This window comes from Myripristis murdjan, chromosome 10 (genome assembly GCF_902150065.1).
Source record: "Myripristis murdjan chromosome 10, fMyrMur1.1, whole genome shotgun sequence".
Classification (NCBI taxonomy): Eukaryota; Metazoa; Chordata; class Actinopteri; order Holocentriformes; family Holocentridae; genus Myripristis; species Myripristis murdjan.
The window spans coordinates 5,165,813-5,275,166 of NC_043989.1; the positions used below are offsets into that span (position 1 = coordinate 5,165,813).

The 109,354-nt window shown below is 42.4% G+C and overlaps 1 protein-coding gene across 1 annotated transcript; it reads left to right on the forward strand.

Annotated features, from left to right (window-relative positions):
• The first annotated feature begins 1,538 nt into the window (after window positions 1-1,538).
• pcgf3 (polycomb group ring finger 3) lies at window positions 1,539-72,216 on the forward strand. Its single transcript, XM_030062101.1, has 10 exons — window positions 1,539-1,667; window positions 31,077-31,186; window positions 36,825-36,942; window positions 44,081-44,177; window positions 48,349-48,404; window positions 48,781-48,888; window positions 54,530-54,618; window positions 58,993-59,130; window positions 63,398-63,478; window positions 64,972-72,216. The coding sequence occupies exons 2-10, from the start codon at window positions 31,172-31,174 to the stop codon at window positions 65,017-65,019; spliced, it is 750 nt and encodes a 249-aa protein (XP_029917961.1). The 5' UTR covers window positions 1,539-1,667; window positions 31,077-31,171; the 3' UTR covers window positions 65,020-72,216.
• Window positions 72,217-109,354: the final 37,138 nt, after the last annotated feature.

Below are 109,354 nucleotides of genomic sequence, written 5' to 3' on the forward strand. Positions count from 1 at the left end.
TTGTAGTCAGGGGCGGCACTATACAGACTTCCCGGGGTAATTGATTGCCACAAATAATTAAGTCAGGCTTATTATTCCTGTTAGAGGTTGACAGAGCTCGGCTGTAACATGTTGCACTGCCCTCCGGAGGTCTTTATTCTGAGGGGAGAAATTATGATAATGGGTAATTTGTGAATTATGCAAAGAGGTAATACTAAGTAGTCACATGCTCAGGAGTTTATTAACATCAAGTTGTATTGCCTTTCTTCACTGGAGGGTAATTACTGTCAACAACAGAGGGCAGGGTTGTGATTCACGAGCCTCTGCTTCTCTGTGTCGGGTTTATTCTCACTCAGCTCTTTTCCTGCTTATTTAAATCTTGTAATAAGGTATGTTTTCCTCTGTATGGTCTGCCTTCATTTATTTATGGTGAATAATGTGATGACACCTGTTAAAAGGAAGTACTGGTCCTCAAACTTGATGGACACCGCTCTGTGAAAGTCGTCATATAAATCCAGGAATAGTAATTTCCACAAGCAACCAAATGCAGCCAAAGATGCTGCACTAATGAACACCAAGGAGGCTGATCACACATTTAATGACAAATGGTCCAGCGGGGTCAAGAATGTGACCTTTTTGCATCACCCTCAGCTAATTTAAAAATGTGTTTTCTACACTCCACAGGCAAACTTGCGGAGAAAGTAAATTTTTTACAGCAAGTTGCGTGTCCATGAACTTTGACATTTTATAGCAGGCTCAGCTGACCAAAAATAATATAGATTTGGCATCATTTATCATGTCTGTGGTGCAAACCATTTCACAAATACAGGCAATTGAAAGAACAATTGATAGATAGATAGATAGATAGATAGATAGATAGAAAGAATGCAGAAAAGAGCAATAAAAGCATCCGTTTTTAAAGGTGAATCATTGAAAATATTTATGCATTAATTACCCATAAAAGTCAGTTATAGATCCTACAGTTTTCCAGGGGGACCTTATGGTGAGTCTGTGAGGGTAATTAGTGAGTTTATGGTAAACTTGCAGTACTTTAAAGTACTTGATTTATTTACAATCTATTTGGAGTACTCAATAGTGTATTTCTAATCATCTTGTGGTATTATTGGTATCATTATCACAACAATAGTCCTGTTATATTCTTGTAGTGACTTGTTGTGTGACTGAAAATGCCTATAGGGAATTATAGTTTTGCTGTAATATTTGTATAATAGCTTTATAAAAATGAGAGCAGGCTTTCTTTGGTAAGTGTACTGACAGTTACATTTCGCCCAATAACAATGTTGTTTTATTTCCCTCACTCTTTATTTTATTGACTTTGTTTCCTCCTCCGCACGCGCATTACAAACAATCGATGCGGGCCTTTTATTTCCTCAAAATTAATAATAAATGAGTCACACAGCGGAGTCAAACTTGGAAATTAGTTGCACTCATTCAGCACACTCACTCACTCCCCCACCCCACACACCACCTCCTCCTCCTCCTCCCTCTTCATCTCCTCCGCCCTCCTCCCACCGTGCGCACGCAACGCGCATGCGCCCCGCCGCTCCAAGAGTGCTGTTTCGACCTGTTCCGGGATCGCTCGTACATTTTCGCCTCTTTGTTTTACTGATAGTGGATTTAACTCGGATTCAACCCAATATCCAGCGGACGGTACTGTTCCCAAACAGGTTAGTTCGTCTAAGTTGACTTGTCCTCGGCGTGTTTCCGCCCGCGGTGTGTGTGTCGGTGTTTTACGCCCTCGGTTTGTTTCCCTGCTCCTCATTTTTCGCCTGTCTCGTTCCGCTTGCTGCTATCGGGCATGCTATACGTGTTGTTTTATGTGTCTATGTGGTGGCGTATGGCGGCGCCGGGCCCTGCAGTTGCACACCGGGATGGGGCTTTTTTTAAGGGAAAAGTGCCTCGTAAGGCGGCTTTAACGCTGGCCGGGATGCACACCGTCTCCCACGGAGGAGAACCGGCCCCGGCAGACGCCTCCGTGCCTGTCTCACCACAAATAACGCTGTTGTTTCTTTGAGCGATAGACCAATTCTTCTTTCCCATTGAGCTGGAATGTTCTTGAAAAAAAAAAAAAAAAAAAAAAGAACGAGCCAGTGGTCCACCATTAGGCTAACCTCTGCCTCCCCGGTGTCCAAAGTTCAGCGTGTGTGTGTGTGTGTGTGTGTGTGCAAAATGCATGAGGTTTCGATCAAATGGAGAAGGGCAGCAGAAAGTTGGTGCATTTTTTTTCTTCAGGGTGGATGTCGCCCCTCGCCAGACTGCAGCAGGCTGTGACATTGTGGGGGGATCTGGGGGAAGAAGGCATGCACAGAGCAGCCAACAAGTCTGCTCAGTTTTTGGGGGGGGGGGGGGGGAGGGATCACATTCACAAATCGAGCAACACCTTTTTTTTTTTTTTTTTTTTTAAACCCTCCACATGTGAACAATATGATCTAAACTTTTCACATAAAATCCCCTCTCAGACATGCATGCCCTCACAGCCTCACAGCCTCATTTTGGGAAGATTTGTCTTGTATGTGTGTTTTTGTGCAGATTGAACCCGTGGAATAGTGATTTTTTATATGCAGTCGCAGTGCTGGGTTCAAATCAGTGCAATAACATTGAAATTAAAGGTGCTCCAGGCGAGCTCACACACACAGGCAGCTCCAAACAGCAGTGAGAGGCAGCTGAAAAATTTCACCTTAAATGCCCTGGCTGATGCAGTGCCTGGTGCCTGATGAAGGTTCTCGTGTACTAAACGCTTCCTCCTGACAGATTAATTTTTGATGTGCGAGTGGAGACAGCGTCCCGGCGTTTTCCTCTATTTTTGTGAACTCCTCCGAACCCAGGAATCCTGTAACGTGTCGTCTGCTCACTTTGCACAGCATGTTCATGTTTACCAGCCTGGCAGGTCTGGGATCACTTTGTGAAACCAGAGGGACGAGAGAGAGATTGTAAGTGAAAGAGAGAGGCAAGAGATCCAAAATGGGTGAGCGCAGCTTGCGTGCTGCTGGTTAGGTTAGGAGACAGTTTTGGCTTTCACTCTGAAGTTTTGGTTTCTCACTTCCTTTGGACGGGAAACTGTTGTGACCCGACACCAGGATTTAATTTGGTCAAATCTGTGGCGTCTCAGAGGGGATGGGATCCTTTTCTCTGGTTCAGCCCCACTTTCTGATGTAGGCTAATAAAATGGTTGCACTTTTACAGAAAAATCCTGCCAAGTGCAGCTTTTAAGTGAACCTCGTTTTGAATCGGCCCCTGGAAACCCTCTGAAGGGGCCCCCCCGGTGTCTTTGGACCCCAGTTTGGGACTCACTGGCCTTGACTGATGGTTCTTGGCTGGCTGGATGTGTCTTGGCCTGTACTTGGAGATCCCATATGATGTGTCTGTTGCATAAGAGAGCACATACTAGCCAAGCATCAACTTTCATGTTGGCATTCTGCTTGCTTTGCAGGCAAACTCAGGGCTGCTCTCCTTTGCCAGCTGGCCCCTGAGCCTAAAACCGAACAACATTTGATGAGCGATCATAAGGTTATAGCAAAATTTCTGCGCGGTTGGTGGTGTGTAATGAATGTGAAAGATCAAGGGGAGATATATGCGCCGCAGCTCTCTTCAAACGGCGCCGGTGATGAAATCGTGTATTCACCTTGACGATGTTGCCTCACTGGTTTCAGTTCTGGTGTACTGTGTAATAGGGAAGCACATCCAGCCACACACTCCAGCCAATAGAAAGATTCCACATGAACATGTTGATTGCCTGTTGAGGCAGGGACAGCCCACTCTAAGGGAGTTACAGTGTGTGTGTGTGTGTGTGTGTGTGTGTCATAGCTGTGTCAGCATGTGTAGTGTTCATTAGATTAAAAACCTGTAGTGTTTTCTGGAGCGTGATCAGAATCACAAAAAGGCCAAGAAGTTAACATGAATGGTTGTGCAGGACAGGAAGTTTTTATTTGTTTGTTTGTTTGTTTTTTTAATCCACACTGATCAGAAAATACAAGTCAGTCACAACATTTCCAGCCATCACTGACATTGTTACAGCCAGCTACAGTTTTTACAGTATTGCAGGGCCTCTAAATTATGTCACGTAAAAAGTGGATGGTACTGTAGATACGTTTACCAACATTTAGCAATGGATCGGTATTTCATCAGACTTTGGAATAAACTGATATCAGCTTTAAACAGCAACGTGGATATCGGCCTGAGAAGTGGCAATATTCACATGCTTGTGAAACTGGGCATTTTTGTGACTTCTAGAAATTGTAAAACTGGCAACAGAGCAAAATTAACAAGGTATTTCTTACACAAAACAGTTCATTATGTTCTAACAGGCTGTGCAAAAAGTTGAGCCTGTTTTGTGTCTGCATTTGTATGCTGTATTTGTATTGATTCTTACACAAAAAAAAAAAAAAAAAAAAAAAAAAATTAGTATTGGCAGTAATGGGTGGAAAGATATCAGATACTGACCTCCAGAAAACATTTCTCCATCACCAGTGTTTGGTCTAACTGGTTGCCATTTCCATATTGGAACCAACCAGAAGAGCTCGAAATTTTCTCTCCTTCCATAACAATTTAATAAACCTCGTCTGTGTGTGGTTTGAGGGGTGGTGGGGTTGCAGGCCTTCTCGTTTAGACTTTGTTCAGTCTGCAGTTGCTGTGTTAACGACGTAGGTGTCAGTAACTATGTGCCCTCCAAACAACAGCGCTGTCAAGTCGGGGCGCAGGACTCCTCCGCTGCACCAGACAAACTCGGTGGCGGAGGAGGCTGGTGTACATCGTGATGCCGCTCTGATGCACTTCCGTCACTCTGGATTTGACGTTGTGCCGCGTTGCGAGCGATGCACAAGACAGTTTGAGATGCTGTTTGAGCGGCCAGAGTGTCCGTACCGAGACACATCTGTAGAAATCCAATTGGAAGCACATTTCAAACCACCTCCAAATGTGGCTTGGATGCAGTCTGCAAAAATAACATTTCATGTGGATTCGGGCTGGCAGTCTGAACAAGGCTTTAGTCAGGAACATGATTTTGAAAAGAAACAGTGCAGATTAGCACCTTTGGCCTGTTTGGGAAATTAAATTGTTACCCATCTGTATTTGTATTCAGGATGAATTCAGACCTGGCCTTCTCTCTTTCTTCTCCCCTTAATGGATGCATCCTTGGTGGAAACCTGCAGGAAAATCTTATGAGTCTGTCTGAAGTGACCTTTGAAGCCAGACTTTAATGCAGTCTCTCTGGGCAGTTTGATAAAGTTATTGGCCTTACAGGACAGGCCGGTAGGATGCTGCTCCTTAAGGAGTAGGGCTGTACAATTAATCAAAAACTAAATCCCAACAGTGACCCAGTTGCAAGGAGACACATTTTTCTTCAGACACGGAGGTATTTCCAGCCCTCTGTGGAGCTGTGGAGGATCCTTGGTCTGCAGATGAAGTTGCAGCTTGGAGAAACTGACCCTGGTTTCCTTTTACCTTCTTCACACTGTTTCTTTGAACATTAGTTCAGCATTGAAGAAGAAATTATGCAGGAAAAGCCGTGTCCAGGTGCATCATAAATCAAACTGTTTATGCAATATTCACGAAAATGGTGCAGGCTCAATTAGATGATCCAATGTGATTATTATATCCTATTTGTTTCAGTTAGATAGAAGTCCTCTCAGGTCTGTTTAGATTGCACAAAAAATGTTATGGATTTTTTTTTTTTTATTTACTCTATTGGTTATCTATACTTCACAAAACTGCAGACATGTTTCTTGGCAGGATGGAAGTGCATCTGTAATTGCATTTAGACCACAGGATGCTAAAACTCTCCATTGACGCCAAGACCATTACATTTTTCTGAAGAAGTTCCCATTCAAAACAAACAACGTGTGGTTTCCCGTGATCGGTCGCTTCACGCAGCAGACACTCCTGTCGTCGTCCAGCTTGTCCTTTGCCGCCGCTCCTCGATCGTATCTGTTTTATGTCAACACGTGGAGTAATAGCTCTCAACAGGTTGTGTAAATGAAGTGGTGCAACCTGCCTTGGTGTTTACGTAAAACACTCACAAACAGAAGATGAGCCAGATTGAGGTGGGACTCACTGGGAAGCGAAGCAGAGTAAATGAGCCTGTTTTTCAGATCCAGCAGGTTAACTTTCTCCCCCTTTTAAAAGCGTGATGGCCTAGTTTATGGCGCTCCGCTCAGACAGGGACAACCGGGCCTGCAGGAAACCTCGATGACACGGCCATACATACATACTAGGCGGCGTTTAGCCTGATTTCTGGAGGCTTTTTTTTTAACTGTTGCATGGTGCATTTTTGAAGCAGCTCATTTGATTTGCAGAGCAGCGGCTGGCTAATTGATGGAGGATGAACGGGCTCCGGACTCTTAACGCGCTGACCTAAAATACCACTGTCATCCAGGACTTGAGTTCAGTGTAAATAGATTAACCATCATTTCAGTCCTGCGTTCTGAACCCTGCAACAGTCCCATGAGATTATCATCCCGGGCTCTGATCAGCAGGGGTCCGAACAGGTCACCTGCTAATTTGTGACCTGTGTAAAGGCCGATGAAATTACCAACAAATCGCCTTCTTTTTGATTGGACTGTTGACTTCTCTTCATAGTGTCGCTGTGATGAGAAACTGAATGGTGGAGGGGAAAAAAAAAACAAACTAAAGGCTAATCTGGAAGTTTTCCACCACTGGGCTTTTAGGTGAGGTCGTTTAGGCTAAACTCTGGCGGCCATGTTGGAGGTCTTCAGCTCCTGGCCACAATGTCTGAGAGGAGCTGAATGTGTGTGTGTGCATGCTGTTTCAATAGTACATGGTTATTTTCTGTGCTGGGCAATATATCAATATTATACCAATACTGTGATATTAGATATTCTCTGGGATTTGGATATCATAATATCCTGATGTGACATTAATTTTGCCTTTTCCTGGGTTAAAGGCTGCATTTCAGAGAAGAGTAGGGTTTGGGGAAGAATCGCTACTGCGTAGTATCGCGATATTTTGTGTGACAATATTGTATCGATACACCGACGCATCCAAGTATTGATATTCTGTCGCCAAGAACTGATGCAAATTGATCTTATCAGAAAAATCATGTTGACAAGAGTTTTGCCTTGGGAACATAATTTGCAGTTGTGTTATTGCAATACCCAGCATATCGCAAAATGTTTAAAATCACAATGCTATGGTATTGTGTTGCAAGTATCGTGATATTATCGTATCGTGATAATATCGTATCGTGGGGCTGCTGGTCTCTCCCACCCTTACAAAACAGACACATTTTTCTGAACTTAGATTTTTTTTTTTTTTGCTGTGCTGTAATTTGTCTCTACCTGCCTGGGCTTCATAGCCACATTGTTAATGATTGTTTATCAATAATCCTACCATGTAAATATTATGTGAAAGCTCCAGTAATCAGATCTACAATATCATCACAAAATATCTCAGATATTTGGTTAAAAAATATCGTGGTATTTTATTTAGTCCATATCGCCCAGCCCCACTCAGGATTTTGTCTCTGATGAGCTGATGTTGTGAAGCCGGGGTCGCTTGTGGCCAGACGGCTGTAAACACTTAAACAAATCAGCTAACAAATCCAAAAACAAACCGCTTGTTCAGGTTAACCGAGTCGACTCTTGTCAAGCTACATTTCTCACCGTTGCGTTAACACATTGTGAACGTTTTGGAGTAGAAACATGACTGAGTCAACCTACAGCCACACCTCAGCAGTCTCTTTCAGTTATCTCTCAATATCTCATTAGCCATATATCAGTGAGTATTAGCCTATTTATTTGTTTGCAGTTAAGCTGCAAAGCCTCCACAGCAGAAAATCAAAATTGCATTATCCTAATCCTGGACTGAGTGGAGTATTGTGACCAGTTATGTCCTTAAACATGGAAAAAGACAATAACTTAAATTTTAGTCAGCAGCAAGTCACAAAAATCTCAGATCACACAAGAGCCAAGACAAAAAAAAAAAATCTGTGAAACTTTTTTCCTCTCAATTTTCTCTTAACCTTTTACTTTGATAAGTCAGACTTTGTTTTACAAGAATAACCTACCTGTGCAGTATCAGTGCCCATAAGCCAGTTACTATTACTAGTACTTCCCTGTCTTAGCCGACTGAGTGACAGAAGTATTCTCTAGATTTACAAATGATGATTGTTGTGGATGGAGAGGTTCTGCTACTCCTTCCTGGGTTTGATATTAAAGAGGAAAAAGAGAGAGGTAGGTTATGTGCATGCATCAAAATGGTTGTTAAAACTACCAGTTTGAAGGAAAATTTGCTGGGAGGTTGTTTTTTTTTTTTGTTTTTTTTTGTATTAACTTCAACTCTACCCCCTCTTTTTTAAAAAGAAAAAGCGTACCTATTGATCACTGTCTAGACCCTCATACTAAATTACAGAATCCTCCACAAGGCCCAGTTGAAATAACGAGCCGTGTAATATTACAGGTCAGCTTTTATTCGGCAGTCTGTCAGCTGTTTGAGTGCTTGTTCAGGATAAAAAGCGCCCGAGGTTCAGCGAAGGTCTGCGTTTGCCGTAACTTTCCTCTGAGAGTCTGTAATTGAGCGATGAGCGAGTGACAGTGCTATTTAACATCTTCGTCAGATTAACGAGCTCAGAAAGCCTTTGTAAATGAATGTTGGTGGGCCAAATGGGGAAATAATTACTTGCTTGCCTCGTACTTCTGGCCAGCTTGTACAGTGAACGGGTAATAACTGTCATCCCTGGGTCTGCGTCGGGCTCGCCCCGCCTCGCCTCGGGGCTGAAGCCCACAGTTTGTGGCTAAAACTGGAAAGGCAAGAGAGGGCTTCCCTGTCGCAGGCCGATTAACCAACAAACCCACTTTATGGCTCATCGCTTCTTCCTTGTTGCTGAAAGCCCCGTCTTCACCGCAGACTGCGGGTGGGGAAGATGCATCCAGAAAATCGGACTTTTTGACTAAAAATAGACAGACTGCTCAATGCAATCCAGACAGCAGATAATAACATACTCCTTTGTTGCAGAAACACAATGGCTCGATTTAATAAAAGTCAGCAACTAAAGATTATTTTTGTTATTAATCTGCTTATGATATTGTTGGTTAATAATTTACACTGAGAAATGGCAAAAATGGCAAGTGACCATGACAAGCTGGCCTGCCAGTGTATTGTCTTAAAATTAAATCCTTACTTTTGTCCAGCTGCAAAAATAATAATGATAATAATAATAAAGATCAACAGAGAAGATCAAGCAAATCTCTGCTTTTATGAATATTTGGTGTTTTCTACTTGATTAATCACAGAAAGGGTTAATTAAATCATAATCATGTTATGATCAAATTCTCAATTGATTTTGTATCCTCATCTCAGCAGTGATAAAACAGAGATGAGCTGATGCATTTCTGCTGTCAGCTGGTATTTTACCCAGCGAGGGCTGATGCACAGGTCTTCCCTTCCCCCCCAACACACACCCACACACACACACACTTGAATACACACACTCTCTCTGTCTCTCCCTCTCATTCTTTCTGCTGTGGCCATTTAAGGTGAAGTGACCTCCCGTGACCTCTCCTGCAGCAGAGCAGTTAGTACTGTCGGGTTTGCAGCGTCCAGGATGCCCCCCCCCTCCCCTCCCAGCCCCAGCATAGAGCCCCCGTCCCCTCCCCGGGTCACTGGTGTCATTACCCTGGAGGTCAGCGGGTCAGGAGCCGTCTAAGAGCCCCACTCGGGCCTGAAGAGTTAAACTCTCAGCACTTTCACTTGTCAGAGGTGACAGGTAGACTGACGGAGCTGCAGGTCTCCCGAGGTGGATCACTGCAGCCAGAAATTCACTTTTTCAGAGCAGCAGCGGCCTGAAAGTGAAGTAAAGGACATTTGAACTAATAAGCAGTGACATTTTCAGATAAATGTCTCATTTTTTTTTTCCTGCAGACTGTTACTGTTTGATATCACGGTGATCCAACCTGTAGCCGTCCAACAGCAGCTTTTGCATTTGTACTCAGTGTGTGGCAGGCTGTAACCTTGGAAAAAATCCACCGCTGAACAGGACGTGATGCGTTTTTCTGTTTCTGATTCGTTTGGAATAAACAGAAGAAGAACTGGGTGGTTCGCGTGAGCGCTGCTCGACCGATAACAGGTGATTTCTGGGAAGTGCGGTGCAGAAACACCGCAGACGAGCTCACAAAACTCGAAATGATGCAGATTACAGGTTTGATATGAATTTTTTATAACTTTCACAGTCTCATGTAATAAAAGCAGACGGAAGGCGCTATATGTAGCATTTTAACATCAATAAATCATCACCACAGTAACGTCTGAGGCATAAACAAGCGAGACTGTTGCAGAGGAGACCGGCCTCGTCCACACTGCGTTTTACACAGTGAACCACCAGGCCCACTCTGGTGGGAAATCCTCTCTGCTGCACAAAACAGGAACTAGTTTTCACCGAGCAAGTGATGAGCAGACGGATTCCAGTTCTGCTGTTTGAATCTGCACAGTTTCAACTTGACTTTAGCCGGCCCACAGTCGACATGTGAACCAGAGGCCATGCGTATGCCATAAACTGGTATTTAGTATGTATTTAGTAGGTATTTAGTATGTAACTTTCCTCTTAGTTTCCATTTAGTATGGAAACTAAGAGGAGTATTGACATGCAGACCGTGCATACATGTTTATCTCGAGCGCTGTGAGGGCAATGTGATGAGGTGGAGTTAAAATATCCAGCGAGAGACAGAATATTTTAGTAAAACGTTTTGTTTGCTTAGGTTGGTAACCAGATGCGCTGATTATTTATCTTCTGATGTTGACACAGAGATTTATTAAAATGCCAATCCAAAGCACATTTGTTAAGATAACATTTATTAATTACTTCTTAACATTCTTTTCTGTTGCAGAGGCAGCATTTTATTTAGCTGTCAACATTGTTTTTATTATCTTAAGTTGCGACACACCTTGTAATGTCTGTTTGGATAAGAGTACGATAAACTATCACTGATATGTTTCTGAGATTGAGAGTGGAAAAGAGGCTCGTGCCCGTACGCCCAGCTCCTCAGTGACTGAGATTTTTTAAACCAGAACCATGTGGACGAATGTTTTTTTGTCAAAAAGGATGTTTAACCATATTTCTGGCTTTGTGTACACACACAATTTTAGACATGAATCTACACAGAGTTTTATCCATGTGGCTCCAGGGGTTGCAAGCAGTTTCACTTTCATTTTGGAAGTTTTGGCCCGGGGGTGAACTCGGCTCAGCTTGAGTTGAGGTTTGACATTTTTCACCCGGCGGAGAAGCAATTTCACAAGATCGAAAAGTGTTTATCCCGCTGAAGTTGAACGGAGCTGAACGGTCATTCATCTGTTTGCTGTCGTCGTTTGGCATGCACAGGATGAAATGGCGATTGTGGCTTGTCGCTATGGTGACGACGCACGTCAGCAGGCCCGCAAAGTGCGTTGCTACGACTAACTTGAGAGCTGATAGGTTGCGGCGCGTCTGCTTGCTCAAAGCACTAATTGATGTTGAAAGTTACCACCGATCGATCCAACAATGCTGACTTCCCCTCCAGTCTCCACTCTGTACACCAGGGCTTCTCAAAGTACGGTCCTCGGTCCACACTCGGACCTAAAGGGGAAGTCAATCTGGACCCAGCACAAACCTCATTTTATGAAGTGTAAGATTTAATTTGTGGCTTTATTCCCACTTAAAGTAATGTAATGAGTGTGGTGTCGTCAACTTGAATAACCCTATCTTCACTTCACCTGGTTCACTTTCTCTCCTCTGCTCCGCTCTGTGTGTGTGTGTGTGTGTGTGTGTGTGTGCGGTTGAAACACACAGAGCAGAAGAGAGGAAAGAAACAAGCGCGACCTATAAGTGAGTCGGTTAAATGTTATTTTGTAATCGAGAATCGCTCCGGAGCTCTGATCTTGAATAAACATGAGTGACCTTTCAGCAATTTTTTTTTTTCAGCCCGTTTGAGAAGCCCTGCTCCAGACTCTGGCTGCTCGTTTGGTCGCTGCTGCAAAACCTCTCACCTCAGACAGTCGGTGACTTGTTGCAAGTCGGTTTATACAGAAATTAGCCGCGTGCATCGGCCACAGGTCTTGGCAGTGGCAACCGTACGCGTAGAAATGGCCACCGCGCCGACCTGACCAACCTGCTGTGTCCATTTGAATGGGAAGGCCTCCTCTCCTCCATTCAGGTTGTGTGGTTTATCCTCTGTTAGCAGCATTAAGACGCCAGCTCGCAGCAGCTTATGTTACCATGACAGCAAGTAAACTGGTATTACTCTCTCGGGATAACAGTATTAGCTGGCTAGAGATAAACTGTCTACAGCGATATGGCCTGGTGGTGAGGTTCACCAACTGATAAAACATCTGGAAATGTGAAAATATGTTATCACTGGAGTATACACCGATTCAGGTTACAATATTTACAGTGTTCTCTGTAACCTAGATGTAATGCTTTATGAAATTCTGTTTGTTTAAAATAGTAAAAACCATCTTGTCCGACCTCAGGGTGAGAGTTAACTCCCAGGTGAAAAGAATCTGGATTGAACTTCAGACTGGAGTGCTGCTGGTTCGAATCCCTGAATATCTCACATGTTCATCGCCACAATAACATCCTTTTTTGTTTTGTTTTGTTTTTTTTTTAAATCGCATTGGTTGATAATAACAAATCCTGAATTATTAATCAGAGGAGAAGCAGGAGAATCTCACCAGATGAGAAGCGAGGCTGCCTGGATGTTCCTGTGCTGCTTGACAACGTTTACATGTTTTGCCACGTTTTAACCAACTTTTCCGGCTTTGTTATAAACCCCAGAGTGGGTCTACCTTCACAGGTTATAGGTGTTTTGGTGCGTCGTGTGTTTGCTCTCTGTTCTCTTGACAAAACAGCGAGCACGCCGGGTCGATGAACACAAAGACTGGCATAGATTTTAATATGGACTCCTGCAGGAAATGATGCGTGATTTGATGCCAAAAAAAGAAAGATATGTTTATCATACGGGGCTTTTCAAGTGCTGAGGATCCTGCATCGACTCAATCTGTTTAACTGCTGTAGCTGCAACTGTGCATGGTTTTCAGTCTGTGAGTTATTGCACTTCTATCGGCTTATCATCAAAATGCAAAAAAAAGTGACATGGACATCTACAAGTGCGCAGTTAGGCTGATTATTAATAACTGTGTATCTTAAATGTAGCTTATGCAGTAAAGAATCATACCTTTTGGCATTAATCATTAAATTTAAACTCAGTTACAACCCCATGTTGTCGTTGAAAAAGCCAAGATGTTGATTATAAGATGTTGAATAATTAAAGCTTAATACAGGTGACAGTAAATTCCAGAAAAATTCATTGGCACATTGTTGGTGTGCAGTCTTGGCTTTAACCTTTAGGATCGAGGTCGTGGTTAAATTTTATGGCAAACATCCAAAACTATTAACTCAAAACTACAGTTTGTCTTATTTTCTCTCAGGCAGCTCAGTCTGTCACGTTTCCTATCTCGTAGTTGAAACGAAGTCGTGAAAGTGAGGAAACCCTGGTCTGTTTTAACTGATAAAACTAATCCTTTGATTTTTGTCCACCAGACAAATGCCGGTTTCTGTCCTAATCGTGCTTTTAAACAGATTTACTGTGAACACAGCAGGGGGGAGGAGTGCATCAGGCCTCAGGACGTTGTCACCAAACGAGAACGCACGGTAAAATCAAACTTCAGGGAATAAGCTCAGTTAATTTTAAGTGAGTGTGGGTGTGAGGCAATAAAAATTACCCGGCAACTGGCAGCTCGGAAGCATCCTGCTATTACCGTCGGAGTTAATGAAACCTCATGTTGAATCCACAGGCGCTCGCATAAACACACGTCTTCATCTGTTTGGTGTGATTCTGCACTGATCTTGGTATGAAGTTCTCTTTTTGTTTGCCTCGCTCGTTAGAGAGGTCAGAGGTCAGACACACCACAGCGACCCTGCAGCCTGGAGGGATTCAGGGCCTTGCTCCGAGATAAACAAGCTCTCTGGGACTCTGCGGCCCAACTCGCTTTTGGTCTGTTTAAACTGAACCATTTACTATGGAATGAGATATATGGTTTGTTTTTGAGAGGCGGAGACATGCATTTGAGATTTGGTGTGGTGGAAGAAAACTCAGGATGCGGTCCAGTCCCAAGTGAGCCACGGTTCGGTTTGGTCGCATTTACACCTTGTATGAAAATATGATCTCTGTATCCGGATACGTCCTCTGGATAATGAGATCTGATCAGAATTAGAATCTGAAATACTTGATTGATCCCCGAGGGGAATTTGAGAATGACGTCAGGACTTGCATTCACAGCTTGCATTAACATTACTTTTTTTCCTTTCCCAGTAATTTGTCTGTGTACCAATCACATTTTAATCCCCGGTGTAAATGGGGTTTTTGTTACAGTCGAAAACACGGTGCACTGTGGGTTGAGAGTGGATGTTGACACCTGTAGCTGTTGGCTGCAGAAGAGCTGCTAGTGCTGCCGAAGTGACACTGGGGCAAAATGTGGAGTGACAAGTGGGTGAGGCTCTTCTAGAAACACAGGCTGGCCACAACGTTTCATGATTGCTTGTGACAACACATAAAAATACAGATGTCTGCTTTTTTACCTGGTTGTTTCTGCATTGTTCCAGCATCGCTCTGTTGTTGTAGTACGTGTGAACTATAGGAGAGAACACGACCCTGCAGGCAGTATCTACTCATTATGTCACTTATTTGATTCATCATTTCACTACTGAAATGTTAAAATGAATGACAAATGGCCGTCACAACTCACAAGGCCAAATAAGGTCTTTATAGTTGATTATTTAGTCTGATCAGTGGCCATCATTACCCCAACGTTTTAATTTGTGATATCAATCAAGCAAAAGTGAGCGTTTGTGAAGCTGTAACCAGCAGAATGTTTGGTATTTTAAATTGACGAATGGCTAAAACCATCAGTCTAGTTGGTTCTTATGACAGATTAATTTTCTGTCAGTCGACTAATTAATTAATCAGGACTGTAGCGCGAGTCGGTACCACAGTAGAACAAGTTTTATTTCCTAGATTGCCTCCGTTTGAGCAGCCATCGTAAGGAGTCGGTGGTCAGTGTGTGAGTCAAATATCTGTTTCAAGAACTGCACTTTGCAAGTTGTTCATCAGCATTCATGAATTTGTAATATAGATTTGCCAAAATGGGTTTTTAAAAAAAAAAAAAAAGATCTGCAGTTGCACATCAGCTTCCGTACACCAAAGAGTTGCACATATGGCTCAGTATTTAATTTGGCAAAGTCCAGGTGCTAAAAAATTTTAGGACATGTTTTAATAGTTTTTTTTTTTTTTTTTTTTCTCTAACAGTAGATGTAACAAATGTTGTAAATCCCTAAAAATTCATCACCCACTTCTAAGTATTTGACCAGACAAGTGGGTTTTTAGAGCAGCGAGGAGTCCAGTTGGTCGCCTTCCAACGTGGCTGGTCACCAGAAGTACACAAGAGAACCGGCCGCAGCCAGAATTTACCGCCATTCGGCTGGCGGCTTCTGGTCCCGAGGATGATTATCTAGGATAGAGAGGAGCTTTGCGTCCCGACAACATCTATCCAAGATTACAGAGTCGCACCAAAGCCTGGCGGGCCGCTGCGACTCTTTGTGAATGTGAGTCTGAGGAGACAACAGGCACCACCGACCGCGCCAACAGGCTTTTATTTAATCCACTCGTCAAAATCTAAACCAACAGGTCACTCATGTAATTGATTCAAGTTCATTTACATCTTTCAGGGCCTGCTTTCAGAAGATTTAAGCATCATCGGCGTGTATATTCACTTTGAAAAATCACACTGATTTTTGCTGTGTTGCACAACACCTAACGACGTTTAATGAGTTGTGAAAAAAATTGTGTCGTCTGTTTGCCAGGATAGAGTTGCTATGAATGGCGTGATATAACTGATTTAACTTGTTATTCTGTTGTTTTTCCCTCTAACATTAGCAGTTTAATTAGTTTTGAAAGTTGACGTTGCAATCAGTGCTGCCTGGTGGATTATAAATACGCCAGGAAAAGAGAGAGAGAGGGCCACACTCTCAAATGCAGATAAACAGTCTGGTTTTATTTGACTGGTGTTTTGTCGATGGGGTTCATCAATGTCAGTCTGACCAGACGGGAAACAGTGACCCTTTAATTAAGCCCGTCTGTAACAGGCCACTAAAGGGGGGAAAAAAGAGAAATAAACAGCAGTGTTTATGTGTAAATGCAAAAGAAATCATAAAAGGGCAGATACTTTTTTTTTTTTTAATCATTTTATTTCTTTTGCATGAAATGAAAAGCATTTTACACAATTTTGTTTATCGTGCGGTGAAGGTGTCAGGTGATGGTCGAACAGACACACTGGAGTTTGTTTTCTAATAAGAAAGGGAAGATCAGACCTCCAGATTTGTGAATGCGGAACGCAGGAAAGGCAAGAGCTTGGGTTTAAAGCGGCGTCAGCCACCGGAGCAAAGGGCAGTTCAGCTCAGGAGAGGTTATCAGTGTTTGGACTTCCAAATAGCTGATAGCTGATAGATGTGTTAGCTCAGCGGGCCTGATGGTTTGCGGAAAGCTTGACAGAGCACTCAAGCCTGACAAATAAGTGCCTTCGACAAACATCAAATTAGATGTTCAGCTTCCATTTAGAGACAATTGTTATTATAGCTGAAGTAATATTCCTTGACATTTCATACGAATGAATGTTTGTTTTGCTGCTCTCTGTCACCAGTTAATATAATACAACAGTGATTCAGCCCATATTCAGTTCAGGAAAAGCTTTTACAGTTGCTGTTGTAAACACTTGCTGTCTGGTAGCTTCTCAAAAAAAAAACAAAAAAACTAACTCTGCTACACAGGAAGTCGATCTTGGTGCTGAACTTAGATGCTGTTATGGCACCGACTGAATTGCTTCAGTGTTATCCAGCATCAAAAAACGCCACGGTACCAAAATTTGGTGCCAAATGTCATTTGCTACCAAATTGCACTACCTAAGGAGTAAATCTCGTCAGCGTCAGGGAGCCAATAAGCACGCAGCATGCATGTGCCAAGATCTAATAATGCTGGTGATTGGCTGCATGCAGGAAAAACACGACGTGACACCAAGAGACGATACGAAATTGATTTTATAACGAGATTGCATTAAATTGGTATCGAGAAAAAGTATTGTTGAGTACTGTAGTCAAGGTATTGGTGCCAGTCAGCGATGCAGTTTACATTTCCAGTTTGTTTGGAATAAACAGCATGAGAAGCGACTGCCACCAAGAGTAGAGCGCCACCTACAGAAAATACACCTCCAGGTAGTGTTTGGTCTTAACTAAAAGGCAAGATCACTTAAAATGTTTTATTTACGTTCCAAAATCCAAAGCAAAAGTATCTGCAGAATTAAATGAAATGACAAGAAATAAGCCTGAATTTGTTGCTCGTTTGTATGGAGCCCCGGTGTCAGCCGGGAGTCGTGTGTAAATCTGTGCGCTTAGTTTAGAAATGTATACGCATGGTTCACAAACTGCCTTCGGATTAGGATTATTCGGATTCCATGCCCACAGATGTGTAAACCTCGGATTTCAAGGGCAGATTTGTGGGCATGGATTCGTAATCTCAGGGCACGGTTTACAAATCTGTGCATGGGTTCATAATTAGCGGGCGCGGTTTACGAATCCATGGGCATCGGTTCATAATCTGAGAGCACGATTTGTAAACCGTGCATTTCTAAACCGAGATTACAGATTTACAGATGGGGCTCATATTTCTCGGCAGACCCCAGGGAGGCTCTGCAGGTTTCAGTTTTTGAAACCTCGCAGTATCGAGAGAGAAATGCTGCAAGAATGCCCCTGCAAAGAAATGTGCTTGATCAGCTGTCGTACATGATCAATATATTGATCGGTACGCCGCTGATCCAGAAAGTTCAGCAAAGAGGCACAAGCAGCTTACCGCACTTACTTACATGGAAGTTTGACTAAAGGGAAACGACAAACCAAAACCACAGCAGCTGATTCAGGGCAAATCAGAACTACATTACAAGTCTGACAGCTAACCGAAACTGAGACGGGAAATCAAATTTGTGGATTCAAATGAAAGTGACTGAAGTTTTATCAGTGAAATGAACCAACATGGGACGATGTGATTATTTGGAGTTACCGTTTTTTTTTTATTATTTTATTTTCCCTCAGAAAAGGAGAACAACATGTTTCGACAGACTCCGCCGCAGCCTCGGTTCCTCGTTTGAAGCTTATCTCTTTTGTCTTCCTGCCATTCGGCCGGCCAGCGAGCTCTGAGCCTCTGGGTGTTAAGACTGTTTACTCTTTGATATCTTCTCCTTATGTAAGGTTGTGTTTGTAGCTTTTTGTGTGTCGGCACAGCAGGACCGCGGCTCGCTGGATAATAACGCTGTGTTCGATAAACCAAAGGCGCCGGATAACAAGCCCGTTTGGCGACGCTGACAGCATGCGCCGTTTGGCGGAAGCATTTATCCAAAGCACCTTGTGCCTTCACGAGTGTGTACATTTTCAGTATGGCTGGCACTTGTGGGACTCCCTCACCTTCGTAGCATTTGTGCTATCTTCTCCTCAAGGTGTTACAATCAGACCGGAGCCGCTACGTCTGTCAGTGTTAAAGCCAAGCTCGACCCAATTCCCCCTCTTGGATCAATACAGTTTATCTTATCTCGAGCTACAAAGATGCAACAAATCAGCTTGATGATAAAACCACCGTACACGTTGTTTGGCTATCGGTCCATTAATTTAGCTCGTCTTGTTTTATTACCACACCTGGGGCAGTCGGTGTTTTGCAGACCTCAGCTAATGGCATATAGCTTGTCAGATAAGTAGGCTAAATTTGCTTTTAATTTGTTCTTTGACCGTCTAATCTATCTGATACTCGCTTTATTGAATAAGTGGAAAACCTCATCAGATCCCATGAGTCGCTACAAAGGAGCTCCTCGTGCTCTCGTTCAGGGATTTTCAAACTTTTTCATGTTAAGTTGACTTTAATTGAGCTGCCGACTCCCATCTGAAAGCATTTTGCCTCGGGGACCCCTGATAAGAAAATATATTTTTGTTTGTATTAAGCATGAAAACAGTTTAGATGCCAAGCTCAAACACTGGCGAAGATTCAAAGAAAGGAAATTATAACACTGCATTAAAATAATCATCTACACTTTTTTCTCTGGTGAATTAATGTATAGCGTGATTAACCCTTTGAAACCTGATCAAAGGTAATCAGCCAAAAAAAAAAAAAAAAAAATCACATTATTAAAAAAATTGTGAAAAAAATAGCAGAAAATTTGCTAGAAAAAAAAAGAAATTGCATGAAAACTGTATTTAGAATTATTTGATTTAGCTGGTGTGTTGACATCAGGTTTCTTATGTTTTATTTAAACCAGGCCTCATTTTGCTCAGGGCTTCCTGGAAGCCCCTCAAGGACCCCTGGGGGTCCTCAGACCCTCCTTTGAAAACCACTGCATTCATTCATCAGACGGCATCAGCTCTTGCGATTTCACAGCAGGATAATTCTGCCTACAGAGATATTTCCTGAGGCAAATGTCACCACAACAGATTTGGCAGGCGCCGTTCCTTCAACCTTGGATCGTTAGCATGAAAAAGTCTGTTGTCTTGATAATGAGGACAAGGCTGACGCATACAACACTTTTAGCCATTACACTGACAGAGTTCTGCAATTTTTTAAGCAGTTATGAGCTGGAAACATAAACCCAACTGATTTCGTTTAATCCAACACCATTAGTGTGTCATGAGTGTACAGATTTTTAAGTGAGGATGGCGCCAGTGGGAGTCAGACATTGAGCCTTGGCAGTGTTCATGCTCTGCTTTACTCATTGAGTTTCGCAGAACCTCTAAATTTAATGTTATCCCTGGCAAATCACCCAAGGTGAAGGTACAGCCAGTGTCCAAAAACGTCCACTATTTGTAGTCAGTAATATACTTTTTGTCTTGATGAGCTCGGGATGAAGACAACTTTTTTGGGGGGTTGCTGGATTCCAAAATTGAGGATGGTTGGCTGTTTCCAACCACTTTCTCTGTCTGACAAACCAAATTGAATTTTGGCAAAGAAACGAACCTCCAAGTAATGGTGGGTTACCTGCCAAAGTGACTGGTGGAGCCAGACGAACTTACCCAGCTACCCCACCGAAAAAAAGCATTTGGCCGGTGGCTAACTTTTCATCATGTTGACGAGCTCATAGGCCCGAGTCTTTCTTCACGCCTCTCGTAGTGACTCACTAAAACACCCATCTCCTCCATCTGATTAACTCAAGGGCTGCAAATAATGATGATTTTGTTAGTATTTGTCAGTCTGCTGATTGATTTCATTTAGTCTGTGAAGTGTCAAAACTAATGGAAATGCTTGTCAGACGTTAGCAGAGTCGGAAAATTGTTTTCAAATGACTTCCTTACTCTGTCCAGCAGCCAAAAGCAACCCTAAATTGTTCATTTTATAAAGCTATGAAATGGAGAAAAGCTGGGGATCTGCGAAGCTGGAAGCAGCCAGTGTTGTGGTGTTTTTACTTGATCAGTGACTAAAACTGTTAATCAGCTGTGGAAAATTAAATTTTTTTGTGCCAGTAATTTATTATAAGCTGAATAGTTTCAGCACTAATAAAATCTTGGCTTGTAAAGTAAAAAGAAGCTTTTCGTAATATTCTTCTATCAGACTTGACCGTGTCCCAGGGATATTTTGGGATGTTTGTTTTGTTTTAATTCCGTGGGTTTGACCCTTGACCTCTTGACTGTTGGTTGCTTGTAATTCTGGCAGAATAAGAACTGAAGGTTATTATACTCGTACGCCACACTGGCATCAACGAAAAGTAAATGTAAATTAGATCATATTTCCAAAAGTGAGCAGAACTGTGCGCCTCTTATCATCTGAACACCAGGTGGAATTTTTTTTTTTTGTTTTGTTTTAGTGTGGATTCTGTCTCTCTGCGTCCGTCCTGCTTTGGTGTATTACACACAAAGCCTCGCTAAGTCTACTATTTGGTTTCACCACCGAAATTGTCACCCACCTCGAAAGCTCAATTATTCAAATGCGGGCGCTTGTTGGCAGAGCGGAGCGCCTCCTGGCCCGGTGCAGTCTGCTCCGCTTTGGATCGCCTCTATTGTCTGACTGATTTCCCCAGGCACCGAGTCCTGGCTGCAGGACTGAAGGCCATCAAACAGAATTAACAGGAGGACAATAACTTTGTGTGTGTGGGTGTGTGTGTGTGGGCGCGTGCATGTCTGTGTGTTCCGTGTGCATGCATGTTTATGTGTGCATACCTGCAGTGGTGTGTGTGCATAGTAAAATTTGTGTACGCAGTTCATTTGTCTGTTACTCTAAAGTCTGTGTGTGTGTGTGTGTGTGCGTGTGTGTGTCTTGAAGCGAATCCAAAGCTTCCACAACAAGAAGAGGCCTCTCCTCCTGGCTCCGTCCACTAATACAGGCCTTCAGTGTCCGTCGCTCCAGCTGGCAGCCAATTTATACTGAGGCCAAACACTCCAATCCCCACAGGCAGGCCAACAGGGGCTCTTTGTGATGCCAGAGTGTGTTTATGTGTGTGTGTGGGCCCGTGAATGTGTATGTATGTGTTCGTGTGTATGCGTACTCATTAACTACTTAGACAGTTGTTCAGCTCATGATTGACTGCGTACACTGTTAATCTGCAGACTTCCTCGGCCTCCAGCGCTCTTATCTGTGTGTGTGTGTGTGTGTGTGCTTGTCTGTATTGGTTAAAGTGTAAATTACATTATGGCAGTGGCTGAAAACCGCTGTTTGGCGTTATTTAGCAGCAGGAGTAATGTCACAATACCGGCATTTCTGACTTTGCTATTGTGCTGCGAAATCGTGACAGACTAGAAAACCATCGAGCGACGTCACAGGACGACCACAGTCTGTGTTGGTGAGCGAAATAATTTCATATTTTCACTCCTGGCACCAGTTCTGTCAGCCAGTTTAGCCGGACGGGGATTCAGGTCAAGTCGCGGTTTGACTGGTTTGAATGTTTTCAGATGTTTGACTCCGGCTGCTGCAGCTCACTGTCGGGAGCCAGACTGTCGCTCTGTGTGTTTCAGTTCTACATTGGAATGATCCATTGTGCTCGTTTGCGCCCTCTGGAGGTGACAGTGAATTGGGATTTCAGCTTGCAGAGCACATCTGGTGAACCGATCCTGTGTGTTGACATTGTGTATATACTCTTATTTTGAAATTGTTTTAAAACTGGAAATGCCTGTTACGAATCTGTCTATGTAATTAGCGCTTAAATAAATGACACCTGTGCTGCTGTGCTACTGCTGCAGGTGGTGATTTGAGTTGCACGAATACTAGTGTGAACGTCTCCTTTTTCTCCCAGCTTTTTATTCCTCCGTCGCTCTTTATTTTATGTAAAATGACGACTAGTGTTACACACGCAGAACGCTGCGCATTGAATTCTGCCAACACTGTGGTTTGTCAGCCAGTCGTCAATGACTGCCCCCCCAATCCCCCCTCCATCCTGCAGGTTTTTGTTTCAGCTCTACTCTTTCACACCTGATCCAATTAAGGGATTAACTCTAATTGGTTGAAGCCGATCTACCTGAACAAGGCGTGATATTTTTTTTGCCCTAGGATGGTGAAGTCATGACCTAACTGACCTGCATTCAGTCTCTTCCCAGTCTTAGCCATAACCAACTTAAGGTGAACCCCAACCTTAACCAATAAGCCAAAATGACTTCGCCATCCTTGGAAAAAAAATTGGCGAACAGGGCGTGCATGAAAGTGTGTGGGCCTTAATGGGTCCAGGTGTGCAAGAGTCAAAAGTTTGTAGGACAGCGGGTCCTTGAGCTGGTTTAAGCTATGAATCTCAGCATAGCGTTTAATAGGAGTGTAAAAGTTCATTCACTGTTCTGATGTATTGATTATCAGTTTGACGGTTCAGCTGCATCAATTTGCTAAAAGAAATAAATAGAATGAACTGTTCTGATGTTGAAAAATTGTGGTGATCAAATAGAAAACTAAGAATTGCAACTTTATTGTCATTTTTTTTAAAGAATAAACAGTTTCGTTTTTTTTTTTTTGTTTTTTTAAATTTTGGCTGAATTGAATTGTTGACTTGAATCATAGTTTACAAACTCGACACAAACTGAATCAATGCAGAACACAAAAATCTTACTCAGATCGACTGCTAGTGAACTGAATTGAATCTGTTAAGCCAAAATTTCAATCCCTTCAATTCGGTTTTTCGCAGCAATGTCAAAATAGTGTCCAAAATTCATTTACTGCGACTGTGCTATTGGCAGACGGCTGTTAGCACCTTGCTTATGTGAAGTGACACCTGATACGCTCCGTCAGCTCTTCTGGGTGGTCAAACTGGGGCATTTGGAGGCTCGGTGACCTCTGACACCCCAACGTTCACATACTGAAGCCCTGGCCTTCCCCTGCGCCGCTGTTTCTGTCATTTAAACATCTGCCGTACGGATGCTGTTACGTAAAAGTTCCTCTCAGCGCTCACATCATTTCCTACATTTTAGGCATATAACTGATCCTCTTATCTAGAGACACTTACAATGGGTGCAACAGAGAATTATTTCTGAATCACGTCATTACAAGCAACCAGTAGTGGGAAGGAGTGCGATTGTAGGAGCCGGGGTGTCCCGACAGTTCTGCTGTGTCTGTGGAAAAGCCATGTAAGCAAAGGGGAAAACGCTTTTCAGAGGGATTTCAATAAAGCACTCGCCTGTCTGGTATTGTTATGAGCTTCGGTTCTGTATTAGGTGAGGTTCAGCTATTCTTAGTCAGGGTTTCCCCCAGGATTTTTTGAAACTGTGGTGCTGAGGTGGACGAACGAACCCCCCCCCCCCCAGCCAACCATAATGTCCCCACCGGACCAAATGTGTTAGAATGTAACAGAAACACAGAGTTTGGTTCAGACCAATACACACTTTATTTACATTGCTACATATTGCAAGACTGTATTATTGGCAGTGTGCAGCCTGGCTGAGAGCACTTCATCTTTTTTTTTTTTTTTTTTTTTTTTTAAAAAGAGCTCTAAGGCTCTATTGTAGTTCAACTCAGCCAGAGGTGGCCCATTGATGCTGAGCAGCATGCATGCTGCCAGATGGTCCCCCTGCAGCCTGTTCCTCAGGTCTGTCTTCACCTACATATAAATACAATTTAAAGTGAGTGGAACTTGGTAAATTGAGAAAAACCAAACCATCTCTGACTTACAGTTTACTATTAACCAAATGGCTAAAAAACGGCCCTGCCTTGGGGTAAGGACTCTGAGCAGCCCCGAAAACTCCTGGGTGGGGCTTGGGGTTTACTTGGTGCTGATTGGATTTACTCACGGCGCGATGTGGTGTCAACAGAAAGCAAACAGCCGGGCGCTAGGCGTCCCCTAGCAACACGGCCAACACTACCAAGCTAACGCTAACGTGCTAGCTAACGTTAGCTAACAGTAACAACACACTTTTAGCCGGCATTTTTAGGGACGCTAACGTTAGCTTTAGGGAACGTTAGCTAACAGTAACAACACACTTTTTAGCCGGCATTTTTAGGGGCGCTAACGTTAGTTTTAGGGAACGTTAGCTAACGCTAACAACAGGCTTTTTTAACAACACGCATTTTGATGCCCCGGTCATGGTCGCTCAGCCGCCCGGTAACTTTACAGGAACGTCCTCTCACTCGGCCCTCTCAGTGGAGACACGGCAGGTGAGAGGGCCGAGCCAGAGGACGTTCCTGTAGCAGCTCCTGCCCCCCAGATACTACCAGGAACACTGCAGAAGCCCCAGCCACAAGCCATCCACAATCCGAAAAAGCTCCAGCCCCGTCATGTCATATTTTGCTTTGACTATGACTGAACATTTGCTCTCACTTTAAGGAAAAAAATTCGGGATATATATCGTATATCTATATTCAGCCAAAATATATCGGGATATGACTTTTGGTCCATATCGCCCAGCCCTACTGTCGGTCGCAATGCAATGTTAACATTAATAACATTAGGGTCGTTTTCACTTGAACAAAAAATGGATTAAACTTAATCTTGCTTAGGTACCTTGCTCTCGCCCTTTTCTCTCCCTCTGCTTCTTACCGCCTCCACTCTTGAGCGCGCAGCAGCAGCACAAAGCAGGCGGGTGATAACTCCGGTGCGTTTTCAAAATAAAATTAATTGCGGCGTAGTGTAACATGTCGTGATATTTAATTTATCATTTAAAACTCTGATCATAGTAAGTATATGTGCGCAAATATATGCTATGTGTGTATGTAGGGTCGTTTTCACAGGTCATTCATACAATATACTTTAAATTGTGTTAACACCCGAAAAAAAAAAAAAAAAAAAAAAAAAAAAAAAAATCATCATTCCCAAGCCGTGGCGGCTTTTATTTAGCCGTGGCGGTGCGCCACGATCAATTACATGTAGCGGAAACCCTGTTAGTAGATCCGTCCAAATATTTTGACAGTGTAGTCTCTCCAGTAAGATAATATCATAATCTGTTGCAGCTTACGAGCATTGGTGAAGCATGGTAGCACTGGTAGGAAACGATACGATGACCATACAAAGCAAATTTCCATTAAGCCCAGATCAATAAAAAAATAAAAAAATACACAGGTATAGATTAGATTAGTCCACGCTGTTTCTCGCAGATGAGCCACAGAGGCTGAAGGTTATTAATCTTCGGTGCAATATGAGCCATGTGGACGTATTTATGTGCGGCAGACTTAATGTGCGGCAGCTTGTCATCAGTCTCGTTGCTTTAATCAGTCAAATCACGAACCATAAACAGGATGCAGCGCGGCAACAAACAAGGAAACGGGGCAGATGTGCTTTGCATCGGCTGATGTTTTCCTGCCTGGAGGAGATGACTGGAGCCAGAGCGGCGGGTTTCTCGGGCTGCCGGTGGTGCGAAGGCTGCGGCGTTCGTCGCTGACGCGGTGGGAAACAGTTGCTGTAAGACAGGTTTCTGTAGGTGGGTGTGTGGTGAGCTCACAGTCCCATAGTGAATCACCACAGCATGAAAGTAAAAGGCCATCAGAGTGGGAGCGCGTCCACATGCCACCGGGCGCAGTCACTTTCCACCGACTTTCCTGCCTCGCGCCACGGCCTTTTGAAGCACTTTAGATTGCAACCTGCAGCACGCCACTCTGTATGAATGCACATGATGATGGATGTGCTTTTTCATTTGGAGTGATATGTATAGGTGGCTTACCTCGTTTGCCACTATGTGATATGTCGCCGCGCTGTTACGACCGAGATAAATTCCTGTACATTTATGGAGTTTGGTGAATAAATGTGCAGCCTGTGCATAATGATTCAGGGAGGCGAACTTAAAAGTTAAACGGGAAAATTAATGAGCCCATCAGAATCCCAGTGGAAACGCACGGAGTTGTGCAGGGCAAAAAACAACTTTTTAAACAGGGCTGCACCAGCCTCTGAAATTCAGATTTTACCGCTCAATACAATAATTTGACTATTTGTTGTTGTTATTATTTTAAATCTTCTTTAAAATCCTTCCTGGCAATCATAAAATGCACTGGCAAAAAACAATAATGCTTATTTTTCTCTGTTCATTGCCTCATTGATGAATCGACTAAAGCATAAAGTGTTTTTTCCCCCCTTAATCAACACATGTGTAACACACAGCATGAGTCTCGTTTCACTGTCTGTTCCTGCTTTGATTTCACTTGTGGAAATAACAGATGATATTACTGCTGTTTTTTATCTCCTTCCCTCTGTAGCAGTGATGGTGATGTTCTTGCTGATGAATGAACGGAGGGACACAGTGTACTCTCGGCTCCCGCTGGATGTAGGCTAACATTTACTGCTGCCTCTACAGCCTTCACATGAACAGCGGCCTGAAATGACCCTGAATGCAGCAACCCCAGTGGCAGTTGTTTTTTTTTTTTTGTTTTTTTTTTTAATGACATCCACAGTGTTACGCCTGTATTTTTTCTTGTATTTTGTCCTGCAGCAGGGCACCATCACAGCAAGAACACCGCCACTGACACCGCTACCGAAAACAGACACTGAACTCATCCATTTCCGGCCCTGTAACTTTAGCTAAGGACTTAAATATCCAGTGCAATAATCAGCCAGGAAAAGTTTGATATTGATTTCTAACCCAGTGAGCATTTTTCCCCCCTGGTTTTTGATCGTTAGATGCTACAAAGCTTGTAGGAGTAAGAGTCTAACCTTAAAACTATAAATGTACCATCCATTATATGTGAGTATCTCTGAGTTTGGTGAACAAATATCCATTGTTGGAGCTTCAGCAGCAGTGAAGGCTCGGAGATTTGGGGCATTTTGGCAAGTAGCTGCCTGGCTGTTTGTTGTTTAAATGCACATGAACACCAGATTACGATGAGTAACAGGGGTGAGTGACCCCCCCAGTGATCGCCAATACCCCCTGATGGTATCAGCGGGAGGCATTTAACCTTCTTTCTCCTTATGTTCTCTCCAGTCCCACTAACAACAACACAAGCAATATCAAGGCTTAGCCGCAGGGTGTCACACTGTCTGCCCTTAGATGTGTTCTTAGCCCCTTCATCGGTCAATGAAAGAAAAAAAAACAAAAAAAAAAACAAAGATGAATGACTGTCGCTAAAAACTCGCCAACAACTTTGCCTGCGGTCTGTCTGTCCCCTTCACACAACACTTCCTGACAGCAGACTGAAAAGACGTGACGGCAGAAAAAGAAATAGCGGTCTTTATGTGGGAGGGAAACGGGGGAAATTGACCGAGGAAATGTCACTCCTCATGACACATTCGCTGCACTTTTTTTTTTTGCCTGGGAAAAAAAAAAACGTCCTGGCATCGAGAAGAATGTACAGATCGCTGATGGATCCCTTTTTGTCGCTGGTAGACGATGCCATTTTCCATTGTAGGCTTGCAGTGAGTAACCACACTGCAAAAACTCAAAATCTTACCAAGATTATTTGTCTTATTTCAAGTCAAAAATGTCGTATTACAAGTCAAAATATCTCATTACACTTAAAATAAGACATGATCACCTCAGAAGTAACTTGTTTTTAGACCACTGTCTCTTGTTTCAAGTGAAAATTTGCTTGTTTCATTGGCAAAATTTGTTTCTTGTTTCTAGCTAATTTTCACTTATTTCAAGTGAATTTTCACTTTTTCCACTGGCAAATTTTGCCAATGAAACAAGCAAATTTTCATTTGTTTCAAGTGAATTTTCACTTGAAAATTGTCTAAAAACAATTTACTTCTGAGGTGATCATGTCTTATTTTAAGTGAGATATTTTGACTAGAAATAAGACATTTTTGACTTGAAATAAGACAAATAATCTTGGTAAGATTTTGTGTTTTTGACGTGCAGGTTAAGGTAGGAAGTTGAGTAGTGCATTTAAATGTGTTTTATTACTCTGATAACACAAACAGTGAAGTTTTTACTCTCCTGAGAGTTGCACAGTGTGTGTTTTGTGTGTCTTTCCACATCCGCTCTCTTTAGTTGATATGGTTTCTCCAGTAGAAACCTACCTGGTTTCTCTCAAGCCCTTAAACCAGATTATGGAAACCAGGGTTCTTGTTTACACGGCATTTCAGAAATCGGATAATTCTTGTACGTGGGCAATATCCTGTTAAGCATGCTGTGGACCAATCGGAGCATTCATTAAAACCTGGTTGCATCATTTACACCTGAACTCGACTTCTAAATGTTTGACGCTGTTGTCAAACAGGTAGGGAGTTTTCCACATTTCCGTCATGCTCACAGTTGTAGTAATTTGATTATCTTTACACTAGCAGGTCTTTTGTTAAATAATGTCATAAAATTGAGAAATGCAGTTCTTTTTGCACTGGGCCTTTAACTGTTCTTGTACGTTCTGTCATGGAGTCGGTCAGTCGTGCTGCCCACGTTTTGCTGAGGCCTTTGACGTCACGGTTTGCCCTCGGTTCATTTTGTTATGCCTCCCTTTTCCGAGCGATGAGTAACTGCTGGCTGGCACATGTCAACTTTCTGTGTCCTTATTGCCATTAAACTGTATATTTTGGGTTTTGGATTATGTCCTCACACCTCCCAGGCGGAGGGAGAGAGCGCCTCTGAAACGGATCCAAAACACGGCGGTTTGCAAGCGTGTCCTAGAATCACCCTGCCGCAGCACAAATAACACATTACGTCACAGCTGATAACATCTGTGTGGGGCTTATCAGCGCGTAGCTGCTCTCTAATAGGCAGCGGTACAGTGTGTGTGTGTGTGTGTGTGTGTGTGTCCTTAGTGCACCCCGTCACCATTCATCTCTGTGGACTAACTGGGCTAATTTCATGGTCTGATGCGCAGACAGAGGCAGGCTGGCTGACTTGCTGTTGTCACCGGAGAGTTTAAGGCATGACTTTTTTGTCTCTGTGTGTGTGTTTATATTTGTGTGTGTGTGTGCGTGTGTGTGTGTGTGGAGGAGGATGAAACAGTTGTGGGTGTTCACTTGGCATTCCCTCGCTCATCATGACTAGAGTGGTCGGATTCCTACAGTTAAGCAATGAATCACAAAAAATAATGACACGACCGAACATGCCGGGCTGGCTGGGGGACAGAAATCAGACGTCCTCTGCGGAGGAGGGATACAACTTTCACAAACGCCGTACAGTGGCCTCATTTTCGGCGGATTAAAGAGTTAGATCCTTGTGTTTTCACGTTTTGTCTCATGTTTTTTTTTTTTTGCGCTGAGCTCTGATTGCTGTGGTGTTCCTGAGCTGCCCATCAGTCTAACAGTGTTTGGTGGGACCGTGACATTTTTCTCCTTGGACTTCCTGGTAATGGAGTTTCTGTAGGTGGCGTTTTTTTTTTTTTTTCACTACTCATGCTAACTACCTAGTTCTTCCTCTGCTATTTTTTCCACAAAGTGTAAAATGAATCACTTCCTGTGCAGCAGAGGATTTTATTTTTACCCCGGTGAAGAGCTCCCGGGCTCCCGAGTGTTTATGACAGCAAATGTAAATCTATAAAAAGAATCACACATCGTAATGATGCTCTGTTAATATGTAATGAAACTCTTCCTAATTTCTTTCACTGAACAGGTTAGCTTGGGGTCATTAGATAAAATAACTATTATAAAATCCTCTTTTCCCCTCCTTTTGAGAAATCCTGGTTTCTGTGTGGCACAAAGGGAGACGATCAGAACGGTTTTGGCACCACATGTTAGTCTTTGATAAAATCTCCAATACAGATAATTAATTTTGGCCCAGTATCAATAAGTACAAGTGCACAAATATACTTGCAACATGCTGTTTCTGCAGTTGGCCTCTCACCTGCAGCTCCAGCGCACTGTGTGCCACAATTTCTGCATGTGCAAAGTCATATAATACTTTTTTGTATATATTTAGAGTGTCATGTACAGTTTGCTGTCCTGCGCTGTCTCCCATGTGCTGAATGTGATGCTCCTGCCGTATCATATAATAACATTATCATTTATTCAGCACTTTTCAGACCAGAAGGACAAAACGTTTTACAAGCGATTAAACAATACGGATCAGAAAGGGCAGACACAGACAGGAGAGGCTTAAGAGAGCCAACAACAATAAAATGCCCATACAGGCTGTTTTATTGGGCTATACTGGACGTGCAGAATTGCTTCCAAGCCGTTTTTGCATGGCCTCATTTTTGTTTTTGTCTTGAGGAAGAGAAGAATTATTTTTAACAAAGGGATATGGAAATTATTTGGCGTCTAAGAAACCAGGTTTTGTCTCTCCATTGCATCAGGGATCGGAGCGGCCCTCTGGCTCCCAGCTGTCCAGGGAGGGAGTTGTTTTTGTTCACAAATATAATAAGTCATTAAACTGTCATATGGATGACCGCCGACCATAAAGCAAATGCTGGTAATGTTTCGCTGTGGTCAGTATGTTAGTTTGTCGCCGAGCGGATGACATTGCAGGAAATCAAGAGTCATTTTGAGCTCCTATCCTAAAAAAGTGTAGTTGATTAGTAAGAACACAGAAAGCAGATGGTGCGTTTTGGGTGGGACAAGCCTCTGTGGTCTTCTTCCCGGCCTCACTGCCATTATAAAGTCGCATCCGTGCCATTTTCATTCAGAATAATAGCGTGAATCTGGGTTTCTGCGTGGATCTGCCTCGAGTCAAGTGACGGTGGCCGCCTAAAGTCTAATAAAGTCGGTTCTTCCTGTCTCTCTCTCTCTCTCTCTCTCGTCCGTAGGCTCCGATGAGAGGCTCTCCATGATGCGGAGCTAACACCGTCGGCCGCACAACCACAGGAAGAGACGTGGCCGCCACACCATCCGCAGTCAACACATGGCGGCATTAGGGGTAAGCCAAGCCAGAAAGACACACACACACACACACAGAGTTTATGATTGCTGTTGAATCACCTTGTCTGAGGGCTCCCCTGGTCATGAAAAAACTGGGAAAGTCACAGAATTACAGCTTTTGTGTTCTCCAGTTGTGGAAAATGGGCTTTCCAACCAAATTGAGGTGTCTTGGAAAAGGGTTGATAGCATTTTTTTACTCAATCAGACAAATGCCAGGCTTAGCTATTAATAGAACCACTTAAACATTTTTCAGGAATAACAACTTTCACTTAATTTCATGTTTATATAATAGTTTTCAGGCGCTTGCCAGCACAAGGTGGGAATGTAAAACCAGTTTTTAACATTGGAACATAGATTATCAAATATAAAGTCTTGGAAATTGAGTTTTACGTCACAAGATAGTCTTTGAAATGTCATGGAGTCCAAAATTAGATTTGAGTTTGTGCAAAAATGTTGACAAGAGTCAGAGTCGGGCGGTGAAGGTTGGACCTTGCCAGTAGCCAAATCCCAAATGGGGGTTCAGCAGCGTGGAGCCAAACAACATATTGCTGTTGTGCTGTGAAAACCTCATATCTTCTTTTTGTACGTTCACCGCGGTTGAAGCATTACACGTGGGTTAGGAAAATGAAGAACCCTGTAAACTCATTAATGTCATCAAATTAAAAACAGAAGGCTTTCATGTAGTTCCTTGAAAGCTGACTCCTTGGAGGTGGAAGGTTTTCACCTGACAGGCGGCACATGGAGCATTTTTCTATCAAAACCAAAGACGGAACTGTGATTTTTTTTTTTTTAATTCTCACCACAGTATTGTCATGTATTTTTTTTTTTTTTTTAAATCATAATCACATTTATCACCCTCCTCTTTCACCCCTAATGCCAGAAACACATTACGCAAAAACATGTTAGAGGGCATCTCACCGAATCACATCCTGCGTTAAAGTAGTGCCACACCTTCAGAGGAGGCAGCGATGCAGCTTTGCACAAGGGACGCCGTCGTCTTGAGCGGGTGGAGTCTCACGGGTCTGACCTCGCGGGACTGGAGCACCCACAATGCAAAGCCAGAAGGGGCGTTTGCGTAGATGACAACAGCAGTAGCCTAATAATTGATCAACTGGCTGCAATTTGGGGCGGATGGGAAGGAGAAGAGTAGGGTTTGGTCGATCAAATCAATAAGAAGGAGAGTTGGAAGTGAGAGAGTAGTGAAAGTTTCAGTCACGCCCAGTGGGAGTGATATCCTGCTGCAATCTCATTGGCCAGTGTGATAAATCGGTGCTGTTGTACCCTCTCACACTACAGGAGCGATGACAGAAATATCTGACGTCTACGTTGTGAAATCACAGCATCACTCGCTGACCTTCTCACATTATATAGACGCGCCGTTTTCACGCCGAGCTTAACAATTCTGCCTGGGTCTGTCTAGGACGCCTAAATTGGCTTTTATATTGCATTTCTCAATATGTCTGTGTCTTTATATCAATCCCAGGGCTCAGCCACGCTCAATACACGATCATTTTGCCGGTCACTAAGATTTCAGAGGAGGACAGAGCCTCTAAATGATCGGTGTTTGGTTTGCTGTCTAAGTGCAGCCGCAGCCAGACATTAAGTGGGTGTTGGCCGGTGCTAATTTCACACACGCTGATTTTTTGGCTGTAATCGCCTGTTGGTCAGTCTCACGCTCGATCCAACAGCCGAGTCGGTCGGTTATTGTGTTCACACCACCGGTTCAGCTACAGCTACAACTTTTTTTCAGCTCACAGCGTGCAGAAGATCAGCGGAACAGGACTGATGGAGAATTTAATCGTTTAAAATGTTTGAGAAGTAAAATCGCAACCCGTCGTTATAGATAACGGCTTCAGTATCACTATGATGCTTAGATCTGCTTACTTTTCTGTGTTTACATCATTATGAAATGAACAGTTTGGGAGTTTTTGGCTGCTGGACAAACTAAGAAAGCAATTTGAAGACATGTCTTTGGACTCTGCCAACTCCCACTGAGCATTTCTCATAATATTTGACATCTTGTAGACTAAATGATCCATCAGATGATTCGAATAAATAATGATAGATTCATCGACAATGAAAATAATCATCAGTTACGGCCTGAGTGGCCACACCTTGGCCCGATTTCCCTGCTCACTGCTCCCTATAGGAAATGAATGGAGCCCCAGTGACTGATTAATCACGTTGTTCTCAGTGTGAATGCCGTGTTAGTCAGTGAGTTACTCACCCTGTTAGATTCTGTATAGCACCATCCACACTGCTCTCAACATCCTTCTCCGTTGCATGCGTCGGAGCGTGAATCACCAGCCTGTTTGTGGTCGTCCTACATGCCGGACCAAAGAGAGACACCAAAGCGTGCAGCTGATCTCTGCTCAGCCTCTTCTCTGTGGTGTAAAATTTGCAAGAAGACATTCATGCCAGCAGTAAAATTATTGTCTGTTGTATTTTTTTATATAAACAAACCGTGGAAAAATCAGTTCCCAGTGGGTGAGAATACATGAAATAGGGAAGTCATTTGTCGTTTTACTCATTCATTGATGCTTCATGCCTCTCATCGGTCGTTTTGCATATTTGTGCCTTTGCGCCCCTTGATCTGTTTGCTTTTGTCTCTTGGTCATGTGCAGCACTTTGGCCACAGTATGAGATGTGCTACATAAGATAAGATTAATTGATGGAAGGCTGCAGAAACTTCATAATGCACCGAAACGAGAAATCGAATGGCTTTAAATAGCACCGCAAGCAGCAGCACTTCAAAGCAAAGAAGATGGTAGCTGCTTTACCACGACTGTTCCTGTGCCCAAGTCGCAACACATTTTCAAGCTCGGTGCTTTTCTTCAGGCAGCATCGCGGGAGGTGTGTTTACATGCCGCTAAAAATAGAAGGAGAAAATGGTTAGCTGCCACCGCTAGAAAATACAGTTGAAAGTTACTATACAGTAAATATAAAGGTAACCAAGGCAACTGAAGGATAAATCTGCATGCATAAAAGAAATGCAGCAGTTACATAAAGGAAGAAAAGGTCCAGTTCATTAAAATGAGTTGAAAAGCGCTGCAGCTTCGTCTCTGCCTTACAAAAGCCTGTTTTTATGACTGTTTTTTTTTTTTTTTTTTTTTTTGCTTTGAAATGCTTGTGACTGGCAGTGTGGCAGAGGTTTTCAAACTTACTCAGGTTCAGGACCCCCATGTTTGACTTTCATGAAGCTGCAAACCCCCAAATGAGATGGTTTGCCCTCTGCACCCTGATAGGAAAACATAATGTGGTTTATTTTAATTGTTAAATTCTTTGTCATGATTGATTGTTGGCAAATGAATTAAAAATGGCAAGATAATGTTAAAACAGTGATTAAATCTTTGTGTTTACACTGCAACAATTTCTGGTGATTTCCAAAACTTCTAGTCAAACTAAACTTTTCCTCATTTTGAGGCTGTCACTAACTTTTAGCACTATTTATAGCAAAAACAATCTTTTTTTGTACATTATTCAGTTTCCCTCCTGTTCCCTCCTGGTTGTATTTTTACCTCACTTATTGACGATAGCATTGCCACACAAATTGGCATCTCAGGCTTGAATACATCACTCTGCGGAGACATGTTGTTGTCTGTGACATAACACCCACCATTTTTTTGCGATTTTATTTTATTTTATCTTATTTTCCACTTTATTTATTCTTTAACTGTTATTGTGGATGTGACAGTGATGCCGTAGCGGCGCCAAAGACTTACCAGCGCGTGTGGACAGCATGGAAAGTTTTCTCCAAAGAGGCAGGCAGCCATAAGATTAAAAAAACAGGCGAAAACAAGACGAATGGCTGCCCGGCTCCCTGGGCACCACGAGAGTTGGCACGCAAACCGTGAATCGCAGCCAGCTGATGTATAATACTGTAATAAGATCCAACATGGTGCTTTTTATTGTGATTATGTGTGCTTTGGGGCTTTTATTCTACGGTTGTCACTGCGTGCAGACTGGCAAAAAAAAAAAAAAAAAAAAAAAGTTTTCTTCATAATAGACTTTATCTATCAGAATTAAAAAGAGAAGAAAACAAGAGAACAACTGGCGTCCAAAAACAAAACATTAAGGATTAAGATTTATTGTGTCTGTGTTGCAACCTGCTCGCTGTCACATTTTTTTGTTGTTGTTGTTTTTTTTTTAAATGCTTTCAGCTTCCTCTACTTGCACATCTGTGGTGTTATGCAATGCAAAATTTAGCCATTTAGCTCTCAGACTCATGGGAAGCTGCAGTGACGGGGCTCAGATGTCACTCTCAGCGACACTGACGCTCAGTTTAGAATCTGCTGGTTTGCGGCGGCTCACGCAATCACAGTTTATGGTCGGCGATGAGGACATTTGGACGCCGGCGGTGTCATGGTTGCCATGGTAGTTGAGCCCATCGTTGAGACTTCAGCTCACCTGAACTTCGACCCCGTCGCTCCCTAAGTTGTCAAGGCAACAGCAGAGCGTTCTTCCTAATCTTCATCTCATTTAACAGCCGAATGAGCCATAATGGAGGATCAGAAGTGTGTTGAGGATTTAATAGATAAAATGATAATGTATCCCTGCCTATATGACAGATTACGGGCAGATTGCGAGCAGAAAAACCGACTGGACCTCGGCGATTCGCTCCGCAGTCGCTCATATGTTTATACTTAGAGCGCGAGGCGGCATCCAAAATCAAAGTGGAGCCATGATGGAATGTTGGCAACATCGCAGCGACGTCTATCAGGCAATCGCAGATCGCCAGACGATAAAACTGACGTTTTAGCAGACATTTTGGCTTCGGGACGGATCAAACCTGCAGCCTCTTGGTTGCGGGACGCCTCGCCAGCCAAAGAGCCGCTTGGCTGCCAGGTCACACACTGTAGAACAGATCCGAGCACGGCGAACACTGAAAAGTCTGTTTCACACAGGGAAAGTCAGGGAATTCAGTAAAATTTTGGGAATATCACAAAAAAAATTCAGCCTCAATTTAAAAGAATATTAGAAAGGAGCTGTTCACATGACATCCTTTTTTATTTCACTTCCTTCACAGAATAAAACAGAGTTGTAAACTTAAATGAGACCTGAGATGTTTTTAAAGTTTTGGTCAAAGAATAAAAGAGCATGTTAACTTTATTCCTGTCTTGGAAATTAAACATTTTAGTCAAACTCGAAGGAAGAATCAGGGAAGTTTACATGTGACAGAGCTGGAACTTTGTAATAATGCACCATTTGTACTTAAAAACAAACAAAAAAAAAAAAAAAAACGAGGGTAAACAACAGGATTAAATTAGTTTCTGTTGTGTTTGAACAGACCAATTCATATCAGCTTACCTTCGGGAAAACAGTGTGTCTCAGTAAATACTGAGAGGAGTGCGGTGTGATAAATCATTTGCAACAGAATGAAGGAAATGATTTAAAGTAGCACTTGATAATGGAGCAAAATACCAAAGTTTTAGGCCTGGTGTGCTGATATTGTGGCGTAAACATCAGCTGGAGTTAGAATAATTGATTTGTTCATCAGTGAAAATAAACACTAAAATAATGAGTTTTCAGGTTTTTGCGGTGCAGGTTTATCTCTCTCTTCGGTGTTATTTTTCAATTGTTGTTTCAATTGTTTTTTTTAAATTTTTTTAAATTTTTGTGTGGTTCCTCCTCTGCAGAACCCCGACATGCTGACGAGGAAGATAAAGCTGTGGGACATCAACGCCCACATCACTTGTCGCCTGTGTGAGGGCTACCTGATCGACGCCACCACCGTCACCGAGTGCTTACACACCTGTAAGTCCCCGCTGTCCGCCGGCACCGGCTTAAAGGAATATTGTATTGAATTGAATTGAATTGAATTGAATTGAATTTTTATTTAAGTGTCGTGCACTCAAGGTGCTCAACCCGCATGGGCTTATAAGACACTAAACATGACAAACAGCATTGCATAGTGAGTAACCAGATAAACAAAACAACAACAGATAAACAAAAATAAAGAAAAACGTGCATACACTTATACCTGCACATATGGACTACATACTGTATATATTACCAAATTCAAATCAAATGTACAGCACATTTTTTCTCTTTTCCCACGCTTTACAAATAAAGTTAGCTGTATGAAAAACTCCTATTCTGAAACATAATTCAAGTTTTTTATAATCATCCAGGTAAAAGAAACCATTGAATAACAATCTCATTTTTTCAAAAAATACATGTCTAAGCTCATCGTACAGAGGACCCAAAAACTCTTTACTCCTCCCAAGTTCTCCTGAATGTCCTGAATGTGCCTCACAGAGAATGAAGGTTTCAGAAACTGTTCCCAAAACATATTTGTTTTTGTTTTTTTTTGTTTTTTTTCATGTGTCCGTTTTGGCTTTACAACAGGAATGTGTCATCGCATTTGTGCATTACCTGATTGAGCGCTGAGCCGTGGTCGCACTTGTCTTTTCAATGCGACTTTTGTCATCTGATGTACGTCCGGTGATGGGATCTTGCTCGCATTTGCATCCGATCGGCCAGACCGCATGCCGAGGTGGCCTGGCTCACATCGAGTTCGGATCCCAGTGACGTTTGGACGGCATTCTCAATACGCACAGTGGAATAAATCCACACGGAAATACATCTGAATACTATCCGATCAGGCAGGACGCGTTAAAGTCTCAGGTCTGGACACTGATATGCGTGAATTTTGTCATTCCTGAATTCTGATCTGGTGCATCTGATTAAAAAAAGTCACTTTAAAAAAGACAGGTGTAACCACGGCCTCTGGTTGCTGATGAACCATGATAGACAGCGCTGCAGAACAGACCTTTTCATTAGTTGGCTGCCTTTATCGATTCATTTGATTTGTCATGATAAGATTTTTATGGTCAGGAATGAGGGACATAAATTAGTTTACCAGCCAGCTTCTAATTCCAGTTCATTTTTTTTGGCCAAAGCCACTTCATACTCGTGTTTGGCACTTGTTGGGTGTCGATTCTGGACCCTGACTCGTCGCCAGTGAGTGAACTGGAGGCTTGTCTTCCATTGGTCAGCGTGTAGACCAGTATTTGTGCACGAGACTTTATCTAGATATGATTTATTTATCAGTGTTTTTGTGAAAGGGGTTAAACTGAACATAAGAAAAGGAGAGGTAAGACTTTTTTTAGCTGCTGTTTGTTAAAGTCGGCGATCAGTTTCGTGCCACAGTCATGAAACCTTCATTTTCTACGAGGCATCCAGGTGAACTTTTGTTGTTGTTTGAAAATTCAGGACAACTCAAGGCGAGTGAATGAGAGACAATATTTCGTTTTGGGTGACGTATTCCTTTAAGCCAGAGTTCTCTTTTCCTGTCTCTCTGTGCCGTCTGTCTTGTTTTCAGCTTTATTCATAATTATTCTCTCGACTTTTTTTTTAATTTGTTTTGTTCTAATCATTGTCTCTCTGTTCTCATCCTCTTTTTTCTTTTCTTCTTATTTCTCTCTCTGCCTTTCTTCCGTCCTCTTTTCTTTCTCTCTTGTTCCCTTGTCTTCTTTGCTCGCTATCAGTTCGCGTTTCAGACTCTCTGTCTCCCTCTTTGTCTCTCACACGCCCACACACACACACACACACACACACACACACACCCAGATGATCAAAGAAAATGCAGTTCCTTCGACACCAGGTTGTCTGCACATGTATAAGCCCCGAAACAAAGGCGAGTCTTTTCAATTAAGCGGAGCGTTACAGTGTATCCGTGTCCACATTAGTGTCATAATATCGTCTGGTCAGTGCCTTCCTGTCTCCTCATTAAAGCTGCTGTAGCCTGCGGGCCGATTCAGGCCGTCCTGACCGGGCCTGCGCCGCTCTCACACACACACACACACACACACACACTGTCTAGCCGAGCGTCTTGGCTTTAACACCGACTGTGTTTAATTTGAGGATCTGGGTCAGATTTAATTTGGGTGAATTTGACTCCCTGGCAGCATTTTCTGACATCACACATGCCACCTTATACATCTGGATTCTGTTTGCCTCGGTGTTCGGAAATCATATTTTAGCAAATTATCGCCGTTATTTCCCCTCTTACTTCCCTGTGACCCATTTTTAGGTCACCGGAATATTTCCTTGCATCTGTTGCCAAGGCGCTGTGGCTCTGACCCCTGTGCCTCTGCCATTGGCTGGTTTTGATTTCAGTCATCAGGCAGGCACCAATCAGCTTTTTTCGAGGCCAGCTCTGATTATCAATTGTTAACAGAGTCACCAGCCAGTCTACTTTGAGTCAAGTCTTTTGTTCCATGTTACCTTCAATACCACGGTAGAGACAGAAAGCCCATTCAGCGCGCACTCCTTTATAAAAAAAACGTTGTATTGACAAACAAGTTAACATATAGGAGAGAATAAACGCTGAGGTTTATTGAGTAGAGAGCAAGCAAACAAATTCTCATTTCAAATTAAGAGGAACTTTAATGAAATGTCCTGCTGTCACAATAAATACAGCGGCATGACTGCATTATCTCATTTGAAGTGTTTCAGGGCCGCATTAGAACAACAACGCTGAGTCACAGATTGAGGCATCAACTTGTGCCAATAACACACTGATACCAACATTTTGGCATTGACTTCATATTCTTACCCAGGCGTCAGCAATACATCATGTAAAAGTGCACTCCAAGATTAAATGGTAGTCATTTTTATCCCCTCAGACTCATTATTAGTTGTTAGTGTTTGCCTGATTGCTTGAAAATACTTTGCACGGCGCAGACGATGCCTTCTGTCTGATTTATTAAACTGTTTCTAGTCATAAAGGCCGGCGGTTTCCAAACTTATTTTCATTACGAAGTGATTTTGCTCCGAGAATCCTAATATGAAAAGATGTTTGTTTTCTGTTAGGTATTAAATTGTTTTTCAATGTCACACGCAGACCGTGACAGATAGATTCGAAGTGGTGAGATTACAACATAATCACTCAGATTTATTTATTTGTTTTTTTTTATCATAACAATTTCGAGTGAACTGAATCACAGTGAAATTAAACTTTTAAGTGATAGGCCGTGAAAGTCATAACATTTCAATGAATGAATGAATATAGGCGAGCTGTCGGTGTTAATTAGCAGTTGAAAATATCCACAATAATAACGCTCTGGAAACGCTCTGTTCAGAAAGGAAAAAAGATGAAGTGACCACGTCTCTCTGCGCCAAGAAAAGACTCTTCAATTACTGTCAAATGGTACATGAGCATGAATAATGAATCTGCCCATAATGAGATCAGGCAGGTGAAACGGAGGCTGATCGGCTCATCTCCATATTGGTGATCGAGTTATGCATGAGATCTGTTCTTCTGTTACACTCTGAATTGTTTAGGAAATGAGTGTCGGCTAACGGGATGAAAACGCGGCTGTAAATCATTTCAGGGCCGATCGGCACTTTTAAGTCCTCTCGTGTAACTTTCCTCGTGCAGTTCTCTCGACCGTTGCGTCAGATCTTTCATGTGTAATCAGCAAAGCCTCGTAACTTCTGCAGCTTCAGCGTCTCTGAAGGAATCGGCCGTCCTGGGACAGTTTGTGCAAGATGAGCGCGGCACTCCAGACATCTCCATCGCCTGCTGAGCGCCGTCGCTGTATAGTGAAAATGAAGTTGTTGGGCCTGTGATTGGCTGATTTGTAAGGGCCGGGCTGTGGTTAAGAGGGCACAGCCTGTCTGAAACAACACAGCGTAGCTCCTCTGCCACCAGCCAAATGCTGTGAGACAAACTCTGCCAGCCGCTCTGGCAGCTAAACAACTTTGGTTTTCAGGTTCTCCTCTCTGTTCTAAAAACCTAATTCAAGTTGGCTGGTGAATAATGAAAGAGGCTGGTGAATTTTGGGCCCCGAGGGTGCTTTCACCCCCGCTGAGTTCAGAGTGGTTGAGCTGAACTCTGGAGCACTTTGCCCTGCTTGGTTTGGTTTGTATTCAGAATCGGTGCAGGCCAACCAGCCGCTCTCCGGCCCGACTCAGAAGAGGCTCAGCCCCTCCGAGCGCTTTGAAGTGAGCGCTGCAGTAGATGATGCCCGCTGAGGACTCACCATAACCCCTAAAACTGAACCCTGGTGCCACGCTTTATCCACACAGGAAAACAAATCATGCCCCTTTTTACTGCCGCCTAAAATCCTGCTAATCACACTAACTCTGAACCTTGGTCGGAGCGTGTGTTCCTCAGGTTAGGTTTTTCAGGTTAGGTTATTTTCCACTGCTGTTTAAATTGTTCATACTTCTGTTTAAATTGTTCATATTTCTATTTTTTTTTACAATCCTTGTTTATAGTGCTTATATTGCTTACTGCTATTTATCATCTGTGAATACTGTATGTTTCACAAATTTGCACATTGACCTACCTCTTTGCACATTTTATACACCCATGCACACGTTTTTTTTTTTTTTTTTTTTTTTTTTTTTTGCACATTGCTTTTTGCAAACTGGGTTGTACTTAGATCTTATTCTGTTGTACTCAGATCTTATTCTTTATTTTTTTTTATTTTTATTTAATTAATCTGTAATCTGTGGATACTGCTGAAAAACTGTGAATTTCCTGCGGGATGAATAAAGTATCTATCTATCTATCTAATATCTGCGACTTAACTGAACGGGTTAAGCAGCATTTCAGTCCCACGTTTGAACCCTGCAGCCGTCCCGAGTCAGCAGAGGTGTAACCGGGTCACCTGCTGATTTGTGACCCACATCGGCTTTGTGATACAGGAGTTACTCTACATTTCAGATAGGCAGTCCTGACCTCGGTAGGATTTTAACCTGTGTGATATGATTAAATACCAAAAGCTCGACATGTCTTGGATCCCAGTGCAGTTATAATGAGAGACCACCGGGGTGCAGCGACTGAGAAAACACTGCCTTCTCGTCAGGTTGGAGGTTATGACACCAGTTAAACCCGGAGGTGGAATATGTTGTCTGTGACTTCTGCTAATGTCAGCAGTGTCAGCCTGTCTTGGGGAACAAAAAAACAAACAAACATATAAAACCTGCATGTATAGTGCAAAGATTTTATTTACAACAGGGGATTATGGTTGCATAAGATTTGATTTGAATCACACAGCAGCCATGGCCACTCAGCTCTATGTGTTGTCTGTGCCATGCATTCGATTTAAACATTGCACTCCTTCACTGTAATTCCTTATAATTAAGAGCGTCAGCTAAATGCTTGCATGGTAATAAGTGCCTGCAGCGTCACGAAGATACTGTCAATTTTGCAGTTAGACATGCAATTTGCACCCAAACGGTGTAATACCCGGTGTGTGCAGCAGAGGGAGCTCTTGGACCACAGTTAGCGGCGGCTCTGCCCACTCTCCACATCGTGTCTAGACAAAAAGCTTTGATCTCAGGCCTTCTCCTCCTCAGTTCGAAGAAGAGAAGGGGGCCTCCGCCGTCGGAGAGACGAAGACAAAAGAGATTCGCGTCACGTTACCGGCGCAGCTCCTCTGACGGCCCGAGCCGAGCCTCGTCTGCGTCGTGACGCTCGGCTGAGACTGCAAGAAGGAAACTCATTTTTTATTTTTGAGGTGGAGGTGGAGATGAAGGCCCATCTGCAGTAAATTAAGGCCCTAGTTTATATTCTAAGTCTTGTATTTGGCATTTGGTGTGTTGCTTGTAAGGCTTTCAACCCGAGAGGCTGAGAGGTGATGGAGGTCAGAGGTCAAATTCAAATGCGTAACACATTCATTTCAAGTTCAAACATCAATTATTCATCAGAAGACAAATTATTGGTACGATATATCAGTGCTGAAAGATTTGTTCCCTTAATAATTGTGTGGGCAAGTGTGTTCTTCTGCATCACACACACACACACACACACACACACACTTCTCCTCAGGCTTTTTATTTCCACTGTTCATCTTTGTTTTTCTGTTATGCTTTTTTTTTTTAATCATCGTTATTAAGCTCCTTGCTTTCTTTATCAAACGTCTTTGTGGCGTGTTGCTGTGACGCGCTTGTGTGCAGTTTTGCTCGAATTAAATTGAAATTTGAATAATCCACACGCAAGACAGAACAAGCATTGCACTTGAGTCAAGAAATCGTGACCGTCAGGATCTTGTTTTGAGGAACAGCGAGGACATGGGATTTCATAACAGCAATATTTACATTTAATCATTTAGCTGATACTGTTATGCAATGAGAGCAGCAGTAGGATAAACTGTTATTCTTACATCGTCAACAGAACACCTGAGCAGACTAATAAAATACACAACATTATATTACATTAAACAAACTGTGTTGGTCAAATGGCATGCATATTTTAATATTTTGTATTTTCTCACTGACTTGGATTGAGCAAAATACAATAGAGTAGCATCCTTTAATATACAGTAGACATTTATTTTACAATTATTGGCCATCCATAATCTGACAATTATGGACACCTGTTTTTATTTAAGGTCCAAATTAACAGTGAAATAACCTAAAATAAAGAGTTTCTATGGAGACAGTCTTATTTATTAATTATTGTACCAGTGGATGTGCACTTTAATCTAATCTAAGCAACTCAAAACAATTTAATTAAAATTCCACTTTATCAAAACTGAATTAGCACAATGGACTCACCCAACACTAAAAAGTAGATCGTATTACGCTGTTTGAAAATGGAGTGCTGAAATGCTACATATTGATAGAAGGAGCTGCAGAATTGATATAGTGTTACAAAATGTGATTAATCTGATCTGTAGGATTATCAGCTGTTGCTTTTTTCACAGCCATAATCCTGATCACAGTATCTAACGCAGCTTTACTGGAAACGCAGTGTAAAACCACACTGATGTCATTTGAAACGGGTACCTGAGACCGTCCCTGCACATATGGCACTGTGTCTGAAGGCTTCACTTGTAAATGTGTAGCATGGTGAGTAACCATATGCTCTGTGTGTGTGTGTGTGTGTGTGTGTGTGTGTGTGTGTGTGTGTGTGTGTGTGTGTGTGTGTCTCCAGTCTGCAGGAGCTGCCTAGTCAAGTACCTGGAGGAGAACAACACGTGCCCCACGTGTAGGATTGTTATTCACCAGAGCCATCCACTGCAGTATATCGGGTGAGTGGGGGAGCGCTGCAGTGCATGCACACACACACACACACACACACACATGCACACACATGCACACACAGGCTGTGACATAGGTACAGTATAGTGTTTTTTCCACATGCTTTCTTCCTCTGTTTCTTATTTATATGCCTCCCTCTCTTTGCACTGATGTGTAAATCTCGCTCCTTTTTGATTGTACACACACACACACACACACACATGCACGCACACACACACACACACACACACATACACACACACATTGACAGTGCTCTATCAGTGTGCAGGTGGGCAGTTATTGCCTCTTGGACATCAGTACAACGCAGTAGTTTTATTGCACCTAGATGCAAATGTGCTCTGCAGTCACGTTAACAAAAGTTACAAGAAAAAGAGGACGAAGAACACATAACGCGATCTAACATGAATTATGATCACAATAGTTATCCTAATGCCTGCAGATACAGGACCTCAGAGTAGGGATGTGCTTTTTTTTAATGGATATTCAGTCATTATTCAGTCGATATTGTTCTGCGGCAACACAAGGGCCAAAATGCATTACGGGGTGAAAGAATCAATAAATATGAATGAAACTAGGGTGTTAACTGGGTAGAAAAACGAACGGAATAATGTTAATTCTCACAGAACCACATTAAAATTATAACAGATCCAGAGCAAAAAAAAAAAGTGTGCTAATTCTGCCCGCTCATAAAAGGTACCAATTAAGTGCCTTCTGTGCTGCCTTCAGGCGATGATAAAAGGAATACAAGTTAATTAGAAACTTTTGAGAGAGCGTGTCCAGTCTGCTAATGAGTGACAGCCCGTTTCATGTGTATATATATGTATACTACATAATATAGGTTATTTCTTCTCTTTTCTTCCTATTATGAGCTACAAGAGCCACAGGGTCATAAAAACCACTGCATAGATCATCAGAAGCACCCAGCACATTTAATTTTACTCCTACCTGCTGGGTAAAACTGGTGATTAGCTTTGAAATGGTCAGAGAGTTGTCACAGTACACAAGTTTTTAACGGCATATCGTGTACCACCGCAGACATTAAATGAAAACAAGACAGAAGCAAGTGGGAAGTTTTTAGTTTTATAGGAGGCCAATGAAACCAAGAAGCAGATCCGAAGAAAACAACTCGCTGTAAGAGTGAGAATCACCAGCGAGAACGAAATACACTCTTGACTCGTGTCCAGAATGTCCAAAGCACTCTAAATCCAATGATAAGGGAGACTTGAAGCGTTAAACCTAAAAAAGCCGTTATTCTTTTGACTGAAAGCCAAGTTTTTTCCAACATAACAGCTTCATCGGGGTGTTTTCATCGCTGTAAACTTCATCAGTTTGTGTAAAAAAAACGGGAGGGCAGCCATTCAGGCAAAAGGCAACACTTACTTTTAAAGTAATGATGGATGGAAACAGCGCTCTTTATGTAATTCCCTTAATGACAAAGTAATTAACACCCTTACAGACACAATCCTCTGTAGTTTGAGGGTGTTGAATGATGAGCGCCATGGCGATGTTTTGTTTCCAGTTCAAGTTGAAGACGTTTCAAATGAAGTCGTCTTCCGCAGACAGTGTTTTCGCTAATTCACTCTGCCTGGATAAATCCTCCGCTCTGAGGGATTGTGTTATTCATGCACCCTCCGTGTGCTGGTGCATTAATGTCTGATTAATGCGACACACAACCTGAATGTGTACCAGCAATTTAGTCATTACTGTCTAACTGCCCTGTCTGCGACTCATTGTTTTGGTGCAAATGCTCCATTTCAGACACATTAGCAATTCGCCCAGCTGTTTCTTTTTGTTTTTCCTTTTTTTTCCCCCCAACTGCACTACTTCGTTGTTTGCTGGAAATTAAAGACGATGGGAACATCGCAAATGATCCAAAGGCAAATGCTTAGCTGGATGACAAATAACTCCATCTGCTCATCAAGACGAGTGATCAAAGCGTGCGTTTGTGATTGGAATCGAAATCACACTCGCACACGTCTCCTTTCACAGAATTAGCGCGGCGGAGCTAATCCTGCCTCCTCTGCAGTCGAGTGTTCCTTCCCTTGATCGCTGTAATTTTGGATCTTTCAAATACTGGAGATTATTCTGTTTAAGACAAAGAAACCACCACTTAGCACCAGTTTAAAACACTTGGCAAAGCTACATTTAAGAGCAGCTGTGCATGCTTAAGACCTGGTCAGTGACCGCCTTTCGATATTTTACCCACCAAGTAGACTTATAATCACAAAAAAATCACTCAAACCCTGGCTGATTTTACCACTTAACCTAAATCCCACTGCCATCCGGGACTTTTAATCTGCACTTCTGTCCCACATTGTACAGTAAACCCTGCAACAGACGCAGGAAATTAAGGAATTTGGCGCTGATTGGCAGTGGTGTCGTCAGGTCACCTAATAATTTGCAACCTCCATATGATTCAGCTATACAGGACACGCTCTGTTTTAGGTAGGCAACCAAAACCTCAGTAAATGATAAACTACAAGCAAATCTCCATGTTTTTAACTGGACTCTTTCTGTGCAGTGTTGTTGTAATGAGCGACGTCCAGAGAAAACATGTTTCAGTCAGGTTGGAAGAGTTTATCATGCAGCTGAAATAAGAATCGGGCTTCTGCTAATGTAAAAAAAAAAAAGTCACCTGTGGTTTTTAGTAGGCAATAAAAAAAAAAAAAGCGCTCAAAGGTGAAATTCACCACCATACAGCTGATATCTGACGTGCATTTCCCAGCATACCTCAAATGTATTAAGGTTGAAGTCACTACAAAACAGGTAATCTCAAAGAATTTCTACATTTTTTCTCCTCATTAGAGAGAACACAGCGGAGAGAGACAGGAAAGATTGGAAGGGCAGGGACCGTCATGACTGAGATTTGAACCCGCGTTTTTGGGAGCCCAATACGCGCCTTAGTTCTCTGAACAGACCAAGCTTTGGGGTAATTTCACTTTGGGCCTGCCTGGCTTGTCTTTTTTCCTCCAAGTTAGGATGCCTGTGAATGGTTGCAGGGCTAAAAGTGGGCTTCTCAGGATTCTTCAGCCGTGTAAACACCTTAATTGTAGCCATCAGGGCTGCACTTCTCAGACAATTAGGCTAAATTATACTGTGATTTTAACTCCCTGTTTCTTTGTTGGGAGAGTTTTTTTTTGCTGCATCACTGTTGGACAAATCCACAGAGAAAAAACATGATTGCATCTATTCTCCTCAGTAGCTTATTTCAAATTGAATTAAATTGAATTTGAAACAAGGCATATTGACGTTACATCTTAATAAAATACCAAACTTATTTAAAACTCAGCAGCTGGTTGTGTTGAAGAGGACATGTTCTTTTCAGAGGTGCACCCGTGGCTGTGTCAGGTAGGGGGCAGTGTTTTGCTGCTTTCTGGAGCGAGGTTCAGAGTCGGATGGCTAATTTTGGCCCCAGATACAGTGACCTTCCCCGTGGACAGCAGGGCAAACGAACCTGCCACCTCTTCTAGGCCTTTCTTCCATGACTTTGCAGCAAGCCGGCTGCCGCGGCAGGATGTCAGAGCGCAGAGTCACGGTCGCAGCAGAGCAAGACGAGCCCCACGCTGTGCACCCCTGTCGGCTGCCCCGTTAAAGGGGAAGGCGGAGCGTCCTGGCGGCTCAGTGGTTCAGAGCAGGCGCCATGAAACTGTAATATCCTGGATTCGGATGTCACATATCATCCGCCTTCGCTCTCAGTCTTTCCTGTGTCTCTCCGCTTTCATCTCTATAAATAAGCCTCCAAAAAATAATCTTAAAACTGCAAAAAACAAAACAGGGAAAGGCTGTTTAACATTCTGACTGACGGAGCGTGTGCTGCACGCCGGCCTCTGGGAGCCGGTGTCATTTGCATTTCTCAGTCTTTTATAGAATATTTTTAATGGCTTCGTAAACATCCCTGGTTTGAGGTGCTGGGTTATTTATCAGGAGGGGTTTGCACACTCACAGATACACAGACTTAAAGACTTTGCAGAAACATTAATTTCAGTTTCAAAGAGGCACAGAGTAACAAAAACATAATAACTAAGGATATAGATAGGTAGGTATGTGTCAGGTTTGCGTCTTCATTTCTAAAATTCGAATTCACTTCCCTTCCTTGGTATTTGCATATTTATCAGTATCCATAAACTAATGAGGCGTCTAACCAATTTCTTCTTCTTGTAGCCATGACAGAACAATGCAAGACATTGTCTACAAGTTGGTACCGGGACTTCAAGAGGGTAAGTGTCAAATATTGTCCTACCAGATGTTTCAGTGTCCTACCCTCAACTTTAAAACTGTGGCTTTGACTTGACGAGGCTTAGTGTCACGTCTCCCTCTGAGCTGACGGTGTTGAAAAATTAATTTGGAATAACTGACAAGCGAATACATTTATTGTTATGGATGGGTGTCGCTGATGGGCTCAGAAATTAATGAGAATGCACAAACACTGTCACTGCTGTAAGATGTCACGCAACTGGTGTCACTTTGAGAAAATGCGGCTGCTCTCTCCCCTCTTGCTTTCGTCTTCCTCTTTCTCTTTGACTGCCTCTGATTCTCCCTCTTTTTTGTCTGTTTCCTCCCCTCCCTCCCTGCCTCTCTCCTCCTGTTGTGCAGCGGAGATAAAGAAACAGAGGGACTTCTATCAGAAGTTGGGGATGGAAGTTCCCGGCGACCTTAAAGGAGAGCTTTGCAACATGAAGACTCACCTAGATCAGCGCAACGGTACAGTCCGCGCCGCATTTCCCACCTCCACCGCAAAAAATCTCCATCCTATCGTCCTATTTAATCTCAAATTGACTTTTACAGTCTGGAAAAAACCATCTGTCAGTGGGATGAGATAAACCCACTTGTTTCCAACGCAGTTTCAGGAGTTTTTTTCTGGGAGTAAGTCTAAATATGTTGAAACAAGGCAGAATAAGGCAGATCATCTACTTGGATCAAGAAAATGATGTCTGACTCGAGAAAATCTTGGAAAGAAGTTGCTCAGTGTCGGAAACAAGTGGGATTATCTCATCCCGCCGGTCAGGAATGGTTCCGGAGTGGAACCTGCGCTGACATATTTTGATATTTTGACACTTTTTTTTACAACTAGACACATTAAAATCCCATTGTGTCATCTTGGAACGGTAATATAGCAGATGCCATATGCACTTTGGTTAATGTATCTACCGTGGTGCTTTATAGTGCTTTTAGTGTGCAGGCATTTGTATAGCCACCCCCAGTGGGAATTTAAAGGAGCGCTTCACCTGAAAACAGTAGGCTATATATTTTGTATTATTTGCACACCCCAAGAAAAAATGTTCAACCCTGGCAATTTGAGCGTCTTGCGCTATCGTTTTACCTGCAGAGGGAATGAACCCTCCAGGGATGTCAGCATGTTTACTTGTGTCCTGATGAGGTCTGAGTAGTTGAAACAAAGGCATTATAAAGCCTGTGTTTGTTTTGCAGGAAATCGGGCCTTTGTAATTTTTAGTTTTGTTTTACTGACTATACACAAATACAAACCTAACCTTTTCTGCGGTGAGATAAGCCCTTGGAGCCAAAGAGCACCTTTCTGATACCAAGAAGTGAGGTAGCACTCCCACAGCCAATTTGCTGGCATAGTTTACTCCATATTTACAAGAAAGTCAAACTTGCCTGAGGCAGAGACCCAGTTAAACAAGTAGCTGCATACGGATTTATGTACAGTTTAGACCGAAGAGCCGACCGCGAGATGTTAGCACGCAGATGGAAACAAAGGTAATGATCTGGAAAAATAAGCGGAGATGCTTTTCCAAAAGACATTATGACCCGTCTCCTTATATTTTAGACCAGTTGAAAACAGTCACACAGCGAGGAGCTGGTGTGCAAAAGCTTTGACTCATTTGGTCTCTAAAAGTGTTGAATCCTGAGCTAATGCATCATTTTTCTGTAAATACATTTGATTGGTCTTACTGCCAAAATTTGTTTACTCAAGTATATTATGGCATTAACTCCTGCAGCGTTAGTGCTTTGCTCACCAGGGAATGAACCCCCCCAACCCCTAATGAGTAACATGAGTAGCAGGACCACAAGTAACAGTAAAGGCATTTAACAGTAGAGTTTGAGGCAATTTAGCCAATCAGAACGAGTCCCCGGGCCTGCTTGTGGTGCACAGCGGCTTTGCGACCCGACTCTCCTCCGAGGGGTTGTGTAAATGTGTGCCCAGAGCGCTGTCACACTGGCAGGCCTAATCGCTCGCTTAATCCCCCTCTCTGATTTTGGTAATTAAGGCTCAAATGGAAGTGGAAGTGTTCCCCATGCCCTGTCACTCGAAGTCAGGCTGAGCTGCAACACACACACACAAACACACACACACGCATGCAAACACTCACAGAATCATTTACACTGGCACCCACACGAATTAAAACCCAGAGATGCCATTTTACACGGATTCCATTTTGCCATAATTTTCCTGCAGTGTGATAAAACACAAATATAAATTATGCCTTTTGCCTTGGGTAATAGCTGCATTTTGTATTTAGCTTTGGACTTATAACCCAAAAAAAAAAAAAAAAAAAAAAATGGAAATGGGCATTCAATTGCATTAGGATCATTTGGAGGATCATTTGCCAGGATCCCAGTGAAGTGGAAAGACTCCACTGTTAAAATGAGGGATTAAATAGAGGCTCCTCTGAGAAAGCCCTGTGGGTTTTGTCACTTCAAAAAAAACAAAAAAACAAACATCCTCCATACAGTTGCATGAAGAACTTCTCAGTGGCATGAGGGCTGAAGACCCGCTGTGTTAAGGGGCTCGTCAAAAAAACCCTCTGGGAATGCCCTTGCGGTTGCGGTCTCCAAACCCACTTGAAGCTCTTTCACCTTTTCAGAACGGTAAATGTGTCTTTGAATTCGCCCTGGATGCCATGTGAATACAAATGTCCAGCATCCATGATGTCACCGCTGGGCTTTTAGTTCACTCACATGGGCGCACGTACACTCACCGTCTTGTTTACTCTTCGTTGCAACCTCCCGTTTGGATAAAAAAAAAACAGATGACTTCCTCATTAGCCCCCATTTAAGAACTGCAAGCCAGAGTTAGCACTTGGTAAAGCAGAGATCACATTAGGCTAAGCACAGGCGGCAGCAGGCAATGAAGGTTGTCCCTGCCCATCAAGCTGAATTGCACCACACTTAATTAAAGGTTCGTTTAGGCAAAATCCCCCCAGAAAGGGAAACCCAGTATTTTGGTTTCCATCAAACCGGCTCAGTAAAATAAAGCTAGTTCTAGCACATTGCAAACCACACAGGACAGCTTAGCGCCTCCTGATTTCCTTAGCGCTGAATCAGCTGCAGGCATGTTAATGAAGAGCATCGATCCAAAACCAAGCCGAAGAGCGACCTGACTCCCACAAAACAAAACTTGATTATCGCCACCAAATGGCTCACATCAGGCATCGGCTTAAACTCTCTGCTTCCCTTAGCACTTTACCTCAGGAAAATTGTGCAACTGTGCAAGCCTGTGTGTGTGTGTTTGTGTGTGCGCGCATGTGATTAAGTCAAGTCATCCCCTAAATCATCGACTTCTTGTCAACCGGTGGACAGTTCTCTCACCCATACGAGCTTGTTAAACAAACTGACTTAGGAACATGAAACGGTGAAAGAGACGGATGGCACAGGTTTAGAAATCCCATCGACTCAAGCAATCATCCCATTACCTCACGCAGAGCCAAGCCCACGCGCCTGTTTAGAGTCGTTGAGATACTCGGGGGTTGTTTTGAAGGCGAGTCACAACCGGAGCATCACCCTCTTGATCAGCAGTCATTGAGGCACCTCTGGAGAGACACCAGAGCACTCAGGCCCTCTACAGTAACACACTGTGGAACTGGTGGCAGGTGGCCCGAAGGGAAAATGGTCAAGGAGAGTGACCACAATCCAATCTATAACCTGAGCATCAGTTAACCTGCTGTAACACACATCACACACACATCACATCTCTGCATCCAGAGAACCCAGGGTTAATAGACTGCACCTCACTGGTTTTCGATGGGTAAAGAAAAATAGGACTTACCTGCACTGCATTATTGTCACAGTGCAAGAATTTTGATGCTGTCGAGGAAAACCTGGGACAAGAGAATGGCTGGTTTGACGGTTTATTCAGTCTGCAGGTTTGGGAGCCAAGAAACCCAAAGTTTGATGTGAGCGCACAGAGATTTATACTGTTAAATATTCATGAATATGGTCAAACTCAGCTTTATTGTTGCTATGTAAAATTGCACAGTGAAATGAGGAAGCAGGCCCCCGAAGTGCTATATCACACACAATAAAATAAAGCTAAAAGTAAAAACTAGAGAAGAACTAGAGAAGTACAATAAAAATCCTTCACTAGTAACATGTAGGTGCAACAGTCCATAGTTATATGAGAAAAAAACAACAACAGAGATCCTTAAAAAGGTATTATAATATAGGGTAATACTGCTGTTGGTCAGGTCAGTGGGAAAAATCCATAATAACTAGCACAAACACTTAAACACTAAATATGTCAGATAATTAAGAAACGGTGTCAGGTACATGATCCTACAATTGTTGAAAAAACAGAAGAGGCTGTCATTTCAAATATCGACACTGGAGGTGTTGGATTGATGTATTTAATGTCAAGAGATCCAATATATTTAGCTGTTAATATGTTATAATGTTGGATGGCTGTTGGTGGTTTGTCTTGGCAGTTTTCCATTTCCCCAGCAGTTCCACTTCCACAAGTTTAATACCTTAAAATCTGATACAACTTAACTTTTACCGGAAACAAAGATCAGCATCAAGCAATGGACCGGAACATTTTTGGCGAAAGTATTGAGCCATTATATAATCATTATACATTATACAACATTAAATTTTCACAATGATATGGAAAGAATATTGGGGGAAAAAATCATTATCATGACAGTCTTGTACTTTAACAACTTTGGGTGTCACTGCCAATTTTGAGGCCTCAGAAAATATGGAAGGGCTTTGAAAACTATTGGATTTTAATAATGGGAACTCAGAGTTCATAATAGCCCTAAGTGCATATTTATTGAGAGCATGAATTGAATATGGTCCGATTTTTATTAAACAAGACGTTTTTACTCAATCATATAATGAAATGTGCTTTCATTCACAAAAAGTATTGAGAAAAGTATCGTTTTAGAGAAGGTATTATGGTCATTTAAGATGTTGGAAACCATAGCAGCATGAAAGGAAAAGAAGCCAGTCTTTTTAGCAGCATTGATGACAAAGGAATGCCCTAATTTAAAGACAAATTTGAGAGGAAACCAAGCCTTTGTTCGCCCATTATTGAATGAAACCAAAACAACCACCAGGTATAAGAAAATGTTGCGCAATACTAAGCTGTAGATTAATCAAACGGCTTTGACATCTAAACTTCTTTACCTCTCAGGCAGATTAGCCAACCCCATGTCACGCCTTTTATTCTCACCACACTATTATAATATCTATATTAGACTCAGGGTGTACTCTTTTTCCCTGTTCTTTTCTAGTGCCAAACCACAGGGTCCGTCTGGCTTTATTATTTAACAGTGGCTCGCCTTGCTTCCATGACTGTGAACCTATTATGCTCGGTAACCAAGAGCGAGGAGGAATCCCTTTCCCTCTCTCTCTCTTTTACCTTTATGTTCACTTCCCTGAGATGGCTGCTCCCCCCTAACAACCCTCATTTCTGTCTCCATTTTCCTGAATAAGGCACAAATGACGAAACCGGCCGAACTCAATTAAGGCAGAGCTGATGCCAGCCTTCATGTAGGCTAATCAGTATGGAGAATGACTGAGGGTTTTACTTGATTAGAAGGTTCCCTGGATTAGAGACGTGCCCAGACAGCGGATAAGTCATATAAAAGATGCGTTGACACCCTTGGACATGTAATTGCCATATAAATGGACTTCTCCTGGCGCCAACTTTACAGCTGAACAGGCACAGGCTGTTAAAGCACTTCAGAGAGAGAAACATGCCTGTCTCCTTGGCATCCGACAAGCATTGTTTTGCATTTAGCCAATCGACAGACCAGCACAGGAGTCAATTAAGCTCAAGCCACTTGACTTAGGTTAATGAACATTATGAAAGCGGTGCACACATGTCACTAGCTCACTCTAGTGAAAAATGGCAATTGCACACTGTCGCCCGCTGACATTATCAAGCAGGTAAATGCAAATGGAGTGTCCATTAAATATACACTGTTGTAATTAGTTTGTAAAAATGTTGGTTTTGTTGCATTTTTGTTCACTTTCCTGTGCATGTGTTTCAGCTGTATGTGTGTGTTACAACTGTTATAAACTGTTCAGAGAACGTGAATTTATGAGGAATCGAAAATGAGACCACTAAATGCTCTACCTGTCTCTGGTTTCTAAACAGGCGATGCAAAATCAGAGGACACAGCCAACAAAGAGGCAGGAGAGGAGAAACCAGAGGAGGACAACGACTATCACCGTAGCGACGAACAGGTACGACTTCATATCCTGATGAATAGGAGGTCACCTTCCTTGAGCTCCGTCTCATTTCCTGTGTCCTTGGCCTCCTGAAATTACAACTCTCTCTTTTCCTTCGCTATCAATAAGTGAATTTCATGGTACATGACGAACTCTGGAAACAATGCAGATTGGCGATATTGTCCTAAAGCTCGGATGAGGTAAAGCTAAACAGTCAAAATCATCGTGGGTAATGCAGCAGTCCACTAGGAACAAAAGCATAATGAAAAAATACCGTCTGTCATTCATTTTAGCACAGTTGCACATCGATTGTTGCCTTTGCAAAGATGGCCCCATGTGATTTACTGGGTTGTTGTGCCATTACTAGATTCTGTTCTCCGCGGTGTTATGGCTGTTTGATTTGTATGCATCCATTTATTGCCAGACACTGAGGCTTCTCACTACAGTCAATGCATTTCAAATGCAGATGGGCTTTTTTTTTTATTTCATTGGTATTCTAGCACATTCTCACACACTGCAAAATGATATCAATAATGCAGAAAGAGCGGGGTTTTTGTCACGTCTGACGGAGACAATCAGAAATGCAGCCACATTGAAAAGTGGAGCGTCTCCTCATGCCCTAATGCCGCACAGGCTCAGGATTATCGGCCGTATACAATTTCTGCCGTTGTTCTTAGAGGGGGAAAAAAAAAAGATCAGCGGGGCAGATTTTGAAAACAAACCTGTCAACTCGAATCGGCTTGGCTCCTTAATGCCATGCAGGGAAGGCAAGCTGCCCCAGTGGAGGGGAAGGTCTTGCCCTTTGGAAATGCGGCAGTGGAACAGAATGGCTAACAGCACAGTCTGTGTGAGCAGAATGCAGGAAGGGGATGGCAGTCAAAATGTCATGGAGAGGGGGAGGGAAGGAAGAGGGCAGGGGCAGACAAGACAAGAGAGCAAAAGTTACAGAGCTGGAGGACGGAGGGAGAGTATGCCCTGCTGACGATAAGAAGCCACCACCCACAGTGATCGTCTTCGGACGTGGTCGATTGTAATTGTGAGGCTTTAACGTCGCGGGGAAAGAGATAGGTGGTGAACTGAGATTTGCCGTCACAAGGAAAAAGAAAATGGATGGAGGAAGGTGGCAGGATGCCAAAGACGAGACGGATGAGAGGGAATAAGCCACACTGGAGATATGTACACTCTGAAGTTTAGGGAGTCACCTTTTCAGAACTAAAGGGAGCCAAAAGGCATCTCAGGATTCATGACTAGCAAGGGTTTCTGTTAAGACGATTCCTGTGTAGAGGTCCTATCTGGGTACACAAAAAATTTACAAAGAGGTTCCTCAAGGAAGCCTGGGGGGTCCCCCGGGGCACAGAACACCCAAAGTATACTGATGTTTGCAGGACATATTTAGCCATTGGAGATGTTTCATATTTGACATTGTACATGATCTAATACTGCATTTTCACTTCATGCCCAAGGAAATTTAGCTATTTGCAAATCCAGCAATCCACCAGCCCATGTTTAGGTTCTGGCTCTTGGTATTATTTCCTCTGTCACAGTGTCTGACAGATTGTCTGACACTGTTTGAATATTATATTATAATATTGGAGTATGACCTTGGCAGCCACAAATTGGTGCAGTTCAAAGTTGGTGTTAGGGAACAATTGAAGCCCATAGTAGCATCTGCAAAATTCAGTTTTGTGGTCATAATGATCCCCAAATCGATTATTTATGCGTTCAAGAGGAGTAGTGTGCACATCTGTTAAAACTTAGAACAGGCGCTGAATCCCAAAATAATTCATTGAAGGGAAAAAAGAGAGATCGGTCATTTGCATGAGAAATTGTTGAGTAACTAGCCTGAGAGACACTAGAGTTTTGTGTTAGTCTGTTCTGCTGTAAAACATTCAAGAAGAAATCGCAGGATGTGGGTTATAGGCAATTACTACATGATAGGGACTGTGGCTACCACTGTAAAGGTCCCTTGAGGCCCTTTTACTTTCTAGAGTGTAGTGACCACTCCAGATGATGGAGAGCAGAAGATGCCACTGTAATGGACAAAAGAGATATGAACTGTGCCAGAAAGGCAGAGAGGGGTGAAGAGAGGAGATTGGAAAAACTCCATCCGTAAGAGGGTGAAAATCAAGAAAGAGTAAGAAAAAAGGTGCAGAAGAATGAGGTGAGCATGTTAAAATGGGGAAAAATGAAGCAGAGGGACCAAATTGTCCCTCAGGGCCGAGTGTCTCCCATCACCGGGGCGTAGCTGAAGATGTAAAAGCCACTCGGATGAGAGGACGGGCAGGCAAAGCGGCACGCATGGCCAACTTTCAGAATAATTCCCCTCCTCTCCTCTGTCTTCTGGACGACCTTTCAAAGTGAAACCTTGGGGTGTGAAGCAGAGCCAGGGAAAGCTAATGAGAGCAGTGACACACCAAAAAAAAAAAAAAAAGAAAAAAAAAGAAACCGCAATAGAAGTTGAAAGGCAAAATTAATCAAGCAAACCTGCATTACCGGCGAAGCATGAAGACGTGGTATTTCAGGGGTTAGCTTTCTCAGGTAAGGAATATGAGCACAGGTTCACTGTCACGAACTGAACACATCATTATTCAGATCTGCCTGGGAGAAAACGATTGGATAAATTGAATTCACTGTAGATATTTTAGACTTGAAGAGTTGTCTCTGAAGGGATTAAAGAGGGCAGCTTTGCTTTAAATTATTAATCAAACGAATAATATCGAAAGCCTGATTTATCAGTTGCCCACGGAGTTAGTGCACACACACAAATACACATTGCAATAAGCCCCGAAACTCAAACACTCCAAAAAAAACCACTCCTTTGACCTCTGTCACTGTTTGTTCCTATTGTGCAGCAACCAGCTGGCAAAATAGCGTTTAGTTTTCTTCATGTGGCAACAAAAGGCATGTATTGTATTTGCCAGCCAAGGCATCAGTCACATCTATGAGGGTGCACGGCTGCAGCAGTGTCACTAATGTGGAGTAATGTAATGTAACTGCCTCGAAGACTGCTGTCGAGACGCCGTGGACTCCAGCTCACCGCCGAGGCTTTTATTTCCCATTATGAGCCTCCGTGTTCGCCAGCGCCACTGGAAAGCAGATATATTACAGCACTGCTCTTTGCTTACGGCTAGGGCGGGGGTCGGTTAGCGGTGGTGGAGCATTACAGCGCTGCCGCTTTTTATTTGAGGATGGAGATGATTTCCAAGTTTAAGCACAAACCAGGAGAATGTTGTCTCTTCCCGCCCTCGAAATAGGCGTCACAGTAGGAGTCCCGCAAATAGACAAATATATGGCCGCTGTCCTCCACCTGTCCTTTGCAAACGGCACGTAAAAATGCAGGGATCAGCCACTTTGCCCAGACACCCAGGTAGCACGGCGGGTGGGAGGCAGAAGCCCAACTGCAGTAATGCATTCTGACTCCTGCAAACACCGACTGCCAGAATCAACTACCGTGCCGTCCCAGGGGAAAAACAAGTGCACGGGCCAATGATAGCGCCACACAGTCACATGAAAGAGGCCCACTGCATTTTTCAGGCATAGCAACAACAGGCCTGACCACATTGTTTGGCTGCCCTCAGAACGAATCAGACATTAGTCCAGATACAAATGCAGCGCCAGAACTGTCATTTTTGTGAATGTTAACCATGAACAATGTGGATTTCCATGTCTACCTCATAGTTTTTGTCTAGGAATCCTTAGTTTTAGGAGCTGCTCAGGGCTACAGCTGAAGTTAAGTTTTGCTGCTCCGCCTGGGTAGCCAGCCAGGGTTTAGAGGTCATACTTGAGTACCAGAAGTCTGCCTTTGAAGAGAGAAAACTGAAAGTGGCTGGTGAACTTTGGCCAGCGGGGGAAAACAAGTCGGTGTACCGTCCTGCTGTTTGGAGTTCACCTTGTTGGAGGGCATTGTTTTTGTTTGTTGGCGAGACTGGCTGTGTCTGCGTAGTGACAGAATGAATACAGTGCAGAGTTGTGTGCTGCGGCCGCAAGCTCACGGTAACACACACCTTTTAGAAAACGGCACATCTCAGGAGAGGGCATTGTGTTAGGTACATTTTTGCATGTGTCATTGCTGCTGCTGTTTTACCCACTTTAAATGTTCAAAATAACTATCAAGAATGTTTATCTGTATTTGATGATGCTCAGAAAACCGTGCATTATGAATGTCTGATAGCTTAGGGAGGCATAACTAACACTTTCTGTATTCTTATCAAGTGCATTGATAGCATTACTTACACCTGCAGTGAGTAGTGTTGTCACGTAATTTACACGGAAATGGCTGCAACTTTTAACCATGCTGTATTCGATTTGGTGGAAACTGTGAGGGATATAGGAGGATGTTAAAATTATGTGTGTGTGTGTGTGTGTGTGTGTGTGTGTTTCCTCCTACAGGTCAGCATCTGTTTGGAGTGCAACAGCAGTAAGCTCCGCGGTCTGAAGCGCAAGTGGATCCGCTGTTCGGCACAAGCCACGGTCCTCCACCTCAAGAAGTTCATCGCCAAAAAGCTTAACCTGACTTCGTTTAATGAGGTACAGATAATAAACCGCTCTGCTCACCTGCATCCGTTCCTGGACAGGCTGCACTCCATTTTGACTCGGCACCCACATGAACATTTACATTTTGAAATCGATGAAGCTGGCACGGCAGACTCTGGTGGCGCTTGCTTGAATTCATTCGATCTGGACCGGCGATGTTTCCATTTGCAGTTTTGCTCATTCCCCGGCCAGCCATAAGTGTAAAGAGTCTCTTTACTCACGATGACTGCATGTAAATGAAACCAACCAACCCTTAAACCACCCAGCCAACCGACTGACGAGTCCAATCAGAGTGCTTGATGGTCGGGGAAAGCAGCGCTTAGTGCCATGAATTGCCAAATGTAGTTCTCAGTGAAGAGTGATCACCTAATTAAAGTATAGTGGGCACAAATACAAGTAAAAATTACCGGTCCATAAAGTTTGATTCAAGCTGTTACCACAGAGTGCGGCTGGGTTTTTGCTTTGTCATCGACATTTTTCCATTTTCTCTTCCACGCCCGTGCTTTTTGTGCTCTCATTGACACGCTCCACAACTGTTACACAACATTTGGCATCAGTGAAAATTACCCCACTGCTCAAGGCTACATTTGCCCCTTATAGGTCACCTGTTTTTTTTTTTTTCACCCCTTCCTTCTCTGAAAAGGTCAGGCATTGCAGTCCACTGCAGAATCGCATCCGCTGAAAAAAACTCTGCTTTTCATTCAATGGGGCGGACTCACTGAGCGGGGAGATAAATTGTGGACAAACAGGGTGAAATAGCACATTTTCATTGCAGAGAATTTAATCCTAAAATGAGGTGTTCACCATTTGGGGAAAAAAAAAAAAAAAAAGACAGCTGCTCTGGCAAAAGTGATTGCTGACATGAATGTAAAGCACATAATGGATTCCTGTTAAAGTTATGAGTCATGGTAATTCCCATTCTTTACCAAATAGTTGGGAATTTCAGAGTCGAGTCATTTGTTTTACTGCAATTTGTTTTCCTCCCAAACTCAAAACCGTTCAATAATCGACGTTAGTTTCGACTGTCGTGAAGCACCAGCCGGGTGGAGATGATATAATTCACCCAAGAGTTTAGATAAACACAATAAAGTATACGAACGTCAATTCAGTGTACTTCTCTGTGACTGACACCTCAGCTGACAGTCTCTGTACACACATGCAAAGCCTTTATATTCGGTGTTTTCCTCAGGAAATAAGCCCTTGTGATATCTTGTAATTTTGCTATTTATTATGTCTTTAGCACCCTCATCAGAGCGGCGGGGGAGGGTTGGGGGTTGGGTGGTGGGGTGATAATTTGACAGATGTATTTTTAGGATGCCGTGACTAATCATCGTGGGCGCCTGCTTGTCTTCGGTGTTTTTTTTTTCCTTTTTTTTCTTTTTTACATTTTCTGTGTCTTTTTCACCGGCTGTCGCGGAGATGAGTGGGTAGGCTCCATCATGGCATCGGCTTCCATAACACAGCTCTGGCGAAGCGGCCTCTCCCTGTCAGCCTGCCATTGTTGTCCCATCTATTGACTATCGAGGGCTGTTGTTCGAACCCATTCTGCTTTTTCGACGGCTGGAGGAGCGCCGCGCTGCACAACACGCCGCTTTGTCAAAGAACAGCAGCGCCATTTACTCGTTTGTTGTGTTTGCACACCCTCCGCTGCGGTCCTGTCACCCATCTAAACGTCTCAGCAGCTGACAGGGGCTGGATGAATGAATGAACGGATGAATGAACGAATGAGCGAATGAATGAACTCAAGATGTTTGCGAGAGTTTAGGCCCAAAAAGGGACACGAAATTTTTCCAAAATGATCACCACCAAAAGCAAAATCTGGGAGATGTCATTGAAATTTTGAGTCATGTGAAAGTCTACCAACAGACATTTTTAAGGATGTTTGTATCTCTAAGACGATTTATATTTTCAAAATACTGAATCAATTCATTGTTAGTTGAAATGTGCTTCTCTTTGGCCAGAAAGAGCCAAAATTAAACAGGGTAATGTGTCCTTTCGATCATACATACCTTGTATGAGGTTTGGCCAGTGTGTTTGAAATTAGTATCTCTATAATCATAAGTGTCATTATATATATCACGATATGACTTAAGCATGCCAAATGCCGTTAAAGCATTGAATTAATGCTCATCCCAAATGGTAATGCTAGGTGTGATGTAAAACACATTGCTAAAACATCTTAAAATCCCAATATTGTCAGTTTTTTAATTACTACTTGCTTGTTTTTATGACTTTAGGCAGCAGAAATGTGTCATGATATTCTGAAATCACTATATCATCACTTCCCCAGTCCGCTGAAAGATAATAAACGTTAGTCTTGAATTATCGCCCAGCTCTGCCTTGTACCCGCTCATCGTGACTTGTGGCTTTTCCGAGTTATTGGAGTCCAGTTGTTTCGGGACACATCCAGTCCAGCCAGTGACTCTTCAGTAGAAATGTCACCTTTCAAAACTCGAGTGGATCACTTGAGTTCAGGTCAGACTACAAGAAGCAGAAGAGCACATTTCATGATCAGAGTCAATCAAAGTAGTGTGCAGATTTAAATCACCCTGGACTCTCGACATCGACGGATTTGTCCTGTTTTGTTTTGTCACTATTCTTATTCCCAAACGATGGTGGACAGTAATCAAGAAGAAGTACTTAATTACTGTACTCAGGTTGACTGACACGTTCAAGTATCTGCACTTAACGTGAAAGTGTTCAGTGTTGGATATTTTGAGTTTTACTCTCATTTCAAAGCAATACTACATTTCCAGTAGTTGCATTACTTTAGGTACTTTTTTCAGGAATGCTTTTTTCCTTTAACCACACAACACATTGTACTGAAATAGAAAAAGTAATATATAAGGCTCATCTAAGGCAGATGAAATTTAAGTAACCACATGCATAAACACATAAGATGCTTGTGTTCACTTGTGTTTTTTTTTTTTTTTAATCTACTCGCAAATTACGATCAAGATCAAGATTATGTGCATGAAGAGGCAGGTATATTCCAGGCCATGGTATAGCCATCAGGGCATTGGAATACAAGTCCTTTCAATACTTAAATTTAAGCAAAAGTACATATTTACTTTAATTAGCACTTCCTCCACCACTGTCACCAAGTGGGAAATGTCAGAGCCTACAAAAAAAAAAAAAAAAAAAAAACCCAGCAACTTCAATTTCCAATTTGTAATCACCACTAGGAGGCCAGTGTGAGCGTCTCTCTTCCCCCATTCGGCGGCTCAGACATGAGGGGAATCCAACATGATGTGTACGCAGCGTAAACCTCTGAGGTGTCACTTGTTTGCCCTGTGTGTGTGTGTGCTCCTGGTACAATCTAGTCACGACATTACACACACTGAAAGCATTACCATTTCTTCTTTAGTGGGCAAACATTCATTTAAGGGAACGTTTGTGGGAAGGGGCAAGTTTGAGATCGAGGAAGATAAGGGATGTGATTTTTTTTTTTCCCTTTTTTTTTTTTTCGCCCACACACAAAACCCTTATTTGTTTCTAATGGGAAATCACTGCTTCCCGGCCCTATTCCTGGTTTATTTTTAGCGTCCTCCTAATCAGAAACCTGGACAGTATCCAGTGCTCTGGCGGGGCTGATAAAGACTGGCTGCCGTTTATCAGCCTGTAAGCTCCGTACCAGCGTGAGCCAGCAGGTGATGCTGTGGCAGTGTTTGTCTCTGCCGATCTCTCTCTCTCTCTCTCTCTCTTTTCTCTCTCTCTCTCTCCCTCTCCCTGCAGCCTCCTTCACCCCCAGAAGCCCCGTTGCACTCAGATCGGTATTGATTGGCAGATGCAGATGCAAGGCAGAGCTTGGCAGAATGTCAATGTTTAATTCACAGGAGGAAAGGGGGATTCGGCGAGGCAGCCTTTTGATTAGTATTGGATACAAGTGAACTTTTGTGTTCTCCCAAAAAGCCCCCCTGTTGCACAGGTGCCGAGGGCCAACCCCACGTCAAAATAAACCTTCTCCTGTTTCCTCCCTAAGAAATAGAGACGTTAAAGCAGGGAGAGAAGCGTGACAGGCGAAGGGTAGAGGTAGGTGTTGGATGTGGTGTTTTGACATCACATGTCTCTCAAGCGCGGGCCTGAAAAGCGGAAGCAGTGGCCTCAAACCAGCGCGTGTCACTGCCTGTTGTTTTATTATCCCGTTAACCTCCTCTGAAGGAAAACGGGGATTCAAAGCTCTACTTTCCGAGAGTTCAGAAACCCTCAGATGAGACAGATTCTGTGAAATAATTCGCCGTTGTCTCCTCTTTTTCCACAGCTGGACATTTTATGCAACGAGGAAATCCTGGGCAAGGACCACACTTTGAAATTTGTCGTCGTGACAAGATGGAGATTTAAGGTAACCTGTGGCCTCAAGGACGTGCCGTGGCTTGTAGCTGTGGTTTCTAATTGTCTGTGGAGGAGTGTGAAATCTCAGAGAAAGCACGCGTGTTACAATGTAATGACATTAAGACTTTCTGATGCGTTGATTTGTCGTCCTAATGGGATTTGATTGACGCTAAGCAAGCGTGACGAAGCAAGCCTCTGCCGCCGTGCATCCACTCTGCACCTGGAGCGGCTGCAGAGGAAATCAGTGTGAACCAGTTTTGATTGATTGGAAAATAATAACCTTTTTGCCATAAATAGGTTCTCAGATCAAATCTATTAAGGAATAAATGAGCATTCTAGAAATTATTGAAAAAGAGATCCGTATTTTTTGCTATTTAGGTGAAAGGATTTCCTTCCCTGATGGCAAAAAGCTACCTATCTGTCTATCTACACTGTATGGACAAAAGTCCTGGTCTGCCTCCGCATCACACCTACTGGAGCTTTTCTGACCTCCCATTCTAAATCCATACTTTCCCATTCTTCTGGGAAGGCTTTCTACCAGATTTTGTTGTGCGTCTGTGGGAGTTTTTGCCCGTTCATCCAGAAGAGCATTTGTGAGGTCAGACGCTGATGTTGGACCAGAGGGCCCGGCTTGCAATGTCCGTTCTAGTTGATCCCAAAGGTGTTGGATGGGGTTGAGGTCGGGGCTCTGTGTGGGCCAGTCAAGTCCTTCCACACCAAGCTCAGCCAGCCATGCCTTTATGGAGCTTGGGACACAATGTCTCGGTGAGCTGAAGTATTAAGATTTCCCTTCCCTGGAACTGAGAACCAGAAAAACCAGCCCACAGCGTTATCCCTCCTCCAGCAAACTTTACAGTCGGCACAATGTGGTCAGGCAGGGAACGTTCTCCTGGCGTTCCCCAAACCCAGACTCGTCCATCAGACCACCACATAGAGAAGCCTGATTGGTCGCTCCACAGAACACGTTTCCGCCGCAAAGTCCAGCGGCGGCGTGCTTTACACCACTCCATCCGACACTCTGTGTTGTGCTCGGTGATGTGAGGCTTGCGTGCAGCTGCTCGGCCATGAAGCTCCCGGCGCTCAGTTTCTGTGCTGATGTTGATGCCAGAGGAGGTTTGGAGCTCTGCAGGTACTGAGGCAGCAGAGCGTCGGCCTTCCACCTTGCAATAATCCCACTTCCAGCTGATGGTGGAATATCGAGGAGGGAAGAAACTTCACCAGCTGACTTGTTGCAGCGGTGGCTTCCTATTACATTACTATTACAGCAGCACGCTGGAACTCAGTGAACTTTAGAACGAGACGTTCTTTTACAAATGTTTGTAAAGGCAGACTGCATGGCTAGCTGCTGGATTTTATACACCTGTGGCAACGGGACTGAATGAATTCAGTGATTAAGAGCTGTGGCCCAGTGCTTTTGTCCATACAGTGTATCTGTTTATCTGACTAGCTGTCTATTCATGTCTCATGACTCATGCTGAGTTTGTGTTTCACTTTTCCTTGCAGAAATCGCCCCTCCTGCTCCATTACAGACCTAAGATGGATCTGCTGTAGCGAAAAACGGACACACAACGGTTGTTTTTGGCCCAGCGGCCGCGGACTGTGCCGAAACCTTTTTATTTATGCAGAGACGATCAACCAACACCAAGCAAACACCCACAGTGAGAAGTCCACGCAAGCCAGCAAATTGGGATCGGGGAGGGGAAGAAGCGGGGGAGGCGGAAACGCAAAACACAACGATACGGGCGACCTCCAGCACAGATACTGCAACACTGGCGTGTTTTTGGGGAACTAAAACAACCTTTTTTGTCCGCTACATCCTAGATATGTGAAAAAAACAAACAAACAAAATGGAGAGAAAGCATATATTTATACTTTTGTACAGAAGAGACACATGGAACCAAGACACTACTGGTGCTCTGTTTACACGCAAACAAGATGTCGGGGAAATCATGTGACGGTCTTTTTTTGAGCTTCACGCAGACTTCAACATCCATCCTCCTGATTAAATGACTGACGGGGGAAAAACGAAGTTTTTATATAAAAAGAGGTGTTTTTCGTTTTTTTTTTTTTTCCTTTTCACAATACACTCGACACGTCTTGGGAGCACAGAAAGTATATAAAAAAAAGTTATATAACAGGCATTTTTAAGCTGTTTATCGAACTGTTCTTGTCTCAGATTTCTTTTTTTCTTTTTTTTTTTTTGTTTGTTTTGGGCTTTTTTTCTAATTTGCTATTGGGTTCTTGATGATTGTCAATTGTGAATAGGCTAAAATTTTTGTGTAGTAATTTATGTTCTATATACCAATATTGTACATAAAATGTCATTACAAGAGATTGAAGAGAGTAAGAGAGACTTTAGACTGTTAAAAAAAAAAAGAGAGAGAGTGGATCCCAGAAGTGCTATCTATATGTCGGGCTACTTGTATGTAGTATGGAGGTGATAAATTAGGGTTTTAAAGACAGACTCAGTATCAGTATCAAGATATATAAATGCATCTTTATGTTGTCTGCGAAAGACACAAAAACAAATATATCAGATCCTCTGCCATTTATGCGTATGTGGGGCCTAAGTGTGTCGCATTGCTGTGATAGCATTACAAGACTTAGAGGCAGATAAGCAAAGCAGAAAGCTTCAACTTTCCCACCCTGTGCTCCTCATCTCACCTGCCTTCCATGGAACACAGTTTACCTTTATTACGCTCTTTTTTTCTTTTTTTTTTTGGTTTATTTTTGGACAGTATAATCAAGCAGAACCTTAAGAATAATGCTATAGAACAACACTGATGTCCAGAATCGCCCGCAAGACATAAAATGCAGTATGCAGCCGCAGCGGGCGGACGGGACACACTCATTTTTCTATTGATTACAAAAGGTCTTCACACCATGCAGTCCTTAATATCCGTCCTTGTGATTATTCAACCTTTTAGCACCCAAGCCTGGCGGACAGACACTTTTAACACGTTTAGGAAGAGCGCTCAGTGAAGCTACCAGCAGATGTTGTTAGCACCCTCCTCCCTTATTGAATCCATTCCCAATGTCACAGCAGAGTTTTCCCTCTGCCACATTTGCCGCTAATTCGGTGCGACCGGCTCTTGAAGCTGCACTAGGCGTGATTCATATGTAAAAAAAAAAAAAAAAAAAAGAAGAAAAATTCTGCCTGCCGTCTCGGGCTGAATCACAAAGCAGGGCTGCGACAGAGAAAAACGTCCCATCACCGCTGATTGAGACGCGGTAGATTTATCCAATTTGCCCAAAATATATTCTCGGGTCGTTTGTGCACACTTCCATGTTCACAGGGAGTGAAAGCTTCAAACCTAAGAATGAAATACAAGTTAAACCGCAGTGAGCAGCCCTGTCCAGAAAAAAAACCTCAACAGTATGAAATGTTTCCTCTTGTCTCTTTGGTTTCCATCACAGACCGGCCGGGTTGGAAAACCTGAGCATGCTGTTACGCCTTTTCCACCAAAAAAGTTGTGGTTCTTGAACTGGTTTCTTGGAACCAAGGTGCAAACTAAGGAACTGGCCTGCATTTCGACCAGTTTTTGGAGCCGATATCGACGGTGGGCATGCAGGACGGAGGTAAATCCCCAGCCTGCCTGCAGCACAGAGCCCAAATGGTCTGCATAATCTAAGCCTGATAGGATTCAGATTGAGAATTTGAAACACTTAATTGTTTTTTTTTTTATGTTATGTTTTTATTTGCAGGCATGTACAACAGTGTGAGGGAACTTCTATTCAGTGTTTGCAAGGACATTTTTAACCGGGCCACAAAGTTCTCTCGGTTGTCGTCCTTGTAAAATAAGACGTGCCCACTCAGTTCCTATTTGAGAACAACTATTTTGTGGTTCCAGCTGAGAACCAGCCTGTACGTTTGGGAACCAATCTATATGTGCTGGAAATCCAAAGAACGGTTCAAAATTTGGTGCACAAACCAGAACGGAACCGGGTCTTTGTTGGTGGAAAAGGGTTGCGCACATGCAAAGCTGCCTAGTGCAACTTCAAGAACAATAATCAAAATTAAACAGGTGCATAAGGTATGAAGAAATGTCTGAAAGTCAAGGGGATATTATTTTTGTCATAACACTCAGAATTTTAGCGCAGAATAGCCAGTATTCAGTGTTGTTAACTTTACAGGACACCAACTTAGAAGTCTTTGAGAATTGAATCACAAATTCAGGTTTTGCATAGGGAATGAGATTTTTGAGCATTTTGATATGAAATTCTGAAAAAAAAATGACTACTGTTTGGTCATTTGGTGCTTTTAAATGTATGTTACTAACCTAGAGGAATGTTCCTCGGCGACACACTGTCCTTGCAGTCCTGGTGACAAAATGTCTTAATGCTCAACAGACACCTTCAGTGCAAACTGCTGAACAGTTTTTAACTTAGACGCAACTGGATCCCACAACACCGAGCCAGACCTCAAGTAGCATTACCTCACTGATCTACCACCGGTAATGACATCATGATTATTCAACCTTTGCATTGTACCTGCCCACAAAAAAAAAAAAAAAAAAAAAAGCTGTTTTGTCTTATAAGATGTTCAAAAGCAGGGTTCCTACACAAGTCTGGAAAATTGACTTGAGAAAATGTCTAGAGCTTGAAAAGTTTGGAAATCGAACAAAAGTATGTCTGATCGGAGTGGAATGGATCTTTTAACCCGCTCCTGACATAAAACTTCATATGGTGATGTGGTGTACCCAGCTACTGTTGCAGAAAATCCCCCGAAATCTTCAATCAAATCCACTCCGGGCACCGAAATCTGGAATAAATGCAGAATTTTGAAACATAAAATGTGTAGGAACCCTGCCGCTGAAGGACCTATGATATTCAATGAACAAATTTTTATACAGGTCTGTACCAAACCAGCTCAACCAAAACTCCTTTTCGTTTGGTTCACTGTCTGCGTTTTTGAACATAGTGACTGATAGTATCTGTGCATGTCTCGGTTTACTTGTTTTCGGTAACAGGTTATTTTACAGTGTCCTTACTCCAGTGTGTTGGATGACAGAGTATTGATTGTACATGACAATAATGTGTTGGTAAAATACACCATGCAAATTGCATTGTGCAAGTGCAAACGAATTATTGTTGTATATTTTTTTTTCGCATAGGCTACGAGCCAGGTTAATTCACTGGAATAAGGCCATTGTAAAATATTTCTCCAGTTTTTAAAGACGATCTTGACCTCATTACAGTTTTATTGCTTTGCAGTCTTAAGGTGTGAGAGTTTATGGCTTCCATTCAGCCACACAGCATCCAGGCCATCAGTCAAACAGCACAGCGTCTGACTTTTTGTGTTTGCTTTAACCTGCTTGGAGAGTCAAAAGTGTTGGGATGAACTCATCAGACGAGCCATAATTTAACTTAACTGACTCGGACACTTGTCTCCTGTGATTGAAAACCTAAACCTTTTGGCTCTAACATACCCAACACGGCAGTAGGGTAAAACAAACTATTAAAAAATCATTTGCAGGTGCTGTTTGACTCAGGTCTGAGTTGCCCAGTGTGTCATTTTCAGTTGCTCGGTCCTCCAGATGTCACTGACGTATGCCTTTGACCTTAGCTTAGCCCACACCCAGTCCACGTCAGGCCGAAGTGTCGCCACCTCTTTGTTCCTGTGTAAGAGTCGTGCAGTACATGTGCTGTTACACTCCCTTACTTTACATGTACATCAGCTTTTCCTTCAGGCGTTTAAGCTGTAAAAACCCCCCTCAAGGTGCTACTGTGTGTAACCATGACTCAGACAAAACACAAAACTACACCAACACAACGTCATCCACACGTTTCGTTCAGTGCTTTGGACTGGAAGAGCGTTTTGCATTGAAACAGAAGTTGTTGTTGTTTTTTTTCCCTCATTGTCTTTGGCTGCGTTCACACTGTCACTCAAACTATCCCGATTCTGATGTTTGGCCTCACATTTGGCACAGATCTGATCTTTTTTTTTTTTTTTTTTTTTTTTTTGCTTTTCAGTGGTTCAGAATCGCCTCCCATGTCATGCAACCTGGCATTTCAGTATTTGCATTGTTGCTATGAAAATTTGTCAATCTTGCGCGATTCATCTGAGCCAATTCTCATTTTTTTTTTTTTTTTTTTTTTTTTTTTGCAGAGTCAGTGTTAGCATGGAGGACAGTGATACACAACTCTTTTAAAAAAGCAGAATAGCCGGCCTGGTTTTGACGGCGTGTGCCGGGACAGAGATGTGTTTGAAGTAGCGGGGAGAAGCGCAGGTCCAGAAACGGGATGTGACATCTTTCGTTGCCGTCACTCTGCACATGCATGTGTTTTTGACATCGCTGTCAGTCCACGTTGGTAGCAGGCGCAGGAAACATCCGAGAATAGATCAGAACAGTCGTCAAAAAATAAATAAATAAATGAATAAATAAATAAAATAATGGAAAAAGCCAAATGTGAGCGGGTCAGACTCGAGCGTGGAGGCCTGCGGTGTGAACGTAGCCTCTGACTCTGTGCTTCTTTTCTGAAAACCCTGAGATCCCGAAGACGGAAAAAAAAAAGCGACCCCGAGAGGAAAGGGCCGGGTCTCGTTGTTTTTCGGGGGGCTTTGCCACGGTGACGGTCGTCTTGTCGTGACGGGGTCGTCTGTCTCTCTGCCGTTGGTGCTCTTTATGGTGCTAACTTCTTCTTGTTCCAAACTTTCAGCTTCTCAAAGAAATTCTCGGTTAGAGACAGAAAAAAAGAGGCTGCGGCTCGTGTTGCAAACTTCTTGTGTCACCTTACGTCAGGAGTCTGGGTGCCCGTGTGCGCTCGAGTCCTGGGGTGTCTCCTCCTGTCAGAGCTGTCTCGCTGTACAGATCAAGAAGGTGCTGGCTTTGTTTGTTTTGTTGTTGTTGTTGTTGTTGTTGTTGTTGATTTGTTTGGTTTGGTTCTCCCAGTTGCCCGGGCTCGCAGTGGAAAGCAAACAGAGACGATTTTAAATAAATCATAAGAGCGTGACGGCGCTGGTGCTCCGAGAAAACAAACGAAAGAGAACTGGTGAGAAATGGCGTGTGCTACCCCCTAATTTCCTGCCTCAAAGAGAAACTCACACTTATTATGGGTTTGCCTGGCCGACCCGCGGTGTCCTCGGTGAGGCGGCTGCAGCTCTCCGAGTCAGACTGAGGCTCGCCTGAACAGATAATTGGCTCGGCGAGCACGGAGGCCTAGAGCATCCATCGCTGAGAAAGTGAGTGATTTTGTTCAAATGTTTTCCAAAGTTCACTCCAGCTCTTGGGAGACAAGACCTTCACACAGCTTGGCATGAGTGTGTGCGTGCGTGTGTGTGTGCGTGTGTGTGAGAGAGAGAGCGTGCGAATACTGCCGGCTGCATATTCCACCTCCAGTGCAGTGGAATGGATCGATGTTCACGCTTTTTATCGGCGCCAACATTGAGACATCAGTGCCGCTACACTTGACAGCCAAGCTAAGAGGCTTACAGGAGGCCTCGCTCTGCCCGGCTGCAGATAGGGGTCGGTATCAGCTCTGAAAGGTCTCGGACGCCGAGCGGGGGGCCGCCGCCTGTCAGAGCTTCGGCTTCCTGCGCCCCTCCTCTCTGAGTCGACCTTGAATACCTGTCAGCCCCGTTTGTTATCTCCTGCCGGGATCTGTCTGAAGCTCAGGGGTGAGCCGTGTGGGATTCGGATTCGAGACGGTTTCGCAGCTTTGCCCCGGACCGCGGGTACCAGCGGGTCGTAGTCTTACCCCTGCACCGCCTTACCGAGAGACGTAAACAACCTGCGCTGGGCTACGTGGTGCTCTCGGCTTGTGAAGTCTCGGAGGGTCGCTCTCTTCATTTTGAGCTCGTTCGGGAGAGCAGCTCAAAATGGCACTGTTTGTTTACTCCACTGTAATAAGTGTCCACTCCGGGAGTGTGATAGCTTCTCTCTCTTTCTCCCTTATTTATGAGTCCTCTGTAAAGCTTAGTAATCTCACAGGCAGGCTTTGTGTGTGAAAGCGAGAGTGGGAGAGGGAGAGAGGGGGGGGGGGTCCTCTGGGGTCACTCACACAGCTGGTCGGGCTCAAACACACTCCGAAGCTGTGGCTCGTCTGGCCGGAGGTGGCACCGCGCCGCACCGCCGCGCTCGTCTCGGCTCTGGAAAGCGCCACACTCAAGTGCACTGATTTGCGCCGCGGCGGGTGGTGGTGGCGCGGCATGAGGGAGCGACCGTCTGGGCCCAATTTTGGACTGTGTTCTCACTTCAGGATCAAACTTGCATCCCGAGTCGATGCTTTTGGAGAATGGCGCACTGTCACTGACCACTAACTAACGTACCCGCTTACATAAGGAAAGTCATTTCACACGGAGGCCGTCGTTGGAAAATGACTCCCCTGGCGACGCTGAGGCCGCTGCTTCCAGTGAATCAGCTCCCAAACCTCACAGTGGCATGCCCCCATGAGCCATAGCAGATGTCATCAATTAATCTGTCCAATTTTGTATTATTGTTATTTATTTATGCTGTAAAAAAAAAAAAATGACTTCTGCAGTAGCTTGTTTGTTTATGGATTTTTGAAAGAGATTTGTGCTCAAGAATTTGTATTATTTCTTTCTTTTTCTTTTTTTTTTTCTTTTCTTTTTTTTTTTCGTGGAACACATACCGGGCTCATGCATAAAATGGCTTAAATTATGAATTTGTAACGGAGTTCCCTTTTTTTGTATTATTCAAAGTGTGTTCATGTCTACGCAATGCTCTGTCTATGTATAACAAACACAAAAAGGTATGTTCTTTTTTTTTTTTTTTTTTTTTAGGTCGAGCAAAAAAAGAAAAAAAAAGAGAAAAATACAAAAAATATCACGTGAATCTGGTAATGTGGTTAATTGTATTTGCAAGGAAAATGTGCAATATACGGTTCTCAGATGGTTCCAGGTTTCAGCGTAGAACTCCAATCTTTTTTTTTTTTTTTTTTTTTTCCATGTTTTGTTTTTCATTTTCGATTTTTTTCCAGTCAGTTCCTCAGGTCACTAAATGCCTTCTGGTCCTGAGGGTGACCAGGAAATCTCAGAACATACACTAATGCACCCGAAATACAAAACGACTGGATTTTACTTTAGTCTCGTCTCTCTCTCTCTCTCTCTTTCCCCCCTTTTTTTTCTGTTTTCTGTGACATAATTTTCTTCGGTTTTGTTTTCTGTTTTCAGGTTAACACAGGCACTTATTCAGGTGTCCTTCTCCCTGCCTCCCTTTTGTATTATTGTTATTTATTGCACATGTAATGAACTGGTTTCCATTGCCACATTTAATTCAAGGAGTTTTGGGTCTAGAACGGGGCTGGAATTTCTTACGTACAAAAACTACGGAAGCTTTTGTCAAAACCTAAGTGTGTATTTCATCAATAAATGCCTTTAAAAGTGCCTCTGCTGCTGGACTGGCTCATTGTGTGTGTGTTTGTGTGTAGATATAGTGCGTATGCCAGTGCATGTCTTTTTTTTTTTTTTTTTCCAACAATTTCTTTTTCTCACGCATTCATACATGCAATATGTAACTCAGCTATGGGCATAATCTTTCGTTTTGTGGTTGGTCGTCATTCTCTGTTCTTCAGCCCTGCTCTAATGACATTTGATCACGCTTGTTGACACTGAGCAATAAGATCAATAAGTTATCAAAGTCCACTGAAAGTCCACTCACAGCTGATGGGGAACAGTGACGACATTATGAGGGTTTTTGTCTTTATATTACATCACTTTGAGATAATATAAAGAAAAACTGCTGTACCAAAGCTGTAAAAAAAAAAAAATGCATGATTTGCCTCTTTCTTTCTTTCTTTCTTTGCACAGTATTAAAACAGCAACAAAGCATAAAATAACAAAAACAGATTGTGCAGGTGAGATTAAAAAAAAAAAAACCTCCTTAGAGTTATAGGTTATCTCACCTAGATACAGATAGTAAATAAATTCAGACTTGCATAAGTTATGTGTTACATGTTAAAAACTTTGTAGATGCCCTCGACAACTACATCATTCATCATCATCATCATCATTTTGTTTATTTAAAACCTCAGAAACAGATGCAAACAGGGTCAGCCATAACGGAGCGACCCATTAATTAAGTTACTCACAATATGAACTCCAGGTTGAGGAGAATTCACAGAAAGGACTTTGAGTAACAATGTTGAGGCACTGTTTCTCAAACCAAATTATCTTGTCAGGAATCTTTGTCTTTTTTGATCATTCGATCCATCCATAATTGTCCATCGACTACACTGAAGCACATCAACACCCTAATGATCAACAGGAGGAGCTTTGCCACTGGTTTATTGTAACTACAATCTTTACAATTCTGTGGCAGAGCTGTCAGTCACACGGCTTCAGATTGAGATTTGCTCACATGACATCCACAAATCCGCTCAGTCTGTGGTCAGCGTGGTCTTACCCTCCGTCTTCAGCTGCTGATGGACTTCCTGCTCATGAACGTGTCTGAAATGAAGCATGAAGAGCCAAAAATAACAGAAGTGCAAAGCGATTGGTTGATCACTGGTTTTAATCAACTTCAAATGTATTTTTCCTCCTCTAAATGTAAACAGTTGGATGAAATGGTTCTCCACGGCAAGGCAACAAATACAGTTACACTTAACCCTCCTGTTACCGTCACATTTACTAACATTTATTACCAACCGAGGTCAATTAAACCTCCAGAAAATGATTATGATAAAAATTGGTACCCAAGTTTATATGTCAGGTACTTTATGTGTCTGATTGATGACCTTATTAGCCCTTTAAATAAAGCAATGCCATCCAAAACTACTAATGCAAGCCTGGAGACAAAAAGACCCCAGTGGAACACCTCCAGGTACCAAAAGTGTAACAGGGCATTGAAAACATACCATCGTGTTAATTTTCTGTCCTTACGCTCTTGTGCCCATTAAATTAGGAAAAGGCATCTATTTAGAGACGTGGAACATCGGATGGAGTCAAACTGACCCCAAAGATGACAAGAGGGTTAGGTTCCCCAGTCACACGGCATGAAAGTGTGTGTTCACTGCACGAAAACACCACAAGACCAGCTTGGAAAATCGCAGTCGGGGAAATTGGGCGGATATAAACAGAGTTGGGATTACATGATGTGCACTTTAGCCAAGTGACCCACCAGGACAACCAACAAGTAAAATTTAAATGAACTGAAACATGAAAATGTGCACCAATCGCCACATCTGGGACACGAGACCTGGGATTTATCAGCGGGTCAGTTGGGAGGACATGTGCAACAGAGGTGGATTGCACATTTGCAGGTCATGCAGGTAGAGTGAGGTAGTCTCCATCCATATTCTGTATTCTGTTAATTCCTTGCTTGTGTGTTTTAATCTGCCTGGAGTGCCAGATTGGTGGGGTTTACCACCCTGGAGGCTACCTGAATGTCAATTTACAATATTTTTTCTGCGACAACTGATGCATTTGCGCTCTCCTGATGTGGTGAACCGCACCAATCTGGCACTGCAGGCAGATTACAACACACCGTGGATTATTTGCAAATACTATTTCACACGTAGCTGGTTCCAAGCGTGACAGCTGTTGCCTCGCTTCACAGCAGTTATCAAGTTTACATGTCTGGACGGATCGACTGAAGCTGGCAGATTTCTTCTCCCGCGTGATAATTACTTGTTTAGTGCTTGATTTATATACAGAATGTGCAGCAATGTGCATCGTCTATGCATGGTACGCCTTACACCATCATTTTGCAACAACACCTGCCACGGTGCCTTTGAGCAAGGCATCGGCTCCCTAATTAGTCCAGCGGTCAGGCTCAGTCAGTCTTACCCTACATGAATAAAGCTAATAACATCCAAAGTAGCAGTTTGATCTATTTTGGGGGAAGGGTACATTGTGAATACATGAACATGAACATTAAACTTACATTAACATCTTTAATCTTATCCACATGACGCCTTATGATTCATGTCTTGAAGTGATAGAGATAATGAATTAATTTTCTATCCGTGGTGCTTCCCGTACTGCGAGAAAGCCGAGTCGAGGCTTCTTCGCCGCTCACGCTTTGAGAATAAATGATGCTCAGAGGACAGAACGGGAGCGTGCTGTCGGTTTTCTCCGGGCCATTAGACTGCAGCTATTCCGGCGTCAGAGGGTGGAGCGGTCAGATGTGTGAAATGAGACACGGTGAGGCAACATTATTGGCTCATTAAGCGAGTCCACGGCGAGGAGGTATCTTATTTTTGTTTCCCATGGTGTCATAAATGCCGTTTCCCCCCCTCGGTGCTGTTTTCGCAGCTCTGTGGTCATCAGAAGTGACATTCACATCAGTCGGTCACCATGAGACACTTCACTCCGCCATCAGAGGCTTGAAGGTGCTGTAACATGCCCCCTGGCTGCCATGTTGGAGGCCTGCAACTTTTCACAGTCTGTAAACAGTAGACTGTTTTCTAAAGTCTCAACAAACTGAGGTCTTGTAGAAAAAGAAAAAAGAAAAAGAAAAAGAAAAAAGGATAGAGCGCTACTGGAATCCCCTTCACTGGTGCTCATGGAGTATGTGGGGAAAGTAATGAAAAGAGGAAAAAGGAGTACAATCCAGGCACTCAAGTGAATTAATAGGTTTAAAAGGCCTTTAATTAATAGGGCTTAAACATAAAGACACCGACATGTTTCGGCCATGCGGCCTTTCTCAAGGTGTTCGGCATCAAGAATGGGAAGACAAAAGGAGGAAGTAATAGGCATCTGTCCATGCCCATAGGTGGGAGGGCTGAGTGGTGCAATGGTGCAGGTGTCCTCCGGGGGTGTAGAAACATAGAAGTGAAAGCAAATGAATGAAAAACAAATTCTAACATCTGTCCTACATAATATTTAGAAAATAATGGAAGCAAGTGAGTAAAAAAATGATATACTCTGACTAACATAAACAAAACATTAATTAGAGATAAGAAGAGAGGTCAAAATCCTCATTAAGGCCTGGGTAACTGGTTGCCTTAAGGGCATGAATCCAGTAAGCCTCTCTTTGTTTGAGTCGTTTAATTTTGTCGCCTCCCCTGGCATCAAGAAGTATAACCTCTATACCAGTCACCTTAAGGGTAGCATCGCTGACATGGTTAGCTTCTTTGAAATGTTTGGCCATGGGGTAGTTGAGGTTCCCAGTACGAATGGCATAGCGAATGCATAGTCCTCGTGACCAAGACGGGTCGTCCCAGCGCTCTCTTGCCCCTTTTCCACCAAAAAGAACCTGGTGCTAGTTCGGTGCTAGAGCCAGTGCTTAACTGGTTCCAACAAAGAACCGGTTTGCTTTTCCACCGGCCAAGAGCCAAGCAGAGCCAAGTCAGAGCCACGTCAGACCCACGTCATTACGTCATCGTAAAACGTGATCACGTGGGTGTGTGAGACGCTCGCTGGGAATCACAACAACAAACATGGACGAAAAATGGACAACCTATCGTAGCGGTGCAAATACTGCTCGTGTCTTTGCAAGCCTACACTGCGATCCAGCAGTGTAGGTTGCTGACCAACTGTTGTATTCGTGGTCAGAACCCACAACGACTATGTTTAGCTTTATGTTTATAGCGCTCGCTGCTCCCGTTTGGGTCTGTAACCCCGCCCACCAATGACGTGGTGGGTCGCGTCATTTGTTCTTTCTCTGGCCCCTGTTTAGCCCCTGATCGAAGTTGATGCTTGCCTGGAACCGGTTTGGAACCGGTTTGGCCGGTGCTTGGGCGGTGGAAAACCAAAGAACCGGTGCTAAGTCAGGCACTGGCTCCGAACCAGCGCTGGAACCTCTTTGGTGGAATAGGGGTATCTGAGACTGTGGCTTTAATGTCACGTCATGAAGACCTTTGAGAGGCTGGTTCTTCAGCACCTGAGGCCTCAGCTGCTCTGTGACGGCTTGGACCCGCTGCAGTTTGTGAACCAGGCCGATGTCGGCGTGGAGGATACATGTGGATCATCTACCTGCTTCACTGAGCTCACACACACCTGGAGAGCCCACAAAGTACCATCAGGATCTTGTTCTTTGACATCTCAGCACTATCTGACCACTGCAGCCAGCTGTGATGCAGATCAACTTGTTCTCACAAAAATCAATGAAATGAAGACGACTTTCTGACATGGCGGTGTCCTTGAATGGGTTAAAGTCACATGCCGTCACCACGGAATCAACATTAATGCAAAGTCAATCAGGACAAATGACAAGCCACCACTTGGGGTTCAAATCACGTGCCACCATCACGCCAAAGCATCAAACTGATGTTCGCTGACGTAGCTTGTTAACATTAGTAAGCTAACATACACGGGAGCTTGGTTAGGTCTAAGCACCAAAACTACTTGGTTAAGGTTAGGAAACGGTCATGGTTGATCTTAGCAAGCTATTGTAAAAAATAAACAAACACTGGTAAATGGACTGCATTTCCATAGTGCTTCTCCCAGCCACTCAAAGTGCTTTACAATGTCAGCCTTGCATTCACCCATTCAACTTTCATTTTAAAAATTATACATACATTATATGAGTATTTGTCGATTCTATATTTTGCATATAGATTTCATATACATATAGTCTATGGAAAAGGGTCAAAGGTGAAAGGTCTACAGATTTCTTAAATTCTTTGTATTTTTTGTTATTTGTTGTGTTTAATTTTCTAAAGATATATTTTTCTCTCTCCTAGTGTTGAGACAGAGATTTTGTGTAGTCGCCTGTTGTTCCTGTGCAACATCTGAACAACCTGCTGCTGGAATGCATGAATTTACCAGTTTGGGATCAATAATCCATCCATCCCTCCATCCATAAATCCATTCATGCATCTAAAAATGGGAAGAAATCTGGAGAGGCAGCACACATGAGGGCGGCCCCTCCTGACCTCTTGCTAACACGAGAAAAAAAACGGGAGTACATGGCACTTCATTTTTTCCGCTTCAAGCACATGGCCGCCGTGTACATATTTTCTGTCCCTATCTGCCGCTCAGCTGACAGTTGTGGGGTTACAGTGGATCAGGGGAATCTGAACCAGCACCGAGGATGAACAAGCTTGTTCTCGTGCCGGGGCGACAGGGCCGTCGGACGCGGTCGGACGCCGGCGGGCGGGAAGCGGGAAGCGTCTCGCTGCTGAAGGCCTCGGCCTCGAGTGTCACGGCTTATCTCAGAGCTCCAAAGCCCAGTTCTCCTGATGTGTCAGACGGCCACGGGTGGAGTGACAGCGGAGCGGCCCCGCGCTGCGTTACATCGCCAGAGCGGCCGGTTTTGACAGCAGCCTCCCCTCTCTCGCCTCTCGCCTCTCGCCTGCACTGAAAAATCACTCCTGTCTGCTGTGCATGTTCATCCTGATGAGAGGAGCCGAACATGAAAGACAGCACCTCTCCGTTTGGTCATCACCATTAAAATGCAATTAGTTTGATTGTTACAGTCATTACAGGTTCATCAGTATCACATTTATAGCAATGGGCGGAAATGCCGTTCGATCGGTGAATGTTTGAAACGGAGGGCATTGCACCGCAGAGATAAAAAAAAAACAAAAAAAAAAAAAAGAAAAAAGAAAAAAAAAAGAAATTGCAGGGTTACAGATTTATTTTTCTACCTTCCTGTCTTATAAATTTAATTTTTCTTATTTATTTCTTTTCATTTACTTCCAATTTTTTTCTCTTTATGGGTTTGGCAATATTGTTGCTTCAGGTTATTACTGCTGTGGGCTATGCAGGGCACAGAGACCAGTGGAGGAAGGAAAGGTCAATAATTCATCAACGCAGACACAAAGGTGTGGAAACAGCTCGGCAGCATCTGAAGAGAGAAAAAAAAAAAATCAAAGAAATCCCTCTGAGCGTACGAGGGAAGACATTTTTGAGAGCTGTGAAACCAAAATAAATATTTTCGTTCTCCCAGGACTGTGATCTGATTATGTTTCATGGCACAGGAATGATGTACGTGACATGATGTGGTGTTTTATGTCTGAAAAACATGTTTGTCTTGTTTGCTCTGATGGGACTTTTAACTTTATTCTACTGGGCCGTTTACTCCTTTACTGAGCTTGTTGGTCTACATGGGTTTTACAAAATATGCCTTCTTATGATTTTTGTGCTGTAAGTTTTTCTTTCTATTGATTTTTCATGGCGATATTTTTATTTAAACTTTTTTTTTTTTTTTTTTTTTTTTTTTAAACTGCAAACCAAATTTTCCTTCAGAGGAAACAGTTTGAGTGTAAGTTCAAAAGGGTTGTTTTGATCAGGTGAGGCCTGAAGCTTCGGGAAGCTGACTCAGTTTTCTGCACGAACAGTTTTCTGCACATTCATTTTATTTATGCATTTTCTTCTTTATTCTCCTCAGTCTTGATCTTTCCTGTTTCAATCAATTCAATAGTTTTTTTCTCCTTTGCTCTTGTGTGTGATGTTTAGGAAAATGCTTTGGGGTGTCAAAGTCTCATCCTTATTATTTGTATTTCTCTCTTTTTTTCAGTTTTTAATCATTTGGGCAGCAGGTTGGTTTAGAAAGTCCGAACTTCAACTGCACAGCCCAAGTTCAATCCAGCGAATTTTTACGGAGGTGCATTTAGGATAAATCTTATCCCACATCCAAGTCCATTCCCTCACATCAAATCTCACCCCAGTGTCTTCCTCCCTAATCTGCCTCAGTGGATCATAAGAAAAGGCACTTGTGTTTGCCAGCATGAGATCAGAAATAAGACCTCTCCTGGCAGCTGGTGTAATAAATAATTTTGCCACTTCTGTGACTTCCAAACACAGTTTTTCCCTCTTTCTCCTGACTCTTAAAAAAAAAAACAAAAAAAACGTTGGGGTTGGAGATACTTGCTCCTGCTCACTCAGCTTTAACTGTTGAAAAGATTTCAAAATATCATGTGAATACTGATGTGTCAAATGAACGATTTCCGTCAGTTTCCAGTCTGAATGTCTGATATTTCTCAACTGTGTAGGGAAATCTGGATTGTGTGCAATGCTGAGGAATCTGCAAGTATTTCCTCACATTCTTTCAACCCATGAGTGTATTATAGGAGACATAACTGCCAGAGAGTCCCTGAATATTCTCTGTGCTGTGAACAATATGGAGTTTAACGTCCTCAGGTACCAGGATGAGGCCTCCGTCTCCACCCTCAGTGAATTTTGTCTATCCCAACGCCAACTTATCATTTGCTTTTCTTCCAACTAATAATATACCTGTAGATTTGGTAAAGATGTGCCCGCCATGTCTCTGAGTTTCATCAATCTGGAAAACTTCACCCTGGTTTTTTTTATTATTCCAAACATACTTACATATACTGAGATTAATTTTCTAGAAAAAGGACCGTGGTAAACGGTAGGGAAGATTTTGAAATAAGTAATTGAACCCAAAGGAGAATATTCATATGAATCACATTAATCCTAACAAACAAACAGCACCCAGTTCAGTGGGTGCTGTTGCATTATTTGTACATCAACCTAAACATAAAATACTAACAAACAAAAACATTTTCAGCGAGAATCAGTGCCAATGCGTCTTTTGGTTGCAAAATGAAGCACATGGAGTCGATTTTCATTCAGGCACTGCTGTGAGTCGGCGCTCCACCATTATGTATTTGCCATGAAGCGCTCTAATGTAATCCAAACAAGGATTCAGGCTATTTCCCAAAAAAATGTTGCAGTCACAGCTCAGTGGAGTACTACAATGATGGAGCTGCCAAATGTCTGTCTGTCTCCACTATTACTGCACAATCCAGCTCCAGCCAAAAAAAAAAACAAAAAAAAAACTGACCTTCTAAAGTTGACTTGACTTTTTTACCCCACAAACAATATAAAATGTAAAATGACAAAAAAAGAAAAGAAAAGAAAAAACAAAACATACTGTCAGACTTAGCTGCCACATGCAATCCCTCCCTGTATTTTACATTTTAGATTAATCATGATCAGCAGGTAAGCATTAAACATGCACTTAAACACTTTTTAATACTCAAATACGCTTTAATACACTTTTTTTTTTTTTTTACCTCAATGAATTAATATCCTATATGCTTATTTGACAATGTAATAAATACCAACCTATAAAACCTCTGATTTCTTAAAACTGTATTCCTCACCCTAACTTAATTACATTAGTTTACATATTTGAATGGTCTCGAACCAAATATCCTGTTTCAATGTTTCAACTGGAAATAAAAAAGATAATGCTCTTAGATGGCCGTTTCATTGTGACTTTAGACACACGCCTATTGAGAGAGCCCAAAGAAAGCATTTTTATTATTATTAGGCTATTATTAACATTATGGAAACCTTTATTTACACTGGAAAGTCTGACTAGGCACAAATTCTGTTTTCAATAACTCTCCACATCACGTAAGACAGCTACTAACTTCAAGTTGAGGCTTTGGTCCTTTGCTCAAGGGCACCAACGGCACTAGATTGGAGTTTAAGGTCAGACATTTCTCTTTCTGATTGGTTGAGTTAACCCTCAATGGGCGGGGCTAAAGAACCAGCATTTTTCTGATGAAGCATTGCAGGACTGAAAGTGACAAAGTCAAGAGGTAAGAGAGGGTGGAGGTAATGTTGTAAAAACCTAACATTTTTATTTCTAACTGGAAACAGACCACGTGGCGTACTGTTTTCTTGGTTTGCTAAATCGCCGAGCTGAATCCAAACTGACACACCGGCCGGTAGCTGTCTCGCTAAAGTAGTTATCTTCCTGACTTTCCAACATCATAGATGCCATGATCAAGAATGAATGGAAAAAAGGGTGTTTATTTTTCTACATTTTTTTTCATCTCAAGTTGAGCAAGATTTATTTTTATATTTCTTATTTTGAACTTTACTTTACCTTGACCAGAGCTTCTTAGCTCATTTAAAACCTGCAGGTGTGTAGCTCACACCCACTGAGGTTTAACGAAGGTAAAATTCGATTATGATCTGATGTGGTAGGCTGGAAATCGGGAATGCATCATGAGCTTTCAACATGTGCATTCCAGCAACAAGGCAGGAAAAAATATACACAGCTAGTTGTTGTGTTTTGTTGTGTTGTTCCTCTGAGAAAAACTGAGTATTTAGGGGGGCTGCCTGCAAAAAACAGGACATATTTGTGTGTTTCATAGCTGGAAGGTGCATCTGGCCAGGTCAAACCAGGGCTGTTGCACCAGCAAAAAACCTCGCCAACACTAGTAACATATGTTGAAAACAGCAACTGACCTTAAATATCACATTTCTGATAAACTGCTGTGTTGATATGTTGAGAAGCATCAAACACATGACAAGGGAGGTGAAAATCCCCAGTTTAGACTCATATTGAATACAACGCAGAGCTCCATGCTGAGCAGCTGCAGCTGAGGAGGAGGATATTTATCATTCGCCTCCATCAGCCAGGGTCTCCCAGCCCCTCTGGGATTTGAGTCTTCACCTTTCCTGTCACGGGCCTGCAGCTCTAACCTGTGGTCTGTCATCACCCTGGAGGCATGAGGAGGACGCAGCAAACAAAGCTTTATAGTGAGTGACACCCACACAGCTGACAGTCTGAGAGCTGAGCCAACTAAACCTTTAAATGAGGGTCACACACGACGACTACACATGCACACACACACACACACACACACACACACACATACAAAGATACACTACTACATACACATTATGTTGTTTTTAAGCCTTTTTCAGACTGGAGGCAAATCTGATTTATGTCTCAAATCAGATCTTTAAGACAGACCATCTGCTCTGTTATGTGCAAGTCAGATTGGAGTTGTGTGTCCAGACATCACTGACCTATCTGCATGAGTTTGTTATGAAACCAGAGGATGAAGACAGTAGTTTTCTTTCACCAGATTTATTTTGGCAGTCAACTTGTAAGTACGCCATTAAACAGCTGTTACAAACAAAGAGACCTGCTGATGTCTGTGACCCCCTGGTACTAAAAAAAAAAAGAGACGTGAGGCATTTACAAATTTACACCTGAACCCAGTGGGCTGTTTAAAGTAGAGAGTTGATTGGACACAGGAAAGAGGAAAACCAATGATCTGCAGGTGTTGTTGGAGGGAAATTCAAATGAAAACAATGGAAGGTGATAGTGGGGAGATGCTTTCTTCCTCCACATAGATGGAGGCGTCATTAACTATGTACGCTGATGACGTAGCTTTCTAATGTGAAGGCATGATAAATAAAGATCCATCATTTTGTCCTCCAAACGACAGCGCTGTCATGTCGCCTGTTGTTCTGTGTTGTTGTGGATCCTGATCAGCTGCTCTGATGCACTTTTTCGTCCCTCAGGGTTTGTCGTCATCATTGTGTGTTGTGTTGTGAGTGATGCAAAAGTTTGAAATACGACTTGAGCAGCCATAGCGTCCGGATTGAGAGGCATCCATAGAAATCCAATTGCAATTGCATTTCAAACCAACTGCAAATGTGGCTTGGATCCCATTTGCAAAAACTGCATTTCATGTGTTTTGGGTTTTTTTCTAACATCAATCTGGATACATTGTGGATTTGCCAAAAAATGGATTTGGGCTGGCAGTCTGAAAAACGTCCAAAGGTATTTTCCACTGCTGTCCCTCCTGAGATTAAAACAAATGCAGGTTACATGTCTGAATGGCCCTGCTAACTCCTCTCACTGCCTGGCTGTCAGTCTGACTCACGTGTTATCCCTGTATGGAGTCGAGTTTTTGTTCAAGCCACGGTGAAACACTGCAGCAGGGAATCACTGTGTTGTTATATAATCGCATGAATGCAACAATAGTTTTGTAAAGTCAGATTTCGCCATGGATACATGAACATGTCATGCACACAGCATTTGATTAACCCCTATTTAATAAGTCAAGTTCACTCAGTATATACTCTTAAATTCAAAGGTGGCAGCTTTAACAGTCATAGTTTTGTTCTGCTGGCCACTGAACACAGGAGATGTTTGGGGGGAAATATCTTGCTCAACTTGAGAAAAAAAAAATGTAGTTAAAAAAAAAAAAAAAAAAAGCTGAAGTAAACAGAGGAGCCAGAGCAATAAAGTGCTGCTGACCTGATTGCTGGCAAGTGGCTGATTCATATTAGATTTGGGAAAGACTGGCAGCCCTCAAATACAACAGGGTTTATGGAAGACACCTTATCGCATGGAAGTGTTTGTCATAAAACAGTGGACACCTGATGGATGCAAAGTTCTTATACTCAGCAGAGGCAGGTTGCAGTGATGAATAAAAGGAGTTGATTGGGCTGATTTAACCCCAATTCATCCCTCCCGACAGTCAGAGGAGAAATCTAGTCTGGGACCTCAGTCGGCCCCGATGTTCGGCCCACGTTATCTGGTAATGTGAGGGGTTTCCAGATCCAATCTTATATGTCCTGACAGCTCAAAGGCTCATTGGGGCCGATCATTTTCAAACATGTTTGATATTTAGGATTTAAAATCGGGATGAGCACATCACTACTTTCCAAGCGAGACCACAACAGCGGTTGTGTTGGACAGCTGAGATGGAGGAAAGGCTTCTCAAAATGTGGAAACACAACGTCTTTCAAGTAGTGACGCACAAATCTGATGGTATCCGAATTAACATGCACACATTAATCATCCGCCTCGCATTAATTAGTTACATCATGCCTCATGTGAATATATGCATAGCCTCAATATGCGCAGCCTCTCTCTTAATGGGGAGAGTTATCATTATTGAGATAATCTTAATAATATCCTGTAGTGTGTGATGCACCATTATTTGAAATCCTGTAGTGTGTGCGTGTTTGAGATTAGAGAGAAGATCCTCCGTGAAGATTTTCCTTGTGTGTATGATGCAACCTGCTTTAAGAATCGGTCAGGATTTTAAAACTCCAGTAGTCTGAGCCCCGCTCTAGGAGCACAAGGCACAAGGAAACACAGGCACTGTAAGCACAATGACCGGACAAAGACAGAGCTGAGAGCTGGACTTAAATACACTGGATACTAACAAGGAAACAAGACACACCTGGGGAAAAGGCTGGAACACAAGACTGGACTGGAGAAGACGAGGGACTGGCCGAGGGAAACGCTGGAAACGATTGGGGCTTTTGAGTCGAACTCGGGGCAGGCATGGGAAGCTGGACCGGGCAAATGAGACTGACACAGAGAGGGCACAGGCAACCAAAACACCAAAAACACAAGGACACACAGGGAGTAAACAGAGAGTAAACAATGTCTGAACATCCAAAAACACAGAGACCAGGGAAACCCTGAAGTCCATGAACCACAGATCCATGGCAGTCACTACTTACACAACAAAAATATATTTCTCAATATATTAACTGACAATATATTATATGTATATTAATATATTGTAAAATATACATAATAATATATTTCAATAATACATTATATAATATATATTTTGTATATATATTGTTGAAGTAATATATTGCAAATATTGAAAAATACTTCAATTATTGCCATTTTCATATATTGAATAAATAAATATGGTTTTGAAAATATACTGTATAATATATGATCATATATTGAAATATATTATGTGATATATTGCATGTAAATTGCAGTATATTGCAATATATTTTGTTTTCGTAAGGGACTACTTAAAAAACAAACAAACAAAAAGTTCACATGCTTGGAAAGTCTGCACAATGTCATCAACATGGAAGATTTTGATAAGTGGAGTTCATCATAGAAGCGTTGGCAGTGATAAAAACATATTTCAGTCTCCTAGACATAAACAGCCCTACACTGTCATACACATTTATTCAGTTCATTCATACGACAGGCTGGTGTTAAGTGCAGCATTTGCTCTTAGTCTCTAAATGACCCTTGTCATTAGTTGTGACAGTTGTGCAACGATTTGAAGAAATGCATGAACACTCTCAAGTCGTCTAGATGAGTTTTAAAGTCGTAGTTATGATCTCTCCCGTGTAGTGTGAATCAAAAAAAAAAAAATAATAAAATAAATAAATAAAATGTCCGTTTAACCAATATATGTGGCATTTAATTAATAATCAACACTGATGTGATTTGTGCCCAGCAAAACTGACATGGCACAAAAAGGTCTTGCTAATTAGAAGGAGTGAAGCATCCAAAAGAATAACAACCAGTTTCACTCTGAAAACCTCAATTTGCAAATATAACATTTTCCATTTTCATTTTGCCTCAGATGGATCTTGTCCTGGTTTCAAGTTAATGTGACAGGCAAAAAATAATAAATAAAAAAAAAAAATCACATTTTCTTGTTTGTCTGCACACAGGCAGCACAGTTGGAGATATCAGAGCTCATTTCCCTTCCCTCAGAAGAAGCCATTTGCTGTCATTCATTGTTACATACAGTGTGAAAAACAATTTCCACGCAGTGAAATAATCCATCAAAGTGAACACAAAGCATTCATATGGTTTGCTCAAACTTTCTGCTTTTTTTTTTATTTTCTCCGAGTTTAGTGTTTTCATGTTCGTGCCAATATTACACTGCGTTCTACCTAACTGTCAATCAGACACTCATGGGAAGGGAATAATCCTTCAAAAATGTAAAAACTTTATTAACATTTCCATGGTCTCTTTGCTCTCAGTAGGTCATTACAAGCTACAGCAGATTTGAAACAAAAAATTTTGCCTTTGAAAATTGTTACAAAATCGTATTACATCCATCACGGACTCCAAAATGATTGCTAGATAACAGTACCTCTTTTTAAAGTTGAATGTAGACATCCTTAAACTATTCCCATACAGTTTCTTGAGAGGAAACAGACTTTCCGTTTCCCACCAAAGAAGGCAGACGCTCCTTTTCAACTCCATAATCTCCCCTCGGGTCAGCTTCCTCAGGTCGTTACCATGAAGTAAAAGACATCAATGCAGCGAATCAGCTCCTCTACCACCGCTATTGATTGTGTGATCTTAACAACTCTTCATCGATCTGTATCTTTCTGACCCCGTCTTCTGACCTGCTCTTCCACACCTCTGGTTTTAAGCCAATTTAGCTCTGAGGCAGCCCCTCCTAAAACACTCCTGCTCAAGCGGCCGGCAACAATAGAGACAGCGGCACCGAGGCAATTTATTTGACAGCCCGGGACCGATTGAATTTTGAGTCCAAAGCCGCCAGCCCTGATGGGAAAACACTCTTATTTCTCAACCAAAAGAGTTTAGAGCACTAGTTAGACCCGTCAAACAGTATCAGTGGTGACTGTGATGACTCATGTAATGTCTGATGTGTTTCAGTTGTTTCGATTTGATTACGTAAAAGGCTTTGAAAACAACTATTTTTACCATCGTAACGAATGGGATTTGTTGACCAATACGTCTGACAAGAACATATCTACAGTTCCAGGGTCCTAGGTTCCGAAGGTCCTATGTTCCCCATTTCAGTATTCTGTTAATGCACATAAGCCCTAACTCTAACATAGGACCCTGGGAACATAGGACCTTGGGAACATAGGACCTTGGGAACATAGGGCCCTGAGAATATAGGACCTGAGGAACATAGAACCTTGAGAACATAGTACCATGGGAACATAGGACCTCGGGAACATAGGACCCTTGGAACATAGGACCTTGGGAACATAGGACCCTTGAAACATAGGACCTTGGGAACATACGACCCTGGGAACATAGGATCCTGGGAAAGCTCATATGTTAAACTGGGGAACATAGCACCCTTTGTCATGTTCCCATTATGTTCCCATTATGTACCATGTAAATCTGGGGAACATAGGACTCTGGGAACATAGAACATAGGGAACATAGGCTGTCCTCTGTCTGACTCATTATGCTAAAACTTTCAAACTCACTTTCCCACCCTTACTATTTTTTTTACAGCAAAAATTACCCACCTACTAGAATTTCAAAATGCTCCTAATCCCTTTAACTTGGTAACATTTAAAAAATTTGACATTTACCATATTGGATAATGGTGTATGGTGATGTGAGTTTGTAGCCGGTGTTGCCAGGTGTTTCAGCTACAAATGCTAAAAAGCCTTGTTTTTAAGCCGAAAAAGCAAATGCCAAAGCAGAATTATTTTTCTAGTCTTTTGCATGTTGATAGTTTACCTGTTCGCTGGACATTTCTGCTTGTTCTCTACTCTAATTAAAGTTTACTCATCTCTGTTGAAAAGAAAAAAAGAAGAAAACAAGTGACATTATTGTTGGTGTTGATTGCAGGTAACCATCAGGTGAGGAGAAGGGATAGGGTAAGGCCATGGAGGTCAATGAAGGTTGTAGATTTCTTAAAGTCATATTACTTGAAGTCATATTTTCTTTTTTTCTTGGAGTGAATATGAGGCTTATCCAGACTCTGTTGGACACACAAATCTACCTTGTTTTCCCAAATTTCTCTGTAGCAGTGAGTTAAAGCAGAAATTTCATGCAACTCAGTGTTTCAGAAGATGGCCTTGGCTGCAGTTTCGGCAGCTTTGAATGATTTTTCTTCATGTGGATTCAAAGCGGGCCATGTAAACCGCCTCCAGAAGTGGCAGGTGTCGGGCAGAGCCTGTGACTGAAAGCTGTATCAAACCAGAACTTTGTGATGGCCAAGCCACATGCTCTGTTTTACTGTCAGACTGCAGACTGTTGTGGACACAGTCTGGGGAGGGAATTATGCCTGAAAAAATGAAGGATGGATCCAGCACACACACACACACACACACACACACACACACACAGCATAAACCTAATTTGAATCCTCATCGTAACCCAAAATTCAAGTTCTGACCTCCATATAACCTTTTGGAGAAATGAGAGTGGACCAAAATGACCTCACTTCACAAAAACATTCTCTGTCTGAAGGTATAAAACTTGGATTACCTCTCACAAGGATCTCAAAACAATTATATAACACACACACACACACACACACACACACAGAGAGAGAGAGAGCGAGAGAGAGCAGCAACTTTTACACCGTGGCTGCTGTGTCTGCAGCCTCAGGAAAGGTTTAACATGTCTGCTAGCCAGCAGGGTAAAGGGCGGATTTATTTTTCAATTTACTCACATTTCAAAAGCCTCACTTGGGAGGACCTTTGCTGAGTTTCCCCTCAAATATCAGAATCAACCAGACTTGCATTACAAACTGTATTTATGGATGCCGCGCATTGATAAAGTTTAGTTTATAACTGTTACAATGAAACAAATCTCATAAAATTTTACAGATCCCTGTCGTTCATGCACTGGGCCAGGACTTGGCTGAGAGCAAGTCGACGTTTTGCTTTGACTTATAAATGAGTGACTTCTCATAGGCTCCTGTTTTGATTAGTCATTGCACTAATTTCCTGTGTATATTATTTTGCTCAAATCAGTGGTAGGTATGCTCATGGCACCAGAAACCCAGCAGCAGCCCATTTTCAAAGCCTTTGTCTTAGTATCACCATTAACCTGAAGGTTAGAGACGTAAACACGTGCCGGTGTGAATCTCTGGCCCAGCTTGTTAATGTCTAGACTCTAGACGGTGAAATTTTATGAATAATGCTTTCTGCTCCCTCAGCAGCTTCTGTCAAGGTCATTTCACCCCGAATTCCCCCCAGTAGAGCTGCTCAGCAGTAGAAGGCTGAGGTTGTGCCAGGCTGCTCCCACTGTGTGTAACCATATGAATTTGAAGAATGATGTTGCTGAGGAGGAGCATATGTGCTCAGCAGTCCCTCCTGCATAAATGAAGATAGAAAAAAATCAGGAAATGAGCACAACATCACAAAAAAACTTCAGTGGATATAGTCCCTTATTTCATCATTATTTCCTCCTCAGCTGCATGTGGGGTATGTGTTATTGCAAACCTCTTTATAAGACAGCACAGCCTTTAAATGCTGATTTTTTTTATTATAAAAAATGACATGCTGAAAAATAATGCTTGGAAGCTGGTGGATGACTACAGTTAGCTGCCTTTTCAGGCCTATTTTTCTCCTGTGCTCCGGGCTTTGCAGCTGTTGGCGTATCGATTCAAGATTTTGATCAAATGGTTTCCGAGGAAGGCAATTGAAGCAATTTTCTCCACGGTAATTCAGAAGCCAAGAAGCACAAACAGTCTGAGCTGGAGTGGAGGAGGAAACAAAGAAACGTGCATTTTACCACCGCAGCGGTAATCTCGCTCTCGCTGTGATTTCGAGGATGCATAGTGAATGCTGGGAAATATCCCACCCTCTTTGGTGCTGAATTTAACAAGAGACAGTAATAGGCAGCAGCACTTATTTACTTTTTCAAGGCCCCCCTAACCGCGCAGCTCGACATCAAAATCACCCGGGCCGCGATTGAGCTGCTGTTTAATCACCCAGGTGCAGAACAAAGCGAAACAGCTGTCTGTTGGGATTTTGTAGGAACAAAAATAAGTCAGAGTGCCTCCCAGAGCGGGCCGTGTGCCCCGGTGTGGCTCAACAGGCAGAGCGAGGCACTAACACCGGCAGGCTGAGCAGCTCCATTCCCGGTTTAACTGCCTGTGCTGAAAGTCCAGGCACTCGTGAAACAGTAAAGTCTTTTTCACGACACATTGAGGTAAATGTCACTCCAGGGAGCATGGCGGAGTCAGTCTGACTTGATCTGCACAAAGATTAGAGACGCAGGCTTGTGATTGCAGGGTAGCTGGTCCAAATCCCCTGGAGAAAATCTGAGTGGGAAGGTGACGATTAGTCAGTCAATCAATCAGTCAGGCAGTCAATCCCTCAATCAGTTTTTATTTATCATTATAGTTCATTTCATGGAAGTCAGTGCAATACAGTGTACTGTGCAGGCAGAAAACAGACAAAGAGTACAAACAACAAATTTCAAAGTATAAAACACTCATAAAAACACATAAATAGGTAAATTAGTAAATAATATGAAAGAATAAGATTATGAAGTTCCCATATAAAAACCCTTAAAGAGAGTGTGAGAGACTCTTCCACATAAAGATGCAAAGACTAAATGAGGGACGAACCCTGCAAATTAGCTCAGGCTATAAAATGTTGTTATACGCAACATCAGAATATTTATGAAATGTTGAGTGTAAATGCATCTGTTCATATCTGGTAAACATTTAAAAAAATAAAATAATTAAGAGCTGAAGGCAGCCTCATCACAGGCTTTTGTTATAGATCTCAGAATTGGCAAAAGTAAGGAGTTGCAGGATCTGAGGGCTGTGGCGGGAGCATGTCGAAGGAGGAGGGTCATGAAAATATTCAGGACAGAGATGAATGAATGAATGATGAGTGGATGAGTTATTAATGTGTGCAACAGAATGAATGTACAGCAGTGTGCTCCTAAATGCATGGTGCTTCCCTCCCTGGGTAATTGAAGACAGCTCCTACATGTGAAAAGCTCAAGGCGTTCAAAATGTTGTGCTCTTTAGTCCAATAACTGTCAACAAAGTGGCAGTCGCCCTGTTTTAAAGAAGCCTTTAACCGACTTTCACCGAAATGCAATAAATTAAACCTCCATTACCTAATGTTGCAGGCTGCACCGGATTAAGCCCTCTAGTAGCTGCTTCATTTGTCATTACACGCGCACGGTGTCACAGTCCTCACAGACAGCGATCGCCCCGAGAGCGCCCAGCCTCTTTTTGCAGTGAGTGCTATCTTCGCCCCATCGCCTGCGGTGCTCCAGCCTCTGGGGACGTGTTCCTTGAAGGAATGCAGCTCCGCTTTTCATAAACAGACTCCATATAAACGCAGGAAACTGCAGCGGAGGGCGGAGTGCCACATGAGGGCAGGAAACGGATCATAATTAGCGAGCGCTCTCGTTACGGGGCCTTGAAAGGAACGGCGGCCCTGTCGGTGCCAAAGGAATGATATTCATTAGCACCTGTGGCCATTCATAGCCTCCTCGAATTCATGACATTTCACTGGTTTCATTCAGCGGGTTGTGCAGTGAATCCATTCCCGCATTGAGCACACTAATTGGTTCTGATACACTCTGATGAGCTGTATTACAAAAAGCCGTGCTGCTCAGATGAATTGTTGTGGATTATGCTTTCAGGCCGGGGTACATGCCCTACATTTGTCATGTCACAGGTTTGAAATCAGCCCATAATGCCATGCTGAATGTCTACGCCACCTCTACTCTTACTTTCTTGTCAGCTGCTCTGCAAACCCACAATGTATTTCTACACACTGCTCAAGAGTCTGATATGATGGTGTGTTAGTGCCGTTGTAGAGAGAAAAAAAAAAAGAAAAAAAGATTGAGCCAGGGAAGGTGGGAAAAACTCACAATTTGATGAATTAGAGACTGTGATTTTAGCCCAGAATCGGCAACGAGTCACGGCAACGTCTCTCCAAAGTCCAGTTGCTGATGAGAATATTGTGATTCTGGACTCAAATCACCAGGATTTCCTTCTTACTAAATCTATTATTATTTTTTCCATTTTTTTTCAAGTTTTTTTTTTCTCATAAATATATGAGGTTTTTTTTCCCCTCAAAAATTTACAGCTTTAATCTCAGAGAATGTTCATTTTTTTTTTTTTTCAGTAAATTTATGACTTTAATCTTGGAAAGCCTGATTTTTTTTTTCTAGGAAGATTGACCCCCCTTCCCCTGTCTCCATATTTTTTTTTTCTCCCTAACACACTGTCATAGATAGATAGAGTAGGTTTTCTGTCTTTGCATGAAAAATGCTCTTGTCCTGCAGGTTTGAGGTGAAGGCGGCACTGTGATTGTCAGTGGCATAGCATCCATTAGCGTTACCTGTGTGTGTTCATAGCCTCCTCCATTTCACCTGGTCCATTCAATGTGTTGCACGATGCTTCTGCACGTGCACTGAACACACTGATTGGTCTTTATATGCTTTGATAAACTGTATTACATTAAAGCATTAATCAATATTTAGATTGTTGTAGACTGCATCATCGATCTGATCTTGGATGATTCAGAGTTAAAGTGCTTTCTGAGTTCTTCGCCGCCCCTGTATTGAGTTTTGTAGGCTTGTTGGAGCTGGTTCAAATCGGATCTGAGTTTTTATTGTTGCCTAAAGGTAAGCAGAAGGTGGTTTAGTATTCCATTTGTCACTAAAATTACAAATGAGATAATCACAGGTTTGGGAAATCCCATTGAAATGTCTGCTTTAATTCATTTGACTGATAGAAAGTTCCTGCTTCCAGACTCTTTGCAGACTCTGCCTGAATTATATGCAAATAAGTTTTCAGACTCGAGGTTTGCCGATGTGAATGTCATATTTTATTGTTTTCCCTCTCAAATCAAGCAACTCCAAAGTCTACCTCGATTTATTTGAACGATAGAGGGCTCTGACGTTTGTTGGCTCTGGCTTTTTATAACCGATCCGTGTGAGCGACGGCGCCTTCTCGTATGACTTTCACTTTAAATTCGTCATCAAATTATGACAGACCTCGGGCTTTTTTTTTTTCCCCCCCCGCACAAAAGTAGTTCTCTTCACACGTTAAGATGTTTACTGTAGACCATCCAACAAATAAACAGGAGGTGACACAGCATTTGAAGCTTCCCGTGCATTGGATGAAGCTCTCAGCTGCGTTTGGCTCTGCATGTCATTTTCAGAGTTATCACTGCAAAGACAGAATAAAGCCTGTTTACTTTGGGCCTTCAGGCGCCTGATCGTGTAGTTGCATAGCAACCACTTTGGAATGGAAAATAAGTTGACCCGCGCGTCGTGAGCCTCCAACCAGCCAGCAGCGACTCCCACCAATCCACTCCTGTGCTGGTTGAGGAAAATCCTCCAAGTGATTTGGTGGGATGCTGCACATTACATAATTAGTTTTGTGGAGAATGAAGTCAGTGTAAGATACGATGAAACTTTATTGATCTCTGTGGGGAAATAAGATTGTTGAGCAGCAAAAAAAAAAAAAAAAAAAAAAAAAAGACAGAATTCAGCAGGGAGAAAGAAAATACAATACAAGCCCACAAACAGAATATAAATGAACAATAAATAACAGATGAAATAATAAAAATTAAACGAAGCAGCATGGGGGTTTTGGGAAGATGTTCGTGTCAATTTCGACAAACATTAAGTAGACTGGAAGAGTGAGAGGTAAGTGAGAGAACATGGATTACTTACATGTATTGATTTCCTCCAGGCTGGGTTAGGGTTAGAGCTGCAGGTCCAATGGCTCCGCACACAGGGGGCGTCTTCACACAGGTGACGTGGCTAAAACTGCCGTAGAAGAGCCGGGACAGCACGAGAAAATCAAAATAATTGTGATGATTAATGTTAGATATGCAGGGATACCTGGGGTCGTGGAGTTTATGGAAGTTCAATGAATTTGTGGGAAAAGTCATGGAGTATCATGGAATTTTGTCAGCCTCATTTAAAAAAAAAAAAAAAAAATGGTGGTAGACCCATCCTGAAAATAAAACACTGAATGCATAGCAACTTTTTTGATCAAACAGAATAAATTTTCATTTGAATTTGAAAGAAAATAATGTCATAATACAATCGATACGATGTTAAATTCAACATTTTAGTCACGGAAAAGTCAGTGAATTTTACATGTGACACAGCTGGGAGCACTAGATGTTTCAAAATTAGACATTAATAATCATCATAAATAAAAATGATTAATAATTAATATGTGTGGTACCTTCAAGATGTTTCTGGTAAAATTTGTTGTTTTTGTCTAAATACAAGTCTCCATTAAACTAACTTGGATGTTTTGCTGTTCTCCCTCTGACTGTTTGCCAGTTTCCTGCTTAAAGCCAAACTTCCACACCACCTCATGCACAGGTGATGTGACATGAGACGGTTACCATGGTTACCGGGGCATATGCACAGGCATTTTTTTTCCCTTTACATTTTGCAGACTGTTTTTTCTCACGCTTTGCTTTGTTTCCAAAGTCGCACTGTGGGTCAGAGAGAATGGCTTTTTGCTCACAGTTTGACATCTCTGCACAAAAAAACACCAATAATTGAGTGCATATGCTCTGTGTATGGACAGCTTAATAAATCAAAAAATGCTGTAGACAATCAATGAGACAATTTGGGAATTCATTTGTGGCACTTTATATTCAGAAACACAAAATAAGCTTTGCAAAATTCTCTTAATTCACCTTAACTTGAGATAGAAGTCTGGTGTTTGCACTATTAAATAGAAGCAGTGCTCGTTCGTCCTCAAAATCCATATGAAATTCATATTATTTGCATCAACACAACAAAAAATGTGAGAAATGGCCTTCAGATTTATGATATCAACCAAGCCAGTGGGGCACAGAAGTCGCAGATCAGGGCTTTAACGAGTGGAGGGTCATGCTATTCGGTCGTGACTGTTTCCGATCGGATCGTGAGGAATGAGGTCAGAGCGCTGCAAAGCTACCGTGCTTTTCTCCGGCAGAATCACAGCGCTCTGACAAGCCGCGCTACACTGTCATCTGAGCACCTTCAGAAGTGCTTTGAACATCTTCCCTGACAAATCCAGCACAGCTCACTGGGGGTGGGGTGGGGTGGGTGGGGGTCTTCCTGCTGCACAGAGCGTCTAACTCCACCACAGATCACACCTCGTACACAACCAAACCCCCTCCTCGTGTTTTCACTTCATTCCAATAAACGAGCTGGCGCCGTCAAGAGATGTACAGCTGCATTTAACAAGGTGCAATATGGTGCAACGGTTTTTCACACTGAAATGATATATGCTGTGTAATTATGTGTATAAACGGTATATCTCAGTTTCTGTGACCGTGTGTGATGCCCAAATCCCCTCATCTGCCTGAAATTGGCTTTTCAGTGATGTTAGGGACTTTGGGTGATACTATTTTTTGCAGGCGTGGCTAGCAGTGAGCGACTTGTGACTCTCAACTATCCTTTTTGCATGGCAGCGGCTGTCCTCACAACATAGGAGCTATTTTGAGGAGCATGGAAAGCTCACCCCCACTTCCACCAGAGGAACTAGTCCCGCTCTGTGATTCCCAGGTAAAACTGTGGCTTCCTTGGGAATGTCATGGGAATGTCGAGTTAGGCACTGAATTGATTTAAGGAATCCCTGATCTTTGAAAGTGTGTGATGTAAGTAGTGAAAAGTATCACCTCCAACAAAACAGACCTGTAACTGTGCACCATGTCACAACTCATGATCATTAGTATCTACAATATTTCACTTTTGGCTTTTCTAGCTTCTTCAGTCTCACTTTCAATCTCCACGTGTCTCTCCACCAAAACCGAATGTAACATCACAGCGTCACATTATTCAGTAATCATGAATATAACAGCAGCTTTAACATCTTTTATGTCTATTGTTTTGCTGTTGTCAGTCGCGTGCAGAGTGACTGGACACCTCGTCCTGTTTGGATCATGGTTTCTGTTCTGGGCGTGTGGTGGAAACGCAAACACATGTCTGCTAGATCCTGAAGCTTTGCCCTCAGAGCTTTTTTGGTGGAAAAGAGGCAAAAGTGAGGCCAGAAGAAAAAAAAAAATCAGTATAAAGCTAAAGGCATGGCAGACAAGCTCATTTAAATCACAATGAACATCAGCTTTGCCTTTAAAAAAAAAAAAAAAAAATCACACAATGATCAATAAATACATTACGGGTATCTCAGCTTCAGGCTAGATGCTGCATTCAACTGGGCATCTTATCAATATGATTGACAAGTATTGAAGTATTAAAATCACAGAGACGGTCCTTTGGCAAACAAACGACCCCATAGGTGGTTTGTACAGTGTTTATTATGACCTATAGATACTTTTTAAAGTTAACCCAGACCTTTTCCTAACCTTAACCATTATGACAAACCTTTTCCTACTCTTAACCAAGTATTTTCAGTGGCTGGCTCGCTCAGGAAACTCTCCTTTGGGTCGCATTAGAGGGCTGGAACAAACAACCCTGTGTGGTCATATGGATTGGAGGGCTTGTTGAAATCCCCACATGGTATGTATGGGCATGTTTTTTTATTGATTTGCACTACAGACGTGTTTAGGTGACCCCTCGCCCCTTTTCAAAATGATTGGTTCACTCCCCTGCACGTCTCCATTAAAAGTTTTTTTTTACTCCAAATGACTGCGTGTCATTCGATGCTCCCCGTGTTTCGAAGCGTTGATGAGGTGAGGCTATGATGCAGACAGGTACACAGATGGGATTTTCTGCTCCACTGACTGTCTGTAATGTATTACTGTAATTATCTTATCTGTGCCTCCTTCGGGGACGGATCACTGCTCGGTTTCACCGTGACCCCGCATCCAAAGTGACATTTAAGAGCTGCTTCGTACGGCAGTATACAAACACAGACATACAATTAAAGTGTGCTCGAGACGAGTGAGGGCCGCAGCGTCTCCAGCACTGGTGCCTGCCGTTCATTTTATTCACTTTCTCATGTTACACTGGACCGGACGTGAAAGTAACTAATTACAAATTACTGTAATAAAGTAACTTTTTGTGTAATTGTACGTTTTTCAGTATTTTTAAAAGTCAGTAATTTTACACTTACAGTAATTGTACACTGTTGCTGAAGTATTGCACTTAGCTACAATTTAATCACATCCATTACAGAGCACAGGTTCTACATGCTCTTAGAAAGCATCAGGGACTAGACCTTCATCAACTGAGAGATTGTGGGGCTTTTCACTGTAAATGGCCAGTTTGCAAAGATTAGAAGAGTAGTAATCTGACTTTATTTATTTAATTTCCAAAATTCCAATTACAAGAATCTAGTTTCAACTTTCATTGGAAGAAATCTCATCCTCTTACAAAGTTACTGCTTCTACAAAGTAACTCAGTAATGTTTACTCCGAGTACATTTCAAATGAGGTACTTTTTACTGTCACTTTGGTAGATTTTTACAGCAGTACTTCTACTTCTACTTGAGTAAAATATCGTCACAGTAACAGTACTTCTATTTGAGTACCAATTTGTGGTACTGTTTCCACCGCTGTCGTGGACCGATGTCCGGCTGGTCACCGACTACACGCCCCCTAACAACTTTAGTTATTCATGATTTTCACATAATGTAAACAACTGCAAATCAAGTCGTTTTGCTTTAATTGTGACTGCTACATTGAACCCACTTGAAGTGCACACCAGTGTCTGTGATTAGGGCTGCACGATATTGAAAAAAAACTTGCAATATCTTTTATGACAAAGTTCAGGAAATTTCACCAGATACAATGCATTTAACAATCCTAATTTTCACCATTTGGGGTACTTTAGAAGTCTATTCTCCTCTAACAAAACAAAGCAAAACCTCCCTTGAGACTCCTACCACACTTCAGATTCAGCCCTTTGCCGCGCTTACAGAAATCAGCTTTGACTCGACTTCAGTTTCACGAGTATGAGTCTGAAAATAGGCAACGCTCATTTTCAGGTTGTGGTTGGCAGCGAGCGGCTTTGGTTGTTTGATAAGCTGATCCTGTGCATGCAGAGCCAGCAAACTCTGTGTGTCCAAGAACCCTTAAACCGGGCAAAATTATGTTACCAGATGGACTTTTATTGTAGATTAGTCATGGAAAATGAGAACTTTTTGAGTTTTCCTTGTGGATCAGGCAGTAAAAATGTTGTAGCATGACATGTTGGAGTTAATTTGCCTTACTTGACATTGCACGTCCTGCAATGTGACTACAGCACATGTGCACATCGTGATGTTGCTGCAGAAATGATAGAAATGATATATGATAGATGATGCAGTCCTGTTTGTGATTGTTTGATTGCTGCTTGTCTCCCGGTTCCCACTTGAATCAGGTGCTTTGGCAAAGTCATCAGTTCCGCAGCAGCACTTCATTGCTCAAGGTCCTCTTCACGCTTTCATTTTTTCATCCAGACTGCCGTTGTTATTTTGTCTGCTCCAACTTTCCTGATAGAGACCAAAACCAAAAAAAAAGCCTGTCTCTTTCCCCTTGAAAACCTCTGTTTGTGCCCCCAAAACATCATTTTTTATCATTTTGCTGCAGGGCAGACTTATGCAGGTTTCAAGCTGTCAAAAAGAACCGGTTCTCTACTCTCTGTGCCATGCTGCTCAAAAATACAAAGACAGCTACAATACAGGGCATCTGATGTAAGCGCTGAATTACTCAAAGTAATAATCAGTGACAATGACGGTGACGTCACGATCTTTGCACACTGTTCACTCTTGCTCTGTGTTGAAGCGTCCTCTATGATCACAGCTCCAAACATGCAGCATCTTGTAGGTCTGTCCCAGGACTAATCCTCCGACAGACAGCAGATAGTTTGGATGTGATCTCTGTGAATAGCAATGCAAAATGAAAAAATGAATTGTTGCTTAAAAAAAAACAAGCCCCAAAAAAGAAGACTACCTTACTGATTGATCTGTTATTAAGGCTAAGTGCCTGTAGAAACCTGCTCTGGATGTCAGAGGACAGTGAAGTTTATGGGACTGGGAATATCAGTGTGTAAATCGAGTGTTTTGTAATTTATTTCATGCATCACATTCAGTGCATCGATGGTCACAGTCTGCACTTAGAGCTACGAGAAACCTTCACCTGGAAGCAGGAAGGTCATTGTTCATCCTGCTACTTTCCATCCATGCAGGCTGAGGCCAAAGTGACCGGCTTCCCTCATCGTGAGTATGTGTGTGCGGTGACTCTCCATTTGTTCATTTGTCTCTGCATCAGCGTCACCAAGGCAAATCCCTGCACATTCATTTCCCTTTGCTATTAAAATGAATAATTTCCTCAAGTTCTGTTTGATGATCTGAAAAAAAAACCTCTTGGCTTTTGCTCGACATATTTCATAAACTTTCACGTAGTTTGCTAAGCAGACCGTGATGGGAGCCGTGAGCACAAATAATTGTTTGGGGAAAAAAATTAATTATGTGCTTTTGTCTTTTGTTTGCCGACAGGGCCGGAGGTTTCTAATGTGTTTGTTGGATTCAATAAACCAAAGCAGTGATGAAATGGAGCAAAATGTATGAAAGGTGTTTTCCCCCTGCGTGTGAGGCAGGTAAATAACAGAAGGAAAAGAAAGTGCGATGATGGTAAATACACATTTATTTGCTTATGTTTTTCAGACAGAAAATGATGAGATCAGGTTTCCTTTTCCAGCTACAGTGTTACTGACAGAGGAGGCACCTTCCTGATTCTGCATTAAAGCCACAATCCACAATTTTTACATGCCCACATTACCAGATGAGGACTGTGTGGACTCAGCTACATTGAATATATAGGGAATATAGACCCTGTTGGTGCAGACATTTTGTGATGGCTGGGGAGTCACAGAAATTATGAGTTAGGGCTTCTACAGCTTGTTTAATTAGCTTATATACTCCACATAGGCTATGTAACTCTTTAGTCTTTACATAATGATACTGTAGTATCAGAGTCTGGCCAATTAGCAGCCACTGTTCCTTTGTAACCACATCAAATTTGCACACAGATCTGCTACAGTCGAGTGTAGAGGCTCATAGTCACATACACTGACACTGGTTGCGTGGCCAAATTAGCTTTCCAGTTAGATAGTAAAGAAAAACTGCACGAAAAACTACACGAAAACTGCACGAGCTCAATCCTCAAAGTATAACCTTTTTGGAGACTTTGAGTTTAAGTATTCCCATTCATTCATTCACTGACAACTAAATACAAGCACAGTTTGCATTAACCCCTTGATGCATGAATTATGAAAGCCTGAGTCAAGATTTGTTTCTTATGTGTTTTTACTCTTCTTAGGGCATGAACATTTTTGTGAGTCTCCATACTTCTTTAAGGATGCAGGACTGGTATTATCATGTCATTATACTAACATTAATAAATAAATACATAAATTAATAAATAAATAAATTGACAGTCTCTGCATAAGGATCTATGTAGGGGAGCAGCAGAGAGCATTCTAACAGCTGATATGCAATTCCACCATAGAAACCATTGCATTCAGGAGGAAATGGCTTTTAAACAGCTGTCCACTGTAGTGACCGCTATGCGCCAAAGGTTTAATAAGAAAGTAGAAAAAGACGTATACATGATTGTACATCATCAAAACATAAAACTACACTCAGTGTCCACTTCATCAGCTCCACCTGTACAATCTAATGCAGTTCGATGCACCATAAATTCTGCCTTATAAGTTTATAATGTTCAGTTTTTGTTGGAGAATGTGTCAGTTTAATTCTATGTTTATTACTGAGGTTGTCGTTTGCAGAGGTCTTGTACTGGACTACATTATATGAAGAGGTGTTTCTAATGTTTTGTCCTCCCTATTTATATACAATGAGGGGGACAGAATAGTGGAAACACCTCTTAATAAAATGCAGTCCAGTCCATCAGCAGCACTAACTATGAGCTCAATGCCAAACATAGAAGTGAATGAACACCTCTGTTACTGTGACAACAAGAAAACCTGAGCATTATAGGCAGCAGGAGAGATTGTACAGGTGGAGCTGATAAAGTCGACACTAAGTTTATACGTCTACATACACACATGCGCCCACACATTCATGCCCATACATTGACTAATACGACTGCACACCTACATACAACCATGCATGCATTTTTAAATACTGCAAAACAGCAACATACACCACAAACACACCAAAACAAATAAAGAAAAACCCAAAGAACCTCCTCTTTCCATCTTATGTTCCACAGAAACTTGCCTTTGGCTGCACATTGCCCAGCTAAATCCAAGACAGTGTCCTGACATTGTTAAATCATTAAATTACTATTCACTTTTACCTCAATTGATCCACTCCCACGTCACCATAACAGTTTTTCAAGCATCTCTCTCTTTTATCCCAGCTGTTACATTTTCAGCCCTTATTTGCACGCAGCCGTGGCGCTCCATGTGCGTGCCGGACTTACTTACTCGGAGATTTGCAATGCAGCTGCAAAGCATCTATCCTGCTTTGTTACTGCAGGATGTTAAGAGTTTCCTGCAGCCCAATCAACAGAAAGCTTCTTAAAACTCTGACAGGCTATTTTGAAACACCATTATGCATATAAATAAGAAGTGAAGCATCTACTAGTCAGGTGAAGGTGGATTGGCGACAGAGCCAGCCTGGGGAGATGTTTGACTCTGTGGCCCCAGGCTGGGCTTAACAGACTGGATGGTGTCGTGGTGCTTTTGTGGCATTAGCTACCTCTGGCAAACACCTTCATCCAGGGAGAGGCTTTTGCTGTGCACACATGGTCTTCTTCACCTTGACATTCATGCAGTTTCCCACATTCCCTCCTGAGAGCTGCCCAGTGAGTGTCAATGAGGCAACTAGAGGTCACAGAGCAGCTCAAGTATTTAATAACAGAGTATTTTCTCACAGTAGTAAACCTTAGACTGATTTCATTGTTATTTCAGTCACTAATATGCTGCAGAAGATCCCCTGGAAAACCTTAAAGCAGTGGCTGCCAAAGTAGTAAAGCCTTCTTTTTAGTCACTACCTTATAAAACCATTCATATTTATATTAATACAATGAAAAACACAGTAATCCACAATTCTGTCATGCACTGCTAAAACATAAAATAGACAATTAAGTGAAATGAGGACTTTAAACCCAGTCACACAAAAAGCCACTGCAACTCTAAGCTGAAATTAATTGAGGCTTCCATAATGTATTTTTTAGACAGCAAAAAGCCAACAAACAAAACATTAGCAGACCTTATAACACGCACAACAACAGAACAATAAAATATTTAGTCCTTTTGCTGAAAATGATACATAGATTGGACCTTTTTCTTTAATTTCAGGGTGGAAGTGACCTCTGTTGTCTTCAGTGTCAGTAAAAACAAGTTGAATGTATTCAGTGTCACTCGTGTTTGACTGGTGAGAAATAAAAGTACAGCATATACAATTCAAAATAAAGTCCGCCCTCACCCCCAATTACTATTGTTTTATTTTTATTTTATTTTATTTTATTTTATTTTATTATCTATTGCTTTTTTTGGACAGCGACGTGCCCGCCTTGAACATCCTTGTGGTACAAAATTATCCCAACTTCCTGCTGCACTGCATTTTCCTAAGCCCTGGTACAAAGCAGAATAAATCAACAATGGCTTATGAACTGATAATTGTCTTTTAAAGCACAGCCTCAAATGTTAATTAGAAGTAACAGTTCAGGGCTCTGATGAAATCAAGCCCCATTCAACAACAAATGAATGACACTGTACACAATGGTGCTTCCATTAATTTACTTTTGATTTGATTTTTGTGCTAGAAAGGTCATTAATACATTTTTCCCCACCTCACAGTGCCTTCTAGCTCTGTCTCACAAAGATTTCACCCTTTTCTCTCTCCTCCAAATGTTCAGTGGTTGTTTCTTTAGGTTCTACTTTCATAATTCAGGGATTTTTTTTCCTTTTGAAAAACAAGCAAACAGGCAGGATTCATTGTTTTCTCCAACGGTGGTGAAGAATCGCAAGAGAGAAGAATAACAGAGGAATACCATACGAGTGGGAAATGTCATTGTGCAGCTTACAATGGATAATAATATCCTTTTATGATTTGCCCAGCCAGAATAGAGCCTATAGTTTACTGTATAGCGCTTTCAAATCAATCCTGTTTACCCATAGTGGATAGTGTAATATTTCACCATGATGAGCGAATGACAGAGCTAGCCTGAGGGACAAAGATTTCATGCAAGTTTCTTCACGAGTCGATAGCGCGCGCGGTGCAGCTTCAATAAGTCATTATCATTGCATCAGTGTTGCCTAACGGGGCCTCAAACTGTCCCTTGAAGTGTCAATTTTTGATCAAAGAAGCTACCTTTTAATTTTAAATAAACTAGGTCACACTTTGATTCATTCTTCAGTTGCTTTTGTTTACAGGAGCATATTTCTGTTGGGACTTTTTTCTTTTTTTTTCCCCCTTCCAAGAAACATGGCTGTGCTGTCCAAACAGTTGCATCATCCTGCGTGCGTGCCTTCCTGTGCATTCTTTGATTCTGAGTGCGTGTTGAGTTGGAAATGCAAAAGCCTGCATGATGATTTGCATAAGATGTAGGATTCAAGCAATGCATGCATGCTGGGGCTTTGATGTTAGGGCTGCCCCCCTCCCACAGTAAATCTCTGCCTCCGTGATAATTATGTATACTCACGTGTGATGTGTTTGCACGGTAGCTTAAAAAAGAAATGAAATGAAAAGAAAGAAATAGCAACACTTCTTAAATATATTTTTGTATCATCTATAATGCTAACCTGTATATTGACTAGATGAATCGTGGTCAAAAATTATGATCCATTTTTATTACACGGAGAATGAAGTGGGGCATGAAGATTAAGAAGGCAGTATAGATTCAGGTTCAGAAGGCAAATATGGAAAAAATAGAAGTGTAGTATGTACAGTGTACAGTAGGTACAAGTACATTTTCACACATATGAATAAATATTGAATGTATAATGTGTTCAGAGTAAAATATGCAGTACAGCCTAAGATTATGCATAGTGTGAAGGTACTATATGCAGTAAAAAAATGCAAAAAAAATTGTATTGGAGGGACAACTGAAGCCTAGATTGTCCTCTTTTTTTTTTTTTTTTTTTTTTTTGCCATTTTTTGTGTCATTTTGTGCAATTTTTCTAAGCCTGAGGGCAAAATCAGCTGCACAACAGTTGTAACTAATGTTGATGGAAATTAAACATTGCTGCATGTATTTATCTGTTTATCACTTGGTGTAAGAACGTGCATTAGTTTCAGTTTCACTCCAAGGAGTAGGCAAGACAAGCTTGGCTATGAAAGAATGTAATTACCCCTAAATGAGGGGGCAGACTCTCGTGTATTGCTGGTGCTGCCGGATGTGTTATGTGCTGTATATACATTTCTTTATTATGCTATTATTGTTCTGTATGTGCTGTTTATGCAGCAGCGCTATGTCCAAATTGCATTTCCCCCCCTCGGGCGCAGCAAAGCAAGCCTTGATATCATCGATATTTAAAGAGAAACGCGAGCAAGTGAGCGTCTGTTGATGAAACTGTGGATTCATGGCTCAGCAAGAGCTAAAGTAGGCCGTTTTACTAGTAGAACACATAGCCCGCAGTCCTCTGAGGGCCTCTCAGGATGGGAGAATTTGCCATGCATCAGGATGATTTGTCATAAGCTGAGCGGAGTGTAGGCGGATTATGTCTTTGAGGATTCGTATGCAAGAGATGTGAGAGCGGAATATAGAGTGGGTTTGTTCTGGAGTGGAAAACTTGAAATTCCACTTTCTCTGAGATGCAATAAAAAAACAAAATCCCTGAATCTCTGGATGTTCATGGAATCAGCCTCCTGGCTCACCTGGATGTCGTTTTCTGTGTGCATGGGGAAGAATATTGCTCCATGCATATTCACGGGTGGGCAACTATTGTGTCTTTTGAAAGCGCGGCCCCTCATTGGGCGTCATTTTGATTGAGTGGCAGAGAATGTGCCTTCATCACCTGTCAGACAGATATTCCTGGGCAGAAGCACCGGACTATATTTAGCAAAAGGTGACAGCTCAGAACAAATGAGCGGTGGAAATGGACTGCCACTGTCAGTCCTGCACACCTTGACCAGAGTGACAGAGAGTTTAAAGTCAGCCCGCTCATTGTGAAGCAAACCCACCAGTGAGAGTCTAAAGTCTGAAATGGGGGCATGCATTATCTCAGTGATTATGCATGCCGCACACCTATAACTACTGAACTTGGTGAAGTCTGGGCAACAACATTGTCAATCTGAGACAATTTAGACAATTTATAGCCACATGTAGGTGAAGCAGCAATTAATGCTCAGAAATATTATTTGTTATTTAATCTAAACATGCAAATGCAGTGAAATGCAGCTGTCCTTTTCCAAGTTATGTTCAAGCAAGAGTTTCAGTTTCAACACCAAATGTCCATTAAAACACTTTTCTCAACCCTGTCTCCTGAAAAATATGTTTCCATACATCTAAACTACATTCTTAATTATATTTAGGAGTAAACATATTTACATTTCGAATCAACATAGCTTGTATATCATGCCGGGCAGCTTTTTAGCCATGTAAACTGCTTGGTTAAGGTTAGGGAAAGGTTAGGTTTAGGGATAAAAACCACCGGTTATGGTAAGGTGACATAACTAATGTAATATTTATGACAAACAACACCACTGTCGCTTCATGCTAGACTTGAACTTGGGTCGCCTGGGTGAAAGTTGGCTGTTTGACCCATCTGCCACCCAATCATCCTCGTAGTGCTAACCTCAGATTAATGGATTAGATGTGATACGTTGCCAATAAAACAGAATCTTTGACAAAATACGTTCCCCTCAAAATGAAGTTGAGAATGCAGTTTAGCAGTATGAGAATGTCATTTTTAGGAGACAGAGCTGCTGTTGAATGCCTGTGGCTGAAACTTACTTCATTAATACGGTGTGAGAAATGCATCATTCCGCTCAGGTGCCTCAAAGCTAATAACAAGCAAATCAGAGTTCTCTATTATCAGTTGAAATATGTGGCCCTGTGGATTCTTTAATTGTGTGTTTGTGTATTTGTCTGAAAAAAAGTCTGATTGACTAATTGATTGATTGATATCTCATCTTTCTCCTCATTTTTTATGCATTTGTAATTTGCATTCATGTGTGAGACTGTCTTTCCTCCTTGGATTTCATGATGTTTTTCAAGCTGGCCTGACGTCAATAACCTGGTGAGAAAATGATGGAAATGGACGGATGGCCTGAGCACTGTGGAGAAGCAGCAGAGGCAAGTCACGATTCTCCTCTCATCAGATTTCGACTAGTTTGATAAAAGTTTGCAAACTCCTTGAGGAGCTGTCAGTGGGTGCTAACGAACAAAATCAAGACATGCCCTGTAATGTAAGACTGCAAATTAGAAAATTTGTCAGAATAGGTGCATCATAACCCTGACACACCTTCCCTTTGTATTACAGCTGCCGAAGTCTTCTGATTAAATTTAAACTCCTTAAATAGAGCCAAGTTTGGAGCTCACGCTTCACTGGCTGTTTTAAGTTTGTTTGGTCATTGAAACCAATTAGTGGATTTAAAAAGCGTTACTGACACTTCCAGTGAATTTCTGGCTTAATGCTGCAGGATTAGGGATTCAGACCTAACATGGGCTATGCAGGCAAAAAACAAATGAGTGAAAGCATAAACACATGCTTTAGATCATGCAAATTAAACTGCTGGTGTATGTTCTTTGGTTCAACGAAGAAGAGCTTTTGAAGGCCAGTGATGTTTTTAGATTTGTGTCACCAATGTGAGCGATTTGTTTTACATCATGTTTTCTGCATTTTCACCAGAATCTCATTCCTGGCAAAGTGAAAAGCCTTTGAGACAGCATTAAGACCTTCATAAAACACTAAAACTTGCTGCTCAATGGTCGGTGAAACTCTGTAACATACTTTGAATACTTAATAATAGAAGAAATAATAAATAAAACAATGCAAAGAAACTAAAATTACACATTTATGGCGCTATGGCCATGGAAGAACCTTGATTATATTAAAACTAGATGACACAGATGAACGGATGATATTCAATATTTAATAAAAAAAAGGGCCAATATATCTGCAAACAAATGCATATCGATCCACACTCAGTTTTCCACCTGTGAGTTGTCTTAGTGAGCCTCGACAAACCCAGATCTTCCCTCAGACAAACACACGAGATAACCTGGGCCAGCCAGAGGACGGAGGGAGACAACTCTGCATTTATTGGTGGTGGCATCCAATTGATCTGAAATAAGGCTGGGTAATTGCACTTTCCTTTCATGTTGGGTCTGTTTGGATTGCGAGACCAAGAAGGATTACTCCGCCTCCAGCAGACGCCCACGCTTGCAAGGCTCCCTCGCTCGGCTGTGTGATAAAAAACTCCTCCAATACTTCAAACGCTCGTCTTAGTTGGACCATACTCTTACTAAAAAAAAAAAAAAAAAAACACCGCCGGGGAAAGCAGGGGGATTTAGGACTCTGGATAATTACTGATATCAGTGCTATGAGCCTCAGTACTTCAGTAAAAGTTCGGGTGAGTGTGGGAATGACCTGCCTACCAACTGAGGATCAAGTTTTCATCAGATTTGGATGTTTGATTTGATTGGTTCAGTGTCATATTCACTAAGTTTCAGTCTCTGCCCAGTTTGACATTTCTCTCTGCTGCCTTTTCATTATCAGAGGCAACTTTAACTATAAATGTCAACTCTATGCTTAGAGTTTTGGTTTGCAAACTTAGTTCAATCTGCTTTCACTGCCATATTATCACTTTTTTCCCAAAATCAACTTGACTGCTTCATGCCGTCCCTTTTTAAAGACTCTTTTCTGCCCCCCTTGCACTTTATTCAGATTTTTTTGTATGAATCTAAGCTTAATCTGTAGTCTGTGATGATTCTAAAATTTGTCATTACACCATCTATCACATTTTAAATCACAAACCAAATTGGGATTTGACCATTCTCCTGTGTGTTTCACTAACAGCGAGGAGAGAGCAAGACATTTGATCTTTTGGTAAAGGACTGGAGCATTAAAATGCAAATATTTTGCCCTGGGCACGGCGTCTATACTGCTAATGCGGAAAACTTTTTGCTCAGATTTTGTGCAAATCCATGCACTGGTGTGAAATGGCACAGAGCTGTGAGATTTACATTTTGGGTTGTTTTTCAGTCACTAACTTAAAAACAACAGAGCCCTGGAACTAAACCAAGTTAGGATGAGTTAAGACACTGAACACAGAGACAAAACATTGTGCTTTTTACTAATTGCCCACCTAAAATGAAGCAGGTTCAGTCCTAGGCCTCCACCCCAGGCTTGCTTAATTCCTTTGTTTTTTTTCTCTCTTATCACCATGGCCTCTTCTCCAGCCAATTCAGTTCTTGGAAGCTGTGCCTTTACCAGAAATAGGTTGTCACCAGCCTCTGTCAGGCCATCCATCCACATTTGAGCAGCAGCCACCATCATGTGGCAAAGTCTCACTTCCTTGAATCCTTCTAGATCAGTTGAGTGTCTTTTCAAGGACCACAAGCCTGTTTCAGAAGGCCAGATGGTGCGATCAGCTGGTCTCCTCAGAGCTCGGCATCAATGTGGCTTGTCCTCACTCAGATCCCTTTATCGTCTAAGACCTCCTTGGATTTCAGTCAACCTGTGCCAGCTCAGCTGGATCAAAGAGAATATTTACAAGGCACTTCTGTGTCCGTCCGGGCTTGAAAAGCACCAGGGTTTCTCCTCCTCCTCCTCTTGCATTCAGCTCAGCGCTCCTCATTTCAACAGCGCAAGTGTTGTACGGTGACCTTGCACCGCTCAGTTTAACGTTGAAGATGGAGGAGGATGTGAAGGGGCTCTCTCAGAGCTGCTGA

Bases quoted from the DNA above. Each gene is read 5' to 3' on its own strand.
- pcgf3 (XM_030062101.1), top strand. The intron at 44,178-48,348 runs GTGAGTGGGGGA...TTCTTCTTGTAG, and splicing joins CATCCACTGCAGTATATCGG to CCATGACAGAACAATGCAAG. The intron at 48,405-48,780 runs GTAAGTGTCAAA...CCTGTTGTGCAG, and splicing joins GGTACCGGGACTTCAAGAGG to CGGAGATAAAGAAACAGAGG.